General features: G+C 51.5%; 9 protein-coding genes across 24 annotated transcripts; 5 read left to right on the top strand and 4 right to left on the bottom strand.

The window, feature by feature from the left end:
* Positions 1–23,740: 23,740 nt before the first annotated feature.
* Positions 23,741–27,988, bottom strand: LOC102535643 (melanoma-associated antigen 10-like). 5 transcript variants are annotated; one of them, XM_072956448.1, is made up of 4 exons: positions 27,924–27,988; positions 25,425–25,507; positions 25,206–25,274; positions 23,741–25,131 (listed from the first exon to the last, which is right to left on the bottom strand). In XM_072956448.1, the coding sequence occupies exon 4, from the start codon at positions 25,066–25,068 to the stop codon at positions 24,241–24,243; it is 828 nt and encodes a 275-aa protein (XP_072812549.1). In that variant the 5' UTR covers positions 25,069–25,131; positions 25,206–25,274; positions 25,425–25,507; positions 27,924–27,988; the 3' UTR covers positions 23,741–24,240. The 5 variants fall into 5 exon arrangements, with proteins under 5 accessions (XP_072812549.1, XP_031529402.2, XP_072812550.1 ...); XM_031673542.2 differs by lacking the exon at positions 27,924–27,988 and adding an exon at positions 26,179–26,314; XM_072956449.1 differs by lacking the exon at positions 27,924–27,988 and adding an exon at positions 26,015–26,086.
* Positions 27,989–35,540: 7,552 nt separating this feature from the next.
* On the bottom strand, positions 35,541–38,449 carry LOC140691905 (melanoma-associated antigen 10-like). Its single transcript, XM_072956322.1, has 3 exons — positions 38,356–38,449; positions 36,754–36,822; positions 35,541–36,679 (listed from the first exon to the last, which is right to left on the bottom strand). The coding sequence occupies exon 3, from the start codon at positions 36,599–36,601 to the stop codon at positions 35,801–35,803; it is 801 nt and encodes a 266-aa protein (XP_072812423.1). The 5' UTR covers positions 36,602–36,679; positions 36,754–36,822; positions 38,356–38,449; the 3' UTR covers positions 35,541–35,800.
* A 5,731-nt stretch (positions 38,450–44,180) lies between these two features.
* Positions 44,181–48,255, top strand: LOC140691885 (melanoma-associated antigen 10-like). The gene is made up of 3 exons (XM_072956255.1): positions 44,181–44,199; positions 46,974–47,042; positions 47,117–48,255. The coding sequence occupies exon 3, from the start codon at positions 47,195–47,197 to the stop codon at positions 47,993–47,995; it is 801 nt and encodes a 266-aa protein (XP_072812356.1). The 5' UTR covers positions 44,181–44,199; positions 46,974–47,042; positions 47,117–47,194; the 3' UTR covers positions 47,996–48,255.
* A 7,552-nt stretch (positions 48,256–55,807) lies between these two features.
* LOC140691948 (melanoma-associated antigen 10-like) lies at positions 55,808–60,055 on the top strand. Of its 6 annotated transcripts, none has more exons than XM_072956474.1 (4): positions 55,808–55,872; positions 58,289–58,371; positions 58,522–58,590; positions 58,665–60,055. In XM_072956474.1, the coding sequence occupies exon 4, from the start codon at positions 58,728–58,730 to the stop codon at positions 59,553–59,555; it is 828 nt and encodes a 275-aa protein (XP_072812575.1). In that variant the 5' UTR covers positions 55,808–55,872; positions 58,289–58,371; positions 58,522–58,590; positions 58,665–58,727; the 3' UTR covers positions 59,556–60,055. The 6 variants fall into 6 exon arrangements, with proteins under 6 accessions (XP_072812575.1, XP_072812574.1, XP_072812573.1 ...); XM_072956473.1 differs by lacking the exon at positions 55,808–55,872 and adding an exon at positions 56,545–56,588; XM_072956472.1 differs by lacking the exon at positions 55,808–55,872 and adding an exon at positions 57,483–57,618.
* An 11,523-nt stretch (positions 60,056–71,578) lies between these two features.
* On the top strand, positions 71,579–104,274 carry TMEM185A (transmembrane protein 185A). Of its 3 annotated transcripts, none has more exons than XM_072956035.1 (7): positions 71,579–71,780; positions 90,978–91,154; positions 93,302–93,509; positions 98,001–98,084; positions 100,676–100,852; positions 101,387–101,510; positions 102,641–104,274. In XM_072956035.1, exons 1-7 carry the CDS (start codon positions 71,743–71,745, stop codon positions 102,883–102,885), a joined length of 1,053 nt encoding a protein of 350 aa, XP_072812136.1. In that variant the 5' UTR covers positions 71,579–71,742; the 3' UTR covers positions 102,886–104,274. The 3 variants fall into 3 exon arrangements, with proteins under 3 accessions (XP_072812136.1, XP_072812137.1, XP_072812134.1); XM_072956036.1 differs by lacking the exon at positions 71,579–71,780 and adding an exon at positions 71,787–72,285; XM_072956033.1 differs by lacking the exon at positions 71,579–71,780 and adding an exon at positions 74,516–74,639.
* Positions 104,275–105,363: 1,089 nt separating this feature from the next.
* LOC140691878 (uncharacterized) lies at positions 105,364–109,470 on the top strand. Its single transcript, XM_072956212.1, has 3 exons — positions 105,364–106,633; positions 107,588–107,878; positions 108,726–109,470. The coding sequence occupies exons 1-3, from the start codon at positions 106,511–106,513 to the stop codon at positions 109,089–109,091; spliced, it is 780 nt and encodes a 259-aa protein (XP_072812313.1). The 5' UTR covers positions 105,364–106,510; the 3' UTR covers positions 109,092–109,470.
* A 5,750-nt stretch (positions 109,471–115,220) lies between these two features.
* LOC140691746 (melanoma-associated antigen 8-like) lies at positions 115,221–120,289 on the top strand. Of its 2 annotated transcripts, XM_072955648.1 has the most exons (6): positions 115,221–115,599; positions 116,684–116,774; positions 116,926–116,994; positions 117,069–118,199; positions 118,352–118,955; positions 119,378–120,289. In XM_072955648.1, the coding sequence occupies exons 2-4, from the start codon at positions 116,748–116,750 to the stop codon at positions 118,134–118,136; spliced, it is 1,164 nt and encodes a 387-aa protein (XP_072811749.1). In that variant the 5' UTR covers positions 115,221–115,599; positions 116,684–116,747; the 3' UTR covers positions 118,137–118,199; positions 118,352–118,955; positions 119,378–120,289. The 2 variants fall into 2 exon arrangements, with proteins under 2 accessions (XP_072811749.1, XP_072811748.1); XM_072955647.1 differs by having other exon boundaries at positions 118,777–120,289.
* Positions 120,218–121,941, bottom strand: LOC140691747 (heat shock transcription factor, X-linked member 3-like). The gene is made up of 2 exons (XM_072955649.1): positions 121,341–121,941; positions 120,218–120,924 (listed from the first exon to the last, which is right to left on the bottom strand). Exons 1-2 carry the CDS (start codon positions 121,833–121,835, stop codon positions 120,400–120,402), a joined length of 1,020 nt encoding a protein of 339 aa, XP_072811750.1. The 5' UTR covers positions 121,836–121,941; the 3' UTR covers positions 120,218–120,399.
* Positions 121,942–126,556: 4,615 nt separating this feature from the next.
* LOC140691745 (melanoma-associated antigen 10-like) lies at positions 126,557–131,779 on the bottom strand. Of its 4 annotated transcripts, none has more exons than XM_072955644.1 (3): positions 131,675–131,779; positions 128,067–128,207; positions 126,557–127,869 (listed from the first exon to the last, which is right to left on the bottom strand). In XM_072955644.1, the coding sequence occupies exon 3, from the start codon at positions 127,867–127,869 to the stop codon at positions 127,069–127,071; it is 801 nt and encodes a 266-aa protein (XP_072811745.1). In that variant the 5' UTR covers positions 128,067–128,207; positions 131,675–131,779; the 3' UTR covers positions 126,557–127,068. The 4 variants fall into 4 exon arrangements, with proteins under 4 accessions (XP_072811745.1, XP_072811744.1, XP_072811746.1 ...); XM_072955643.1 differs by lacking the exon at positions 131,675–131,779 and adding an exon at positions 131,340–131,589; XM_072955645.1 differs by lacking the exon at positions 131,675–131,779 and adding an exon at positions 131,340–131,589 and having other exon boundaries at positions 128,067–128,167.
* Between the last annotated feature and the right edge of the window lie 6,270 nt (positions 131,780–138,049).

Below are 138,049 nucleotides of genomic sequence, written 5' to 3'. Positions count from 1 at the left end.
TATTATGAATAATGCTGCTATGAATATTCATGTACATATTTTTATGTGAACATATGTTTCAATTCTCTTGGGTATGTACATAAGAGTGGAATTCCTAGGTCATATAATAACCTTACATTTAAGTTTCTGAGGATATCCTAAGTGTTCTCCAAAGTGGCTGCATCATTTACATTCCAATCAGTAATGTATGTGGGTTCCAATTTCTTCATATCCCTCCAAAAGTTGTCCGTTTAAAAAGTTATTTCCATTCTATAGGTATTGTATCAGTAAGAGTTCAACCAGAGAACCTCTAGCATGTACATGTGTGTGACAGTATGTATATATATATACTCACAAGCCATATCCAGCATCTGAATTCCCCTCTAGAAAATCAGTGAATAGAATTTACTCACCATATCCATCTCCAGAAATGGAAAAGCCATTCTCTGGAAATACCTTCATTCAAATATTTAAAGGTTGATCCATGTTGGAACAAATATCAATGCTTCCTTCTTTTTTTCCTAAGTTTTTCATGTGTCCTTTTAAATGGTTGAATAATATGTCATTGTATAAATATACAACATTCTGTTTATTCATCAGTTTTACATTTGAACTTATATTGGTATAAATTGATATATTGGGGGGGTGTGTGTAGCAGGAGTGAGCAGCCGAATAACTGAAGATTAGATCCGAAAGGTCATGGAGGGCCAGTCATGGAAGACCAGCACAACCTAGCCCTTCCTGACTAGTACAGTCTCTAAGGGCCCTTCCAGGTCCAACATACACATCTAAAAGCCAAGGTGTCAAGGAAGATGGAAGGAGCAGTTTACATTATGTTGTAAGTGAAACAAAACATAAGTTGTAGACAAATTCACTGGCATGCCTTTTGTTTCCTTCAGCTCCTTCCACCAGCCTGACATCTCTCAGGAAACTGGGTCACAGTTTATTGGTTATCTCCAATGTGCCAAGAAGTATGTCAGACTTTGACATGATTCAGGAATTAAGCCTCATAGTGAGGCTTGCAAGTTTTATTAAGACGCTGGGCAATTTTGAATAATAGCAGTTTTAATTTATTCACAAATAATTTTAAAGTAACTGGTTTGAGGTCCCTAGAACAGAAGTGGCATTACTTACAACACCTGTTTCTCTGACTGCATCACAGGGAGCTGTCTGTCTGGCTCTTCTCACTGGTAGTCCTTCCCTGTAGGGGACTGCCTTTGCAGGTGCTGGGTTATTTTGTCTGTCTTGGGTTACTAACAGCCAGTGCCAGAAAGCAACATGCATCCTCAAGTACCAGAGAAGCAAGTGTATGAGAAAACCCAGGGTTGGGCTCAGAAGAGCAGGGAAATGATAGAACTATTTAGATGCTAGTTGCAAATATGAGTACCCCTGTTGATATTAATTTCCCACTCAGGCCAAGGCTCCTAATTACCTCTCAAATAACAGCGGGAAGTTTGATGGGCAGCAAAAACACATGCCCTGTCCTGCCTGATTCATACATCATGAGGGGGTGGTGAAAAGATGTAAATGAGTATTTGGGGATGAACAGCAGATATCAGGATGTTGATCTACTTATTTATCTAAGTGAGAAGAGGCTAAGGAATAGTAAATATCAGGCTTCAAATGATTACTGTGACCACTGTGATCTGAAATGGTATCAGAAGTGAATGGAAGAATGAAATGCAAGTTATACCTTGTGATTTGGCTATTGGAGGCTTAAGTCATGGGAAGGGAGGCCATCCATGTGTTCTGTCAGAAACTCCAGAAATAGAGCTCCTCAGGTGTTTTGCTTTGGCTCAGTCAAAAGCTAGAATCTCAAGGCTATTGTGCCCTGTTGTTTGTTTTAGCAATTGAGATCATCTCTGTAACCCATAGTATAAACTGGACAATACTGGTAAGCAGTTACCATTATTAGGATAACTATATTTGTGCATCCCACAGTAAGCTAGTGTGGTCATGCACAGGCACTGCACTCTGAAGCCAAAATGCCTGGTTTACTTTAAAGCTCCACTGAAAAAAATGCTTATGACTCACACATGGATGAAATGCACTGTGCAATGAAGGCAGCAACCATACAGCATGTTAAGGGGCCTCATCAGAAATGGCCAGTGGGTGGTTGCAGAGACAGTAAGAACAATTGACAGATGCAATAATGCCCTCTGGCACATCAGAGGATCTGAGGGCTTTAGAGCCAGCTTCAAGGATAAAGATAATCATACACCATGTACTACAGGGATCTAAGTGTTTCAAGTCCACCACAGCCCTGTGGAGTACAAGTTTTGCTACTTTTTACCAACTTTCTAAGTTCAGTCAGTTTAGCAAGCTGACTGACTTAATCCTGAGGCCATACACCAGTGTCTGGTGAGGTCAGGATTTGTTGCTTTAATAAGCAATCACTTGTATCAGACAAAATCGACTTTAAAATAAAGACTGTCACAAGAAACAAGGAATGACACTACATAATGCTCAGAGGATTGATCCAAGAAGATCTAATGATTGTAAATATATATGCACCCAACATAGGAGCAACTCAATATATAAGACAACTATTAACAGACATAAAAGGAGAAATCAATAGTAACATAATAATAGTGGGGGACCTTAACACCCCACTTACATCAATGGACAGATCATTCAGAGAGAAAATCAATAAGGAAACACAAGCCTTAAATGATACATTAGATCTTAAGGACTTAATTGTTACCTATAGAGCATTCTATCCAAAAGCAGCAGAACACACATTCTTTTCATGTGGGCATGGAACATTCTCCAGAATAGACCACATGCTAAGTCACAAAACAAGCCTCAGTGAATTTAAGAAAATTGAAAACATATCAAGCATCTTTTCCAGCCATGAAACTATGAGACTAGAAATCAATTATAAGAAAAAAACTGCAACCACAAGTCTGTATTCTCTGTCTATGAGTTTATTTCTGTCCTGCATTTATGCTTTATTTTTGTTTGTTTGTTTGTTTTTTAGATTCCACATATGAGCAATCTCATATGGTATTTTTCTTTCTCTTTCTGGCTTACTTCGCTTAGAATGGGGGTGGTTGCCAGAGGGGCAGAGGGTGGGAAGGGATAGACTGGGATTTCAAAATTGTAGAATAGATAAACAAGATTACACTGTATAGCACAAGGAAATATACACAAAATGTTATGGTAGCTCACAGAGAAAAAAATGTGACAATGAATGTGTATATGTCCATGTATGACTGAAAAATTGTGCTGAACACTGGAATTTGACACAACATTGTAAAATGATTATAAATCAATAAAAAATGTTAAAAAAAAGAAAAAAATGCAAAAAAATGCAAATGTGTAGGCTAAACAATATGCTACTAAACAACCAATGAATCACTGGAGAAATCAAAGAAGAAACTAAAAAATACATAGAGACAAGTGAAAACAAAAACAATGATTCAAAACCTATGCAGCAAAGCAAAAGCAGTTCTAAGAGAGAAGGTTATAGTGATACAAGCACAGCTCAGGAAACAAGAAAAATCTCAAACAAACAGCCTAACCTTACACCTAAAGCAACTAGAGAAAGAGCAAACAATACCCTAAGTTAGTAGAAAGAAAGAAATCATAAAGATCAGAGCAGAAATAAAATAGAGACCAAAAACAATAGAAAAGATCAATGAAACTAAAAGCTGGTTCTTTGAAAAGATAAACAAAATTGATAAATCTTTAGCCAGACTCATCAAGAAAAAAAGGGAGAGGATGCAAATCAATAAAATCAGAAATAAAAGGGGAGAAGTTACAACTGACACCACAGAAATACAAAGGATCATAAGAGACTACTACAAACAACTGTATGCCAATAAAATGGACAACCCAGAAGAAATAGACAAGTTCTTAGAAATGTCCAATCTCCCAAGACTGAACCAATAAGAAATAGAAATTTTGAACAAAGTACCATTAATGAGATTGAATCAGTAATTTAAAAACTCCCAACAAACAAATGTCCAGGACTAGATGGCTTCACAGGTGAATTCTACCAAACATTCAGAGAAGAGTTAACACCTATCCTTCTCAAACTATTCCAAAAAATTGCAAAGGAAGGAACACATCCAAACTCATTCTATGAGGCCAGCATCACCCCGATACCAAAGCCAGACAAAGATATCACCAAAAAAATAAATTACAGGTCAATATCACTGATGAACATAGATGCAAAAATCCTCAAAGTATTATCAAACCAAATCCAACAATACCTTAAAAGGATCATACATCATGATCAAGTGGGATTTATCCCAGGGATGCAAGGATTTTTCAATATCCACAAATCAATGTGATACACCTCTTAAAAAACTGAAGAGTAAAAACCACACAATCATCTCAATAGATACATCAAGAGCTTTTGACAAAATCCAACATTCATTTATTGTAAAAACTCTCCAGAAAGTGAGAATAGTGGGAACATGCCTCAACCTAATAAAGTCCACATATGGCAAACCCACAGCTAATATTATACTCAATAGTAAAAAGCTGAAAGCATTTCCTCTAAGAGCAGGAACAAGGCAAGGATGCCCACTCTTGCCACTTTTATTCAACATAGTATTGGCAGTCCTAGCCACTAGCAATCAGAGAAGAAAAGGACATTTAAAAAATCCATATTGGAAAGGAAGAAGTAAAACTATCATTGTTTGCAGGTGACATGGTACTATACATAGAAAATCCTAAAGAGACTACCAGAAAACTACTAGAGTTCATCAATGAATTTGATAAAGTTGTAGTATACAAAATTAATATACAGAAATCTGTTGCATTCCTATACACTAATAAAGAAATGTCAGAAAAAGAAATTAAAGAAATAATCCCATTTACCATCACATCAAAGAGAATAAAATACCTAGAATAAACCTACAGAAGGAAGCAAAGGACCTGTTTTCCAAAAACTATGACATTGATGAAAGAAATTGAAGACTACACAAACAGATGGAAAGATATACCACGTTCTTGGATGGGATTGTTAAAATGGCCATGCTACCCAAGGCAATCTACAGATTTAATGCAATCCCTATCAAATTATCAATGACATTTTCCACAGAACTGGAACATAAAATTTTAAAATTTTGTGCATGGAAACATAAAAGATTCTGAATAGCCAAAGCAATCTTGAGAAAGAAGAATGGAACTGGAGGAATCAAGCTCCCTGACTTCAGACTATACTACAAAGCTATAGTAATGAAAAACAGTATGATACTGGCACAAAAATAGACACATAGATCAACAGAACAGGATAGAAAGTCCAGAAATAAAGCCACACATTTATGGTCAGTTAACCTATGACAAAGGAGGCAAGCATATACAATGGAGAAAAGATAAGTCTCTTCAATAAGTGATGCTGGGAAAACTGAACAGCTACCTATAAAAGAATGAAATTAGAAATTCTCTAACACCATATACAAAAATGAACTCAAATTGGATTAAAGACTTAAATGTAAGACCAGGTACTATAAAGCTCCTAGAGGAAAACATAGGCAGAACACTCTTTGACATAAATCACAGCAATAGAAATAAAAGCAAAAATAAACAAATGGGACCTAATTAAACTTAAAACCTTTTTCACAGCTAAGGGTACTATCAATAAAACAAAAAGACAACCAACAGAATGGGAAAAAATATTTGCAAATGATGCCACGAACAAGGGACTAATTTCCAAAATATACAAATAGCTCATACAGCTTAATGTAAACAAAAACAACAACAAAAGCAAACAAAAAAACCCCAAGCAACCCAATCAAAAAATGAGCAGAAGACCTAAATAGACAACTCTCCAAAAAAGATATCCAGATGGCCAACAGGCACATGAAAAGATGTTCAACATCACTAATTATTAGAGAAATGCAAATCAAAACTACAGAGTGAGGTATCACCTCACACCTGTCAGAATGGCCATCAGTAAAAAGTCTATAAATAATGAATGCTGGAGAGGGTGTGGAGAAAAAGGAACCTTCCTACACTATTGGTGGGAATGTAAATTGGAGAAGCCACTATAGAGGACAGTATGGAGTTTCCTTAAAAAACTAAAAATAGACTTACCATATGATCCAGTAATCTCACTCCTGAGCATATACACAGAAAAGACAAAAACTCTAATTCAAGAAGATACATACATACCCATGTTCATAGCAGCACTATTTGCAATAGCCAAGACATGGAAGCAACCTAAAAGTCCATTGACAGATGATTAAATATAGAAATTGTGGTGTATATATATACAATGGAATACTACTCAGCCATAAAAAAGAAATAAATTAATGCCATTTGCAGCAACATGGATGGACCTGGAGATCGTCATTCTAAGTGAAGTAAGCCACAAAATGAAAGAAAAATACCATATGATATCACTCATATGTGGAATATAAAAAAAGTAAAAAGAAGACACTAATGAATTTATTTACAAAACAGAAACAGACTCACAGACATAGTAAACAAACTTATGGTTACCAGGGGAAAGAGGATGGGAAGGGATAAATTGAGAGTTCAAGATTTGCAAATATTAACTAGTATATATATATATATATTATATATAATAAACAAAAAGTTTCTTCTGTACAGCACAGGAAACTATATTCAATTTCTTGTAGTAACCTATAATGAAGAAGAATATGAAAAGGAATATATGTATGTATATGTATGACAGAAACATTTTGCTGTACACCAGAAACTGACACAACATTGTAAACTGACTATATACTTCAATTCTAGAAAAAGGTTTAATTAAAAAATAAGCATTCACTTGGCATTTACTATGTGCCAGGTACTGTTGTATGTGTTTTACAGATATTACCTTGTTTTGTCCTCATTCCTGTCCCATGAAGTAGATACTATTGCTATCCACAGTTTACAGATGAGGGAACTGAGGCACAGAGAGGTCAGAAGCTTACTCAAGATCACACAGCCAGGAAGTGGCAGAGTCAGGATTCAAATCAAGGCTGGGTTCAGAACCCCTGCTTTCAGCCATGTACTTTGCTGCCTTCTTTAAATCTAAGCCTGGCTAAATAAACTGTTCTCACTCAAAAACAAAGACATTTGTAATTATAAATTTGTATTGTCCTTATACCTTGGCTCTTCTAGAACCATAGAGAAAGAACTTTATTATGTGCCCATACCCTCCTCGTGAGCTGCTCAAGGTAGAGTTCACATGTCATGCGCTGGGGTCCTGGTGCTCACCATGGGCTTTGACATTCAGTAGGAGACCCTAAAATGTTTGTTAAATAACATTAGACGATCTCGTTGGATCAAGTTTATTTGCCCTCCAATACATGTAACATGTCAACACGGCCATAAACACAAACAGGAGCAGTAACACAAGTGCACCTCTCCAAGCGTCTGTAGGAGAGGTGCCTGAACTCACGCAGCCAACATAGAACCATTTTAGCGCATGGGTGACTTTAAAAAGTCACTTTTTTTTCATGAAAATCAGGTCAATGTTGTGAAAGAACAAAATAATGGCAAGAGAGAGCTCCTCACAGAATGAGCAGGCTGAGCCAGTGTCCTCCAAGTGCTGGGGGGACAGCAGTAGCATTTACTAACCAGGCACAATAGGAAGGCAGTTAAACTTGGGGTGGAGGGATGGAGTATGCTACAGTATTCTGATGGTTACAGAAGTGTGAGACCGAACCCTTTCTTAACTCAAATTTTTACACATCCAATTGCTTTAAATGTAATCCAAATAAGCTGATTTTTGCCATTTAGAGCCTACCTTCTGTGCTCACTTCGGCAGCACATATACACATATATTAAAATTAGAGCCTGCCTTCTTTGCATACCTTGCAAAAGTGTACCCAATACCTGGGGGGGGGAGGGCATAAAGAAGATAATCCTGGGGCTGTAAGACATCAAGCCACTGCTATCTTTTGGAGTTCTCTGATGCAGAGATTTCCCCATTGTGTTGATGAGTGACTTCACTGTCTAATTTCCCTATTCCCTGAGACTTCCCTTGTGTCTTCCCCTTCTGGATAGTGAGCCTTTGCCATTATCTCTGCAAGGTCTCTTGCTGTGTGGGACTTCCCTTCACTTGCCCTCATGTCAAAGTGCTGCCCATATAAAGCTTGTGGCATGTGGCTGTGATGTCATGGTCGTAATCAGCCCCTAAATCCTCAGACTCACCAACATTTATGTATTAAAGACTAGAATCAGCTTTAAAATAACACATACCAGATTGTTAATTGTGGTCATTTCTGAAGATGGGGCTGAATTTTGAAGAAACTTTGTAAAGGGAGAATTATAATTTGTCTGAAGTTTTAGAATTTTCTGCATGAAGGATACATGCACTATCACCATTGTAATTAAAATTCTTGTGGAACTAACAGAAATAGTAGCTGTGTATTAGTCAGCTAAAGTAGCTGCTCATTGACGCAACAGGCAAGTGTGAAATTTGAGCAGCTTAATATAACAGAAGTTTATTTGTTTGTGCATATAACCTCTGACGGGTTTTGGTAGGGGCTCTCTGCTCTCAGAGGATCCAAGTTTCCAGGCTATTTCCATTTTCAAGCTCCACCATGGATTTGCCATGTTTGCTGCTGAGTGAAAGAGAAAGCAAAGAAGTGGCATACTGGCTCTGGATGTGACAATGCTTCTGCTTATATCTCAGTGGCAATGGCGAGTCACATGACTCATCCCAACTATAAGTGGACTGGCAATGTTGTGTCCCCTGTGTCCAGGAGGGAGGGAAAGGAAGACAAGATGTGGAAAAGCATTTTTAGTCTCTCCCATACATTGTTACATAGTAGGGGCTCAATTAACAGTGACCATTATTTTTTATGACAATAGCCTTCTTCATTTCTTAGAGGAGTTTCTGAGAAGGTCAAATTTGACTTGATATCCTCTAAAATTCAAGTGCCTACTATATGATAGATGTTCTCAAACAAATATCACATCTAATTTTAAGAGGATCATGTAAATGTCAGCAGAGTGGATTTGCACTTCATCAACACCACCTTCCTGCACTTCCCTTTGCAATACTGACTATAGTACTGACTGTAATGTCAGTCGGCTGAGAATGTTCTCCTTCCTTTTGATGCATGGGTAAGATCTTAACCAGTGAGTCTCTGCTACCCTCCACACGACTGAACTGCCTGAACTGACTGTCTGAAGACCTGCACAGGTGCCCTTAGGCACACTGAGAGCCAGGACTTTCCTGTGGGGCAGGTGCACAGACAAGAGACAGTAGGAGGATGGTTAATTATTTTTTTCTTTGAAAATCTGAGCTAACATGTCCACCAAAGAACTATTTTTCACCTCCTAGGAGGATCACACCATTTTCAAGAGTTCAACCTCAGTAGATGTTAGCTCCACAGTGATTTCCATGGTCCTTCCTCATCTACTACTTATGAGGGAGAATCTGGGTTTTGACGTCGTAGGTAAGCTTGTTCATCTGTACATGTGTTCAGTGGTCAGTTTCAAATAAGATACACCCATTAAAATCCTACTGCAAATGTCAGAGAGGTTTCAGAAACCCTCTCTCTAATTTCAGGGTTCTATCCAAAGAACCAGTCAATTATCTGGCAAATCATGGGGGAAAGGGTATAGCTAGTGGTAGAGCACATGCTTAGCATGCATGAGGTTCTGGGTTCAATCCCCAGTAACTCCATTAAAAATTTTTTTAAAAATAAATAAGCCTAGTTACCCCACCAAACAAAACAAAACAAAACAAAAATTATGTGGCAAATCAAGCTACTCACTAACGCCAATTGGACGTTTTGAGAATGGGTTGAAGTTGCCCAGATTACCAGGTGTCTAAAGGTTACTGTCCAGTCAAAGGGGCTGTAAGTATCAGAGTTCCAGAGTGACAGATGGGACAGTCAGAGGACTTATGCAGGGAGAAGAAATGCTCTGTGTCAAGGAAAGGACAGGAGCTCTTGTGCAGCCTTCAGAAGGGGCAGCAGTGATGACCAAGTCAGCAGGTCAGGTTCGAGTTGGCCAGGAGGGCCCCGGGGAAGGAGGGGACCAGGGCAGGGTGCTGTCGTGTGGGATAAGGGCTGGGACTGGACAGCAGTGCCACCACCTGGCAGGGTCAGCTCTCATGAAACCGCAGACAGTCCTCACCCTGGCTTTGACTGTCACAGTCACCTTCCTTTCTTGGTCCAGCTTTTACTACCTGGGCCTCAGGATCCTACTTTCTGTCACCCGACAGACACCACGAGGACACTGAGGAGAGAAGTGGACTCTGGGTCAGGAGGTGGGCCGCAGGCTGCGATGGGTGGGCGCAGCGTGGGCTCTAGATGAATTCAGACCAGGGGTCTCGGCCCCACCCCGTCACTTACTAGCACGTGATCCTGGGAAGGTTCCCGAGCCCCACGACCTCAGGGTCTTCATCTGTGCAGTGGGCGGGTGTGAGGAGGCCCGTCCCGCAGGACTGCAGGGGTGCGTGTGATGTGCGCCAAGCACCTCGCGCGGGGCGCGCTGCCTGTTGGAACCGCGATGATTGACAGGTGCTTCTGATTTTCTTTGGCCCCAAGCCCTTCTGCTCCCCCTCTGGGATTTTGCTTTTATTATCCTATTGAACATAGTATTTAGTCTCCCCCAGAGGTCTCTCATACTTTGCTGTTTAGCTGTTGCTGTTGATATCGCGTGTGTTTTAAAATGAGTTTCATTTTCCCTTCTCTAGTTTTTCAGGGTTGACTTTGGGAGCAGAAGACAACAGCCTACACTTCACTGTCATCTTAGCAGCTATAGGTAAGGCACTAAATCTATAAATAATTTAAGCAGAATCAACATCTTTACATTTTGTTCCCCATAATTGACTATGGTATACTACTCGATTTATTTGGAACTTTTTTTTTAACCTAAATCTATCAGTAAATTTGCATAGTAGCCTCCATTAAGATTTTGTATATTTTTGTTAGGTAATTTTTGGATTTTGTTGCTGTTGTGACTGAGGTATTTTCTATTATATCTTCTAAATAGTTATTGCTTTGTGTGTGTGTGTGTGTGTGACTAGGCTCTTGATTTTGCTGTAGTGATCTTCTGTACACTGTTTTTCTGGTCTCTTATTAATTTGAATACTCCGTATACCTAGTTATTTGAATTCTCTACATAGATGACCATACTGTCACACAATAGTATCTCTTTTTCAGTTTTCACACTTATTTATTTTGATATGCATAGTCCTGACTCTGTTCTAGTGCACTTTTGAATTGTAGAGGGGAGAACATACATCTATGTCTTGTCCTTGTCTTTAATGGGAATGCATCAAACATTTCACAATTAAGGATGTTTGCTGTATATATTAGGAAACGGAAGTTCCCTTCTAATCTTAATTTTCTTAAAGTTTTTACCTTGTAAAAATGATGGGTCAATCTGATGGTGGCTGGAGTCATGGAGAACATGTTACCATTGAAGGAGAAGCTACTTGATGCAGAGGAAGAAGGAGAAAATCTCTGACCTTTCTGTCTTCCAGGGTTCTAATCTCTTGCTGGTGTTTCTAGGTAGCTGAATCAAAATGGCAGCCCTTGGCTACATTGGCTAGTTGCAGCCTGCAAGGGTCAACCCTTGTATAATCTAGAGCAGAGCAGGGAGGAATGAGGCACAGATCTGGGGATGAGTAGGCCCAGAATTGCTTTATTACATTAACAGATTGAGAAAAATCAGATGTAAATTGATACAGAAAATTATCTAATGAAAATCAACATCCATTCATCATAAAAAAATGTGTTAATCCAAAGTATTCAACTGGGATTGTAGATTTGGAGGAGGAAGATCAAAGAGATAAAGCAGCATTCTTATCACATCATATCAAGGGCACATATTATCAACATGATTTAGCACTGTTGATATTGACCTTGATCACCCAGCTGAGGTCGTGTTTGTCAGACTTCTTCCTCTCTTGATCTCAGATGCAGAGATAAGGAAGGGAAGGAAGAGAGGAATCTGGCACTTGGATCATTTTCTAAATAACTAGCCCAGGAATCAGTCCTAACTATGGCTAACTTGTCACACAGATTAAAACCTAACAAAAAAAGTCAGCCCTACTTCCTGCAGTGTAACAGAAGTCTTTCAGCGTGGAAAACAATGATTGGAATCATGGTGTGTATAGAGAAGAGTCCCAACTAAGAGGGGCCCTGAATGTCAGAGTAAGGGGTGCAGACTTTATTTTATGGGTGGTGGAGAATTATGCAATAAAGTGACGTCATCACATCTGGGCTCCCCTCATCCTCAGATCCTTTTGGGAGTGAGGGTTGGATCTATTTTCTCATATACTGCCTCTCCACCCACCTCCTTTACTGGGTGTTACAAAGGGTTAAAAAACTTCGGTTTGAAATGTACTCATGAATACCTCAAAATAAGGGTGTCATTTAAACTCCCATCTGAGAATACTTTGCTCACTTTGAGATCAAGGTGTTTTGATAAGAAACACATTCAATCCACGTGTTCACTTTATTGTTTCAGGTCAAGCTCCATCCGGTGGCTGCTCCACATAATGGTCCCAAACCCAGGAAAGCATGAAGTCCTGATGAGGAGCTAAAAGCACCAGCTGAGCTTCCTCATTGTGTATTATGAATTTTCTAGCCCATGATCATGTACACAATTATATTTCCATCTGAATTTTGATTGTAGGCTTTTTTTTTTTTTGCTTGGATATCTCCTTACTGTCTTGACCTCTCTGTCGCTAGAACGGTGGAGTTGCTAACCAAACACAAAGTCTTAGGTCCTTTTGGCTTAAGCAAAAGTGAAACTAAACTACTAAATATTGTTTTGCACACTCCCTTCTCTGTACTAGTGATCAGAATGGAAGGTTAGGAACTGGGACTGTGGAGGCCCTTGTTTCCTGGGTACTGACATTTAACATGCACACTAGTTGGGAGGGGCCAGAATGTTTATCCCGTTAGGAAGACAGTTAAAGGTCTCTGTCTTTTGAATGTGCCAGAGGTCTTGTTTTTATACTTCTGGAACCCTTCAGAATATTGTACCCCCACCCCCACCGGCCAAAGCTAAATTGCCTTCCTATTGTGCCTGGTTGGTCACTTCTTCCTAAAGGCTACCACTGTCCCTCCAACTCTTGGAGGACACTGGCTCAGCCTGCTCATTCTGTGAGGAGCTCTCTCTTGCCATTATTTTGTTCTTTCACAACATTGACCTGATTTTCATGAAAAAAAAGTGACTTTTTAAAGTCACCCATGCGCTAAAATGGTTCTATGTTGGCTGCGTGAGTTCAGGCACCTCTCCTACAGACGCTTGGAGAGGTGCACTTGTGTTACTGCTCCTGTTTGTGTTTATGGCCGTGTTGACATGTTACATGTATTGGAGGGCAAATAAACTTGATCCAACGAGATCGTCTAATGTTATTTAACAAACATTTTAGGGTCTCCTACTGAATGTCAAAGCCCATGGTGGGCACCAGGACCATAGAGCATGACATGTGACCCTTACCCCCATGGAGGAGCTCACAATCTTGGTGGCTTGGTTGCTGCAAACTTTTGACCGTTTTCCAGAGTTCTGACAAAGTTAGTTCTGACAGTTCCTGCTTGATGTTTTGATGTTTCTGTGCCCCTAAAGCTTTCCTTTTTAGAAAATTTTAAAGTATGATATCCATTCTTGAATAATTGTACTACTATTCAGGTTATGAATTTCATCTAGGGTGAGCTGGATAATTTCTGAATTTTGAGAAGCTGTACAATTCCATTGAAGTTCTTGAATTTACGTACATAGATTAGTTCTTAGTGTTTCCTTTTTATCCTTTTAATGTCTTTTGTGTAGGGCTTATAGGCTTATAATGATATTCAGTGTTTCATTTCTGATATCTTCTGTTTTTTTTTTAACTCTGGCTAGAGCTTTATCAATTTTATTGATCTTTTCAATGAACCAGTTTTGGTTTCCATGATTTTCTCTATCCTATTTTCTGATTTTAATTTTTTTCTCTGTTTTGTTTGTTTGTTTGTTTATTTGTGTGTGTTTGTTTTCTGATTGTTTTGGGTTAAGTTTTTTCTTCCTTTTCTATCTAAGTTAAGGTGGAAACATAGATTATTGATTTGAGGTATTTCTTCTTTCTTAATCTAAGCATTAAATGTTCTAATTTTCCCTCTTAACACTGATTTAGCTGCACCTCATAAATTTTAATATGTTGCACTTTCATTTTAATTCAGTCTAGTGCAGTTTCTGTTTCCTTGAGACTCTCTTTGACCTATGGATGGTTTTAGAGTGTGTTGTTTAATTTCCAAGTGTTTTAAGTTTTTTCTTGTCCTTTCATTATTGTTTCATTTCTAGTTTGATTCCTTTATTGTCAGATAACATACTCTGCATCATTTAAGCTGTTTTAAATTTGTTCTCATGACACAGGAAATAGTCTATCTTGGTGAATGTTCCACATGTGCTTGAAATAAATATGCATTTTGCTGTGGTTGGTGTAGTGATATTTCGATCTATACTGTTTGTGAATCACTCAGGGACAATTCTGACCCTGGGCAATGCTTCAGTTCGCCAAGTTTCTGGTATTCTGTTTATGGTGAGATTCTTGCATACACATCTCAGGTTGAACCCAGGACTTCCAACTTGTTGGAATCCCTTGTTTATATTTGCTCCTCTCCACTGTCTCCCTTCACTCTCTGGTTACCAGGAGACTCCCCTTTTGGTCCTCTAACTAGGAGCGGGGTCTTTAGTCTCCCCCGCTCTTTTGCATACTTCCCTTGAATGGACTTGCCTAGATGGCCAAGTGGTGGGATAATAGAAAAATAGCAAAGCAGTTACCACTTACTTTTCAGACAGAAGTTTTTCTTTACAGAGAGAAGTTTCAAAGTTTCAGGTGTCTGCCGTGCTGTTGCTGGGGCTCCCACTGCAGGCTTATAGATTCAGGCCTGGGGCTCTGGCTCCTAACTATGTTATAAATTCCTCAGTGTATTCATGCTATTTTGGTTTACACCAGTGGTCAACAAACTTTTCCCATAAATGGCTAAATTGGAAATATTTTTGGCTTTGTAGGCCATATTTTCTCTGAGATAGATAAATTTTATATTTTATTTTTGTATTATACTCATAATAATTTTGTTTAATGTATTTATATTTAACATTTATAATTTATCAGTTAATTGTTCAATTTAATTATTTAATATTTCTAATATTAATTAATTTATATTGTATCTTTTTCTAATTTTAAATGATTTTTAATTTTGTCCTTTCCAGTTGTTCAAGTGACCTGTATCGCTTCTTTTTTTATTGAAGTGTAGTTGGTTTACAGTGTTGTGTTAATTTCTGATGTATATTGTATTTTTATATTTAGTTTTTACTTAATGTTCTTTTAAAATTATAAGATCACATCCAGCATACCACATTTCATGTAGCTGTCATATTTCCTTAAGTTTTCTTTGCAGCAACAATTTCTCAAACTTTCCTTTTTCTTTTTTTTGATGATGTTGGCAATTTTGTAACATATCCCTCTATTCGAAGGACATTGTCTTTTATTTTTCTCATAATTAGACTGTTGTTATGAGTTTTCAGGAGGAAGACCAGGGAGGTGAAGTGCCCGTCTCATGACATCATATATATCAAGGGTACATACTATCAACATCACTCAGCACTACTGGTGTTGACCTTGATCACCTGGCTGAGATAGTGTTGGTCAGGCTTCTCCACTGAGTAGTTACTCTCCCCTGCCTCGTTTTCATACTCTATTATGTGCAAACCACAAATAAGGAGTGAGGGTTATGTTCCACTTCCTTGAGTAGGGGAGTATTTACACAAATGATTTGAAACTCTTCAGCACAAAAAATTTGTCTCTTCTCCTCTATTTATGTATTTATTCAGTGCTTATAAAATCTTATTATGGACTCATGGATATTTATTTTATGTTTTGGGTTATAATGCCGTACAATTTTATTTAGTTGCTCAAATAGTTCCAAATTTGACCTTGGGAGCTCTTTCCATGTACTCTTGTGGCCCTTCGACATACCTTACATTGTTTTGTTTGTTTTTGAGCATGTCCTTGCTTTATGGAACAATAAGATGTCCCAGGCTTATCTTCTGTATTTCCTGCCCCAGTCCTAGAATTGTCCATTTCTCTAAGGATCCCTGGTTTCCTTGGGATCCATTGGGAAATCAGATTAGAAAACAATGCCAGGTATGTCCGTTGCTGCTGCCGTGTCCTTGCTTCTAGGCCCTCTCAGCTGACAGAGCAAGGAAATACATGTGTGTATATTCCACTTATTTTTCATAGTTCTCAGGTAACTGCTTCATACTTTTTCCCCTAAGGTTTACAGTTGCTTTAAGTGGGAGGAACAAGGAAGAGTATGCTTAATCCACCTTGGACCTAGACCATTTACATTTAATGTAATTATTGAAATAGTTGGTTTAAATATACTATTTGCTCACCATTTTCTATTTGTCAATCTGTTTTTCCTTTTCCAATCTTCTTCTAATAAGCTGAGAATTTTTATGATTATATTTTATGCATACTACTGGTTGGTAGTTATATATCTTTTATGTTTTTTGTGGTTGCTGTAATGTTTTCAGTATTAAGTTTTACTTATCACAGATTATTTTCAAATAATATTGGACCAACTCAGGTAGAATGTAATATCCTTAAAAGAGGAAACCTCCATTTTCTCCCTCTCACCTTTTGGATTATTGTTATTACAAGTTCTACTTGCATGTATTTTATAAACCTTCAATATATTGCTGCTGTTTTCTCTTTGCACCAGAAGCCAGCACACTTTTCCCACAAAAGGCCACGTAGTAAATATTGTAGGCTTTGTGGACTATACAGTCCATAAAATATATGTCTTTAAAACCATTTTTATTTCAAAGACTGAACACAAACATGCCACAATCCATACTTGGTGTACAGGCAGTCGTTTGCCAACCTTTACTTTAGACAGTCAATTATTTATTAGGGTGTCTAAATATAAGAAAAAATATCTTTTATAATTACTCTAATTTTTACCATTTATATATCCACATTTACACGTATTAGTATACTCCATCTGCATGAAGAACTTTCTCTAAAATTCCTTACAGTACATTGCTGGCAATGAATTTTCTCAGCTCTTGTTCTTCTGTAAAATTCTTTATTTCCCATTCATTTCTGAACAATATTTTCACTAGATATAGAATTCTGGGTTCAGAGGGCTTTTTGTTTTTCCCTTCTTTTAACACTTTAAAGATCACTCTTTTGTCTTCTGAGACTCTGCTGTAATTCTTTGCTCTTTTGTATACGATTTTCATTTCTCTTCTTGTTGCCCTTCTTGTTTTCTTCTTGTAAATTTCTCTTTATCTTTGTTTTTCAGCAGTTTGGGTATTATGTGTCTTTCTTTTTATCCTGCTTAGTGTTCCATGAACTAATTGAATCTGTGTGCGTATGTTTGTGTATTTTGTCTTTTGCTAATTTTACAAAATCCTTGTCCATCATCTTTTTAAATATATCATCTACTCTGGTCTTTTTTTCTCTCTCTCTGTCTTATTCTAGAACTCCAATAACACACAGGCTATGTCATTTGATATTGTCCCACCACTCTTGGATGCCCTATGCTGTTTTTCTCCTTTTCTTCTCTTTGTATTGTATCGAATAATTCCTAACCACTTATCTCAAGTTTATTCTACCTTTACTATGTTCAGTCCGTTTATAATCCTTCTAGCAGGTACTATTTTTTAATTCTAGTATTTTCATTCAATTCTATCATATTGTTTAAATTTCTGTGTTGAAATTACCTATTTCTTTATGCGCATTATTCACCTTTTCCTCTAGATTATTTAATATGTTAATCAGATTAACATAATAAAGTGTCTTCCTAATATAGCTAGCATATAGGTCAACTTGGAGTACAGTTCTATTCATTGCTTTTTCTGTTGGCAATGGGTTGACTGTTCTTGATTTTGGAGTGCTGTTTGTTGTAATATTTCTATTGAATTCCAGCCAGACATCATCTGTAGAAGAACAGCAGAGACTGAGGTAAGTAGCATTTATACCTGGAAATTGACACGCCTCTTCTCTGCTACGTTGCTAGGGTGCGGGAAGTAGTAAGTTTAGTCAGTGGTTGAGCTAGGTTTGGGTTTTGTTGTTGCTACCAGCTTCGAAATCTTCCAGTGGTGAGCTGCATGTATCTGTGCTGCCTGTGTGGCTTATGGCACCAGGCTTTTCTCCCCAGAGTTTCTGCTCCTCTTTGTCTTCAGCAGTCTCACCAGGCCTGGGCCATGCAGGGCTTCTCTGTCTGTGCTCTTGCCCACATCACTTCCATTCTGTGGGGTGTCTTTTCATTTTCTTATTCTTTATTGAATTTCCTTTTTTAAAACTTTTTATTGAGTTATAGTCATTTTACAATGCTGTGTTAAATACCAGTGTAGAGCACAATTTTTCAGTTATACATGAACATACATAAATTCATTGTCACATTTTTTTTCTTCATTCTTCACTGTGAGCTACCACAAGATCTTGTATATATTCTCCTGTGCTATACAGTATAATCTTGTTTATCTATTCTATATATGCCTGTCAGGATCTACAAATTTTGAAATCCCAGTATGTCCCTTCCCACTCCCCACCCCCTTGGAAACCACAAGTTTGTATTCTATGTCTATGAGTCTGCTTCTGTTTTGTACTTATGTTCTTTTTCTTTCTTTCTTTCTTTCTTTCTTTCTTTCTTTCTTTCTTTCTTTCTTTCTTTCTTTCTTTCTTTCTTTCTTTCTTTCTTTCTTTCGATTCCACAAATGAGCGATCTCATATGGTATTTTTCTTTCTCTTTTTTTTTAACATTTTTTATTGATTTGTAATCATTTTACATTGTTGTGTCAAATTCCAGTGTAGAGAACAATTTTTCAGTTATATATTTTTCTTTCTCTTTCTGGCTTACTTCACTTAGAACGACATTCTCCAGGGACATCCATGTTGCTGCAAATGGCATGTATTTCTTATTCATGTGTCATAAAATTTACCATTTTCAGGTGTACAATTCAATGGTTATTAGTATATTCATAGGTTGTGCAACCATTACCATTATCTAGTTCCACATTTTCATTACCCCAAAAAGAAGCCACTCACCCATTAGCAGTGACTTCTCATTCCCCCTTTCTGTAGCATTAAGCAAGCATTAATCTACTATGCATCTCTGTTGACTTGTCTATTTTGGCTATTTCATATGAATTCAATAATAAAATTGTGGTCTTTTGTGTTTGGTTGCCCTCCCTAAATGTATGGTATTCAAGATTCGTCCATGTAATTCATTTACTTTTACTGGCAAATAATATTACATTGCATGAAAAGACCTTATGTTTTATGCATTCATCTGTTCATGGACATTTAGGTTGCTTCCTAATTTTGGTTAGCATGATTAAGTACTGCTGCTATGAACATTTCTGTATAGGTTTTTGCATGGACATGTGTTTACATTTTCTTTGACATATACATGGGAATGGAATAGATCGATCATATAGTTGCACTCTATGTTTAACTTTCTGAGAAATAGTTGACTGCTTTATACACTGGTTTTCTGATCCCACTGGCAATATATGAGGATTACAGTTTCTCCCTATCATTACCAATACTCGTTATTTTCTATCTTCTTCGTTCAGGAAGTGAATCTGAGGTCCTATCTCAATGTGGTTTTGAGTTGCATTTCCCTAACAATCTGTTGAGCATCTCCTCATGTGCTTATTGGCTACTTATATAGCCTGCTTGGAGAAATGTCTATTCAAATCTTTTCCCCATTATTTATTTTTTCTCAGTTGAGTTGTAATACTTCTTTATATATTCAGGATACTACACATTTATCACATAAATGATTGGAAAGAATTTACTGCCAATCTGGGGGTAGTTTTTCCTTTTACTTGATGATGCCCTTTGAAACACAAACAGTTTTTATTTTACTGAAATCCAATATACTTTTTTCTGCCATTTTTGTATCGGTGTCTGATATGGACTAAACTGTCCACTTCAAATTCCTATGTTGAAAACCTATCCCACAGTGTGATTTGGAGAGACACTGAAACTTGCCCACGTTGATTATTCCACACCCCACTAAGACACCACCTCTCCTGAAAGGCAGCTGACACCCTGGAGGAGAGCTGGGATCTAGGATGGGGAGTATGAGGATGGACAAGGTTCCACCGGGACGTGGGGGTTCGAGGATTGGACCCCTGAAAGTGGCTCTTCTGTTCAGGCTCGGGCCCTGCTCTCTCATCCGACTGCCCACTCTGCTCCCCTCTCTCCCAGCTGACGGTGGCCCAACGTTCTCCTGCAGGATCACTCCTCCAGCAGGCTGAACCTGAGGCAGCCGGCTGGCCAGTAGTTCAAAGCATAGCGACCACGGGGCTGTTGGGCTCTCACTGCATCCACACGAGGGCGAGGATCTGAGCCTCTGGGCCCTTTGGGTGCACCTCCTTCTGGGTGGCTCGAGCCATCAAGGTGGCTTTGCACCTTCATGCTGTCTTGTGAGTATCGCTTGGCTTCACTCCCTGCATCACGACACCATCCCAGCCCTATCCTTGTGCCCGGCCCCAGCTCAGGGACCAGGCACAGGGAAACACTTGGGACCCCTTATTTGCTCACCAAGGCCCCTAGAGCAGCTGCCAGCAAGACGTGCCACAGAGGAGGGTAGGCGAGAGCCAGGCAGGGGGTCGGCCCTTTGCCAAGGAGCCTGAAGTTCAGTGCAGAGTTTGGCTGTGGCGGGGGAACGGGGGCTTCTCAGGGAAGCAGAGCCACAGCTGAGAAAACTCACACCAGACCCTCAGGAGGCAGAATCAGGGCACGTGGAGAATGTCAGACCTTCTCACTGACGGGCAGGGGAGCCCCGGTGTGCTCTGCTCCTCCCTGGTCAGGACTGGCTGGGGACCTGGGCGCTGTGGGCTCCTCCAGAGTCTGCTGGGGAGGGTGCTGCCCCCTGGGAATGCCTCCCTGAGTGGCCCTGGGTGCTCTTGTCTCCCGGCTGCTGGTAGCCAGCCCGCCATAGCCTCCCTGGGCTGGCACTGCCCTCACCAGTCAGCTCACTTCATGAACGAGCACCAAGGGTCCCTCCTTCAACTTGGGTTCCGCACGGGGGTCTGGTCCTGGGACTTGCCCCAAGGGCACCCATTTCTTGATGTGTTCCAGGGCTGAAGCTCACCTCCAGCAGTATTTGCTCCCACATCCCTCCCCTGGCCAGGCAGGGGCAGTTCAGAGGGGATCTGGCAGGTGCTGCTCCTTCTATGTCTCTGGGGTGGCTGAGCCTCTTCACAGCCTGCATCCCTGGTGCCCCCAAACCCTCTCCTGCCTGGCTCCTTTCCACATCCTCATTTGAATCTGTGAGTATCCGGGGACAGGGGGAGGCTCCTGGTGACCACCTCTGTCATCTGCTACAGCCTTTCCTCTGCTCAAACACCATGACTGGGGACACCAAGGGTCTGAGCTGGCTCTGTGGGTGGCTGACAAGACAGCCCTCTACCTCTCACACTCAGGCTCAGAAAGCAAAACCTCATAGTCACATTCACAAGACCATCAGTTTAATCAAACATTTGGGCCTTACATGGGGAATTATTTGAAAGTAACTTGTAATCACAGCGATTTGTCCCATACTCACATGGCAATGGTTGTTGTTTACCAGGCACTAGGAGACTCACCCAGGGGCTACATCATGTCCTGTCAGCTCCACCTGAACTGCAGTATCTGTGAAAGGGATGCTCGTCCGGGACTTTCAAATAAAGGTGAATGCGTGAGCCCATCGGGACCAGGGCCTGAGCGGCTCTTACTGGAGGAACAGGCAGGGCAAAAACCCCAGGCTGTACAGACTGAGGCCAGGTTCAGGAGAGAGTGGGCAGGGTAAGCAGCAGGGGTGATGGGGACTCGGGACTGGGCCCATGAGAAGGACACCCCTAACCCCAACAGAGCCACTCGGCAGCTGGCTGCTGCCTTCCTAACAGGCTCATCACAGCCTGTGGGGGCTGATGGGCAAAGCTCAGGGGCCTAAGGGTACAGGTGGCTGGAGGGAATTCCCACAGCCACCTTCCCCTGGGGCAGCCTCTCTTTGGAACTCCTCCCACCCTGCCCAGTGTCTTCAAGGCACAGCGTCTGGCATCCCACATCTAAGGGTCAAAGGTGCAGGACTTAAGTCCCTGGGTGAGGAGACAAGAGTGGTCTGTGTCTGTGTTGTCACGGCCTGAGAGTTAATCCACGGCCCTGGTGCCTCTTCTATACAAATGGCCGTGACAACGACACTTCTGCTCAAAGTTCAGTGGCAAAGGGCCATCACAGGACCCTTCCTAAGTAAAGAGGACCAGCAGTGCCGTGTCCCCACCTGTCCAGGGAGGAGAGGAAGCCAAGACGCAGACAAGCACCTGACGTCTCTCCAGTTCAACGTGGAGTAGGAGATGCTCAACAAAAAGTACCATTTATAACTTGTTAGGGAAAAATCCCCTGCATTTCTGGGAGGAGTTTCTGAGCAGGTCAACTCTGCCTTGACATTCTCCATCTTTTTCAAGTGCCCGCCTACTTACTACGTGGCAGGTGCGCCCAATCCAGGATCACATCCAATTTCCACGTGGTTCTATGACTCTCAGCAGGGAAGGCTCGCCCACCCTCTTCATTCCCCAGCACCCGCCTGCACTTCTCATTGCAATGACCTCGACAGTCTCCTTAGGCTGACAAGTTGCTCCTTCCTCTAGATGCAAGGTCACAGTCTTAACCTGAGAGCCTCTGCTTCTGGCTGCATTCCTCAACATGCCTGAAAACGGGGACACTGGCCAATACTGCATCTTTAGTGGCTGGTAGTTCTTTCTAGTATTATTCTGACCTCAGACCCTGTCCCTCTCGCCTCTGGAAATTGTTTTGTTTCCATGACATCTCAGAGAATTTGCAGCTCAGTAGGAAACTGAATAGAAAATCAGCCAAAATTGCTGTTCTGGGTATTTTCCTCCTAGAAGCTATATTATTTAATTTGGGTGTGTGTGTGTGTTGGGGGGGTGACTTCCCCAGCTGGGAGCAGTTCACTCAAAGCTCCCAGAATTCCTTCCCACTTTTGCACCTTCCCTTCATTCAAACCACCTATTTTCATTCATTTCATCCCATGGAAATCTAGACCTCGCTCACCATTGGCCAAAATAAACTCCAGATGGCTGAAATACATTGTCATATCTATATAGTTGGTACTGGCTTTCCCAGGGCAGGGAGCGGAGTGCAGACCAGTGAATCCTGGGCAGTACTTCAAACAGCAAGACCCTCACTTCTCCGGAAATCCTTGCAGATGATGGGTAGAAGACACCAAATTCTCCACTGTGCTCAACTGCGATGCCACAGAAACCCAGGACACCTTCTTTCCTGCTCCAGGAGGAATCTATCTCTGGTTTAGCCAAGATCCAAAAGGATTTCTCAGAGCAATGCCCCAATTCAGACTTTCCTCTCAACCCAAAGACACATCGCCTGCATGTCTGCCTGCCGCCGCCACCACCCAGCTGCTTTACCATCACCTCCCACAGAGGGACCCCCAGCTTCCCAAAGCTCCGAACTGCCCTGGCTCCGGGCACTTACACTTGGGTGCTCGCTCCCGGACCCCCACCGCCTCACCCCATTTTTACTTGCTCCGTGGGACTTAGGGAACATCTCACCAACTTCCTGATGTGACTGCGGCTCCTAGACTATCATTCTAGGTGTGGGGTGTCCTGCTCTTCCGAGTGTCCCCACCACTAACACCGAGCCCTCCGGAGAGCAGAGGCTCAGTGAACGTCTGCAGAATAACTGAGATGGTGAGCAGGGATCCTACGGATTCAGATTGATTTTTCTCCTACTTTCTTAAATAACCCGTGGAAATCAAACTAAACATAGATATTTTAGATTTATAGAAAGACACAAAAGAAGGGGTAAGAAGCAAGAAAAGACTACTTTTACATTTATTTTTCTAATTCTTGCCCCAATCCATAATACTGCTAAGTACTTTCACATTTCCAAAAACATTCTAATTCCAATTCCATGTTATTTTGCTCAGGATCACAAAACAAATGGGAGATTTCCTAATCTCTTTTACAAAATAGCAAAACTCTTGCTCTTAAACTGGACAAAAACACAAACATTGTGATCACCGTCATTCAAAGTTAGACACTGAAGCTCGTTATGTCTTCTATGAAAAGGAACGACATTTGAAAATTTCCTACGGGAAACAACGATCAATTTCCATGTCATCATAAAGGACAGGAGGAACCCAGAGATGCTGTACACTGTGTCCCTCAACAGGCCCGGGCTGTCACCACTTAGAAGGCTGACTGCTCGCTCTCCAAACACAGAGTGAAGGATGGACTCACTTCCTGCCCGGCAGGCGAAGCTGCTGGACAGGGGCCTGGAAGGAGCCCAGCCGCAAGTCTGGCTCAGGCCCCCTCTTCCTCATCACTAACAGCCTCTTCTGACAGGGCTGGGACCTGGACCAGGAAGGAACTGGGACCCCTTCGATTGACCCTGAGCAGATACTCCCGGACTTGCAACTTGCTGATCTCCGCGTGGGCCCGGGGGCCCCACAGGAACTCGTAGTGAGCGGGATCGCTGTTGGCCACCTGCTGGTACTCCAGGTACCCCTCCTGCACCCACACTTTGGTGATGAGCTCCCTGGGCTCCCCATAGATGTAGTGCTCCATCCCAGCATACAGCCCCATCTTGCTCAGTGCTCCCCACACCTCCTCCTCAGGGAGGCGCTCTCCCTCCAGGTGGATCATGCAAAGGAGCATCACCAGGAGGCCGTTCTTGGGCATGCTCTGCCCATCGCCCAGCATCCCATCACAGGTGAGGCCCAGGGTGGGGACCAAGACATACCAGTGCCCCCTGGGGTCCACCTCCTTCACATCCACCCCAAAGACCAGCTGCATGCACTCAGAGGCCTGGCTGAAGACCGCAGGGAAGTGGTCCTGGTATTCTCTGAGGAAGATACTCAGCATTTCTGCCCTGGTGGTCAGCTGCTTCCTGCGATACTTGAGGAGCAGGAAGCCCACCAGGTCAGTCATCATCAAATGCCGTGCATCTTGGAGCAGGGACTCGGCACCGGCAGAGTAGGAAGAGGAGACTGAGGAGGAGGAGGACCGGGGGGATGCGGCCCCCTCCTCCACAGCCTCCAACAGCTGCGCATCCACCAGGCCCTGGGCGTCTCTTGGGTCTTGAAAGTCTTCCTCACTCTGGGAGAGCTCACTCATCTGAACCAGAGGCATGATGACTGGTGTCGGGCAGCAGACAGGAGTGTGGACAGGGGTGACAGATGGGGACCCACGGGCCTGGGGGAGAGAGGGTGTGTCAGCAGGCTGGGCTGAGAAACCCACCCTGGGGGGCTCTGACAAAGGCCACTTACTGGTCTCCTCTCCAGGGGTGCCCTCGGCCTCACAGGGGCTCTCCTGCTGGTGGACGGTCCTCTGTGAACCTGACGGGGGAAGTGAGGCAACTCCTCAGGGTGCAGCCGGCACAGCCGAGGTTCTGGGGGTGACAGGGGGTGTGTGGAGTGGACACTGGCCTTGTGGGGTCCCCTCTGTTTCAGAAGCCCCCGAGTACACACTCAGGGCCCACACCTCACCTGACACTGCCGGCCTCCTGTGCTCTGTGACCCGAGGACACGTGTCTCACACCGAGGCCTACACCTCCCGGTGTCTCGAGCCCCTGGGAGAGAAAGGAGGGGAGACCTGGGGTCTACACTGTGGCACAGCCCTGGACCCGCATGCTGGCAGGAGGCCTGGGCTCTGGCAGGTTCCCACTCTTCTAGGGTGGGAGGTCCTCTCCGCGCTAGCTCAGGGTCCTCACCGTGACTCCAAGCGGGACCTGGGATTCTGCGCTCCAACCACCTGAGGGCCCCTCCTTATAGTAAGTCCCCGGTCTCTCTGAGCCCCGGATGCGGAAGTCGGGACACACCACGTGTGCTCATCCCGCCTGGGGGCCTCCCAGGGCTGACAGCAGGGGCAGGATCGGTTGCGTCCCCTCTGTTCTGGGGTCTCGGGTCCCCTCACTCCTCCCTCGGGGTCCTCACCTTGACTCCTGGCAGGACCTGGGATTCCCCTCTCAGCCCACCCGAGGCCCCGCCCGTCATACCAGGACGCCAGTCCCTCCGAGATCCGCATTTCAGGAACTGCTGCCCGAGGTCCTCCCGCCCTATGGCCTCCCAGGACTGACTCTGTTCTGGGGTGCAGGGTCCCTCAGTGCTTCTTCGGGGTCGTCACCTTCACTCCCAGCGGAACCTGAGATTCTCTCCTCCGCAGACCTGAGCCCCCTCGCCCCCCCCCCCTGCACTAAGTCCCCGGTCTGTCTGAGACCCGGATGCAGAAGTCAGGACGCACCTCGTGGGCTCATCCCGCCCTGGGGCCTCAAGACGGCTGAGAGCAGGGGCGCTTTTCTGTGGGATGGGATGGCCTCTTTTCTGGGGTCCCGGGTCCCCTCCGTCCTCCTCACGGACCTCACTTTGACTCAGGCGGCATGTAGTCTCCCCTCTGCCCACCCGAGGCCCCGCCCCTCATCCCAGGACCCCAGTCCCTCTGAGACCCGGATGTCAGGAAATGCCGCCTCTGGTTATTCCGACCTATGGCCTTCAAGGTCTGACTCTGTTCTGGGGTGCAGGGTCCCTCACTGCTCCCACACGGTTGTCACCTTCACTCCCAGTGGGACCTGGGATTCTCTTCTCTGCAGATTTGAGTCCCCCCTCCCCCCCACTTGCACTAAGTCCCCGGTCTCTCTGAGACCACGGTGCAGAAGTCAGGACACACCACGTGGGCTTGTCCTGCCCTGGGGCCTCCGGACGGCTGACAGCATGGGTTGCCTTTCTGTGGGATGGCCTCTTTTCCGGGGTCCTCTGTCCCCGCCGTCCTCCCTCAGGTTCCTCACTTTGACTCAGGCGGCATGTAGTCTACCCTCTGCCCACCCGAGGCCCCGCCCCTCATCCCAGGACCCCAGTCCCTCTGAGAGCCCGGATGTCAGGAAATGCCGCCGGTGGTCACCCTGCCCTAAGGTCTCCAAGGTCCAACAGTGTCCCGGGGTGCAGGATCCCTCAGTTCTCCCTCAGGGTCCTCACTTTCACTCAGGCAGCACTGGCCTCCCCTTGGACCACCCGAGGCCCCGCCCCTCATCCCAGGACCCCAGTCCCTCCGAGACCCGCATTTCAGGAAATGCTGCCTGAGGTCCTCCCGCCCTATGGCCTCCCAAGACTGACTCTGTTCTGGGGTGCAGGGTCCCTCAGTGCTTCTTCGGGGTCGTCACCTTCACTCCCAGCGGAACCTGAGATTCTCTCCTCCGCAGACCTGAGCCCCACCGACCCCCCACTTGCATTAAGTCCCCGGTCTCTCTGAGACCCGGATGCAGAAGTCAGGACACACCTTGTGGGCTCATCCCGCCCTGGGGCCTCAAGACGGCTGAGAGCAGGGGTGCTTTTCTGTGGGATGGGATGGCCTCTTTTCTGGGGTCCCGGGTCCCCTCCGTCCTCCTCACGGACCTCACTTTGACTCAGGCGGCATGTAGTCTCCCCTCTGCCCACCCGAGGCCCCGCCCCTCATCCCAGGACCCCAGTCCCTCGGAGAGCCCAGATGTCAGGAAATGCCGCCGATGCTCAGCCTGCCCTGTGGCCTCCAAGGTCCAACACTGTCCCGGGGTGCAGGATCCCTGCGTTCTCCCTCGGGGTCCTCACCTTGACTCAGGCGGCATGTGGTCTCCCCTCTGGCCACCCGAGGCCCCTCCCTTCATCCCAGGACCGCAGTCCCTCGCAGACCCGGATGTCAGGATTCAGGGCCCCACGAGTGCTCATCCCACCCAGGCCCTCCCAGGGCTGTCAGCAGGGGCAGGATCGGTTACGTCCTCTCTGTTCTGGGGTCTCGGGACCCCTCACTCCTCCCTTAGGTGCCTCACCTTGACTCCTGGCAGGTCCTGGGATTCCCCTCTCAGCCCACCTGAGGCCCCACCCCTCATTCCAGGACCCCAGCCCCTCTGAGACCCGGATTTCAGGAAATGTAGCCAGTGCTAACCCTGCCCCAAGGCCTCCAAGGTCCAACACTGTCCTGGGGTGCAGGAATCCTCCGTTCTCCCTCGGGGTCCTCACCTTGACTCAGGCGTTATGTGGTCTCCCCTCTGGCCACCCGAGGCCCTGCCCCTCATCACAGGACCCCAGTCCCTCGGAGACCCGGGTGTCAGGAAATGCCGCCGGTGGTCACCCTGCCCTGTGGCCTCCAAGGTCCAACACTGTCCCGGGGTGCAGGATCCCTGCGTTCTCCCTCGGGGTCCTCACCTTGACTCAGGCGGCATGTAGCCTCCCCTTGGAACCCCCGAGGCCCCGCCCCTCATCCCAGGACCCCAGTCCCTCCGAGACCCGGATGTCAGGAAGTCAGGACCCCACGAGTGCTCATCCCACCCTGGCCCTCCCAGGGCTGACAGCAGGGCCGGGGATCTGTGGGGCCCCTTCTATCCTCCCTCAGCGTCCTCAGCTTCAGCCCTGGCCGGGTCCTGGGACGCCCCCTTGTTGACCCGAGCCCACACCCTCACACCAAGGCCCTCACTGCCCTGAGACCCCCAGAGGAGTCTGTGGACTCACATGAGGCCACCAGGCCCAGGGCTTCCCAGAACTGTGGACGCCAGGGGCTGAGATGGATTCCCCGGGGGTCCCGCAGCCCTCCCTCTGCTCCCCACCTGCGCTCCCGGCTGGGCCTGGGCCTGGGCCTGGGCCTCTCCCTCTGCCCAACAGATTATAATCCCATTGTACTCCGACCCTCCACAGCCAGGACCCCCGAGAGGGAAGTGGGGATGAGGGGGTGGGGATCTGATCCTCGCAACCCTGCCTGGGGTCTCCCAGGGGTGACCGCAAAACCGACCTGGATGCCTGCCCCCGCCCCCGCGTCCCCTCACACGGTTCTACCTTGACTCCTGGCAGCACTGGGCTCCTTCCCTGTGCAGACCTGAAGCCGGCCTCCCTCACCCAGGACCTCACCTCTCTCACCTCCCAAGGGTGGGGCATCAGTGCACGTGACATCCGGACCCAGTGCCCTGGAGTCTCCCAGGGTTGTCTGGGGCAGGTGGGGGTGCCAGAGGTGGATTCTCTGGGGTCCTCAGTCTCCTGTGTCCTCACCTTGACACCCTACAGGATCTGGGAGCCACCCTCCGCCCTCCTGAGACTGCGTCTCTCAGACCTAGCCTCTGACTCCCCGAGTTCACTGAGGAGGTGGGGGCCGGGGACTGTTCAGCCTGACAGCCCCATCCGGGGGCCCCCAGGATTCCCATGTGGGGCCGGTTTGCATTCTTAGGGACCCTCTGTTGTGGGGTGTTTGGACCCCTCTGTCCTCATCCAGGAGGGTCCTCACCCATCCTCGCACACAAAGGCTGCAGTCCCCGCAAAGATGCTGGAGGGGACCTGCCTCCTGGTGACCGTGAAGGGGTAGAGAGCAACACACCTTCCCTCGGGGCCTCCTCGACCACCAACCTGACTTCGGAGACGGTCTGTTTGAAAGACTTACCTTTTCCTGAAGAGGCTGAGCAGTGGCAGGGGAGTTGCGGATCCCTTGCGTTGATGACTAGGTAATAGTACCTGTTCCAGAGCCGTGACTTTCACTTGTTAATTCTCATGCATAGTAAGAAGTACGTTTCTCATCTGCACCTACTGTGCGTGTATCTATGACACGTGTGTAGGCTGTGTGTGCTTATGTACGCGTACATCCACGCACCACCTGTGTATGCACTAACGCGTGAATCTGGATGCATGTTTATATTTTACGAGGGTTCGTATGTACGTGCAGACGGTATACATACTTAAGGTGTAAAAGTGCTCCTGCTATAACCACGTGTGAATGGCTCTGGTACCGCCACCTTATTGTCCGTGTCTTCCTTACGTTCTATTTAAGTGATGTGTTTTGCACAGGCCAGTCCTCACCCAGGTTTGATGTCAGGTGGGTATTAGCAGAGACTCAGGAGGGAAATGCCTCAACTGACCCATCTTTCTTGCTGTCCTGGTAGAGCCCCAGGGCTGAGGCATGTGTGTCCAGGGCCCTGCCCCAGCTGTAGGCAAGAAACCGCTCAGAAGCGGGAGATCTTTCCTCCTACCGGGCCTGCCATCTGCGTCTGTGCAGCCCACAGCCCCTCCCCCACTCCCTGCTGCCCCCCGCCCCGCAACAGAGGAGTCCGCCCCCCACAGTCAGCAGTCTTCCCTTCCGGTGTCCTCATGTTTTGTTGTTTACTTAGCGTTGTTCATACCGTGTGTTATTTTAAGTCTTTATTTTTATAAGACTTTTAGGTGCAAGAACAACAAAGAGAAGGTATAGAGATTTCCCATTTACTTCCCGCCCCCACACCTACATAGCCTGCCTCCTTATCAGCAACCCACCAGAGTCCTCCATGTGTCAGAACTGATGGACCTACGTTGATATATCATAATCACCAAGAGACTAGTGTTTTTGTTTCGGTTGATTCAGTACTTTTTTACATTCTGCAGATTTGGAGAATCGGAAACAATATTCAACTTCCTGGAGGTTCCAAAGTGTATCCATTCACTAACTGAAGGACATCTTGTTTGCATCTGTGTTTTCGCAGTTATGAGTAAAGCTGCTAAAAACATCCATGTGTAGGTTTTTTGTGTGGATATAAGTTTTCAAATCTTTTGAGTAAATACCTATATGGTATATGAGTCCTGGATCATACAGTAAGAATTTTTTAGTTTTAGAAGAACCTGCCATGCTGTCTTCCAAAGTGGCTGTAAGCATCTTGTATTCCCACCAGCAGTGAATGGTAGTTCCTGCTGCTCCAAATCCTCCCCAGCATTTGGTGTTGTCACTGCCCTGGATTTTGGTAATTTCAATAGGCATGTAGATATCATGTACTTGTGTGTTTGTGTGTGTCTGTGCATGTGTGTGACATCATCAAGTGACTCCTCACACTTACTGATCACTAGGGATCAAGCTGGGAAAGGCACAGCCAGGCTAAAGAATTTTTGGGTCCTCCCGAAAGCATCAGGAGGCAGCTTCAGTCACACTACGTGTGCAGCATCATGTCCTCTGGGCAGTATTCTTATTCTGGATGCTTTCTAGGAGGAAAAACAGAAAACAAAACTGGAAATGTGTGAGCAAAAAGAACTTTAGGATTGGTGATTGGTAACTCCGAATATTTTACACCTTGAAAGACTTTAGAGAGCAAGAACAGCTTTGAAGTAACCACATGGAGGGCAGACCCTCCAGTTCCAAGATGTTTCGGGGAGATTTTGGAATGTGGTTTTGGGCTGAGGAATCATGTACTTGTGAGGTCAGTCGGCAGGCCTGAGTTGGGAATTTTCCTAGATATTGAGTGCATTAACTGGGAAGAGACTCCCTCACAGAGCTTTGTGGTTTGGGGTTTAGATCAGAGAGGGTCCTGATGCTTCCTCCCCCAGGGCCCCCTCCCACACAGCCCAGTGCATTCCCCCCGCCCCAGTGCAGGAGCCCTAACCATCACCCATGCCGGGTCTAGAACAAGTTATACCATCTTTGCACAGTTCTGATATGTGAGATGAAGCAGTCCTGAAAACAGATGTTCAGCAAAAAAGAGAAACGGCATCACTCAGTGTAAACGAGGATGTGAAGACATATACTTCTGCTTCAGAATCTTCACAATGTGGGAGAAGGCACGTCTTAGACATGCAGTGACAATAACTACATCTACTGACCACTTTCCATTGACCGAGGAATTTTACATGCAGGTCACATCATGCATAAAATCACATAAACGCTTTGCCCTTCTATTATTATTATGCTTGTTTTAGAGATGAAATTGACCCATGAAGAGTTTCTGGATTTGCTCTGCTCAAGAGCAACAGGACACATATTCAAACTGAGCTGCTTCTGATGTATACAAAGCCCTGTCCCCACACTAGCCTGAATCACTAGCATGAACAAAGTCTTCCACACAATCGAGGGGTTTCCAGCTGCCCAACATGGTGACCTACTGTGAGATGCCTAATTCCACATAATTTAGGGAAAGCAGGAAAAGCAGGCATACCTGCCCAGCAAAGATCTGACACTGAACCCGACACTCGCAACCTTTTACAGCCCGGTTGGGTCACCATCTCTCTACTAAAGTGGAGATGACAGACCTGGAGGTGTGCTGGGGCCCTAGGACAGAGGATGCAGAAAGGTCTTCCAGATTAGGGGTGGAGTCACTGCCCTTTGAAAGTGGCTCTTCTGTTCAGGCTCAGGCCCTGTTCTCGTCCGACTGCCCACTCTTCTCCCCTCTCTCCCAGCTGACGGTGGCCCAACGTTCTCCTGCAGGATCACTCCTCCAGCAGGCTGAACCTGAGGCAGCCGGCTGGCCAGTAGTTCAAAGCATAGCGACCACGGGGCTGTTGGGCTCTCACTGCATCCACACGAGGGCGAGGATCTGAGCCTCTGGGCCCTTTGGGTGCACCTCCTTCTGGGTGGCTCGAGCCATCAAGGTGGCTTTGCACCTTCATGCTGTCTTGTGAGTATCGCTTGGCTTCACTCCCTGCATCACGACACCATCCCAGCCCTATCCTTGTGCCCGGCCCCAGCTCAGGGACCAGGCACAGGGAAACACTTGGGACCCCTTATTTGCTCACCAAGGCCCCTAGAGCAGCTGCCAGCAAGACGTGCCACAGAGGAGGGTAGGCGAGAGCCAGGCAGGGGGTCGGCCCTTTGCCAAGGAGCCTGAAGTTCAGTGCAGAGTTTGGCTGTGGCGGGGGAACGGGGGCTTCTCAGGGAAGCAGAGCCACAGCTGAGAAAACTCACACCAGACCCTCAGGAGGCAGAATCAGGGCACGTGGAGAATGTCAGACCTTCTCACTGATGGGCAGGGGAGCCCCGGTGTGCTCTGCTCTGCCCTGGTCAGGACTGGCTGGGGACCTGGGTGCTGTGGGCTCCTCCAGAGTCTGCTGGGGAGGGTGCTGGCCCCTGGGAATGCCTCCCTGAGTGGCCCTGGATGCTCTTGTCTCCTGGCTGCTGTTAGCCAGCCCGCCATAGCCTCCCTGGGCTGGCACTGCCCTCACCAGTCAGTTCACTTCATGAACGAGCACCAGGGTTCCCTCTTTCCATCTTGGGTTCCACACAGTTCTGATCTTGCAGCACCTATGGTCCCAAGAACACCCCTTTCATGATGTGCTTCAGGGCTCTGCCACATCTACTACCAAGTCATTCCCCTGGCCAGGCAAGGGCAGTTCAGATGGGATCTGGTGGTGCGTTCCTTCTGCCTCTCCTGGGGTACTGACACTCTTCACAATGTGAATCCCTAGGAACGCAAAGCCCTCGCTTGTATGGCTCATTCCCAAAACTTCATTTGTGTCTGGGAGTGAATCTGGCCTGGGAGAGCGTCTTTTTGACCATCTGGCATGGTCGCCATCTCTCCTTACCTCCTGGCCAGATCCTGCCACTTGGGTAAGGGAATGGGGAGAGAGGGGTGGATCCCGGGAGGAGGGCAGTGGGGAGAGGAGTGCACCATCCTCGTGCAGTTCTTGCCTTTCAGCTCAGCTACAGACTCCTGTGCTGTGTCCCTGCATCCTGCTCCCAGGGGTCTTGGCCCCTCCCTGGTCCCTCTGCTGTACCACCCCCAGGACAGCTTCTGCAGTGCCCACAGTCCAAAATGCTCCTCCCTCCTCCCCCATCTCTACATCACAGCTGTCCTGGAAGGCTCTAGGAAGACAGCAGTCCAAGGAGACACACACACCTTGTGACTGTGCCATTGGGAGGAGCTGTCTGGCTCCTCCCCTTGGCCCTGAAGGGACATCGCCTGGTCCGAGGTTGCATCAAACAGTCTCTCAGGAGCATTTCCTGCTTCTTTGGGAGCTCAGCCCCTGGAGTAAGGACCGCCTGGACCCCAAATACCTTTCCACGTAACCCAGCAGCCAGGGCCCGTGGTATCTTTTTGCCTGCCAATGTGCTATTGATTCTTAAACGGACTCTATTTTCTGTCTTTGGATTTACTAAAGTGATCTTTAACATCTTTTTCCTACAAAATATTTGTAGGTTTACACAAAGAATCTCATATTCCCTCCACTCAGCTTCCAGGAAGGAGAGGAAGACAAGACGTGGGCCACACTCAAGGTCTCTCCGGAACACCGCTGGGTACTAGGTGCTCGACGAAAAGCAGCTAGTGTAATTGGGGATGAAAGCAGTTCCCTTCATCCGCTGGAGGAGCTTCTGAGAAGCCACATTTGCCTCGAAATCCTCCAACGTTCTCTAATCACTTGCCTATGACAGGTCCTTTCAAATACAACATTCCATGTGCTCTCGCAGGACCTAGTACCTGTCCGCAGGGAGGGTTCACCCCGCTCGCTCCACAGCACTTTCCTGCCCTATCCTCTGCAGTAACGGCCACAATGCCGGCGGGCTGGCAAGGTGCTCTCTGGCCCTGAAGCCAGGACACAGGCTCAGCCTCGGAAACTCAGCAGCCCTCCACGGGACCGGAAGTGCCCGAGCACCTGCTCAGGTGGCATCAGGGACCCTGAAAGCCAGGACCTTCCTGTGCGGCAGGCAGCAGACTAGACACAGAGGAAGGATGGTTAACTAGTTTCTCTTTACAAATCAGGCTAGAATACCCACCAAGAACCATCTTTCATCTCCAAGGAGGATTCTGAGCTGTTTTGTATTCAGCCTCGGCGGCCGTTGCCTCCCTGCGATTTCCAGGACCATTCCGCACCTATGGCTTTGGAGTCTGACCATCGAGGGGAGCTGCGCCATCAGTGTAAGTGTCCAGCAGACCGTTTCCAAGAACACACCCCAGTGTATCCTACCCCGCGTTTGGGGCGCTTACCAAACCTCTTCAACTATATATGCCAGGACGGAGTACACTGTGAGCCACATCAAACGCCACTCCTCCCTGCAGCTGGAGCATTCTGAGTGTCCTAGCGGCTCAGGCAGGATAACCAGGTCTCTAAGCATCCCTGAACAAAGTGCATCTTCCCCTCTCGCCCAGGAGATGTATCCACGATCCCAGAGGGACTGCTCAGAGCAACCTCCCACCTGACACGTTCCTCTCACCACTAACAAGTGCCGTCTGCACGTCTGCCTGCCGCCACCACCCAGCTTCATTACCATCACCTCCCACAGAAGGACCCCCGTCCCCCCAGCTTCCCAAAGCCCCGAACTGCCCTGGCGCTGGGCACTTACACTTGGGTGCTCTTTCCCGCACCCCCAACCCCTCGCCCTATTTTTATTTGCCCTGTGGGACTTAGGAGACATTTCACCAACGTCCCGACGTGACTGCGGCTCCTAGACTATCCTAGGTGTGGGCTGTCCTGCTTTTCCGACTGTCCCCGCTGCTAACCCCGAGCCCTCCAGAGAGCAGAGGCTCAGCGAACATCTGCGGAATAAATGAAATGTTGAGCAGGGATCCTACTGATTCACACTACATTTCTCCTCTCTTTACTAGCCAAGAAAATCCAAGAGATAGATAGATAGATATGTCTATGTATATGGGTTTTTTTGGTTTTGTTTTGTTTGTTTTATAGAATGACAGAGGTGAATGAAAAAATTAGGTCAAACAATATATTTTTTACATGTATTTCTCCATTGACTGACCCACGTCAATTCCATCGATAACTCCTTTCATATTTCCAGGGAAACTTCATCCAGATACCACGTTACCTCGTCCAGGAATGCAAACTAATCTGGAAGGTTAATCATGTTGCTTTACAAAATAGGAAAACTCTTAGACTTGAATGGATCCGCAAAAATACACGAGAGATAGACGTCACTGACAGAGACACTGACAACATTTATTCCTTCTATTAAGAGGATCAGCACTTAAAAGATTTCTGATAAAACAGAGACAAATTTCTTTGTAATCGTAAGGAATACTAACCAACAAAGACTATACTCCACCTGGCCTGGGGCCTCACTCCTTAGAAGGCTGACTGCTCGCTCTCCAAACACAGGGTGAAGGATGGACTCCCTTCCTGCCCGGCAGGAGAAGCTGCTGGACAGGGGCCTGGAGGAGCCCGGCTGCAAGTCTGGCTCAGGCCTCCTCTTCCTCATCACTAGCAGCCTCATCTGACAGGGATGGGAAGGAACTGGGACCCCGTCTACTGGCCCTGTGTAAATGCTCCAGGACTTGCAAGTTGCTGATCTCCGCGTGGGCCCGGGGGCCCCACAGGAACTCGAAGCGAGCGGGATCGCTGTTGGCCACCTGCCGGTACTCCAGGTACCCCTCCTGCACCCACACTTTGGTGATGAGCTCCCTGGGCTCCCCGTAGATGAAGTGCTCCCTCCCAGCATGCAGCCCCAGCTTGCTCAGTGCTCCCCACACCTCCTCCTCAGGGAGGCGCTCTCCCTCCAGGTGGATCATGCAAAGGAGCATCACCAGGAGGCCGTTCTTGGGCATGCTCTGCCCATCGCCCAGCATCCCATCACAGGTGAGGCCCAGGGTGGGGACCAGGACATACCAGTGGCCCCCGGGATCCACCTCCTTCACATCCACCCCAAACACCAGCTGCATGTACTCAGAGGCCTGGCTGAAGACCGCAGGGAAGTGGTCCTGGTATTCTCTGAGGAAGATACTCAGCATTTCTGCCCTGGTGGTCGGCTGCTTCCGGTGATACTTGAGGAGCAGGAAACCCACCAGGTCAGTCACCATCGAAGGCGCTGCATCATGGAGCAGGGACACGGCACAGGCAGAGTAGGAAGAGGAGACTGAGGAGGAGGAGGACCAGGGGGATGCGCCCCCCTCCCGCTCAGCCTCCATCTGCTGAACATCCATCAGGCCCCGGGAGTCTCTCGGGTCCTGAAGGTCTTCCGCAGCCTTGCGGAGCTCACTCATCTCAACGGGAGGCACGATGAGTGGTGTCGGGCAGCCGAGAGGAGCGAGGGAAGGGGTGACAAATGGGGACCCACGGGCCTGGGGGAGAGAGGGTGTGTCAGCAGGCTGGGCTGAGAAACCCACCCTGGGGGGCTCTGACAAAGGCCACTTACTGGTCTCCTCTCCAGGGGTGCCCTCGGCCTCACAGGGGCTCTCCTGCTGGTGGACGGTCGTCTGTGAACCTGTCGGGGGAAGTGAGGCAACTCCTCAGGGTGCAGCCGGCACAGCCGAGGTTCTGGGGGCAACAGGGGGTGTGTGGAGTGGACGTTGGCCTTGTGGGTTCCCCTCTGTTCTGGGAGCCCCCGGGTACACACTCAGGGCCCACACCTCAGCTGGCACTGCCGGCCTCCTGTGCTCTGTGACCCGAGGACACGTGTCTCACACCGAGGCCTTCACCTCCCGGTGTCTGGAGCCCCTGGGAGAGAAAGGAGGGGAGACCTCGGGTCTACACTGTGGCACAGCCCTGGACCCGCGTGTTGGCAGGAGGCCTGGGCTCTGGCAGGTTCCCAGTCTTCTAGGGTGGGAGGTCCTGTCCCCGCTAGCTCAGGGTCCTCACCGTGACTCCAAGCGGGACCTGGGATTCTGCTCTCCAACCACCTGAGTGCCCCTCCTTATAATAAGTCCCCGGTCTCTCTGAGCCCTGGATGCGGAAGTCAAGACACACCACGTGTGCTCATCCCGCCTGGGGGCCTCCCAGGGCTGACAGCAGGGGCAGGATACGTTGCGTCCCCTCTGTTCTGGGGTTTATGGTCCCCTCACTCCTCCCTCGGGGTCCTCACCTTGAGTCTTGGCAGGAGCTGAGATTCCCCCCTCAGCCCGCCTGAGGCCCCGCCCGTCATATCAAGACGCCAGTCCCTCCGAGACCCGCATTTCACGAACTGCTGCCTGAGGTCATCCCGCCCCGTGGTCTCCCAGGACTGGCTCTGTTCTGGGGTCCAGGGTCCCTGAATGCTAAGTCGCGGTCGTCACCCTCACTCCCAGGCGGCTCTGAGATTCTCGGCTCCGCAGACCTGAGATCCCCGCCTCCCTTTCACTATGTCCCCAGTCTCTCTGAGACCCTGATGCGGAAGTCAGGACAAACCTCGGGGCCTGACCTCCCCTCGGGCCTCCGGACAGCTGATAGCAAGGGCGCCTTTCTGTGGCGTGGCCTATCTTCTGGGTCCCGGGTCCCCTCAGTTCTCCCTCAGCGTCGTCACTCAGGCGGCATGTCGTCTCCCCTCTGCCCACCCGAGGCCCCGCCCCTCATCCCTGGACCCCAGTCCCTCGGAGACCCGGATGTCAGGAAATGCTGCCTGACGTGATCCCGCCCTATGACCTCCCAGGACCGACTGTGTTTTGGGGTCCAGGGTCCTTCACTGCTCGCTCGCAGTCGTCACCTTCACTCCCAGTGGGACCTAGGATTCTCTCTTCTGCAGATCTGAGGGTTCCCCGCCACCTCACACAAAGTCCCCGGTCTCTCTGAGACCAGGGAGCCGCAGTCACGACACAACACGTGGGCCTGTCCTGCCCTCGGGCCTCTGGGCAGCTGATAGCAAGGTTCCCTGTCTGTGGATGGTCTCTTTTCTGGGTTCCGGGGCCCTTCCTTCCTCACTAGGGTCCTCACTTTGACTCAGGCAGCATGTGGTCTACCTTCTGGCAACCCGAAGCCCCGCCCCTCACCCCAAGACCCAAGCCCCTCTGAGACCCGGATGGCAGGAAATGCAGCCGGTGCTCACCCTGCCCCAAGGTCTCCAAGGCCCAACACTGTCCCGGGGTGCAGGAATCCTCCGTTCTCCCTCGGGGTCCTCACTTTCACTCAGGCGGCATGTAGCCTCCCCTTGGAACCCCCGAAGCCCCGCCCCTCATCCCAGGACCCCAGTCCCTCTGAGACCCGGATGTCAGGAAATGCTGCCTGACGTGATCCCGCCCCATGACCTCCCAGGACCGACTGTGTTTTGGGGTCTAGGGTCCCTCACTGCTCGCTCGCGTTCTTCACCTTCACTCCCAGTGGAACGTGGGATTCTCTCCTCTGCAGATCTGAGGGTTCCCCGCCATCTCACACTAAGTCCCCGGTCTCTCTGAGACCAGGGAGCTGCAGTCACGACACAACACGTAGGCCTGTCCTGCCCTCGGGCCTCCGGACAGCTGCTAGCAAGGTTCCCTGTCTGTGGGATGGCCTCTATTCCGGGTTCGGGGACCCCTCAGTTCTCCCTCAGGGTCGTCACTTAGGCGTCATGTCCGCTAGTCTGGCAACCCGAGGCCCCGCCCCTCACCCCAGGACCCCAGTCCCTCTGAGACCCGGGTGTCAGGAAATGCCGCAGGTGGTCACCCTGCCCTGTGGCCTCCAAGGTCCAACACTGTCCCGGGGTGCAGGATCCCTGCGTTCTCCCTCGGGGTCCTCACCTTGACTCAGGCGGCATGTAGCCACCCCTTGGAACCCCCGAGGCCCCGCCCCTCATCCCAGGACCCCAGTCCCTCCGAGACCCGGATGTCAGGAAGTCAGGACCCCACGAGTGCTCATCCCACCCTGGCCCTCCCAGGGCTGACAGCAGGGCCGGGGATCTTTGGGGCCCCTTCTGTCCTCCCTCAGCGTCCTCAGCTTCAGCCCTGGCCGGGTCCTGGGACGCCCCCTTGTTGACCCGAGCCCACACCCTCACACCAAGGCCCTCACTGCCCTGAGACCCCCAGAGGAGTCTGTGGACTCACATGAGGCCACCAGGCCCAGGGCTTCCCAGGACTGTGGACGCCAGGGGCTGAGATGTATTCCCCGGGGATCCCGGAGCCCTCCCTCTGCTCCTCACCTGGGCTCGAGGCTGGGCCTGGGCCTGGGCCTCTCCCTCTGCCCAACAGATTATGATCCCATTGTACTCCGACCCTCCACAGCCAGGACCCCCGAGAGGGAAGTGGGGATGAGGGGGTGGGGATCTGATCCTCGCAACCCTGCCTGGAGTCTCCCAGGGGAGACCGCAAAACCGTCCTGGATGCCTGCCCCCGCCCCCGCGTCCCCTCACACGGTTCTACCTTGACTCCTGGCAGCACTGGGCTCCTTCCCTGTGCAGACCTGAAGCCGGCCTCCCTCACCCAGGCCCTCACCTCTCTCACCTCCCAAGGGTGGGGCATCAGTGCACGTGACATCCGGACCCAGTGCCCTGGAGTCTGCCAGGGCTGTCGGGGGCAGCTAGGGGTGCCGGAGGTGGATTCCCTGGGGTCCTCAGTCTCCTGTGTCCTCACCTTGACTCCTGACAGGATCTGGGAGCCACCCTCTGCCCTCCTGAGACTGCGTCTCTCAGACCTAGCCTCTGACTCCCCGAGTTCACTGAGGAGGTGGGGGCCGGGGACTGTTCAGCCTGACAGCCCCATCCGGGGGCCCCCAGGATTCCCACGCGGGGCCGGTTTGCATTCTTAGGGACCCTCTGTTGTGGGGTGGTTGGACCTCTCTGTCCTCATCCAGGAGGGTCCTCACCCATCCTCGCACACAAAGGCTGCAGTCCCCGCAAAGATGCTGGAGGGGACCTGCCTCCTGGTGACCGTGAAGGGGTAGAGAGCAACACACCTTCCCTCGGGGCCTCCTCGACCACCAACCTGACTTCGGAGACGGTCTGTTTGAAAGACTTACCTTTTCCTGAAGAGGCTGAGCAGTGGCAGGGGAGTTGCGGATCCCTTGCGTTGATGACTAGGTAATAGTACCTGTTCCAGAGCCGTGACTTTCACTTGTTAATTCTCATGCATAGTAAGAAGTACGTTTCTCATCTGCACCTACTGTGCGTGTATCTATGACACGTGTGCAGGCTGTGTGTGCTTATGTACGCGTACATCCACGCACCACCTGTGTATGCACTAACGCGTGTATCTGGATGCATGTTTATATTTTACGAGGGTTCGTATGTACGTGCAGACGGTATACATACTTAAGGTGTAAAAGTGCACCTGCTATAACCACGTGTGAATGGCTCTGGTACCGCCACCTTATTGTCCGTGTCTTCCTTACGTTCTGTTTAAGTGACGTGTTTTGCACAGGCCAGTCCTCACCCAGGTTTGATGTCAGGTGGGTATTAGCAGAGTCTCAGGAGGGAAATGCCTCAACTGACCCATCTTTCTTGCTGTCCCGGTAGAGCCCCAGGGCTGAGGCATGTGTGTCCGGGGCCCTGCCCCAGCTGTAGGCACGAAACCGCTCAGAAGCGGGAGATCTTTCCTCCTACCGGTCCTGCCATCTGCGTCTGTGCAGCCCACAGCCCCTCCCCCACTCCCTGCTGCCCCCGCCATCCCGCAACAGAGGAGTCAGCTCCCCACAGACAGCAGTCATCCCTTCGGGTGTCCTCATGTTATTTTAAAGCCTTTATTTTTATAGCACCTTTAGGTGCACAGAATAACAAAGAGAAGGTACAGGGATTTCCCATTTACTTCCCGCCCCCACACCTACATAGCCTGCCTCCTTATCAGCAACCCACCAGAGTCGTCCATGTGTCAGAATTGATGGACCTACGTTGTCACCTAGAAATTAGAGTTTCCCTTGGGGTTCACTCTTGCTGTTGCACATTCCCTGGGTTTTGGCAAACGTGTATGACATGCCCTCATCACTGGGGTATCATGCAGACTATTTCACGTCACTAACCACCCTCTGCTGTACAGCGCCTATTCATTCCTCTCCCCACAGCGCCTGCAAACACTCATCTTCTTAGCGTCTCCATCATTTTGCCTTCACAGAACGTCACATAGTTGAAATAATACCGTATGTTGCCTTTTCAGAATCACTCAGTTTGTAATTGCATCGAAGGTTCTTCATGTCTATCCCTTGCTTGATAACTCATTTCTTTTTTGCACTGGGCGACACTCCATTTCCTGCACATACCAAAGTGTATTTATTGACCGACGTAAGGACCTCTTGTTTGCATCTATAGTTTGGCAGTTCTAAGTAAAGCTGCTATAAACATCCATGTGTAGGTTTCTGTGCGGACACAAGTTTTCAACTTCTTTGGGTAAATACCCATATGGTTTCTGGATCATACGGTAAGAGTTTGTTTACTTTTATAAGAACCTGCCAAGCTGTTCCAATGTAGCTGTACCATCTTGTATTCCCACCAGCAATGAATGGGAGTTCCTGCTGCTCCAAATCCTCCCCAGCATTTGGTGTTGTCACTGTACCAGATTTTCCCAATTCCAGTACGTGTCTAGTTACGATGTGTGTGTGTGTGTGATCATCAAGTGACTCCTCACACCTGTTGATCACTAGGTATCAAGCTGGGAAAGGCACAGTCAAGCTAAAGATTTTGAGACTCCTGCCCAAAGCATCAGGAGGCAGCTTCAGTCACACTGTGTGTGCAAGATTTTGTCCTCTGGACATCATTCCTATTCCTCTTTCTAGGAGGAAAAGCAGAAGAGGCAACTGGAAAGCTCAGAGGAAAAGAATTTAGGATGGCTCTAGGTAACTCAGATTGGTTCCCACCTTGAGAGACCGTGTGTGAGCCCAAACGCTTCTGAAGCAACCACGTGGCGGGCACATCCTCCAAGTCGGAGCTGTGACCGTGAGAACTTGGAATGTGGCTCTGGGTGAGGAAACGTTTCCTCGGGGGGCCAGGGGAAAGGCCGACGGTGGAAACTTTCCCTGACACTCAGAGAGTCCCCAGAACACCCTCGCTCACAGAGCTCTGTGGTGGGCTGTGTGGATCAGGACGGAGCACCTGCAGAGGTCCTGATGCCTCCTCCCCAGGGCCAAGCCCCTCAGCACAGTCCATTCCCCTGTGCTGGTCCAGGGCCCCTGAGCGTCACCCATGCTGGGTCTAGAACAAGCTATGTCATGTCTAAGCACTTCTGGCACGCGAGGGGTCCCATTCTCAATAACAGAGCGGCGGTGAGAAGAGGAAACCCACCTGAGTCAGTGGACCGGGAGATACACACTGGTTCAGAAGCCTCACACTGTGGGGAAGGCACATCGTACACGCACAGTGACAACAGCTGCATCTACTGTCCACGTCCTTGGCCCAGACATTGTAGGGACAGGCCACACCGTGTGTAAACGCGCACCAGTGCTTTCAACGGGTACGATCACTATGCCCGTTTGACGGGCAGAAATCGAGGCACAGACGGTTTCCACGACTGGCTCGGCTTAGCGGCCGCAGGACACACATTCAGTCTGAGCTTTGTGTGTGTCGAAAGCCCTGTGCCCCACTGGTCTGAGCCGACTCGCCAACACTCACGGGGGCCCCAGCTGTCCTGCACGCTGTCCTACCAGCTGGTGCCTCATGCCACGTAGCTGAGAACACAGGGAAGCCAGGCATCGGTGCTCAGGAGAGCCTGACACCGGATTCTGCCCACGTGGCCTGTCCCAGCCCCGCGGGATCACCATCCATCCTGAAATGGAGACGGGGCCCCAGGAGGCGGGTCTGGGTCTAGGACAGAGGGTGTGAGGATGGAGAAGGCTCCTGGACGTGGGGGTAAAGGCTCGGCCCTCTGAAGTCTGCTCTTGTGTTCAGGCTGGGGCCCTGCTCCCACTTCCTCCTGCCCACTCTGCTCGGCTTCTCTCCCAGCCGACTGGGGGGCCCACGTTCTCCTGCAGGCTCACTGCCCTGGGCAGATGGGGTGTCAGGCAGGCGGCAGGCCTGTAGTTCAAAGCATGGTGCCCTCGGGTCCGGTGGGCTCTCAGGGCTCCCGCAAGGGGACGGGGATCCGCGCCTCAGGGCCCAGGGCAGGCACCTGTGTCTGGGAACTGCCCAGGTTTCCACATGGGGCACACGTGGCATGTTTGGTCCATGTGTGTGGTGTGTGGATGTACGTGTACATAAGCACATACAGTCTAGACATGATATAGATACACGCACAGTAGCTGCAGATGAAAAATGTAGTTCTTACTATGGATGAGAATTAACAAGTGAAAATCACGGCTCTGGAACACGTACTATTATCCAGTCATCAACCCAAGGGATCCGCAACTCCCCTGCCACTGCTCAGCCTCTTCAGGAAAAGGTAAGTCTTTCGAATAGACCGTCTACGAAGTCAGGCTAGTTGTCGGGGAGCCCGCGAGGGAAGGTGTGTTGCTCTCTGCCCCTTCACGGTCACCAGGAGGCAGGTCCCCTCCAGCATCTTTGCGGGGACTGCAGCCTTTGTGTGCGAGGATGGGTGAGGACCCTCCTGGATGAGGACAGAGGGGTCCAACCACCCCGCAACAGAGGGTCCCTAAGAATGCAAATCGGCCCCACATGGGAATCCTGGGGGGCCCCGGATGGGGCTGTCAGGCTAAACAGTCCCCGGCCCCCACCTCCTCAGTGAACTCGGGGAGTCAGAGGCTAGGTCTGAGAGACGCAGTCTCAGGAGGGCAGAGGGCGGCACCGAGGTCCTGCCAGGAGTCAAAGTGATTACACAGAAGACTGAGGACCCCAGGGAGTTGAACTCCGGCCCCTTCCGACAGCCCTGGGGGGACCCCCAGGCACAACATCCGGATGTCGCACTGATGCGCCCCCTCTGGCAGCTGAGCGAGGTGAAGTCCTGGGCGAGGGAGGCCGGCTTCAGCTCTGCACAGGGAAGGAGCCCTGCGCTGCCAGGGGTCCAGGTAAAACTGTGCGCGGAATCGGTTTGCAGGCATCCAGGTCGGTTCTGCTGTCAGCCCTCGGAGGCCCTTGGTAGGGCTGCGGGGATCAGCGACCCTTCCCCCTCCACCTCCGGTTCCCTCTCGGGGGTCCTGAATCTGGAGGGTCTGAGTCCAAGGGGACCAAGCTCAGGTGGGCAGAGGGAGAGGCCCAGGCCCAGCCAGGAGCCCAGGTGAGGAGCAGAGGGAGGGCTGAGGTACTCCCGTGGAATCCATCTGAGCCCCTGGCGTCCACAGTCCTGGGAAGCCCTGGGCCTGGTGGCCTCATGTGAGTCCAGAGACTCCCCTGGGGGGTCTCAGGGCAGTAAGGTCCTTGGTGTGAGGGTGTGGGCTCGGGTCAACAAGGGGGCGTCCCAGGACCCGCCAGGGCTGAAGCTGAGGACCCTCACGGAGGACAAAAGTGGCCCCACAGATCCCGCCCCTGCTGTCAGCCCTGGGAGGGCCAGGGTGGGATGAGCACTCGTGGGGCCCTGACTTCCTGACATCCGGGTCTCGGAGGGACTGGGGTCCTGGGATGAGGGGCGGGGCCTCGGGTGGCCAGAGGCTAGACGACATGACGCCTAAGTGACGACCCTGAGGGAGAACTGAGGGCTCCCCGAACCCGGAAAAGAGGCCATCCCACAGACAGGGAACTTTGCTAGCAGATGTCCGGAGGCCCGAGGGCAGGACGGGCCCACGTGTCGTGTCCTGACTGCGGCACCCTGGTCTCAGAGAGACCGGGGACTTAGTGTGAGATGGGGGGTGGGGGGACCCTCAGATCTGCAGAGGAGAGAATCCAAGGTCCCACTGGGAGTGAAGCTGATGACTGTGAGCGAGCAGTGAGGACCCTGGACCCCAAAACACAGTCGGTCCTGGGAGGCCACAGGTCGGAACAAGCACAGGCGGCATTTCCTGCCATCCGGGTCTCGGAGGGACTGGGGTCCTGGGATGAGGGGCGGGGCCTCGGGTGGTCCAAGGGGAGGCCGGTTTTGCCTGAGTCAAGGTGAGGACCCCGAGGGAGAACGCAGGGATCCTGCACCCCGGGACAGTGTTGGACCTTGGAGGCCAAAGGGCAGGGTGACCACCGGCGGCATTTCCTGCCATCTGGGCCTCAGAGGGACTGGGGTCCTGGGATGAGGGGCGGGGCTTCGGGGGTTCCAAGGGGAGGCTACATGCCGCCTGAGTGAAAGTGAGGACCCCGAGGGAGAACGGAGGATTCCTGCACCCCGGGACAGTGTTGGGCCTTGGAGACCTTGGGGCAGGGTGAGCACCGGCTGCATTTCCTGCCATCCGGGTCTCAGAGGGGCTTGGGTCTTGGGGTGAGGGGCGGGGCTTCGGGTTGCCAGAAGGTAGACCACATGCTGCCTGAGTCAAAGTGAGGACCCTAGTGAGGAAGGAAGGGCCCCGGAACCCAGAAAAGAGACCATCCACAGACAGGGAACCTTGCTATCAGCTGCCCAGAGGCCCGAGGGCAGGACAGGCCCACGTGTTGTGTCGTGACTGCGGCTCCCTGGTCTCAGAGAGACCGGGGACTTTGTGTGAGGTGGCGGGGAACCCTCAGATCTGCAGAAGAGAGAATCCCAGGTCCCACTGGGAGTGAAGGTGACGACTGCGAGCGAGCAGTGAAGGACCCTGGACCCCAAAACACAGTCGGTCCTGGGAGGTCATGGGGCGGGATCACGTCAGGCAGCATTTCCTGACATCCGGGTCTCCGAGGGACTGGGGTCCAGGGATGAGGGGCGGGGCCTCGGGTGGGCAGAGGGGAGACGACATGCCGCCTGAGTGACGACGCTGAGGGAGAACTGAGGGGACCCGGGACCCAGAAGATAGGCCACGCCACAGAAAGACGCCCTTGCTATCAGCTGTCCGGAGGCCCGAGGGGAGGTCAGGCCCCGAGGTTTGTCCTGACTTCCGCATCAGGGTCTCAGAGAGACTGGGGACATAGTGAAAGGGAGGCGGGGATCTCAGGTCTGCGGAGGCGAGAATCTCAGAGCCGCCTGGGAGTGAGGGTGACGACCGCGACTTAGCATTCAGGGACCCTGGACCCCAGAACAGAGCCAGTCCTGGGAGACCACGGGGCGGGATGACCTCAGGCAGCAGTTCGTGAAATGCGGGTCTCGGAGGGACTGGCGTCTTGATATGACGGGCGGGGCCTCAGGCGGGCTGAGGGGGGAATCTCAGCTCCTGCCAAGACTCAAGGTGAGGACCCCGAGGGAGGAGTGAGGGGACCATAAACCCCAGAACAGAGGGGACGCAACGTATCCTGCCCCTGCTGTCAGCCCTGGGAGGCCCCCAGGCGGGATGAGCACACGTGGTGTGTCTTGACTTCCGCATCCAGGGCTCAGAGAGACCGGGGACTTATTATAAGGAGGGGCACTCAGGTGGTTGGAGAGCAGAATCCCAGGTCCCGCTTGGAGTCACGGTGAGGACCCTGAGCTAGCGGGGACAGGACCTCCCACCCTAGAAGACTGGGAACCTGCCAGAGCCCAGGCCTCCTGCCAACACGCGGGTCCAGGGCTGTGCCACAGTGTAGACCCGAGGTCTCCCCTCCTTTCTCTCCCAGGGGCTCCAGACACCGGGAGGTGAAGGCCTCGGTGTGAGACACGTGTCCTCGGGTCACAGAGCACAGGAGGCCGGCAGTGCCAGCTGAGGTGTGGGCCCTGAGTGTGTACCCGGGGGCTCCCAGAACAGAGGGGAACCCACAAGGCCAACGTCCACTCCACACACCCCCTGTTGCCCCCAGAACCTCGGCTGTGCCGGCTGCACCCTGAGGAGTTGCCTCACTTCCCCCGACAGGTTCACAGACGACCGTCCACCAGCAGGAGAGCCCCTGTGAGGCCGAGGGCACCCCTGGAGAGGAGACCAGTAAGTGGCCTTTGTCAGAGCCCCCCAGGGTGGGTTTCTCAGCCCAGCCTGCTGACACACCCTCTCTCCCCCAGGCCCGTGGGTCCCCATTTGTCACCCCTTCCCTCGCTCCTCTCGGCTGCCCGACACCACTCATCGTGCCTCCCGTTGAGATGAGTGAGCTCCGCAAGGCTGCGGAAGACCTTCAGGACCCGAGAGACTCCCGGGGCCTGATGGATGTTCAGCAGATGGAGGCTGAGCGGGAGGGGGGCGCATCCCCCTGGTCCTCCTCCTCCTCAGTCTCCTCTTCCTACTCTGCCTGTGCCGTGTCCCTGCTCCATGATGCAGCGCCTTCGATGGTGACTGACCTGGTGGGTTTCCTGCTCCTCAAGTATCACCGGAAGCAGCCGACCACCAGGGCAGAAATGCTGAGTATCTTCCTCAGAGAATACCAGGACCACTTCCCTGCGGTCTTCAGCCAGGCCTCTGAGTACATGCAGCTGGTGTTTGGGGTGGATGTGAAGGAGGTGGATCCCGGGGGCCACTGGTATGTCCTGGTCCCCACCCTGGGCCTCACCTGTGATGGGATGCTGGGCGATGGGCAGAGCATGCCCAAGAACGGCCTCCTGGTGATGCTCCTTTGCATGATCCACCTGGAGGGAGAGCGCCTCCCTGAGGAGGAGGTGTGGGGAGCACTGAGCAAGCTGGGGCTGCATGCTGGGAGGGAGCACTTCATCTACGGGGAGCCCAGGGAGCTCATCACCAAAGTGTGGGTGCAGGAGGGGTACCTGGAGTACCGGCAGGTGGCCAACAGCGATCCCGCTCGCTTCGAGTTCCTGTGGGGCCCCCGGGCCCACGCGGAGATCAGCAACTTGCAAGTCCTGGAGCATTTACACAGGGCCAGTAGACGGGGTCCCAGTTCCTTCCCATCCCTGTCAGATGAGGCTGCTAGTGATGAGGAAGAGGAGGCCTGAGCCAGACTTGCAGCCGGGCTCCTCCAGGCCCCTGTCCAGCAGCTTCTCCTGCCGGGCAGGAAGGGAGTCCATCCTTCACCCTGTGTTTGGAGAGCGAGCAGTCAGCCTTCTAAGGAGTGAGGCCCCAGGCCAGGTGGAGTATAGTCTTTGTTGGTTAGTATTCCTTACGATTACAAAGAAATTTGTCTCTGTTTTATCAGAAATCTTTTAAGTGCTGATCCTCTTAATAGAAGGAATAAATGTTGTCAGTGTCTCTGTCAGTGACGTCTATCTCTCGTGTATTTTTGCGGATCCATTCAAGTCTAAGAGTTTTCCTATTTTGTAAAGCAACATGATTAACCTTCCAGATTAGTTTGCATTCCTGGACGAGGTAACGTGGTATCTGGATGAAGTTTCCCTGGAAATATGAAAGGAGTTATCGATGGAATTGACGTGGGTCAGTCAATGGAGAAATACATGTAAAAAATATATTGTTTGACCTAATTTTTTCATTCACCTCTGTCATTCTATAAAACAAACAAAACAAAACCAAAAAAACCCATATACATAGACATATCTATCTATCTATCTCTTGGATTTTCTTGGCTAGTAAAGAGAGGAGAAATGTAGTGTGAATCAGTAGGATCCCTGCTCAACATTTCATTTATTCCGCAGATGTTCGCTGAGCCTCTGCTCTCTGGAGGGCTCGGGGTTAGCAGCGGGGACAGTCGGAAAAGCAGGACAGCCCACACCTAGGATAGTCTAGGAGCCGCAGTCACGTCGGGACGTTGGTGAAATGTCTCCTAAGTCCCACAGGGCAAATAAAAATAGGGCGAGGGGTTGGGGGTGCGGGAAAGAGCACCCAAGTGTAAGTGCCCAGCGCCAGGGCAGTTCGGGGCTTTGGGAAGCTGGGGGGACGGGGGTCCTTCTGTGGGAGGTGATGGTAATGAAGCTGGGTGGTGGCGGCAGGCAGACGTGCAGACGGCACTTGTTAGTGGTGAGAGGAACGTGTCAGGTGGGAGGTTGCTCTGAGCAGTCCCTCTGGGATCGTGGATACATCTCCTGGGCGAGAGGGGAAGATGCACTTTGTTCAGGGATGCTTAGAGACCTGGTTATCCTGCCTGAGCCGCTAGGACACTCAGAATGCTCCAGCTGCAGGGAGGAGTGGCGTTTGATGTGGCTCACAGTGTACTCCGTCCTGGCATATATAGTTGAAGAGGTTTGGTAAGCGCCCCAAACGCGGGGTAGGATACACTGGGGTGTGTTCTTGGAAACGGTCTGCTGGACACTTACACTGATGGCGCAGCTCCCCTCGATGGTCAGACTCCAAAGCCATAGGTGCGGAATGGTCCTGGAAATCGCAGGGAGGCAACGGCCGCCGAGGCTGAATACAAAACAGCTCAGAATCCTCCTTGGAGATGAAAGATGGTTCTTGGTGGGTATTCTAGCCTGATTTGTAAAGAGAAACTAGTTAACCATCCTTCCTCTGTGTCTAGTCTGCTGCCTGCCGCACAGGAAGGTCCTGGCTTTCAGGGTCCCTGATGCCACCTGAGCAGGTGCTCGGGCACTTCCGGTCCCGTGGAGGGCTGCTGAGTTTCCGAGGCTGAGCCTGTGTCCTGGCTTCAGGGCCAGAGAGCACCTTGCCAGCCCGCCGGCATTGTGGCCGTTACTGCAGAGGATAGGGCAGGAAAGTGCTGTGGAGCGAGCGGGGTGAACCCTCCCTGCGGACAGGTACTAGGTCCTGCGAGAGCACATGGAATGTTGTATTTGAAAGGACCTGTCATAGGCAAGTGATTAGAGAACGTTGGAGGATTTCGAGGCAAATGTGGCTTCTCAGAAGCTCCTCCAGCGGATGAAGGGAACTGCTTTCATCCCCAATTACACTAGCTGCTTTTCGTCGAGCACCTAGTACCCAGCGGTGTTCCGGAGAGACCTTGAGTGTGGCCCACGTCTTGTCTTCCTCTCCTTCCTGGAAGCTGAGTGGAGGGAATATGAGATTCTTTGTGTAAACCTACAAATATTTTGTAGGAAAAAGATGTTAAAGATCACTTTAGTAAATCCAAAGACAGAAAATAGAGTCCGTTTAAGAATCAATAGCACATTGGCAGGCAAAAAGATACCACGGGCCCTGGCTGCTGGGTTACGTGGAAAGGTATTTGGGGTCCAGGCGGTCCTTACTCCAGGGGCTGAGCTCCCAAAGAAGCAGGAAATGCTCCTGAGAGACTGTTTGATGCAACCTCGGACCAGGCGATGTCCCTTCAGGGCCAAGGGGAGGAGCCAGACAGCTCCTCCCAATGGCACAGTCACAAGGTGTGTGTGTCTCCTTGGACTGCTGTCTTCCTAGAGCCTTCCAGGACAGCTGTGATGTAGAGATGGGGGAGGAGGGAGGAGCATTTTGGACTGTGGGCACTGCAGAAGCTGTCCTGGGGGTGGTACAGCAGAGGGACCAGGGAGGGGCCAAGACCCCTGGGAGCAGGATGCAGGGACACAGCACAGGAGTCTGTAGCTGAGCTGAAAGGCAAGAACTGCACGAGGATGGTGCACTCCTCTCCCCACTGCCCTCCTCCCGGAATCCACCCCTCTCTCCCCATTCCCTTACCCAAGTGGCAGGATCTGGCCAGGAGGTAAGGAGAGATGGCGACCATGCCAGATGGTCAAAAAGACGCTCTCCCAGGCCAGATTCACTCCCAGACACAAATGAAGTTTTGGGAATGAGCCATACAAGCGAGGGCTTTGCGTTCCTAGGGATTCACATTGTGAAGAGTGTCAGTACCCCAGGAGAGGCAGAAGGAACGCACCACCAGATCCCATCTGAACTGCCCTTGCCTGGCCAGGGGAATGACTTGGTAGTAGATGTGGCAGAGCCCTGAAGCACATCATGAAAGGGGTGTTCTTGGGACCATAGGTGCTGCAAGATCAGAACTGTGTGGAACCCAAGATGGAAAGAGGGAACCCTGGTGCTCGTTCATGAAGTGAACTGACTGGTGAGGGCAGTGCCAGCCCAGGGAGGCTATGGCGGGCTGGCTAACAGCAGCCAGGAGACAAGAGCATCCAGGGCCACTCAGGGAGGCATTCCCAGGGGCCAGCACCCTCCCCAGCAGACTCTGGAGGAGCCCACAGCACCCAGGTCCCCAGCCAGTCCTGACCAGGGCAGAGCAGAGCACACCGGGGCTCCCCTGCCCATCAGTGAGAAGGTCTGACATTCTCCACGTGCCCTGATTCTGCCTCCTGAGGGTCTGGTGTGAGTTTTCTCAGCTGTGGCTCTGCTTCCCTGAGAAGCCCCCGTTCCCCCGCCACAGCCAAACTCTGCACTGAACTTCAGGCTCCTTGGCAAAGGGCCGACCCCCTGCCTGGCTCTCGCCTACCCTCCTCTGTGGCACGTCTTGCTGGCAGCTGCTCTAGGGGCCTTGGTGAGCAAATAAGGGGTCCCAAGTGTTTCCCTGTGCCTGGTCCCTGAGCTGGGGCCGGGCACAAGGATAGGGCTGGGATGGTGTCGTGATGCAGGGAGTGAAGCCAAGCGATACTCACAAGACAGCATGAAGGTGCAAAGCCACCTTGATGGCTCGAGCCACCCAGAAGGAGGTGCACCCAAAGGGCCCAGAGGCTCAGATCCTCGCCCTCGTGTGGATGCAGTGAGAGCCCAACAGCCCCGTGGTCGCTATGCTTTGAACTACTGGCCAGCCGGCTGCCTCAGGTTCAGCCTGCTGGAGGAGTGATCCTGCAGGAGAACGTTGGGCCACCGTCAGCTGGGAGAGAGGGGAGAAGAGTGGGCAGTCGGACGAGAACAGGGCCTGAGCCTGAACAGAAGAGCCACTTTCAAAGGGCAGTGACTCCACCCCTAATCTGGAAGACCTTTCTGCATCCTCTGTCCTAGGGCCCCAGCACACCTCCAGGTCTGTCATCTCCACTTTAGTAGAGAGATGGTGACCCAACCGGGCTGTAAAAGGTTGCGAGTGTCGGGTTCAGTGTCAGATCTTTGCTGGGCAGGTATGCCTGCTTTTCCTGCTTTCCCTAAATTATGTGGAATTAGGCATCTCACAGTAGGTCACCATGTTGGGCAGCTGGAAACCCCTCGATTGTGTGGAAGACTTTGTTCATGCTAGTGATTCAGGCTAGTGTGGGGACAGGGCTTTGTATACATCAGAAGCAGCTCAGTTTGAATATGTGTCCTGTTGCTCTTGAGCAGAGCAAATCCAGAAACTCTTCATGGGTCAATTTCATCTCTAAAACAAGCATAATAATAATAGAAGGGCAAAGCGTTTATGTGATTTTATGCATGATGTGACCTGCATGTAAAATTCCTCGGTCAATGGAAAGTGGTCAGTAGATGTAGTTATTGTCACTGCATGTCTAAGACGTGCCTTCTCCCACATTGTGAAGATTCTGAAGCAGAAGTATATGTCTTCACATCCTCGTTTACACTGAGTGATGCCGTTTCTCTTTTTTGCTGAACATCTGTTTTCAGGACTGCTTCATCTCACATATCAGAACTGTGCAAAGATGGTATAACTTGTTCTAGACCCGGCATGGGTGATGGTTAGGGCTCCTGCACTGGGGCGGGGGGAATGCACTGGGCTGTGTGGGAGGGGGCCCTGGGGGAGGAAGCATCAGGACCCTCTCTGATCTAAACCCCAAACCACAAAGCTCTGTGAGGGAGTCTCTTCCCAGTTAATGCACTCAATATCTAGGAAAATTCCCAACTCAGGCCTGCCGACTGACCTCACAAGTACATGATTCCTCAGCCCAAAACCACATTCCAAAATCTCCCCGAAACATCTTGGAACTGGAGGGTCTGCCCTCCATGTGGTTACTTCAAAGCTGTTCTTGCTCTCTAAAGTCTTTCAAGGTGTAAAATATTCGGAGTTACCAATCACCAATCCTAAAGTTCTTTTTGCTCACACATTTCCAGTTTTGTTTTCTGTTTTTCCTCCTAGAAAGCATCCAGAATAAGAATACTGCCCAGAGGACATGATGCTGCACACGTAGTGTGACTGAAGCTGCCTCCTGATGCTTTCGGGAGGACCCAAAAATTCTTTAGCCTGGCTGTGCCTTTCCCAGCTTGATCCCTAGTGATCAGTAAGTGTGAGGAGTCACTTGATGATGTCACACACATGCACAGACACACACAAACACACAAGTACATGATATCTACATGCCTATTGAAATTACCAAAATCCAGGGCAGTGACAACACCAAATGCTGGGGAGGATTTGGAGCAGCAGGAACTACCATTCACTGCTGGTGGGAATACAAGATGCTTACAGCCACTTTGGAAGACAGCATGGCAGGTTCTTCTAAAACTAAAAAATTCTTACTGTATGATCCAGGACTCATATACCATATGGGTATTTACTCAAAAGATTTGAAAACTTATATCCACACAAAAAACCTACACATGGATGTTTTTAGCAGCTTTACTCATAACTGCGAAAACACAGATGCAAACAAGATGTCCTTCAGTTAGTGAATGGATACACTTTGGAACCTCCAGGAAGTTGAATATTGTTTCCGATTCTCCAAATCTGCAGAATGTAAAAAAGTACTGAATCAACCGAAACAAAAACACTAGTCTCTTGGTGATTATGATATATCAACGTAGGTCCATCAGTTCTGACACATGGAGGACTCTGGTGGGTTGCTGATAAGGAGGCAGGCTATGTAGGTGTGGGGGCGGGAAGTAAATGGGAAATCTCTATACCTTCTCTTTGTTGTTCTTGCACCTAAAAGTCTTATAAAAATAAAGACTTAAAATAACACACGGTATGAACAACGCTAAGTAAACAACAAAACATGAGGACACCGGAAGGGAAGACTGCTGACTGTGGGGGGCGGACTCCTCTGTTGCGGGGCGGGGGGCAGCAGGGAGTGGGGGAGGGGCTGTGGGCTGCACAGACGCAGATGGCAGGCCCGGTAGGAGGAAAGATCTCCCGCTTCTGAGCGGTTTCTTGCCTACAGCTGGGGCAGGGCCCTGGACACACATGCCTCAGCCCTGGGGCTCTACCAGGACAGCAAGAAAGATGGGTCAGTTGAGGCATTTCCCTCCTGAGTCTCTGCTAATACCCACCTGACATCAAACCTGGGTGAGGACTGGCCTGTGCAAAACACATCACTTAAATAGAACGTAAGGAAGACACGGACAATAAGGTGGCGGTACCAGAGCCATTCACACGTGGTTATAGCAGGAGCACTTTTACACCTTAAGTATGTATACCGTCTGCACGTACATACGAACCCTCGTAAAATATAAACATGCATCCAGATACACGCGTTAGTGCATACACAGGTGGTGCGTGGATGTACGCGTACATAAGCACACACAGCCTACACACGTGTCATAGATACACGCACAGTAGGTGCAGATGAGAAACGTACTTCTTACTATGCATGAGAATTAACAAGTGAAAGTCACGGCTCTGGAACAGGTACTATTACCTAGTCATCAACGCAAGGGATCCGCAACTCCCCTGCCACTGCTCAGCCTCTTCAGGAAAAGGTAAGTCTTTCAAACAGACCGTCTCCGAAGTCAGGTTGGTGGTCGAGGAGGCCCCGAGGGAAGGTGTGTTGCTCTCTACCCCTTCACGGTCACCAGGAGGCAGGTCCCCTCCAGCATCTTTGCGGGGACTGCAGCCTTTGTGTGCGAGGATGGGTGAGGACCCTCCTGGATGAGGACAGAGGGGTCCAAACACCCCACAACAGAGGGTCCCTAAGAATGCAAACCGGCCCCACATGGGAATCCTGGGGGCCCCCGGATGGGGCTGTCAGGCTGAACAGTCCCCGGCCCCCACCTCCTCAGTGAACTCGGGGAGTCAGAGGCTAGGTCTGAGAGACGCAGTCTCAGGAGGGCGGAGGGTGGCTCCCAGATCCTGTAGGGTGTCAAGGTGAGGACACAGGAGACTGAGGACCCCAGAGAATCCACCTCTGGCACCCCCACCTGCCCCAGACAACCCTGGGAGACTCCAGGGCACTGGGTCCGGATGTCACGTGCACTGATGCCCCACCCTTGGGAGGTGAGAGAGGTGAGGTCCTGGGTGAGGGAGGCCGGCTTCAGGTCTGCACAGGGAAGGAGCCCAGTGCTGCCAGGAGTCAAGGTAGAACCGTGTGAGGGGACGCGGGGGCGGGGGCAGGCATCCAGGTCGGTTTTGCGGTCACCCCTGGGAGACCCCAGGCAGGGTTGCGAGGATCAGATCCCCACCCCCTCATCCCCACTTCCCTCTCGGGGGTCCTGGCTGTGGAGGGTCGGAGTACAATGGGATTATAATCTGTTGGGCAGAGGGAGAGGCCCAGGCCCAGGCCCAGGCCCAGCCGGGAGCGCAGGTGGGGAGCAGAGGGAGGGCTGCGGGACCCCCGGGGAATCCATCTCAGCCCCTGGCGTCCACAGTTCTGGGAAGCCCTGGGCCTGGTGGCCTCATGTGAGTCCACAGACTCCTCTGGGGGTCTCAGGGCAGTGAGGGCCTTGGTGTGAGGGTGTGGGCTCGGGTCAACAAGGGGGCGTCCCAGGACCCGGCCAGGGCTGAAGCTGAGGACGCTGAGGGAGGATAGAAGGGGCCCCACAGATCCCCGGCCCTGCTGTCAGCCCTGGGAGGGCCAGGGTGGGATGAGCACTCGTGGGGTCCTGACTTCCTGACATCCGGGTCTCGGAGGGACTGGGGTCCTGGGATGAGGGGCGGGGCCTCGGGGGTTCCAAGGGGAGGCTACATGCCGCCTGAGTCAAGGTGAGGACCCCGAGGGAGAACGCAGGGATCCTGCACCCCGGGACAGTGTTGGACCTTGGAGGCCACAGGGCAGGGTGACCACCGGCGGCATTTCCTGACACCCGGGTCTCCGAGGGACTGGGGTCCTGTGATGAGGGGCAGGGCCTCGGGTGGCCAGAGGGGAGACCACATAACGCCTGAGTCAAGGTGAGGACCCCGAGGGAGAACGGAGGATTCCTGCACCCCAGGACAGTGTTGGACCTTGGAGGCCTTGGGGCAGGGTTAGCACTGGCTACATTTCCTGAAATCCGGGTCTCAGAGGGGCTGGGGTCCTGGAATGAGGGGTGGGGCCTCAGGTGGGCTGAGAGGGGAATCCCAGGACCTGCCAGGAGTCAAGGTGAGGCACCTAAGGGAGGAGTGAGGGGTCCCGAGACCCCAGAACAGAGAGGACGTAACCGATCCTGCCCCTGCTGACAGCCCTGGGAGGGCCTGGGTGGGATGAGCACTCGTGGGGCCCTGAATCCTGACATCCGGGTCTGCGAGGGACTGCGGTCCTGGGATGAAGGGAGGGGCCTCGGGTGGCCAGAGGGGAGACCACATGCCGCCTGAGTCAAGGTGAGGACCCCGAGGGAGAACGCAGGGATCCTGCACCCCGGGACAGTGTTGGACCTTGGAGGCCACAGGGCAGGCTGAGCACCGGCGGCATTTCCTGACATCCGGGCTCTCCGAGGGACTGGGGTCCTGGGATGAGGGGCGGGGCCTCGGGTGGGCAGAGGGGAGACTACATGCCGCCTGAGTCAAAGTGAGGTCCGTGAGGAGGACGGAGGGGACCCGGGACCCCAGAAAAGAGGCCATCCCATCCCACAGAAAAGCACCCCTGCTCTCAGCCGTCTTGAGGCCCCAGGGCGGGATGAGCCCACAAGGTGTGTCCTGACTTCTGCATCCGGGTCTCAGAGAGACCGGGGACTTAATGCAAGTGGGGGGTCGGTGGGGCTCAGGTCTGCGGAGGAGAGAATCTCAGGTTCCGCTGGGAGTGAAGGTGACGACCCCGAAGAAGCACTGAGGGACCCTGCACCCCAGAACAGAGTCAGTCCTGGGAGGCCATAGGGCGGGAGGACCTCAGGCAGCATTTCCTGAAATGCGGGTCTCGGAGGGACTGGGGTCCTGGGATGAGGGGCGGGGCCTCGGGTGGTCCAAGGGGAGGCCAGTGCTGCCTGAGTGAAAGTGAGGACCCTGAGGGAGAACTGAGAGATCCTGCACCCCGGGACACTGTTGGACCTTGGAGACCTTAGGGCAGGGTGACCACCGGCGGCATTTCCTGACATCCGGGCTCTCAGAGGGACTGGGGTCCTGGGATGAGGGGCGGGGCCTCGGGTGGGCAGAGGGTAGACTACATGCCGCCTGAGTCAAAGTGAGGAACCTGAGGGAGGACGGCGGGGACAGAGGACCCCGGAAAAGAGGCCATCCCACAGAAAGGCAACCCATGCTGTCAGCCGTCCGGAGGCCCCAGGGCAGGACAAGCCCACGTGGTGTGTCCTGACTTCTGCACCGTGGTCTCAGAGAGACCGGGGACTTAGTGCAAGTTGGGGGGGAGGGGGGACTCAAATCTGCAGAGAAGAGAATCCCAGGTCCCACTGGGAGTGAAGGTGACAACCGTGTGGGAGCAGTGAGGGACCCTGCACCCCAGAACAGAGTCAGACCTTGAAGGCCATAGGTCGGAATAACCAGAGGCGGCATTTCCTGACATCCGGGTCTCAGAGGGACTGGGGTCCTGGGATGAGGGGCGGGGCCTCGGGTGGGCAGAGGGGAGACTACATGCCGCCTGAGTCAAAGTGAGGTCCGTGAGGAGGACGGAGGGGACCCGGGACCCCAGAAAAGAGGCCATCCCATCCCACAGAAAAGCGCCCCTGCTCTCAGCCGTCTTGAGGCCCCAGGGCGGGATGAGCCCACGAGGTGCGTCCTGACTTCTGCATCCGGGTCTCAGACAGACCGGGGACTTAGTGCGGGGGGGGGGGCGAGGGGGCTCAGGTCTGCGGAGGAGAGAATCTCAGGTTCCGCTGGGAGTGAAGGTGACGACCCCGAAGAAGCACTGAGGGACCCTGCACCCCAGAACAGAGTCAGTCCTGGGAGGCCATAGGGCGGGAGGACCTCGGGCAGCAGTTCCTGAAATGCGGATCTCGGAGGGACTGGCGTCCTGGTATGACGGGCGGGGCCTCGGGTGGGCTGAGAGGGGAATCCCAGGTCCTGCCAGGAGTCAAGGTGAGGACCCCGAGGGAGGAGTGAGGGGACCCGAGACCCCAGAACAGAGGGGACGCAACCGATCCTGCCCCTGCTGTCAGCCCTGGGAGGCCCCCAGGCGGGATGAGCACACGTGGTGTGTCCCGACTTCCGCATCCGGGGCTCAGAGAGACCGGGGACTTACTATAAGGAGGGGCCCTCAGGTGGTTGGAGCGCAGAATCCCAGGTCCCGCTTGGAGTCACGGTGAGGACCCTGAGCTAGCGCGGAGAGGACCTCCCACCCTAGAAGAGTGGGAACCTGCCAGAGCCCAGGCCTCCTGCCAGCACGCGGGTCCAGGGCTGTGCCACAGTGTAGACCCGAGGTCTCCCCTCCTTTCTCTCCCAGGGGCTCGAGACACCGGGAGGTGTAGGCCTCGGTGTGAGACACGTGTCCTCGGGTCACAGAGCACAGGAGGCCGGCAGTGTCAGGTGAGGTGTGGGCCCTGAGTGTGTACTCGGGGGCTTCTGAAACAGAGGGGACCCCACAAGGCCAGTGTCCACTCCACACACCCCCTGTCACCCCCAGAACCTCGGCTGTGCCGGCTGCACCCTGAGGAGTTGCCTCACTTCCCCCGTCAGGTTCACAGAGGACCGTCCACCAGCAGGAGAGCCCCTGTGAGGCCGAGGGCACCCCTGGAGAGGAGACCAGTAAGTGGCCTTTGTCAGAGCCCCCCAGGGTGGGTTTCTCAGCCCAGCCTGCTGACACACCCTCTCTCCCCCAGGCCCGTGGGTCCCCATCTGTCACCCCTGTCCACACTCCTGTCTGCTGCCCGACACCAGTCATCATGCCTCTGGTTCAGATGAGTGAGCTCTCCCAGAGTGAGGAAGACTTTCAAGACCCAAGAGACGCCCAGGGCCTGGTGGATGCGCAGCTGTTGGAGGCTGTGGAGGAGGGGGCCGCATCCCCCCGGTCCTCCTCCTCCTCAGTCTCCTCTTCCTACTCTGCCGGTGCCGAGTCCCTGCTCCAAGATGCACGGCATTTGATGATGACTGACCTGGTGGGCTTCCTGCTCCTCAAGTATCGCAGGAAGCAGCTGACCACCAGGGCAGAAATGCTGAGTATCTTCCTCAGAGAATACCAGGACCACTTCCCTGCGGTCTTCAGCCAGGCCTCTGAGTGCATGCAGCTGGTCTTTGGGGTGGATGTGAAGGAGGTGGACCCCAGGGGGCACTGGTATGTCTTGGTCCCCACCCTGGGCCTCACCTGTGATGGGATGCTGGGCGATGGGCAGAGCATGCCCAAGAACGGCCTCCTGGTGATGCTCCTTTGCATGATCCACCTGGAGGGAGAGCGCCTCCCTGAGGAGGAGGTGTGGGGAGCACTGAGCAAGATGGGGCTGTATGCTGGGATGGAGCACTACATCTATGGGGAGCCCAGGGAGCTCATCACCAAAGTGTGGGTGCAGGAGGGGTACCTGGAGTACCAGCAGGTGACCAACAGCGATCCCGCTCACTACGAGTTCCTGTGGGGCCCCCGGGCCCACGCGGAGATCAGCAAGTTGCAAGTCCGGGAGTATCTGCTCAGGGTCAATCGAAGGGGTCCCAGTTCCTTCCTGGTCCAGGTCCCAGCCCTGTCAGAAGAGGCTGTTAGTGATGAGGAAGAGGGGGCCTGAGCCAGACTTGCGGCTGGGCTCCTTCCAGGCCCCTGTCCAGCAGCTTCGCCTGCCGGGCAGGAAGTGAGTCCATCCTTCACTCTGTGTTTGGAGAGCGAGCAGTCAGCCTTCTAAGTGGTGACAGCCCGGGCCTGTTGAGGGACACAGTGTACAGCATCTCTGGGTTCCTCCTGTCCTTTATGATGACATGGAAATTGATCGTTGTTTCCCGTAGGAAATTTTCAAATGTCGTTCCTTTTCATAGAAGACATAACGAGCTTCAGTGTCTAACTTTGAATGACGGTGATCACAATGTTTGTGTTTTTGTCCAGTTTAAGAGCAAGAGTTTTGCTATTTTGTAAAAGAGATTAGGAAATCTCCCATTTGTTTTGTGATCCTGAGCAAAATAACATGGAATTGGAATTAGAATGTTTTTGGAAATGTGAAAGTACTTAGCAGTATTATGGATTGGGGCAAGAATTAGAAAAATAAATGTAAAAGTAGTCTTTTCTTGCTTCTTACCCCTTCTTTTGTGTCTTTCTATAAATCTAAAATATCTATGTTTAGTTTGATTTCCACGGGTTATTTAAGAAAGTAGGAGAAAAATCAATCTGAATCCGTAGGATCCCTGCTCACCATCTCAGTTATTCTGCAGACGTTCACTGAGCCTCTGCTCTCCGGAGGGCTCGGTGTTAGTGGTGGGGACACTCGGAAGAGCAGGACACCCCACACCTAGAATGATAGTCTAGGAGCCGCAGTCACATCAGGAAGTTGGTGAGATGTTCCCTAAGTCCCACGGAGCAAGTAAAAATGGGGTGAGGCGGTGGGGGTCCGGGAGCGAGCACCCAAGTGTAAGTGCCCGGAGCCAGGGCAGTTCGGAGCTTTGGGAAGCTGGGGGTCCCTCTGTGGGAGGTGATGGTAAAGCAGCTGGGTGGTGGCGGCGGCAGGCAGACATGCAGGCGATGTGTCTTTGGGTTGAGAGGAAAGTCTGAATTGGGGCATTGCTCTGAGAAATCCTTTTGGATCTTGGCTAAACCAGAGATAGATTCCTCCTGGAGCAGGAAAGAAGGTGTCCTGGGTTTCTGTGGCATCGCAGTTGAGCACAGTGGAGAATTTGGTGTCTTCTACCCATCATCTGCAAGGATTTCCGGAGAAGTGAGGGTCTTGCTGTTTGAAGTACTGCCCAGGATTCACTGGTCTGCACTCCGCTCCCTGCCCTGGGAAAGCCAGTACCAACTATATAGATATGACAATGTATTTCAGCCATCTGGAGTTTATTTTGGCCAATGGTGAGCGAGGTCTAGATTTCCATGGGATGAAATGAATGAAAATAGGTGGTTTGAATGAAGGGAAGGTGCAAAAGTGGGAAGGAATTCTGGGAGCTTTGAGTGAACTGCTCCCAGCTGGGGAAGTCACCCCCCCAACACACACACACACCCAAATTAAATAATATAGCTTCTAGGAGGAAAATACCCAGAACAGCAATTTTGGCTGATTTTCTATTCAGTTTCCTACTGAGCTGCAAATTCTCTGAGATGTCATGGAAACAAAACAATTTCCAGAGGCGAGAGGGACAGGGTCTGAGGTCAGAATAATACTAGAAAGAACTACCAGCCACTAAAGATGCAGTATTGGCCAGTGTCCCCGTTTTCAGGCATATTGAGGAATGCAGCCAGAAGCAGAGGCTCTCAGGTTAAGACTGTGACCTTGCATCTAGAGGAAGGAGCAACTTGTCAGCCTAAGGAGACTGTCGAGGTCATTGCAATGAGAAGTGCAGGCGGGTGCTGGGGAATGAAGAGGGTGGGCGAGCCTTCCCTGCTGAGAGTCATAGAACCACGTGGAAATTGGATGTGATCCTGGATTGGGCGCACCTGCCACGTAGTAAGTAGGCGGGCACTTGAAAAAGATGGAGAATGTCAAGGCAGAGTTGACCTGCTCAGAAACTCCTCCCAGAAATGCAGGGGATTTTTCCCTAACAAGTTATAAATGGTACTTTTTGTTGAGCATCTCCTACTCCACGTTGAACTGGAGAGACGTCAGGTGCTTGTCTGCGTCTTGGCTTCCTCTCCTCCCTGGACAGGTGGGGACACGGCACTGCTGGTCCTCTTTACTTAGGAAGGGTCCTGTGATGGCCCTTTGCCACTGAACTTTGAGCAGAAGTGTCGTTGTCACGGCCATTTGTATAGAAGAGGCACCAGGGCCGTGGATTAACTCTCAGGCCGTGACAACACAGACACAGACCACTCTTGTCTCCTCACCCAGGGACTTAAGTCCTGCACCTTTGACCCTTAGATGTGGGATGCCAGACGCTGTGCCTTGAAGACACTGGGCAGGGTGGGAGGAGTTCCAAAGAGAGGCTGCCCCAGGGGAAGGTGGCTGTGGGAATTCCCTCCAGCCACCTGTACCCTTAGGCCCCTGAGCTTTGCCCATCAGCCCCCACAGGCTGTGATGAGCCTGTTAGGAAGGCAGCAGCCAGCTGCCGAGTGGCTCTGTTGGGGTTAGGGGTGTCCTTCTCATGGGCCCAGTCCCGAGTCCCCATCACCCCTGCTGCTTACCCTGCCCACTCTCTCCTGAACCTGGCCTCAGTCTGTACAGCCTGGGGTTTTTGCCCTGCCTGTTCCTCCAGTAAGAGCCGCTCAGGCCCTGGTCCCGATGGGCTCACGCATTCACCTTTATTTGAAAGTCCCGGACGAGCATCCCTTTCACAGATACTGCAGTTCAGGTGGAGCTGACAGGACATGATGTAGCCCCTGGGTGAGTCTCCTAGTGCCTGGTAAACAACAACCATTGCCATGTGAGTGTGGGACAAATCGCTGTGATTACAAGTTACTTTCAAATAATTCCCCATGTAAGGCCCAAATGTTTGATTAAACTGATGGTCTTGTGAATGTGACTATGAGGTTTTGCTTTCTGAGCCTGAGTGTGAGAGGTAGAGGGCTGTCTTGTCAGCCACCCACAGAGCCAGCTCAGACCCTTGGTGTCCCCAGTCATGGTGTTTGAGCAGAGGAAAGGCTGTAGCAGATGACAGAGGTGGTCACCAGGAGCCTCCCCCTGTCCCCGGATACTCACAGATTCAAATGAGGATGTGGAAAGGAGCCAGGCAGGAGAGGGTTTGGGGGCACCAGGGATGCAGGCTGTGAAGAGGCTCAGCCACCCCAGAGACATAGAAGGAGCAGCACCTGCCAGATCCCCTCTGAACTGCCCCTGCCTGGCCAGGGGAGGGATGTGGGAGCAAATACTGCTGGAGGTGAGCTTCAGCCCTGGAACACATCAAGAAATGGGTGCCCTTGGGGCAAGTCCCAGGACCAGACCCCCGTGCGGAACCCAAGTTGAAGGAGGGACCCTTGGTGCTCGTTCATGAAGTGAGCTGACTGGTGAGGGCAGTGCCAGCCCAGGGAGGCTATGGCGGGCTGGCTACCAGCAGCCGGGAGACAAGAGCACCCAGGGCCACTCAGGGAGGCATTCCCAGGGGGCAGCACCCTCCCCAGCAGACTCTGGAGGAGCCCACAGCGCCCAGGTCCCCAGCCAGTCCTGACCAGGGAGGAGCAGAGCACACCGGGGCTCCCCTGCCCGTCAGTGAGAAGGTCTGACATTCTCCACGTGCCCTGATTCTGCCTCCTGAGGGTCTGGTGTGAGTTTTCTCAGCTGTGGCTCTGCTTCCCTGAGAAGCCCCCGTTCCCCCGCCACAGCCAAACTCTGCACTGAACTTCAGGCTCCTTGGCAAAGGGCCGACCCCCTGCCTGGCTCTCGCCTACCCTCCTCTGTGGCACGTCTTGCTGGCAGCTGCTCTAGGGGCCTTGGTGAGCAAATAAGGGGTCCCAAGTGTTTCCCTGTGCCTGGTCCCTGAGCTGGGGCCGGGCACAAGGATAGGGCTGGGATGGTGTCGTGATGCAGGGAGTGAAGCCAAGCGATACTCACAAGACAGCATGAAGGTGCAAAGCCACCTTGATGGCTCGAGCCACCCAGAAGGAGGTGCACCCAAAGGGCCCAGAGGCTCAGATCCTCGCCCTCGTGTGGATGCAGTGAGAGCCCAACAGCCCCGTGGTCGCTATGCTTTGAACTACTGGCCAGCCGGCTGCCTCAGGTTCAGCCTGCTGGAGGAGTGATCCTGCAGGAGAACGTTGGGCCACCGTCAGCTGGGAGAGAGGGGAGCAGAGTGGGCAGTCGGATGAGAGAGCAGGGCCCGAGCCTGAACAGAAGAGCCACTTTCAGGGGTCCAATCCTCGAACCCCCACGTCCCGGTGGAACCTTGTCCATCCTCATACTCCCCATCCTAGATCCCAGCTCTCCCCCAGGGTGTCAGCTGCCTTTCAGGAGAGGTGGTGTCTTCGGTGTTGTTGTTTTTTTTTTTCAGTTGCCTTTGTAACGATTTTTTTAACATTTTTTATTGAGTTATAGTCATTTTACAGTATTATGTCAAATTCCAGTGTAGAGCACAATTTTTCAGTTATATATGAACATACATGTATGCGATGTCACATTTTTTTCACTTGAGCTACCATTAGATCTTGTTTATATTTCCCTGTGCCATACAGTATAATGTTGTTTATCTCTTCTACGTTTTGAAATCCTAGACTGTCCCTTCTCACCCCCCACCCCCTTGGCAACCACAAGTTTGTATTCTATGTCTATGAGTCTGTTTATGTTTTGTATTTATGTTTTGTTTTGTTTTGTTTAGATTCCACATACGAGCGATCTCATATGGTATTTTTCTTTCTCTTTCTGGCTTACTTTACTTAGAATGACATTCTCCAGAGCATCCATGTTGCTGCAAATGGCATTATGTTGTCAGTTTTTATGCCTGAATAGTATTCCATTGTATAAATATACCACCACTTCTTTATCCAGTCATCCATTGATAGACATTTAGGCTGTTTCCATGTCTTGGCTATTGTAAATAGTGTTGCTATGAACATTGGGGTGCAGGTGTCATTTTGAAGTAGGGTTCTTTCTGGATATATGCCCAGGAGCAGGATTCCTGGGTCATATCCCTAGTATTTTGAGGAATCTCCATACTGTTTTCCACAGTGGCTGCCCAAAACTGCATTCCCACCAGCAGTGTTGGAGTGTTCCCCTTTCTCCACAGCCTCTCCAGCATTTGTCATTTGTGGACTTTTGAATGATGGCCATTCTGACTGGTGTGAGGTGATACCTCATCGTAGTTGTGATTTGCATTTCTCAGATAATTAGTGATAATGAGCATTTTTTTCATGTGCCTATTGATCATTTGTATTTCTTCCTTGGAGAATTGCTTGTTTAGGTATTCTGCCCATTTTTGGATTGGGTTGTTTGTGTCTTTCTTATTAAGTCGTATGAGCTGCTTATATATTCTGGAGATCAAGCCTTTGTTGGTTTCATTGTTTGCAAACATTTTCTCCCATTTCGTAGGTTGTCTTTTTGTTTTACTTATGGTTTCCTTTGCTGTGCAGAAGCGTGTAAGTTTCATTAGGTCCCATTTGTTTATTCTTGCTTTTATTTCTGTTGCTTGGGTAGACTGCCCTAGGAGCACATTTCTGAAATATATGTCAGATAATGTTTTGCCTATGTTTTCTTCTAGGAAGTTTATTGTATCTTGTCTTATGTTTAAGTCTTTGATCCATTTTGAGCTTATTTTTGTGTATGGTGTAAGGGAGTGTTCTAGCTTCACTGACTTACATCCTGCTGTCCAGTTTTCCCAAAACCATTTGCTGAAGAGACTGTCTTTATTCCGTTGCATATTCTTGCCTCCTTTCTTGAAGATGAGTTGACCAAAAATTTGTGGGTTCATTTCTGGGCTCTCTATTCTGTTCCACTGGTCCACATATCTGTTTTTGTACCAATACCATGCTATCTTGATGACTGTAACTCTGTAGTATTGTCTGAAGTCTGGGAGAGTTATTCCTCCAGCCTCTTTCTTTCTCTTCAGTAATGCTTTGGCAATTCTAGGTCTTTTGTGGTTCCATATAAAATTTTATTATGATTTGTTCTAGTTCTGTAAAATATGTCCTGGTTAATTGGATAGGGACTGCATTAAATCTGTAGATTGCCTTGGGCAGTATGACCATTTTATCATTATTGATTCTTCCAATGCAGGATTATGGGATATCTTTCCATTTTTTAAGTCTTCTTTAATTTCCTTAATCAGTGTTTTATAGTTTTCCATGTATAATTCTTTCACCTCCTTGGTTAGATTTATTCCCAGGTATTTTATTACTTTGGGTGCTATTTTAAATGGTGTTGTTTCTTTACTTTCTTTTTCTGTTGATTCATCGTTAATGTAAAGAAATTCAACTGATTTTTGAATGTTAATCTTGTAACCTGCTACCTTGCTGAATTCTTCAATTATTTCTAGTAGTTTTTGTGTGGACCTTTTAGGGTTTTCTGTGTATAGTATCATTTCATCTGCATATAGTGAGACTTTTACCTCTTCTTTTCCAATTTGGATCCCTTTTATTTCTCTCTCTTGCCTGATTGCTGTGGCTAGGACTTCCAAGACTATGTTGAATAGGAGAGAGTTGGTGTCTTGATGGAGTTTGGAAGAGTCAACGTGGGCAGGGTACATTTTCAGGCTCTTAGTCTCCCCATGTGTAGAATGGGGAGCATAATAGTACTCATCTGGACTTTGGCATATGATTGTGTTTGTTTCCTACATCTGCCGTCAAGGTCCCACATGTTGAAGGGGGTATGGCTTCTTCTCTCATATTTCTGGAGGCTCAAATTTAAAATCAAGTTGTTGGCAGAGCCATGCTCCCTCTGCTAGCTCAGGAGGATTTTTCTAGCCTCTTCCATCTTGTGATGTCCCCAAAGTGTTCCCTGGTTTATGGCTGGACTACTCCAGTCTTCTTTTTCATTCATGGCTGCCTTCCCTCTGTACATGTCTGTGTCCAATTTTTGTCTTCTCATAAAGACACCAGTCATACGGGAGTAGGGTCCAGTGTAATGACCTCATCTTAACTTGATTACATCTGCAGAGTCCTTGTTTCCCAGTAATTCCCATCCCAGATACTGGAGATTGGGGTTGCAGCATTTCTTTGGGTAGGGGCATAATTCAAGCCCTAACAGATATGATACAGGGTGCCACCTGATTTTAGTGCCTGGCCCAAAGTAGGTGGTCAGTGAGAAGGGACTATTATTGCTGAGTATCCAAGATATACCTTCCCTCACATGTTAATATTCCTGAATCTGTATATATGTCTTATGATCCACATGTAGATTGATTGATGGAATTTTTCTTTTTCTCTTGAGAATGTGTTATCCAATGGATCATCTATTTCACATCCTAGAGCTATGAAACTTGGTATAACTTGTTTTATAATAAGATTGATAAAGTCCCAGCGTGTCCATGCCCTGTGAGCACGTGGTAGGAAAATGGGGTGTGGCTGCCAGCAGATCATGCCTGCAGCTACTAAGAACTTAGTAGGCAACAATCATGGTTCCTGAGAGGTGGGAGACGCAGGGCGAGGCGTGGGAGGAGGGTGAACGCCTCGCTCCAGGGGCCCCGGGGAAGGCTCATCTCCCGCATGCATTTCCTGAGCACGCCCTGCTATACACCAGGCTGCAAGGCTGCAGGGCGGTGGCAGGCAGCATGCAGGCCTCCTGAGCTGAGGCCTCGGGACACAGAGGCCCAGGAGAGCAGCCCAGATGGCAGGGAGGCCAGGGCAGGGTGAGAGTGCTGTCCATGGGGCTGTAGGGTCCCAGTGTAGACTGGAAGCTATGACCCTGTCTACCCATGTGCAAACCCCTCACTGAGGAGCTGCTGCGCAGCGCCTGGGTCTGTGTGCTGCTCGCACCGACTGTAGCACAGCCGAGGCCGGAGCCCGCTCTCTTCCAGGGCTAAGTCCGGAGAAGCAGCTTCACAATGGGCTCCCAGAGCCCAGACTGGAGCACCTGCCTGAAAGGATTGTGCTGCAGAGATCCCACAGAGAACTAATGTAGATGACCTTTTTCTCCAGAAAGTTCCACCTGCCTCTACTCACTGACTTCTGTCCCTCTGCAAGTGTTGTTCCCTCTGCCTGGAATCTCCTTTCTTCTCTTCCTGGCCTGAAATCTTCTTAGGAGTCCTTTCAGATTAGCTCAGTGGATCTCAGAAGCTTCTCACGCATAACACTGTATTTTGATTATTAATGTCTGTGTGTGCCTGTTGCCTCCCATAGTGCCTGGCCCAAAGCAGAGGTTTCAGAATACACATGTTGGGTGAAGGTGACAGAAGAAGTGAAGGTAACAGGCTGCCCCAGCCAAAAGGGTACACTAGGAGAAGGCCTGGGGAGGAAGGAGGCATTGGATTAGTTAGGGCAGAGGGTCCCAGAGGAAAGTGACAGAAAGCCAATGCGGAGGCACAAAGAGCAAAGAGCAAGCAGTGAGCGGAGTCTCCGAGTGAGGGCAGGATAGGGACAAGGAGGGAGGAGCCTTGCGTGGGCAGCTGGCTGGTGACCTGCGGCGGGTGTGTTCCTTCCTGTCTGCCCCGTCGGCCTGCTCATACACACTGGACCTGCACTTTGCAGGCACATCTCCCTGGAGGGAGGGGCTCAGGAACCTCCCTCTCTACTTGGGAGACCTTCCTGGAGCCCCTGGTAGCAAGAGGGTCCAGAGAGGAAGTACAGGCACAGCTTGGTGGCAACAGAGGCCCAGACACAGCCTCCCCACTCTGCCTTCCAGCAGGAACTGGCCCCTGCTCCCATCCATGGGAAGCTTGCTCCAGGAGGGACACTGACCCACCTGATCCCAGGGCCAAGTGACAAGAGGGCCAGTGGGGCCTTGAGACTCCCCTTTCTTCCTCTTGTCTCAGCAGGCTGCAGTTTGCAAGTCCCGACGGAAGCCTCACTGGTGAGGTGGTTCCTTCTGGACTCTGGAAGAAGACTGGGGGCAGTGGCAAATCCAAGCAGACCCAAAGGTACTATGGCCTCAGTCCCTTCCATTGCACCCCAGCCTCCTCTGTAAGCTCCTTGAGCCCCCAGTTCCAGCCCTGTGTTCTACCACTGCCCGGCCCAGACTCCAGCCACCTCCCAGGGAGCTCTTGGAAACAGAGAGACTATGCATTCACCAAGTCCAGCTGCAGCAGCCTGAAACAGGGCCCATCAAGAAGCAGCTGGTCAGGGGTGTGCATCTTGTAAGTGAAGTTCTGGGGACTCCAGTGATTTTTCTAATTGGTGGCATTCAGGGGGTGGCCCTTCAGGAACTTAGAATGGACAATTTCAGGTCAAGAGAAGGTCAGCCTGCAGCTGGTACCTCATGTTTCTGGGGTGAAGAAGTTGTCAAGCTGGCCCCCTGGGGAAGTCCGTGGTAGGCCCAGCGGCTTGGCCCAGGATTGGCTCCCTGCTGTCCCTCCCTCTACTGGAGCAGTGGTGAAGCTGGCCTGAGTCTGACAACTCCATGCCCTCTCCACTCTGCTGCGACAGCCCAGGGGAGAAGCCCTGGCAGTGTGGAGAGCTAAGCCACAGCCACTTCCTTCCCTAACCCAGGTCCTCTGGGACCAAAATGTCTGAAGGCACCAGGACTCTCTCCTTCAGGGCCCTGCTCCTCAGAAGCCTGCCTTCCACCCCATCACATTGGAGTCAGTATGGATGTTGAATTGGACAAGCCACCGACTTATCAGAAGGGTGGCACAAATCCAAGGTAATCTTTAAAACCATGGTCCAGGTATACATGGAAGCTTCTGGAACACCATAACATGTGTCCACTATAAACCCACCTGGTGGTGCTTTCTGGCTCGTTTGAGGGTCATGCCTTTTTAATCCAGAGACATTTCATGCCTTTGTATGAAGATTGTTGGGAGCCCCTAATAAGATGGCCCTGACATTTGATGGCCAAAGTTTGCCAGAGATGATGATGAGAGTGTCATTCTGTGTATTGTTCAGGATCTTTCCTCCATGTTTGGGTCACTCATGGGTCTGTTCACACAGGCCAGTGAAGCTGTGGGCTACTGCCCAGGATGAGACACTGGGCTAGGGGTCTGAGGTGGGCAGCAGATTGGCAGCAGGGTCTTTTGTACTTGTTGGAGAGAGGACAAGAGGGACATTTGCATGTTCTGATTCTGATTTTCATGAGGGCTCCAGTAGAGTACATGGTGGGGCCTCCAGTGAAGTTGAGGCAATCCAAATACATCCATTTCTTGAAGACTGAGACTAGGAGACCTTGAGGTAGTCCAATTCTTCCTGCATGTCCTCATGGGTAGGCCTCTATGCTCCCTTGGCAACTTGGCTCATCAGAGCAAAAGAATACATTGACAGTTGTTTGTGTATTAGTGTCCTGTTCCCTGGGCTAGGCAGCCACCACAGCCTGCTCACCTCCGGGGGAACTGCAGACCTGCAGAGCAGTGGTTCAGCTCTGGGACCTCACCAAAGTAGTGTCTGCCCTCGAGGCTCTGGACTCTGAGCAGTCTGCCTGGTCTCTGTCTCTAAAGCTCTTGAAAGGGCAACAGTGCCTCTTACTCAAGTGTCTTAACTGACAAACAATCTCACTCTTAAAGCCTATTTGGGGTGAGGCTGCCAGTGGGTAATTAAGGTGTTGCTAGCCAATCTGGCCACTGGCAAGTACCTCTTTCTCTTGCAGAATGTGGGCTGCAGGATCAGCGGGACCCCAAGTTGCATCTTTGCTCCTACATCCTTAGTAGCTGGGCACATTTTACAAGCTTCTCTGTGCCTCAGCTTTCTCTTCTGTATTTAAATGTTTGTTTGGAACCTCCTCTGGGGTAGACACTGGACTCCACTTGGAGGATGGGCAGGGAGCTAGACCAAAACTCTGGGACCAAGTTCTGGTGCTCCAGCAGCTAACAAACTTGATTCACGTTACTCATCCTTGAAATCAGCTCATGTAATAATACCCACTCCCCAGTGGGTTTGTGAAGCCTGATTACCACTTGTGAAATGTTTTCCAGTTCTCAGAAGAAAGGTGATACATCATGGCAAAGTATGACTACCATAATTGTGATCTTCTCAAGCTGCCCCTAGGGCTAACCTGTATAAAACTGCCATTTGTGAAACTCTGCTATTGTAACAAAGTACAACTATTATCCATAATGACACTAGACTAATGTTTAAGGTATTGCTGTGCTCATGGAAAACTCTTCTATCAGCCGGAAATGAAGAAGGCAGATGAGGTCACCTGCTGTGAGCTAGACCTGCTCTCTAATTCCAAAAGTAAAGAGACTCCTTGAAGAGGTAGGCAGCTGAAGCAGCACCAGATAGCAGCAGCATTCTTGGAGCACCGAATGCATACCAGGCAGCGTGTGATGCATGCTATCTCACTGACTCTTCTCTACAAATTTAGGAAGTAGGTTTTATCAGCTCCATTTTGCACTGGAGAAAATAATGAGGCTCAAAGACGTTGCCTTGCCCAAGGAAGATGAACCTGGCAGTTATAAACTGAATGGCTTATAGTGTAGGAAGAGCTGGGCCAGGTGACCACAAAGTCTAGGCAGGAGCCACGGAGTCTGAAGTAGGTTAGCAAAGAGAAGATGACTTCCAGGTTTCTAGTTTGGGCATCCCCACCTCCCCGCTCGTAAATAGATCTGCTGACCACGGAGAAAGGCACCCCAGGGGAAGGCGGTAGGGAGGGCAGATGACTTTGGTGCAGGGTAACCTGAGTTTGGAACGGCAAGCCTGTTTCCACGCGCTGGCCTGGGCCTTGGAAGGGAAGTTGAGACACAGACTCTGGAGTCACTGACAGATTTGACAGGTGAAGCCTCGGACATCGCCAAAACGCAACGTGTCACCCGTGGCCACTACCCCTCCCAAGGCTCAGTTCTCGCTGGAGGAAACCTCCAGAAACCTCTTGGCAGCGCGGGCCAAGGTGACAGGTGTCCGCGAAGACCTCCCCGCGAGCCTCCCGGGCGGCGCGCTCCCTCCACGAGGGCCTGCACCGCGTCGGCGTCGCCGCTCGGCTCTCCGAGCCCTCCCCCGGCTCCCCGGCCCCTCCGGCCTCCGCCGCCCCCACCGTCTCGTCCGCCTGGCGCGAGGCCGAGCGCTGGGGCTTCCGGGCGCCGGGAGCCAGGAAGGTGGCGTCGCGCGCCGCCCGCGGCCCTTCTAGGGGCTGGGCGGGGTTCGGGGCGCATGCGCGGCGGCCGTACGGAAGCCCGGAAGGAGGGGCGGGAGGCGCGGCTCAGGTTTCTCGGGGCGGCGGCGGCGGCGGCGGGGACGCGGCTCGCGCTGGCACCATGAACCCGCTGTAACGCGCAGGCTGCGCGGCGCGGGGGGCGGGGGCGGAGGAGGACGCGGCGGTGAAGTTCTCCGCCATGAACCTGAGGGGCCTCTTCCAGGACTTCAACCCGAGGTGAGGCGCGGCCGGCCCGGCTCTGGGGAGGCGCGGCGGGCGCGATGCTGCAGCGGGCGGCTGGGTCGGCCGCGGCCCCGGGCGCCCGCCCGAGCCTCCCCGCGGGTGCCAGCGGCTCTCCGGGAAAGCGATCGACCTCGGTGCCGGCCCGCTTCCCCTTCCCGCGCCCGCTGCCTGGAGTCCCCGGCCCGCCGGGCCATCGAGAACCTCCGGGCCGCAGCCCCCCGCCCCGCGGGCCCCCGTGCCCCTCCGCTTGCCCTCCCTCGTCGCTGTCCCAACTTCCCTCTCTCCGTCCCATCTTCTGGCACCCCGCTGCTGCCTACCTCCGTTCCCCCTGCCAGGGCCGGTTCACTTGACCCGACACCCCTATCCCTGCCCCAGCTGTTTCCTCCAGTTCCTCTCAGCCCTTGAGGTTTTCCTTGGACGTCTGCCCATCCCTCACTTGTTTGCTTTTTTGTCGAACTGGCATCTGAAACATTGTTGAATCCTTGGAGTCGGTGTCAGGGTATGGCAGTACCTTACATAACGCCTTTTGGGGGTGAACCTGACAATTTTCCGTACGCGTTTTCTCCTCAGTCTTAACTCTGAGTTTCCTTGCAGGAAGTCAAATATTGCTGTCCTCTTTCCCAGATGGGGACTATCCGGTGGACAGGGTGGAAGGAACGCTGGCTAAGGAATCAAGCGTCTGTCCTTGCACTTGTCCAAGTGTTCTGTAACTGTTCTCTCCCCCAGGCTGCGAGCTCCCTAGAGCAGAGACCCACTCCTGCTCACATCTTTATTCCCAGCAGCTCCCACTGTGTCTGACACAAAATAGGCACTCAGAAAATGTTGATGGGACTAAACTGAGCCAAAAGACCTAGATCGGAGACCAGGCCATATGTAACTGGGTGATTCTCTGCTCATCTGAAAAATAAGGAGTTGGCCTAGCTGATCTCTTAAGTCCACTGCTCTGTGAAGGGGGTGCCTCTCTCCCTTATTTGCTGCTGGAAGCCATGCACTCAGTAACCCTTTCTGTGCTAGGTCCCATGCTGGGTGCTTCAGATGCTGGGAGGTCCCAGGGTCTGGGTACAGAGGGCAGGTAAATAGATGACTTACAGCAACGTGCAGTATTGTACTGTGGGGGCCCCGTGGAGACCAGCTGTTTGGGCTGCTTGTGGGGGATGAAAGTCTGAAGAGGGAGAATGCGTGTGTGTGTGTGTGTGTGTGTGTGTGTGTTTGGAGGGTGCAGTCTCCTTAGGGACAGTGACACTTTAGGCTGCGAGCCACTGTGACTTCCTGGGTGCTCTTATTCCTCTTTGAGCACTGCCGAATTCACATTCTAGTGTGGAGTGCCAGTGTCCCAATCACAGTGCAGTCATTATTGTTGGCCTCGAAGGCACTCTGCATAGAGGAGCTGGTGGAGAGCAGGTTAACGGAGGACTAACTGTAGCCCTTCCTCTGCTGCTCCTAGGGGTTAGTATTGGGCTTCAGGGTAGCAGGGTTGTTGCTGGAGTTGGATGGGCCTTGTGTATCTCCACTGTTTGATGATGGAGATAAGAAAGATAAGTAAAAGCTGAATTATTTTGTGTCCTTGGGCCACTCACTTATCTGTCTGCTTTATCTGTAGAATGAGTATAATCTCTCAGCAGGATAGGGAGGGCAAATTAATGATTGTTTGCAAAGCAAATTAATGATTGATTTACAAATAGAAAATCCCAGGACTCTTTTGCAAGGTGACAGATAATTTCGAAGCCACAAAGAACTGCCTGGAGTGATCAAACTGGCTAACAGCGCTGCCAAAGCAAAATAGTGCTGCACAGATAACACCCTTAACCATTTTTTCCTGTAGCTTCCCCCCCAGAAAAAATTTGTACATGAAAATTACAATTAGATATTAGGTATTGAAACAGGTTTATAGTAAACATCGACATATTTATCACCACATTAATTCGATTGGGATTGAAATGCACATCTCTCTGAAAAGTTTAAACATGTTTTCTAGGATGCCATTTTCCTGATGCAGTGTGAGTCAGTGGGAGTGGGCAGGGTTACCTGACGGTGGTGACTGCTAAGACAGTGGCCAGCTAATACCGGAAGGGTCGAGTTTTTAGCTGCTGGGGTGTCACGTCTGGTGGGCACACCTAGTTTTTGACATTGTTCTTTATTCTTTAGTCTCGTTCAGTGCTGGGGAGAACCTTCCAGACAGCTAGGGAGCAAACAGAGGGATATAGACTGGAGGACACCTTGCGCCAGGGCCTCAAACCTTGGTGCTGCTGCCTTGCTCCCTGCCTCGAATCCAGAGCCAGTTCAACACCCCCCTCTGACCCCAGCACCTTGGCACATATTGTTCTCTTTGCCAGGAATATTTCCCTCCTCACCTAGTTAACTCCTGTTTCTCCTTGAGATCGCAGCTCACTTGTTACTTGCTGAGCGAAGCTTTTCTGACTTCCCCGACTGGGTCCACTGATCCCTGTTTGTACATTCTGTGTAGTATGCCTTACTCCTCCTCCCTCATACACTCATGTGTACCCGTATATTTGTCTGTGTGCTTGTGTGATTAATGCCTGTCTCCCCTACTAAACTACAAGCTCCATAGGGGCAGGGCCATGACTCTGTTCATTATGGTGTCCTGCATTCCTGAACTAATAGTGCCTGGCTCAAAAAATATTTGTGGAATGAATAAATGAATGAATGGCTCTCTGGAGCTTATAAGAGAAATCTAGAGCTGCTTCTTTCAGTCACTGCTTTCCTGGTGCTCTGCAGCCTGGTTGTCTTTCCTCTTGCCCTCTTCCCTCCTTCAGAATGCAGCCGTCATCTTGGAGAGATGAGAAACACCATGACGCTAAGGCAGAACGTGGCTGCCTTTATTTTGCAGATTAGGTATGTCACAGGGATAGTCACTGTCATGGTTTGGTGGCTCCTAAGGCATGAGCCATGGCTCCAGATCTCCTTTCCAACCTTTTGATCTTGGTGAGTCTGTATCTGCCACAGTATTGCCAAGGCTCTGGAAAACTGCAGCGATAGAATGATTCACAAGTGTTAACACTCAGATGCCCTGGACTGCCAGCTGACCCTTGGCCTGTTTCCATCTGGCACAGAACTGGGTGATCATGAACTTCTTTTTAATTACATAGGTTAAGGGTTGCTGAAACAGACACACTGGACCCACCAAATCCTTCCCCGAATGTCCAAGGCTTTCTAACAGTTGGGGAGCCCTATATATTGAATAGGCAAGCTGTCAGAAGTATACAGAATTGACAGACTGATTCCACGGTGTTCCTGGGAGGTAGGGATCTGGGAATAGGTGGCCCTAAGCCAGCACCCTGCCCCCACCACGGAGCCTTGGGGTTTTCTGCTACCTTGTGGAGTTGCCGGCTCAGAGAAGGCCTTCAGCCTTGGTAGCCAGGCAGTGCTCGAAGGCTGTAAGGCTGTGAGAACTCTGCTAGGACTTCTGAGTCGGCCACACTGAGCTCCTGACAGAGTGTGGTACATACTGTGGATGTCCTGGACTGGGACAGAGGCTGAGGAACACTGCTCTGTCATGTGGGCATGGAGGACCGAGGTCAGTCGCTTTTAGAAACTTCTATATGCTGTAAATTCCAATGCCTTTCTGGAATCTGTGTAAGTTATCTTGTCTCTTTCTTGAAGTTAAGGAAAATGAATATGATTGCTGGTAATTGTTAACAAAAGGCAGCTATCGGGCCTTTAACAGTTGTTTGGAAAGTATATTTAAAGCATTCATTCACCAGACATCTCCCTGCTCCCCACTGTGTGCCAAGAGAGGTGCTGGGTGCTCTAAGTCTGAGAGTAAATGGGGTATGATCCCTCTCCATGCTTACGGCCAGCAGAAGAAGCAGAAATGGAAACAAATTAGAATTCAGCACAGGATGAGGCATTTCAGAGACAGGTACCAAATTCTGTGGGAGAACAAGGGGCAGAGCCACTGATTCTGTCTCGCGCAGACAGGGAGGTTGCGCAGCTTGATTTTAAAGGATATAATTGTAGACTTATCAGACCAGAGGGCAGGAAAGGCGTCTTGGGAGGGCCAGAGTATGCAGAGGCACGGGGTCATGGGAGAGCCTGGTGTGTTAGACAGTGGTGAAAGGGCAGTGTGGTAGGAGCGCTCGCTGCAGGCCACGCTTGTCACGTGACTTACAAATGCTACATGCAGTGTTGACAATTACTGCAAATATTATTTCCACATTACTGTTTTTTTTTTTAAAAAAAAGCAGGCGCCAGATCCATCAGTAGTGAGTGTATGTGGTACTGTTAGTGAACTGTTCACCACCCAAATGTCCATTTCTCTGTTGTTCTGCCATCTCAAACTACCTATAGTAAGAGAAACCTCTTGATTACACTGAGGTTATTATTAATAACAGCTGTGACTTACGGGCACCCAGCACATACCAGGCGCAGTGTTGGTGCTTTGTATCTATTATCTTGAATCTTGGCCGCAACCCTGTGAGTTCATCGGCCTTGTTTTACAGAGTCTTAGCTTGTGACTTCCCCAAAGTCACACAGGCGGTGGAGGTCCAAGTCAGTACTCTAAGGCAAGTCCATCTCCTTCTGAAGCCTGTGCTCGTTCCCGTCTGCCATGCCCCCTCTCTGATTTAGTGACCCCCCCTCCCCATGACACAGTAGGTCCAGTATACTAGGGAGTCTTTTATTTATGAGTTGCAGTTAAACAAAGCACACCTTGTATCTAAGCCTACACATCCAAATGGGTATTATGTTTCAAAGCAGTTACTTAGGAGAAGATAAATATATATACCTATTCCATTGCTCATATTCCTTGTTACTCACCTGAAATTTCCTTTGAAGCCAATCATATAAGAAAATCTGTCTCATTGCTTTATAATCATATATCATTTTTGAACCAAAATAGTGCCACCTAGTTTGATCACACATCCTATTCACTAAACTTGGCTCCAGCTGGCTTTTGGCCGTTTCCAAAAATCCACTCTCAGTGAAGATTTGGCACCACTGAGGATATTCAAAAGAACAGGCTGCAGGCTCTCAAGGCAACTCCAGGAGGAAAGCTTCAAAGATGGTTTGAGCAGTGAAGTGGAATTAGTGCATTGCCTCCCAGGAGGACTGTTTAAAGGAGACAAGTCTCATTTGAATTCATAATTTCTGGTTTCAAAAAGGTATTCTCATTACGTGATAATTACACACGTATTTTTCTTTGCTGTGAGTTCTGCAAAGGCCAGAATAGTGAAGTGTTTAATAAATGTGCTGAATGAGTGGATGTTGAGGACAGATACACATGAACCATTAGAAACTCTATGTTGTAGGGGAGAGAGAGCAGATTGGAGGAGTTTTAGATAGGTTCTTAGGACTCTGGGAGTTAAGCTTCCCAGTATTGAGCTTGGGGTTTCTAACTGCCTTGCCTGATTATAGGCTGTGCCTGTGCGAGGAGACTAGAATTTAAGAGGAAAGCCTTGAACTGAACCCTGGAGATAGGCTCTTTATAACCGATGACTCGTACTTTGTCAGCTGTGCCCTCATAGTGAGAAAAATGATTGCTAAGTGAGATTGTTACAGCTTGTTTATAATACTGGTAGCAACTAAAATAGGTAAAATTGATCATTTACACCGTAATTTACACAGGGCTTTCATATCCCCTTATCTTAATGAACTGATGTATGGTCCAGTGTGGAGACAGGCTTAAGGAGAAAGTGACCCACCCACAACCACACAGCTGATACACAGTCCCCACCGGCCTCGGGTCTTTTTGGTCCTCCTTGACAGTGCTTTGTTTTTATTTGGCCTTTGTGCTTTCTTATATTTACTGATTAGATGCTGTTAAACATATTTTATCTTAATAAAACCAGTTAAAATTGCCACTAAATGACTTTAAATTTTGTCAATAAGGTTCTGCTTAGTATAAGAGGTGCAGTTCCTTTAAATGGTTAGGAGAGTGTCAGTTAGCAGTTTGTCAATTGAAGCCATTCTCGGAAGTTGTAGACAGAGAGCCACTCACAGGGATGTGTCACCCAGAGCATGTGTGTGTGCATGTGTGCCTGCTCCAGTTAAAACCAGCAGCCTTCACTGGGTCTAAAAAGAGTCCAGTTGCATTCTTTTGACTTGTAGAAAACAAGATACTGGAACTTTTACACTCACAGTGTCATCTCTTTACTAGGTTATTCCCTCCATCCCTAGATCAATTTCCCCCCAAAGTGGAGAGAGGGAATTTGAGCCTCAAGCAGAAAGCTCCAGGTACATTCCAGAGAGAACACTAGCTTTGTAGTTTGACCCATGTGACACTACTTAGTGACCTTGTACTGGCATTACAGATTCAAATGAGGGTGGGTAAATCCATTTTAAAGATATGATTGGAAAAGTGAAATTTAGCAAGTAGTGGTTTGTTGCCAGAATATTCATTGAAACCTGCATTTGCTGGTTTGTGGAGAATTAAGCAAAGTCTATTTTTATACTTGGACTCTGGTTGGAATGTTTCTTGAAAAGTAACTGAAAGTAGTTTAAGGTTTGACTGTGATTTTTTAAAAATGTTCTTATCATTGTTGCTGCTGCATCATACTCTCTTCTTGCCAGTCAGGTTTGGAATTTCCTATTTTATATGTAGTCATCTTTTTCACTTGGCTTTAAAATGTATTGGTATAGTTGAGAGACTATTCTTCCCTCAATTAAAAATGTGTATAAATTACACCTTTTACAATTTCTGATTGTATTAGTTTGTTTTATTTGATTGACTCTAGGGTTCATTTTTTTTCAAAGAGCCAGCTGTTCATGTTACTTGTTGATTTCATTTTTGTGTCTATATTTCTACTTTTACTTTTATTGTTTCCATATTTTGACTCCTTTGGTTTTTTTTTTCCCCCTAAATTTCTCAGATAGAAACTCAGTTCACTGGTTTTCCTTTTGTCTCTTTATTTCTTTTCTTTTTTGCTTTTATTTACTGTTTTGGAGTGGATACATTTTCTCTGAGCTTTGCTTTGGCAGCAGCCCAGGTGTTTTGATGTTTCAGTTGTGTTTTAGTAGTATTTTAAATATTCTGTAATAGTGTTCTGTTTCATCTTTGATTTAGTCATTATCTAAGGAAGGAAACTAACGTTTATTGAATATTACCTGCTTGGCCCCAAGCCCTGCAGTGAGTGCTTCCTGATAAGTTATTTAATCCTTACCTTAGCATTGCCTGGTAGAGGTAGTATTATCTGCATTTTGCTCATGAGGAACCTGAGGTTCAAATAAAGTTGCACAAATACTCTCTTCAACTCTACTACACTGTTTAACCAGTGACTATTGAAAAAGCTCCATATGGTTAGGCACGTTTCATTTGATTTTTGTCAGTTTATTACGACTTGTATAGAATTTCTGCCTCCAGTCTCTACCAATTACAGTCTACCTTACACAGACTTCTATACCTTCTCTCACTCTTTTGCTCAGAAAGTCTTTGGTGAAAATCTCTATTGCCTATTAATAAATTCCAAGGACTTTACTTTGACATTCAAATCCCCCTACCTTCTTACCTCATTCTAGCTTTTCCTTATTTCCTCTGGTGCCTTTTTTCCTGTCTCCCCAGCATTCCACCCCACAAGACTTAGAGAATGTGCTTCCTGTGTTCCAGTCTCCTGTCTCATGCTTTAAAAAATCTTATCTCCTTTATCTGGAATTCCCTATTCCGAAAACCCCACCTCCCTTCCCAGCCCTCCCAGGGAATGAATCTTCCATGTCCCAGTTTACTGTGATATATAGTTACTTTTTTATGGACAGTTCCCCTTTGCTCCTGTTAGTCTTTGAGCATTTCCAGGGCAGAGACTGTTTATATATCCCACACATTGCAGGCACTCAGCTTTTAAAATTTTAAGTTAGATTTGTATGTATTGTATATTGGTACCCCATAATCCTTTTTTCCCTCTTGAAAAATCTGAATGCATGTAAAGAAAGCATTTTTTTTTTGTTCTGCTACTTAATTCTCTCGATAGAACCCTGCTATTTTTATCTACTCTACTGTTCATTTCCTTAGGAACTTTGTCTACTTTATCTGTTATGATTTAATAGTAGCATTTAGAAGCCCACAGTGAAAATATCTCTGTATATTTTTAAAAGAAAAATTGTCAGATTACTTCCATATTCTGTGGCTATGTTGTTAGGTTTTCATTATTTAGATTTTCTTTATTAGTCATTTTAATACTTTTTGCTTTGACATCTAATTATCAAATTACTGTACTAGTAAACTGCTTCTCTTGTCCTTACTCAGTCATGATAAACCTGGGCTATTTCCTTTCTTGTAGTTGCTTTGAATTTTGACATTGGTTACAAGTGTGACTCTTAATTACAACAGATTTAGGTTTTATGTTTTCATCCAGTAAGTAATCTTTCTTATTTTAGGCCTGTGGTGGGCAGAATAATAACCTCCCCCAACCCCGCCCCATGCTGAAACCCTAATCCTTTGAACCTGGGAATGTGTTCCATTATGTGGTAAAAGGAAATTAAGCTAGCAGCTGGAATTAAGGTTGCTAATCAGCTGACCTGAAAATAGGGAGGATTCTGGATTCTTTGGCTGGGTTTACATAGGGAAGAGGGAGGCAGAAGTGGAGGTCAGAGTGAGTGTGAGGAGCTTTGAAACTAGAGCAAGGGGTTTTGAACCAAAGGCTACGAGGCAGCCTTTAGAAGCAGGTAAGACAGGGAAACCTCTCCTAGAGCCTCCAGAAGGATCACAGCCCTGATGACAACTTGATTTTAGCCCAGTGAGACCCTGAAATGGGTCCCTGAATGACTTTTGACATTCAGAACTGTAAAGATAATGTTTGTGCTTTTTAAGCCAGTAAGTTGATGATAATTTTGTATGACAGTGATAGAATACTAATACCAGAGCACTTCATCCTATTTACGTTTTTCCAACACCAGTGTTTGAAGGAGTTGTACTTTGTACTATTATTTGTCCTTTTTGTAAGTTCATCTTGTTTCCTTTCTGTTTTTCATTTTTTATGTAATAGACCCAGAACTCAATTTCCCTTTAAATTATGTCAAAACTTATAAAATACTCACTTTTCCAACATTTTAATTTTCATTATTTCTACTACTCTTTTCTTCTGTTAAATAAGAGAACTCTTTTAGGGAAGATAATGAATTTAGCTTATGGGGCTTACTGTCCCCCCACCTCATGTTTTTTGTTTATGGTCTGAACCTCCTTTAGAAAAATTTTGCCTTGACACATCTAATTTACCTGTGAAACCTATTTTTATCATTGTCCTTGCATTTGTTAATGTTCCAATCCACTTACTTGTTTTAAATATTCTTTCTGTTTTCTAGCCCATTGATACGTGTTGCCTGGGCTTTGGTTGACAGATTGGTTGTGATTTCCTCCATTTTGTGATATGCCCCTCTCAAGTGGTTACTTTCTCTGTCTGTGGTGATCACTCCATTACTATTAGTTTGTGAATCCCCCTCAATCCCTTTTCTTCTCCAAAGTCTAGGAATAAAGTCATTCTTCTCTTGGCATATTTCAGTGGTAGCTCTCTTTTTCTTTGTAGCAGCTTGTAAAAGTCTCCCCCTGTTTTTGAGCGTGAATAATCATAACTAACATGTATGTAGTGCAGCAGTTATGAAACCTCTTTTCACAGACCCCCTTGGGGCCTTAAGAACCTTTCCAGGGGTCTGCGAGGTCAGAACTATTTTCATAATAATGCTGAGACGTTCTTTGCCTCTTTCTCTGGGTTGGTATTGGCACTGATGGTGCACAGGAGTGGTGGGTGAGCTCCTGGCCCCATAGTACAGATCTGGTAGTCATTGGCTGCTTCACACACAATATACCTGCAGTTAAAAAAAAAGTCAGCTTCATTTAAGAGTGTCCTTAACAAAGCGGAAAAAAAATACCAGTCTCATTAAATCTTGACCCTTAAGTACACAGCTATTTTAATATTCTGTGTGACGATTTAGGAAGAATGAATACAGGCTGTCTGCTGTATACTGTTGTATACTGAAGTACGGTGGTTAACTCAAGGGAAAACACTTGTGTGCCTGAGTTGCAAGCTGCTTTTTCCATGGAACACCATTTTTACCTGGAAGGACAACTAACAGACAAGACTGTGGCTAATCGTAGTAGGGTATTTGGCAGACATTTGCTCAAAAATGCAAGTGAACCTGTCACTTCAAGGAAAACAGCTGATGGTGTTTTTTGCAAATGGTAAAATGTGTGCACTCAAGGGAAAATCAGAATTTTTGTAAAGTCGTATTCACCACCATGAGCTTGACAGCCTCCGAAAGCTTAAAATATTTCTGATGAAGTGAGTTATGATAATAACTAACATGATTTTTTGTTGCTATTGTATAGTGAAATGTGTTAGCATTTGAAAGAACTTCATTACTCAGGGAACAAATATTTTGTGGTCGACTTACATGGCATTATAATCATGCAGGAATAGAGTCATTCAAAGTGCAAGAGAGACCAGTGGATTTTAATGTAGCCAACTACAAAAAGTTCATTGATAGGGTTTCAAATTCCACATCATAGTTAACCTTCAAGGAACTACCACGTGTTGAGTTTTGGTGTCCTATCGAAGAAAAATATCCAGCGTTATCTGAGAGAGCAACTAAAATACTCAGTTCTTTCCTGAATACGTATCTCTGTGATGCCAGATTTTCTTCGTATGTTTGAACCCAGGCAACTTATTGGCACAGAATGAATGCAGATGTAGATATTATAATCTAGGTGTCTGCTACAAAGCCAGACATTGAAAAAAAATTGCAACACTCTAAAGACAATTATGGAAAATAGGTTTTTTTCCATTAAAGTTAATATGTAGTGTGTTTATTGTTTTTTTAATGAAGTAATAGATATTTTTAAATAACATTTGTAAAATCTGATACAGTAAATAGCAATAGGTATAACCCATGTAAACAAAGCTCTTTGGAGTCCTCAATCATTTTTAAGAGTATAAAGGAGTCCTGATACAAAAAATTTTGGGAACCACTTATTTACTGCTTTACACAAAGCACTTTTCATATTCATTATCTTATATTCACAACCACCTTATGGGGTACATATTACCCTGATTTTATAGGGGAGAATACTACGACACAAAAAGGCTATCTAGATACTCTAATTAGCAACGTCTCCAGATCTGATGGTCCTCCCACTATAGTTTATACTCTTGGAGGTTTGCCTCTGAGTTGGATTTTGTGGGTCTCATCTCCTTAAACTCCTCCTTTTTTTCCAGTTGAAATTTCTTGTTTTTCATAATACAGAAGTAGTACTTGTACCTTGCAGAAAAATCAGCAATCATAAGCAAGAGTATAAAGACTGTCCTTAATCCTCCCTGCTGGAGCTCTCTGTTAATCCTCAGTGTCTATCCAGATGCTTTTCCAAGAATGTTGAATTATTAGTATAAAGTCAGTATTATATAGTACTCAATTAAAAGGACTTCGGAGTCAAATAGGTCTTAGTTTGAATCCCAGCTCTCTGAGCTGCTGCTAGCTGCTTGGACAAGTTTTTTAACATCTAAGCTTCATTTGTCATCTGTAAAATGGGAATAGTGAAAGTACCTCTTTCAGAGAGTTGCTGTGAGGCTTAAGTGACAGTTCTTTCTCTGTTGAATTGCCTTGCCACCTTTGTTAAAAATTAACTGACCACGTGTGTATGGGTATGGTTTTGGACTCTGTTCTGTTGTCTGTGTCTCTCCTGATGCTAATACTACATTGTCTTCGTTACTGTAGCTCTTACAGTAAGCCATGAAATCCTGTAGTATAAGCATGTCGTGTAGGTTCTCCAACTTTGTTCTTTCTCACAATTGCTAGGCCCATTCTAGGTCCTTTGCATTTTCATATATAATTTTTAGAATCAGTATGTCTGGAAGTTTCTCTGGAAGAGACTGCTTAGATTTTCATCGAGATTGCATTGAATCTTTTTTTTCTCTATATATTTATAGCAGCTTATTCATAATTGCCAAAACTTGGAAGCAACCAAGATGTCCCTCAGTGGGTGAATAGATAAATGAACTGCGGTACATTCAATGGAATATTTTTTCGCACTAAAAGGAAATGAACTGTTGAGCCATGAAAACACATGATGAAACCTTAAATGCATATAGGCATACCTTGTTTTATTGCATTTTGCTTGATTGCGCTTTTCAGGTATTGCAAGGGGTTTTTTTTCTTCCAGTTTTATTGAGATATAGTTGACATCACTGTATAAATTTGGGGTATATAGCATAATGATTTGACTTACCTACATCATGAAATAATTACCACAGTAAGTTTAATGAACATTCATCATCTTATAGAAATACAAAATAAAAGAAAAAGAAAAAATATATTTTTCCTTTTGATGAGAGCTCTTAAAATTTATTCTCTTAACAACTTTCATATATAACATACGACAGTGTTAGTTATATTTATCGTGTTGTACAATACATCTCTAGTAATTATAACAGGATGTTTCTGTCTTTTGCCTACCTTCATCCAATTCCCCCTCCAATCTCCCCCTCTGGTAACCATAGATCTGATCTTTTCTATCAGTTTGTTTCTGAGGTGTAATTGACCTACAACACTATGTTCCTGGTGCACAACATAGTGATTCAATATTTCTATACATTTTTAAATGATCACCACAATAAGCCTGGTTACCATCTGTCACCATACAAAAATATTACATTATTTTTTATTATATCCCCACACTGTACATTTCATACCCATGACTCATTTTGTAGCTGGAAGTTATACTTTTTAATCTCCCTCACCTATTTCTCTCCTCTCTCTGCCTCCCCTCTGGCAACCACCTGTTGTTCTCTGTATCTATGACTATTTCTGTTTTGTCATGTTTGTTCATTTGTTTTGTTTTTCAGAGTCCACATATAAGTGAAATTATGTAGTATTTGGCTTTCTTTGTCATACTTATTTCACTTAGCATAATACCCTCTAGGTTCATCCATATTGTCACAAATGGCAAGATTTAATTCTTTTTTATGGCTGAGTAATACTCCATCACACACACACACACACACACACACACACACACACACACACACACACACACACACACACACACACACATATCGTCTAAACAGTCATCTATTGGACACTTAGGTTGTTTGCATACCTTGGCTATTGTAAATAAGGCTGCAGTGAACATAGAGGTGCATATATCTTTTCTTTTTTTTTCTGTATATTTACTTTATTGAATTTGTTAATGTTACAGAGTTCTTGCACTGCCAAACCATGCCTGAGAATTCAAAGAAAGAAATGGTACAATGGACAGCCTCACCCACTCATCATACAGTATATTAAAACTTGATTCATGTGCATTTTGATAATTTCACAATCTTTTAAAAAGTTATAATAAGGGTTGGGATTTTTAAATCTCCTGCAGGTCTTCAGATTTTTAGGACAATATGCCATTAAATAACATTTCCACATATTCATCTCAGTTCATTCCTTAATAACATAACCGTCAACAAAATTTTTCTGGAAAAAAACACATTACTCTTCAGGGGAAATATGTGGCTCAAAGTCCAAAAGATTATTTAAGATTTTTGGTTCCCAAATGAAGTTTTCAGTTTAACCAAAAGAATCTCTTGTTTCTCAGTCATCCAACCTCTCCTTGGCTGGCTCAGACACGCACCCAAACACAACAGAAGGTAGGCGTCCTGCCTGCCACCTCAAATAATGCCAACATTGTAGCCCAGATATGGCTGGCAGGCCCTGTCAGGTGGTATGCATATATCTTTTCAAATTAGTGTTTTCATTTTATTTGGATAAATCCCCAGGAGTGGAATTGCTGAATCATATGTTAGTTCTATTTTTAATTTTTTGAGGAACCTTCATACTGTTTTCCATAGTCGCTGCACCAATTTATGTTTCTGCCAACAGTGCGTGAGGGTTCTCTTTTCTCCACATCCTCACCAACACTTGTTATTTCTTGTCTTTTTGATGGTAGCCACTCTGACACGTGTGAGCTGATACCAAACTGGACTACTTTCTCATACCATATACACAAATGAACTCACTGTGGATTAAAGACTTAAATGTAAGACCTGAAACCATAAAACTCCTAGAAGAAAACATAGGTGATATGCACCCTGACATCAGTCTTAGCAATATTTTTTTGGATATGTCCCCTTCAAGTAGGAGAAACAAGCAAAAATAAACAAATGGAAGGGACTACATGCATTGAATCTTTAGAATAATTTGATGAGTGTAGGCTAAGTAATGTTCCTCAAAGATACCTACTTCCTGTGACTGTTACCTTCTATGGCAAAAAAGGTGAATATTACCTTGTATAGCAAAAGATGTGATTAATTTAAAGATCTTCAGATGGGAAGACTATCCTGGATTATCCAACTGGGCCCTAAATGCATTTATGGGTTTGCATATGAGAGGGAAGGAGATATTTTTAAGAGGAGAAGGCAGTGTGATTGAAGCAGACAAAGATATTTGAAGATGCTGTACTTCTTATTTTGGTGATGGAGAAAGGGGCCCAAGGAGTGCAAGTAGTGTAGCTCTAGAAACTGAGAACGGCAAGCAATGGATTCTTCCCTAGTCTCCAGAGGGAGCAGGGCCCTGCTGACACCTTAGTTACCTACTGAACCCCATTTTGGACCTCTGGCCTCCAGAACCATAAGAGAATAAATGTGTATGTTTTAAACCACCAAATTTGTGGTAATTTGTTATAGCAACCATAGGAAACTAATAGAGAATGTAAAGTTTAACAACATTGAATTTTCTAATCTATAAAAATGGTATCTCTCCACTTATTTAGATCTCTCTTTTTTTTGGTAGTGTTTGTTAGGTTTCAGAGTATAAGTCTTGCACATATTTTATTAAATTTATCTTGAAGTATTTCATATTTTGATACTGTTGTAAATGGTAATTTTTTCCATAAACTTTTAATTTTAAATATTATTAGATATCTAGGTAAGTTGCAGTAAATGATAGTTTTTTTTAAATTCAGTGTCCATTTTCTCATCGTTAGCATATAGAAATGTAGTAATTTTTTGATATATTTATCTTGTATCCTGCAACTTTGCTAAATTCACTTTTTAGATTTAGTAGCTTTTTTGGTGGAATACTTAGGATTTTCTACATAGACAGTCATTTTGCCTGCAGACATCAGATTTACTTCTTCCTTTCAAATCTTGATCCATTTTCTTTCTTTTTCTTGTGTTATTTTGTGGCTAGGACCTCCATACAATGTTGGATAGATGTATTGAAGTGGGCATAGTTGCCTTGTTTCAAATCTTAGGGGGAAAATATTTAGTATTTCACCGTTAAGCATTTTTAATGAGGTTTTTTATATAGATACCCTTCTATTCCTAATTTGTTTAGAGCTTTTATCTTGAATGATTAGTGAATTATGTCAGATTTTTTTTCTGGATCTGTTGAGATAATCATGTGGCTTCTCTTTTTCATTCTGTTAAACAGTGAATTACATTAATTGATTTCAAATGTAAAGCCAAACGTGCAATCCTGGCTAAACCACACTTAGTCATAATGTGATATCCTTTTTATATGTTGCTGGAATTGATTTGCTATTTTTAGGGGCTTTATATCTGTCTTCATGAAGGATATTGGTTTGTAGTTTTCTTTCTTGGTCAGGTTTGGGTATTAGGGTAATGCTGGCTTCACAAAATAAATTGGAAAATGTTCCTCTCTCATATTTTCTCCAAGAGTTTGTGAAAAATTGGTGCTATTTCTTCCTTATGTGTTTGGTAGGTTTTGTCTGGGCCTGACACTTTCTTTCTAAGACGGATTCCAACTATAGTTTCAGTTTGTTTAATAAATAAAGGTATATGAAAGTATTTCTTCTCATGTGAACTTTGATAAATGTCTTTATTTCAAGAAATTTCCTTGTATAAAGTTGTTCGTAATATCCCCTTCTAATCCCTGTGATGTTTCTAGGACTTGTAGTGATGTCCCTGCTTTAATTCCTGATATTGATAATTTATGTCTACTGGTTTTTTCCCTGAGCACGCTAGCTATAGGTTTACCAGTTTTCTTGATCTTTTCAAAGAACCAGCTTTTCACTTCATTGATTTTTCTCTAATATATTTCTACTACTTTTCATTGATTTTTGTGTGTATATCTATTATTTCCTTCCATTTGTTTTTTTAAAAGTTCCTTCTCTTCCTAGTGTCTTAAAGTGAATCACAGGTCATTGACTTGAGATCTTTTCTACTAAGCATTTGATGGTATAAATTCCCCTTATGTATTGCTTTAGCTATAGCTCACATAGTTTGGTATGTTTGTGTTTTCACTTGCATTAAGTCTAGAATTTTTTAAAAAATTTTTCCTTGTGTTTTTTTTTTCTTTTACCTATGGATTATTTAGGAGAGTATTGTTTAACTTGCAAGTATTTTGATAATTTTCCAAATATCTTTATGTTGTTGATTTTTAGTTTAACCTCATTATGCGTAGAGATTTTACTTTATAGTAAAATCTTTTGCACTTGTTGAGGCTTGTTTAATAGCCCAGAATTTTCTGTCTTGGTGAATGGTCCATGTGCACTTGAATTTGCACTTGAATTTGTATTCTGCTGTATTATGAGGAATGCTTTATCGATTTCATTTAGGTCATGTTGGTTGATATTGTTATTACGGGCTTGTGTATCCTTAGTAATTTTCTATGTTTTCTATCAGTTGCTGAGAAAGAAGTGTTAATTTCCAATAATAATTATGGATTTTTCTATTTCTCCTTAATATTTTAATTATTGATATTTTCTATACATATTTTGAAGCTTTGTTATTAGGTACATAAATATTTATGGTTGCCAGATCCTCCTGTGACAAATACATGTTTATCATTATGAATGCCCCTGTTTGTGCCTGGTAATATTCCTTGTTCAAAAACATATCTTGTCTTATGTTGCAGTAGGCAGGATGGTTCCTCCAAAGATATCCAGGTCCTTAAGCCCTGGAACCTGTAAATATGTTATGTTACATGGTAATAGGGATTTTGCAGGTGTTTTTAAGGTTACCATATTAGTTTCTTTTGCTTCCATGGCAAATTACCACAGACTTAGTGTCTTATAACTACACAAACTTATTACCTCATAGTTCTGTGGGTCAGAAGTACAGGTACAGCATGGCTCAGTTGGATCTTCTGCTTAGAGTTTCACAAGGCTGGAATCAAGGTGTTGGCAGGACTGTGTCCCTTTCTTGAGGCTCTGGAGATCAACCTTCTTCGAAACTCATTTGGGTTATTGTCAGAATTTAGTTCCTTGTGATTGTAGGGCTAATGACCCCATTTCCATGCTGGCAGTCAGCCAGGAGTCATTCTCAACTTCTAGAGTCTGCTTGCATTCCTTGGCTTGTGACTCCCTTCCTCTGTCTTCAAAGCCAGCAAAGGCAGGTTGAGTTCTTCTCACTTTTGGAATCTCTCTGACTTCCCCTTCTGCCTCATCTCTGCTCTTCTGCCACATCTCTCTGACTTGCTTGTATGCCTTCCTCTTCTGTTTTCATATGATTACACTGGACACACCTGGATAATCCAGGATAATCTCCCTATTTTAAGGTCAGCTGATTAGTAACCTTAATTCCATCTGCAAAGTCCTTTCATGATAGTACAGATTAGTGTTTGATTGAATAATTGAGGAGAGGAATCTTGGGGAACATCTTTAGAATTCTGCCTATCACAGTTGTGAAGTTTATTGTCCTGGATTATCCATGTGGACCCAGTCAAATCACATGAGCTCTTAAAAGCATAGACCTTTCTCTGGAAGCAGAAGCAATGTGGCAGAAGGAGAAGTCAGAAGTATGAGAAAGATTCAGTATGCTGTTGCTGGCTTTGAGATGTAAAGGCCTATGTGCAGTGATCAGAGAGAGAACTCTAGAAGCTAAGGGCAGCCCCTAGCTGACAGCCAGCAAAGAAACTGAGATCTCAGTCCTACAGCTACAAGAAACCAGATTGCCAGCAATCTGAATGAACTTGGAAGCAGATTCTTCCCAGAGTCTCCTGAGAAGAGCCCAGCCAACTGACATCTTGATTTCAGTTATGAGACTCTGAGCAGAGAAACCAACCAAGCCTGTCTGGACTTCTGACATACACAACTGTGAGATAATAAATTTTTACTGTTTTAAGCTGCTAAATTTGTTGTAATTTGTTATAGCAACAATAGAAGACTAAAACAAATATTAATATACTCACTCTGACTTTCTTTTGGTTAGTGTTTTCCTGGAATAACCTTTTCTGTCCTTTCAATCTGTCTGTTACTTTGTAGACAGATAAAGTAGGTTTCTTATAGGTAGCATATAGTTGTCTTGCTTTTTAAAATGCAATCTGACAATCTGTCTTTAATTGCTATTTAGACCACTTACATTTAATGTAATTGTCTGTACCATTGGGTTTTAACTGCCTTCTTACTTCAGTCTGGAAATTGCCACCAGACAATAATAGAGCAATAATAGAGTTTACCTCATTTTCTTTCTTTCTGCCATCACAGTCCTTCACTACCTGTTGTCCAGTGTCTGAAAACTGTTGTTTCATATATTTTGTCTAGTTTCCTTGTTTAAGGTGGAAAGGAAAACCCCATTCCTCTCATGATATCAAAACTGGAAGTAGAAGTCCTCAACAATGTAATTTCTAATTAATATATCAAAAATATCCTCTTCATGAAGTCCCTTTTATGTGAAATATGAGAATGTATTTATGTGTTTATAATTTAATCAGTCACAAAAAGGATAACATATGTACTAAAATATTACTGTATGGGAACATGGCAGATGACTGCCTTTTTTAAAATAGAATTAAATAATTAGTCAGTGATAGAACTTGACCATATCCTGGACATGTCTGCCTTTTCCAGTCTCCATGTCTTGGTATAGCTAGTTCCTTTTGCTTGGAACACTTCCTCATCTCCTAGCCTTTCCTGCCTGGCAGCTTTCCATGTATCCTCCAGAACCCGCTCCAGGGTCAGTACTTCTCTGCTTCCCAGTAACCCCAGACAGAATCCAAATTTCCTGTCCTGGACTCCCATCACACTCTACCCATAGAACCATTATGGCTCATGGCATGCTGTAGTGTAATTACATGTTTCTGTGTGGACTCCCTCCTACCAGGAAGCCCTGGAAAGCAGGGAACTTATTTTAGTCTTCTTTATGTTTTTCTTATCCTCTAAGAACTACTATATAGATTTTTTCAATGAATGGTTGTTGAATTAGAACTGTTTTCATGTGCTGAAAAATAATGCTGTTACTACTTTTCATTTTAATATCATATATTTATAAATGTGAATCCTCTTTAATCATTTTCCTTTTCTCCTAGTAAATTCCTCATCTATGCCTGTCTGCTGCTGTTCTCTGTGCTGCTGGCCCTTCGTCTAGATGGCATCATTCAGTGGAGTTACTGGGCTGTCTTTGCTCCAATATGGCTGTGGAAGTTAATGGTCATTGTTGGAGCCTCGGTTGGAACTGGAGTCTGGGCACGAAATCCCCAATATCGGTAATGCTGCTTTATAAGACCTATCTGCTCTCTATCCTGAGGGAGCAGTATCTTGCTTTTCACTTTTGATAAAGTAAGGACTGTTTACTTTTCTACCTATCTGAGACTTTATAAGAACTATAATATAGGCAAGTTGAGTTCTGTTCTAAGTTTTTAAAGATTAAGTGTTGAAATCCTTTTTTTTAAAACAAAAGCACTGTTATTTTAGGTGCTTAGGTTCCTAGCCAGCCTACAAAAGCTTATGTAATCTAAAATGCATCCAAAATACAGAACTGTTACACCGTGCTAGACAAGGACGTATAAAGCAATCCTGTTTGTAGGAGCAGTTCTACACACCACAGTTCCAGCTTTGTTCATCAGGGATATATCCTTCTCCAGTTCAGCCCTGGAACTGGGTCTCCCCTTGTCCCAGTCTCGTACTCCTGGGATTGGGGATTGTTAATGGTGTGGGGGAGCAGCTTGGCCAGGAAATAGTGAGGCCCTGAGACAGGAAAAGATGAGGCCCAGATGCTGTGAAGGAGAGCAGAGCCTTAGGGGCTGGGCAGAGGTGTACCCTTTACCTTCACCCTGTCCCACACCTTTCTTCTTGGATGCCTTGACTGGTGCAAGTTCCTGGAGTGGGCTCACTCCAGTGTAGAGCCTGATGCTACTGGGGCCCACGAGAGTCTCTCTGCCCTTCCTCACAAAATCTGAACCTTCAGAAAGGAGAAAGGGGACTTGAAGGCGGGGGGCTATTCTGAACCATCACCAGGAAGATGAGGAGTGAAGAAATGCCCAGCAGGCAAGTAGAGAGGGAAAAGGGGGACACGTGCAGCTGCTCATGTGAGAAAAGTGTAGAAGTTAGGACCATCTCAACTTGTTTAAATCTTGGTTATGAACTTTTAAAAGAAGATTTAGATAGTGTAAAATGTTACCACATATATATTAAGAACTTGAAAATAGCCACACAAAGAGCCTTGGCAGATGGGACATTCATGTGTGGCTTAGATATTTAAAGTTCTTAGATTTTCTTTTTAAGATTACCTGTGTGGCTGCAAATCTTTTCTTTTTTATGAGCTGTTCTCAGATATCTAATGTTTGCTACTTAAAGAATATAAAGTTAAATAGCTAAAGATTTTCAGTTCCACTAGTTGATATTTAGAAGCTATTTGAACATTTCTGTATTGTTACATTTAAGGGTACTTTCAAGATTCCTTTAAGAGAAGGAATCGTATGTGTGTTGAATGTCCTGAATGTACAGATGTGGTCATTCTAGTGTCAACATTATCCATTGGAACATTGTTGGGTCCCATAGAAATAACCACTGACCTCATTTTCTGTGTCCTAAAGTTGAGTGTATTTATTAGCAACATGACACATTATAAATGTTCATCTGTATTTTAAATGGAACATTGTCAGTGTTGCAAACGCATTATTAAGTATTTTCCTGATTAGTGGCCTTATTATTTTTTAATTGCTAAGCTATTGAATCCATACATTATCCTTCAACGGCTTAAACTGATTTTAAGAACAGTTTTAACTGCTCTTCTTTACCATCTGCAGGTGTTAATTCATCCTAATGGAACAGAAAGGAAAACAAAAAGGCTTCATAATTTTATTTGCATTTTAAAATAGCACCTAACACCAGTTACTATATTTTCTTGAAATATAACCCACACTGTTTGTAAAGCTATGGTTATTTTTATAATATTGCATGAAATGTGATTTATATGGCTTTTAATTAATTGAGAGATGAGGATCATGAGATTTAAGGGATGTTTGTCAGTTTTTAGCAGTAGAAGCAATCAGCTTAAATAATCTTGGAAGTAGTTGGATTTAAAGTTATGAACAAAAGTGTTTATGTGCATGGTGAGGAAATAGTAACTGTGGCTGTTACTCCTGAGAATATCTTTACACAGTTAAAACTTTACATCTGGTGTGGTTGTTAATGTTCATTTCTTGTTATGAAGTAGTTCTTTGACGTTTGAAAGATCGCCTATTAAGGATGAAGGTTAATTTAGCTTTCTACCTGATTTCCCTTCGCCTTTTTGTCAAATTTACAAGTACAGTCCATAGTGCCCACATCAGTTGGCATCGCCCTGGGCTGCCCACTTGCTATGGAGATTTTGAACTGAGGGTGTTCCTCTTCTTCTTCTGTCCCTTTTTAGAGCAGAAGGAGAAACGTGTGTGGAGTTTAAAGCCATGTTGATCGCCGTGGGCATCCACTTGCTGCTGTTGATGTTTGAGGTGCTGGTCTGCGACAGGATCGAGAGAGGGAGCCATTTCTGGCTTCTGGTCTTCATGCCGCTGTTCTTCGTTTCCCCGGTGTCTGTTGCAGCTTGTGTTTGGGGCTTTCGACATGACAGGTCGCTGGAGGTGAGATTTCACGTATTTAAGAATGTTTTAAGAAGCCACATCTTTTGGTCAGGTACTATAGTAGACTTCTTGCCCTTTGTTAGGAAGAAGTTGAACACTAACTCTAGATCCTGGTACGTCAGGAAATGAAAGGCGGTGGCAGTCGTCATATTTCTCTTTCTTGACATAGAACACTGGTTTTTCACCCAGGCCAGCAGGCTTCTTCCAGCTTCACGTCTTTCCGTGTCTGCTTGGATCAGTCCAGCTTCTCCTGAGAAACAAGCACTAGGACAGATGCAGATGTAGATGCAGACATACAGATAGATGTACTTACAAGGAGGTTTGTTTAAGGAGCTGGCTCACATGATGTGAGGGCTGGCCAGTCTGAAACCCAGAGGACAGGCTGGCGGGCTGGAGACTCAGCAGGAGCTGATGCTGTGGTCTTGAGGCAGAATTTCTTCCTCTCCAGGAAACCTGTTTGGGCTCTGAAGGCCTTTTTGCTGATTGGATGAGACCTATACATATTATCGAGGGAAATCTCCTTTACTTAAAATCAGTACGTTTACAGCAATACCTAGATTACTGTCTGCTGAAATCACTGAGTGCTCTAGCCCAGCCTGGTTGACATGTAGAACTAACCGGCACACCACCTCAGAGCCCATGCCCTAGCACTGCATCTGCTCTCGGCTTAGCTTCTGCTGATGTGCCAGTGTGTCTGTTTATTAATTCAGAAATTGTTTATAAAGTATTTATAAAGCTCTATGCCAAGACCTTTTTGCCTTAAACACGGGACGCTCATGTGAATGAAAAAGCAGTCCTAGCAGCACTAATACAGGAAATGGCAATAATTGCAGAAAACATTTATTGACCACTTGCTGTGTGCCAGGCGTGTGGGCTGGGAACTTCCCATGTAGTCGCATCTTATCAACGATGCAGAACAAGCTGGCAGAGTAGGTGCAGTCACATGCCTGCTTCCCAGAGAGGGTGAGTAGTTTGTTCCTGGCCGCTCATGCAGGGGCAGGATTCTGTTGCAGTCAGCCTAACTCTGAAGCCCTATGCAGAGCAGGGTGAAGGAGAACTGGGCACTGTGGATGCTCTGTGTTGAGCCGCGTGGATCATTGGCAGAGGAAGAAGACAGCAGGTGGTTGGAAGGGAGCATCTGAGCTGGCAGGTGGCAGCTCAGGGTGAGCCATGAGAGGAAGGCGTCTGCAGCGGGAGGGTGGTAGAACAAGGCCCTGTGGACATCCATGGGAACAGGACCCTGAGCATCCAGAGCGGTTGCGCCTGGGACAGGGAAGCGATTGCTGGGCCCTGGTGCTGGGAGGCTGTGGCGGGAGAGGACCTCTGAGGGCCCACTCTCACCTTCCCTGTGCTGGCCTGAGCCTTCAGCAGTCTCTGCACCACCCCCTCTGGCTGCTTGCTGGTGGTGGTAAAATTTCATGCAGTTGTGTGATTAGGGGAAAAAGACGTCTAAAAAGACTCCTTGGGGGACAGTAAGGAGAGCAAGGTTGAAAGCACTGAGCTAGACCCTCCTCGCCCCAGTGCACGTCTGCACAGTGCGCTCCCCGCCTCCTGCTCCCCAGGGACTCAGTCCTTTGAGACCTTTGCTTGTCTGTTCTCCCTCCCGGGGCAGGCCTGTCCCCTCCACCGCTTCCTATAAGTGCTTGCCCCTGAGCTGACCCACTCTGTCCGGTAACTTTGGTCTCTCATTTGAAAGAGAAAACAAAACAATAGCGGCAAACCCCTCTCAGGCCTTTGACTGCTGTGCCTGTCCCTTCCGCTCACCGGCAGCAGTGCCACTCTGACCACATGCTCGCCAGGACCTGGCACCGACGCCCTGTGGCCTCATCCAGCAGGGCCTCTTCGGTCCTCATCTTTTCTGGCCGCTGGCTACTTTGACCAGCCTGGCCACCTCCGCCTTCGTTCAGCTCCTTGGCTGGGTTCTCCTTCCTCCATCCACCCCTCACAAGTGGCTGTCTTGTCAGGCGCTCATCTTGGGTGTTCTCTGTCCTCCCTGTGCATGCTGCCTCTGAACACCCTTGTTCACACTTGCTGCCTCCACTGCGACTTGTGTGCTCTCACTTGCTAAATTCTCATGTCTAAACTTGGGTTTCTACACCAGCTCCAGACTCCTCATCTAACATTACTCGAATCTGTATTCCTTCAATTGGTTAAAGGCACCATTTCCACCCAGTCGTTCTTACCTTTCTACTTTATGCCTCTGTTGCTTTGCATTTTTTTCTATTATCTGAGCAAATGAAGTAAAACCAAGCTTTAAAAATCATTTGCAAAAACTTACATCAGACAAAACCACTGAGATCAAACATTCTTGATATTACCTACTTGGGTCTGTATTTCTCAGTAGGGGGTGGGGTATGCTATTGGCCTTTTGGACAGGAAATGTTTTGTTGAACAGGACTGTCCCATGCATTTCAGGACACTTATCCTTGACCTCCGCCCACTAAACACAAGTGGAGGTGCTCCCCCAAGTCGTCATGATGTGCAGTAGTGCCCCCACACGTTTCCTAGATCCTCCCCAGGCGAGCAGCATTGCCCAGGTCGAAAAGCACTGAGAAAGTTATGTAAATACTGTTGGATAGGGGCTGAGGAGGAGGTTTAAGAAACCTAAAAATTGAAAGCTTTGTTTCTTAGAAAGTAAAAGCATATACAAGGGCTAGGACCATACTGGGCAGAGTTAGGGGAAGATGGCGTTCATATGGTCACACTTTTGGCATTCTGCCTAAGAGAAGAAACAGCGCACCAAGAGTGGAGCTCCCTCTTGGTTCTTGTGTCCCAGGAGGAGGAGGAGTGCCTACATTCGCTAGCGAGCGACTAGGGATAGGCTCAGCCAGAGCCGGGAAGGAGGAGTCAGGGCTTGCCAGGGTGTCCTGTGCAGGTAGGGAAGGGGATGGTCTATTTTCGGGCAGAGGGAATAACACATAAGCCATAGAGGCAGAAGAAAGTCTGTTGTGCTGAGGGGACCAGTGGCTCAGATATGAGCAGAGCACAGTTTTGAAAGATGCAGAGAGTCCCAGAGATGGGAATGTGGTGATGGTTTCACCACTGTAGTAATATGATGGCAACATAAATGTACATAATACTGTTCAACTGTGCACCTGAAGATGGTTAAGATGGTAAGTTTTACAATATGTGTATTTTTCCACAATAAAAAATATGTGTGGGACATAAAGTGGAAAGGAGGCAAAGGCGGGAGTAAGGGAGAAGCGGGGCTGCACAGAGGGATCGGGCCGAGTAAGGGCCAGATCCTCAGTCCTCGAGGCATGTGCCGAGCTGCCCCAGGGCACCGTGCTGAACTCACAAGGGCACCATGGGATACTGGACATTTTTAAGGGGAAAGCAGTGATCCCTGACATCTGTGGGGACACCCTATGAACTACTAGCTCCAAGCGGTTTACAGTTTCATTATTAGGTCACGCTACATTCTCTTCAATGGTGTCATGGAAGACTCTAGCTTGTTGGCAACTGCTGTGATGAGAAGGTAGTACTGTGCAAAAGTCCATGTGGAGAACAGAGAATGAGGGTGGAAGTGTCTTGAGAAGGGGTGCGGTGCCCAACAGGCATGCCCATCCCACGAGAATTACTTGTCATCATTTAAGAATGAAATACACATAATATTTTTCTTTCAGTTTATTTTTAACTTTTTTTGATGGCTACAGAGGATGTAAATACTAAGTTTAGATTTAATTACTTAAGTCAATGGAATGCTGAGGTGTTTCTTTTGGCCCAAAGTCCTCTGAAAGAATTGCTGAGTCACTAAATGCCCTGTGAACTGGGAAGTTTGGGGCAGCTCTGAGCCAGGTCAGATGGCATCCTGTGATTGTCACTCTGTGGGTAGTGGTAAGCCGTTGAAGAGTGGGGAGCACTGGGGCCAGAAGGAAGACAGTCTGGGGGCATTCGGGAGCACAGGGCTCTCAGGACTGGAGGCCGGGAGGCTAGTCAGGGGGCTGTTGGAGTGCTTTGCCAGGGATGGTGTTGGTATTGAGGAGGGCCTGAGTTTTTACGCTTCTGGGCAGGATCAGTGGAATGGTGGGTTAAAGGTGCAGTAAAGAATCCATAGTGGGTGTCTTGATGTGATGGGTCCTCGAGGAGCCAGAAAGGAAGGGGTGGGATGCAAGGCTGAGTCCCAGGTACAAGAAGAAGGCAGTACAGGGATGATTAGGAACAGAGGTGTTTGTGGCTAGGGGCAGGAATGAAGCTTGGGGAGGCCCCCATAAATTGCCTCTATACACATGGCAAGCCTAGAAACAAGGTCATTACCTGGGCGAGTGTCAAGGGCCGGGAGCCACTGTGCATAGGGGATGAGGCAGAAGGCTGGGGCAGGTTTCCCCTTGGCATAGCTCTTCTGCTGCTGAAAACCAGGAGGTCCCAAGTGTAACATAATAAAAGTTCACTGCATTATGATTTGCATTGCCTCTTAGCGTGTTAACCAAATAATTGTGGTATTGAATATAGCTGTTACTTTGTTTAACTGATTGTTCTCTTTATTTTTAGTTAGAAATCCTGTGTTCTGTCAACATTCTCCAGTTTATATTCATTGCCTTAAGACTGGACAAGATCATCCACTGGCCCTGGCTTGTATGTAACTTTTAAATCCTTAAATAAACTTTTCTTTTTTTACTGTAAAAGCTATCCATGTTCATTGTAGCAATCTTGGGAAAGACAGACAGGCATAGGTAATAGAGTAATAATGACCCATAATCCGCTGGGAGATGACATGGTTATAGTGGTTTTGTTTTCCTTGTTTGGGGTTTATTGTTTCATAAAGATAATTGATATACTGCATATATAATTTGATATCCTGCTTTTTTGTTCTAATATATCATAAGCATTTTTCCATGTCAGTAAAAGGTCTTTATAAACATAACCTTTAAAGTTTGATACAGAATATTCTTTAAATGCATTTACCCTCATCTCTGAATATTGAAGTTGGTACCAGTGTTTTAAACAATTATAAATCATGCTGCAGCATTTTTTTTTTTGCATAAAAATCTTTGCCTTTTTTTCATTGTTTTCTTAGGAAAGACTCCAGAAACAGTATTACGAGGCCAGAGGGTGGGAAATTTTGGGGATTTTGAAATACAAACCACACCACCAACTTGCTTTTCAGAGAAGCTGTGCCAGTTTCCACTCCTGCCATGGGTGAAGTCTGAGTCATGCTAGTGACCTCTGGCTTCTGTTAGTGGGTGTTGGGTTAAGATAGGTTGTGCACAGAGAGGTGGAAGCGTGGATGGAGACACAGACGTACAGATAGAGACGCAGCCGGCTGCAGATGACAGGGTGCTGTGTGGTTTCAACTAGTAATGCACAGAAGAAGGTAGGAGAGTCACAGTGCCTCTGGGAGGTGAGGTCGTGCCAGGGTTTGCCCATTCCAGCCCCGGCTTGATGTGCACTTTTGCATACAAGACATTTTTCCAGCCCCAGTTCTGTGCAGGTCCCCGCAGATGAAGCAGTCTGACTGCACGTTTCCCTCAATGATCAAGAGGGACCACGCGAGGCCGTTGTGGGCACTAACATCCCACCCACCATGGCTGTGCTGCTAAATGAGTTTGATCACAGGAGTGCTTTGTGACACCAACAACATTGTCTGTAAAAGAAGCTCAAAATTAAAATGAAATTAATGAAAAGACAGGCCACAGACTAGGAGAAAACGTTCACAAAGCACATGTCTGACCAAGGACATGTATCTAACACAGCTAAAGAACTCTTGAAACTAAAAACTAGACAGCCTAGTTTCAAAATTGACAAAAGACTTGAAAAGATTCTTTACAAAGAAGATAAACATACGGTGAACAAGCACTTGAAAAGGAAATCATTACCCATTAAGGAAAAGCAAATAAAAACCAGGATGAGGTACCACAACACACTCATCAAAATGGCAAAGATGAAAACCACAATACCAAGTGCTGGGGTGGACGTGAGGGACTGGGATGCGTGCCCATCACTGGTGGAAATGCCAGATGGCTCTGGAAAATGGTTTGGCAATTTCTTACAAAGTTAAACATGGAGTTTTACCATATGACTTAGCAGTGCCAATCCTGGCTGTTTCCCGCAGAGAAATGAAAGCATACAGCCACACGAGAAGCTGGGCACAAATGTCTATAGCAACTTTATTTGTGGTAGCCAAAAGTGGGAAGGCACCCAGATCTCCTTTCAAGGGTGACTGGATGAAGAGGCCAGGGTGCATCCACTAGTGGATCACCACTTGGCAAGAAAAAGAAGTGACCTGTTGATATGTGGAACAACCTGGGTGAAGCTCAAAGATATGCTACTAATTGGAACAAGGCTGTCTCAGAAGGTGACATGCTGTATGTCCATGTACGTCAGGGTCTTGCAGTGATAGAGGACAGATCAGTGGCGGCCACGGGGTACAGGTGAGGTGAGAGAGTGACGCAGTGATGCAGAACACAAGGGAGTCTCGCGGGGTGAAGGAGCTGTCCCGGGTCCTGCCTGAGGCTTCGCAGATCTATGTGTGCATGCATAAAAAGTCATAGAACTGGACACCAAGAGAAAACGGTTTTACTGTTTCATAACCCAAGACCAAGGGACAATAGATGTATCCCAGAGGCTGTGCAGGAAGGAGAAAAGATCACATGGGGGGGCCTGGTGAGGCCCCCCAGGACTCATCCTGAAAGGGGGCTTGTGTTGGAGTGAAACAAAGTCTTTCTGGTCTGACAGCAACAGACACAGAACCTGCCCGGGCAAAGCGGCCAGGACCAAGTCATGGAACCCTCCTGGCATCCATGCACATTAGCCAAGGGCCCGGGCCCCCCAGGCAGCTTGAGTTTCTAGGGAGCACGTCCCCCAGTCCTTGGCCAAATACCCCTGGCAGGGTGCAATATCAGTGAGGAGCGTACGTCCAGGTGATCTGGGGCGTGTGTGCACAGGGTAGCGACGGGAGGGGAGGCTGGTAGAGCCTGCTACAGGCTGAGTGAGCTCAGACCTTTGGAAGAGCAGCTGCAAGGCCCTTCAGCCCGAGAGCAAACCAGGACAAGCGCTTCCCAGGCGGGCGGCAGGTCCCACAGTGAACAGCGTGTCCTCTTACCCGCGTGGCCTCACTCGTGCCTGGCACCATCTTCACTGCAGAGGAGTGAGGAGTGAGGAGATGGCTCTGCCTCCCCAGATGCTGCTGGGCAAAAACTCTAAAGCCCTTTCTCTCCTTCCCTCAGGTTGTGTGTGTCCCCCTGTGGATTCTCATGTCCTTTCTGTGCCTGGTGGTCCTCTATTACATCGTGTGGTCTGTCCTGTTTCTGCGCTCCATGGACGTGATCGCAGAGCAGCGAAGGACACACATAACGATGGCGCTGAGCTGGATGACTATCGTCGTGCCGCTTCTTACTTTTGAGGTAAGCTTTCGGCAGAACTTTTCAGGCCCTGCAGCCCCCGCCGCCCTGCGACAGCACCGTGCGTAGCTGTAAGGGCGGCCCACTGGCCCAGAAGGCCGTCAGAGTGGCCTTTCTTCGGGGGCCTAGGGGCTGGCGGTGAGAAGCATTCCTTTCTAGCCATGATGCATCTGAATGTATGGATTTGTCTGGGTTGGGGGAGAGAGAGAGAGACAGAGATGGATGTTGGCTTTTTGTATTCAAGTCCTGTGGAGAATTCTGGCGCGGCCACTGTTGACTCCTCAGAAAAATCACCAAGAAGAGTTTCCCATTACAGTTCTGCTGTTGGAAATGTTCTCGGTGGATGGGTTTTGATTAGTCCTGAGGAGAGAGAAGGAAGCTCATGCCGTCCTCTCCCCAAGGCTGGGCTTTCTGCAGTCTCCTGTGGCACTGGCTTCCCCCTTAGGAGAGCTGATGAGGGAGGGGCAGTCTGGCTGCAGACAGTGTCTACTTTCAGATGTTCCATCAACAGAACCTTGACTGTTTCTCTTTCTTTAGATCCTGCTGGTCCACAAACTGGATGGCCACAATGCATTCTCCTGTATCCCGATATTTGTCCCCCTTTGGCTTTCCTTGATCACTCTGATGGCGACCACATTTGGACAGAAAGGCGGAAACCACTGTATGTACTCAGCATTCCAGAAGTCCTCGAACATTGTGTGTGTGTGTGTGCGTGTACGCGCGTGTGCGCATGTGTGGCTGTGTGCCTGTGTGTGTGTGTATGTGTGTATAGGTGGCCCCACTCTATGAAAAGAGAGCCTAAGGGCCCCAGTTGAGGAGTCTGCATGGAAAAGTGAGGGCTGAGGAGGGTCTGGAATCTTCCAGGGGAAGGGCATTCTGTCAGCCTTGCTGTCGCTGTGCTGCACCGTGGCCTCCCCAGCAGTGTGCTCTGCGACTTGAGGCAGGATAGATGGTGGCAGGCAGCCTTGCTGAGCTCCATCCCCTCTGCTGCACCATGGCAATCAAGATACCTTCTTCCCAGGGCCCCCTGAGGATTAGAGGAAACTACACCCCACCGACCAAACCCCAGGAGTCCTCCTGGGGTCTGTTTCCTCCTCGCTCTCCCCGGTGTCATTCCAGACGTCACCGAGTCTGTCAGTGGCGCCTGGCTCGCTCGCTCTTCCTCACTGCCTGCATGCTGCGACAGCCAGTTTTGAAGTGCTCTGATGAGGGTCCCTTCCTCACTAGACTTTTAGCTCCTTTGCATGTAGCCCCAGATCACACCCTTCAAGAAACTAATGCAACAGGGGGGTGCCCCAGGAGAGCCACCACTGAGCTGATGGCTTAGTGCTGCACAGACAGGAAGAGTGGGCCTTAGAGAAGTAGCTTTGAGGTGGCCTCCTGAGCTCAGGCCACCTCCTGGCTTGGACCAACACCTGCCTGCTATCTTCCTGGATTCCAGAGGGTGAGAGAAAATCCTTTTCTTGGATGCCATTCTTTGTTATACATGAGTTTCTCCTGGGAGGAAGATTGGAGGATGTCAGCACGGTCTAGGCGCCACCGGTATTTGAGACTCCCCAGAACGGTAGTTCCCAAACTGGATGACCCATCAGAATCCCCAGGAGGACCTGTACAAGTGATTGCCCACCCCACCCATGGTTTCTGATTCAGGTGGTCTGGGCCAGTCTCCATTCCTAAGACATCAGGATAAAGCATTGCATTCTACAAGTAAAACTCCTCATTCAGGAAAGAACAATAGCCCGAAATTCAGTGGATGCTATTGTTTGAGAAAGTACATTTCTTCTTTTTCAGGGTGGTTTGGTATTCGTAAGGATTTCTGTCAGTTTCTGCTTGAAATCTTCCCATTTTTGAGAGAATACGGAAACATTTCCTATGACCTCCATCATGAAGATAACGAGGAAACTGAAGAGACGCCAGTTCCAGAACCTCCTAAGATTGCACCTATGTTTCGAAAGAAGACCAGAGTGGTTATCACCCAGAGCCCTGGGAAGTATGTCCTCCCACCTCCCAAATTAAATATTGAGATGCCAGATTAGATACCACTTCCTGGGACAGACGGAAGTGGACCTGGACCTGCGCTGTCTTCTACCTGCCTCTGCCTCTCTGTTCACCCCACCCAGAACTGGAGCTGGAGCTGGGTCTCCGGGTACTTCCATCTCATGCCTTGTTTGCACTCAATGCCTACCAGTGACTCAGCGCGGCGGGATGCACAGGGCGCAGGTGACTGGAACACGCAGGGCGGTGTGGGGCGGGTGTCCGGGATGCGGATGTGGTGGAGGGAGTGTGTGTGCCGGGGAGAAAGCGATTTCCCTGGGCAGGTACCTGAGGAGATGGCTCGGGAGAAGGAAGGTCTACATGGCTAGTTTGCAAAGTGTGACAATTCCCATCAAAAGTGTTATTCCAAAATGTATTTTTAAGACAGGCCGGCCTCGCCACGTGGCTCAGATGCTTCTGTTGTGGCGCAGTCGGTGGGAACGGTAAACCCGCCTCCCACAGCGCGTGCGTGCCCGCGCCCCCCTTCCCTCCGTGTTCCTGCCATGGAAGTAGTCTCTCACTGGGCGTGCCGACAGCAGTTTTTAATGATCCCATTGGTGAGCCCTTTCTAATGGAGTGACTCCGTGCCTGTATAGTATTTATACAAATATTTTAGCATTGTAATATACCGTGGTAAATCCTAGTTCTGTACAGTATATTCTGTTAAAGTATTTTTTTACAAGCTTGTACTGGAGACATACACGTTCTGTTGCAGAAGTAGAAGCCAGTGACACCCCTGTTCCGCCCATTGGGGTGCCACCCCTTAATGGGACATTGCCATCTCCCCTTCAGTTTCTCCACATACATAGTAGCAGTGACTGCTGGAACCGCCACAATAAGCAAGAAATGATTTGTGCTTTTCTAACATTCTGCGAATATTCGCTGCAGAAAACTAAAGCACGGCTGGAAGCTGGCACGCTGCAGAAAGTGGCCGAGACTGGGAGCAGCTAGCCGAGGGTGTACAGTGGGATCTGGGGCTTATGTCTGCCCCTAGCAAGGATGCTTCCATACTTTCAACTAGAGGTACCATCGCTCCAAGAGCTGGTGGTACACCCGTGAGCCAGAGGGGAAGAAGGCAGAGCCTGGAGAATCAGGGCTTTCTGCCGGGGAACAAGTAGGCCGTTTTGTAAAGAGGGTAAAGGGGGCACTGACACTGTCATCCAGGAGCAGAGTGGAGGGTGGAAGTGGGCGGCTGCTACCTTGTCTACACTGGGCTCCGCGGCTCTACACCGCGAGCACGGCTGGGGCCCGCCGTGGCACGCCCGTTCTGGCTGGAGGGGACATTGGGAATGGTGTAGCCTTTCCTGCTTGGTGTGTAACAAATGTACTCAACCCACTCTTTTCGCTCCCTTTAGCTGCTCAATAAACTGCTTCCTCATTTTCCACGTGCACTCTGCAGGTCTTGCTTTAGATTTGGTCCAGGACACTGGAATTTGTCTCAGCCAGCACAAAAAGGAACTCTGGCTGCCACTGGAAACAGGCATGGGGGTGGGTGAGCATCTCCCAGGAGCCTTCTGGTGCAGCCTGGCATGAGGCATGACGAGGAAAGAGGAGGAGCCAGGGCGATTCTGTGGGCTGGGGGCGCCCTATGCAATCCTTACAGCTTAGGAGATGCCCAACAGTGATGTTGGGTTCCCAGACAGTTAGAAACCAGTCTCTGCTGCTCAGGGGTCCTGGGGCATTGCCTGGTCATGTCGGCGCTGACTGCTGCTCATGTCTACGTAAAAGTAAGTGATTTCTTTTTGGGGGAGGGAGGGTGAAGTAATTAGGTTAATCACCCAGTCAGTCGATCAATTAATTAACAGAGGTACCGCAACTGAACCCAGGAGGTCGGGCATGATAAACACCCACTCTACCCCTGAGCTAGATCTTCCCCCTCAGGGTTCGGTGTCTGTCTAGCTCGCCCTAGTTGCCTCCAGACACACTTAACTCGGGGGGCATTTCAGCCCTTGGTTTGCAGCAGTCGACAAGGAGGCCCACCTACTGCTGGTGATGATTTCCTGCAGGCGCCCGAGGGCCACCGAGGGAAAGCCCCTTAGATTTCAGACTCGCCGTGAGACGCAACACCTGTCTCCATAAGCGCAGTAGCTATGAGTTAAGTGTCGGGTACCTTGCCACCTGCCCTACATCCCTCTGGGTCCTCAGGACCCCCTCATGCAGGTCCTCCTACATTATCTGCGTGAGGAGGTGGAGCTCAGGGAGCAGCGCCGCCATCTCCTGGCCGAGCCCGAGCCCTCACCCTCACCCAGTGGATTGGGCACCTGGGCCCTGGGCTGGCCATACTGCAAGTTTGGAGACATTTCTGCTTCAAGGAAATGTCTGGAAGATCCTTGAGCCCCAAGCCCAGAATGGAGTGGCGGGTGTGGGTGCAGGGGGCCCCGCACATGGGGACAGCGTCCCGGAGGCCGCCTCTTCCCGATTCCCCAGCACCAGGCCCCAGAGCGGGACGGCAGCGCTCACAGCCTGGGCACAAACAGGGACGGGGTCGCCGCGGACGTCGGTCAGAGGACAGTGAGCCACACTGCGTGTGAGGCCGAGGACGACCAGCCGGGCCCGGCGCGCCTGGGGAGACACGGCATGCAGAGCGGGTGGGCCTGGGGGTGGACACGTGTGGGCCGAAGAGTGGCGGCGGCCTGTCCTCCCCAGTCCCCGGGAGCTAAGCCATCTCCTGAGCAGTGACTTCTGCGGACCGACCCAGGGCGTGCAGCACGGTCTCCCAGGAGGACTGGCTGCCCTGGCCCGTGACGGTGCTGAAAGGACACTGTGGCTGCGCCCTTGACCGAGGAGCCCCGTCCCAGACTTTGCCTGGCACATGAAAGCATCGGTGTCGCTCAGGCCCTCGAGGCCAGTGCGCTCGGAGGGGGAGCTCTGACCTCCTCGGTCACACGTCCGCCCAGGCACGTGTGCCTGGGCCGAGACTCCAGGACAAGGAGGCCGTGCCCGATTTGCACCCGGCGCTTGGCCTGTCACTCCCCACCCGTGAACGTGTCATCCGGCCTGCTGTGATGACCGTGGGCGGAGCAAGATGCTGACACGCTTAGGGGGCTTGCCCTTTATTAGGTCACTTGCCGGCGGTGCTGTGATGTCACCCCCTAGCAGCCGGACCCCCTTTGTGATGTGCCCAGCGGCACTGAGGGCAGGGCGCTGCTGGCCGGGCTGCAGCCTGACGTTCACAGGAGGCGAGGCCGCGCCACCTCTCCACACGGCTACAGACGAGGAGGACCGGGCACCCGGCTTCGGGATGGTGCCGCTTCCTCCAGAAACAGGGGCTCCGGCCACCAGCTCAGAGGACGGCCCTCCCCCGGCAGGCCCCGACGTCGTCCCGACCCAGCCCGTGCCAGCCGGGCACCCCGACTTCGGGCTGCTGCTGGAAGGAACCGCTCGCCCGGCTTCGAGGGAAGAGCCTTTGATCAAGAGGCCGCGCACCTCCTGTCATGGCCCGCCTGGGGAAGAGGGCCACCTCGGCTGCCTCCCCTTCCTCAAGAAGCTCTGGAAAACCGTCCACAGCAGTCAGTTTCCCCAGTCTGGTGGGACGAAGCGGGCACTTGCGTCGGCATCAACGAGAAGCTGTTTCAACAGGAGATTCTGGAGCGGGAAGGCCCAGGGAAAGTGTTCCAGACAGACTGCATGAAGAGTTCCGTCCGCCACCTTGACCGCTGTGGGTTCGGCAGAATGCGTCAGGACAGGCACACGGCCGTCTGCCTGAGCAACGTCTTGTCGGAGGAGAGACCCGGCTGCGTCCTCAGCAAAGTAAGGGGCGGGCTGGGAGGCAACCCTCTCGAGGGGCTGAGCCCCTGGGCTCTGCGGGGGTGGGGTGGGGTGGGGGGGATGTCCCTCCAGGGCTGCCCCGGGCTGTGCCAGGTGAGTGGGGGGGGTCGTAACCAGGAGACGATCCTTGGAGGAGGTCCTGAGAGTTCCCATCACAAGGAAGTCACCTCTTTTCCTTTCCTTTTAACGTTCCCTGCGTCTGTCTGAGGTGAGGGATGGGAAGTAGACTTCACCACACACGGAAGTCAAGTCGCTGTCCCGAACACCCGAAACCTACAGGGCTGCCCCGCACGTGCATGTCAGTCACGCTGGGAAAGGATGACACTGTGGAATCGCTGTTCCTTCATACCCTCCTGCTCGGGGACGCGTGGCCCTGGCGGGGTTTGTGTGCATGTGTGACTCCCTCGGCTCCGGGCCAGCACTTCAGCGGGGGGACAGGTCCTTGCCCTGGAAGCAGAAGTGTCCCCGGTCTTGTCATGGGGAGTGCTGGCCCCAGAGCACTTTTCCACGCCTGTGGAAAGTCAGGTGGCACGAGCCACGTGCTTCCCCAGGTCAGCGGGCCCCTGGCGGCCAAGAGGCAGTGACGCCCAGCCGGGGGCCGAGTCTGTCGCCACCTGACAGACACTCCCTTATAAAGCCACCGAACCTTCTTGGCTCCCGTCTGCAGACCCCAAGTCCCCTTTCCTCGGCCTTGTACATGTCCTAATTGGCCATTTTAGTCCTTTTCCAAGGGCGAAAGCGATGGTAAGTGGCCAGTCTGGAGGATGGAAAAGCTGGTGCAGAGCGTCCTCTTGGGACTGGGACCTGCCTTCTCCCCAGGGGCCTGGGGATGGCGGGGGGAGGGCGCACAGGGGCCGAGCCAGGCGGTCTCTACCGGTTGTGATCAACTCCCGGGTGACGCAGAGTTTGTATTTCTCTCTAAACTGTGAACCTCAGTTACAGTTCTACTGCAGCCCCTTGTTTAAGAGAGACTGCCCACATCTCCCCCTGAGGATGAAGAGGAGAGTGGGCGTGAAACCTGCATCCCGGCAGATGGACGGCAGGCCAGCAGCCCCGGGCTTTCCACCCGACCCCACCACGGCCGAGCCGCAGGACGACCTGCCACCCGGTCCTGAGGACAACCAGGAGACCCTGAGCACCCGAGAGCTCGACAGTGCCACCGGCCCAGCCGCGAGGGACTCGCCCCCTCCGGCCCCTGAGGGAACGGCGGCCCATCCAACCAAGAAGGTATCCCGAAGCCGCACTAGACCCGACGGCCACCGGGCAGCCCGAGGGCACACAGGCTCCCGTTACGCTCGTGCCTGTCCTGGCAGAGGTGGCCCTGCCAGCCGAGCTCCCCTGGGGCTGCTTCACCTGGCCCCCCACCCAGAAGACTTCTTACAGGCCGGTGCTGGGCCTGGCCGCCGGGCACCCCCAGTTCCTCTGCGTGCCCCCCGTGCACCTTCCGGTGGCTGCCGTGATGCCTCTGTGCGCCCCCTGGACGCCCGTCCTGACTCCCGGCCCTGCCGCCGCCCTGACCGTGACCCCTCATCCCCCGAGCCCCTTTTCCACTGCCGCCCTGGCTGCCGCTGTTTCCCGGAGTCCCTGCCGCCTCCGGGCGGGCCCCCAGACAACCAGGACGGTACCGACTAGACAGACAGAGGCGGACGCCTGCTCAGAACACGTGCAGGGCAGTAAAGAGAATCAGAACATGAGCGATTCTGTCCTGAGCAAAAGTGCTCATCGCCTCTGTCCTGGGTCTGTCTGAGCCCAGGAGTTGCCCTCACATACCTTTGCTTGTCGGTATCATCGCAGGTAACACCCAGCCGCGACCCAGCGCGGGCACCTGGGAGACACGCGGTGAAGCCCCTCAGACGTTCTGCCTCCGCTCATTAAAACAGACCCTTAAAGGGCTCGACAGGTACAACGACCTGGCCAGGGCAGCCCCACGATCACAGGGACAGTTTTCTCAGTCCTCCAGACACGTCTTCCCGTCGTGCCGCCACCTGGCTCTAGCAGGCTGTCCACTCGACAGGTGAGAAAAGGCCAGGCCTCCCCTTGTCAGAGGCCTAAAACGTGCCCTTTCTGTCCTCAGACACGCAGGTGTGGAGGTGGCGGCCCTGAAGGTGCTGGCTGGGGTCTGGACAGCAACACTGAGATTTGGCTCTTCCTGCAGGTCCTGGATCTGGTGACATTCTCTCGTTTCTCTTTTCCTTTCCTTTTTGAGCTAAACACTTCCAAGGTGTCATGTTTCAACACCCTCTGGTCCCTGGGGTGTCCAGCTTACAGTGCGTGTTCCTGTGGACGGGCCTCTTTAAAAGGAGTGTTTGTCCTAACGAGCATAGGAAATGGCCCTCGGCGGGCTTGCGGCAGAGGTAAGAGTGCCGAGATCCGGGGAGGAGACGGCAAACACCAATCCAGCAGAACCAAAAGGCTCGGCTCCCCCTTATGTTCAGCGTGACAGGGGAGGACAGGAGCACGGGGGACCCCAGTCCTGCCGCTCTGCGGTGACTCCCGTCCCAGCCTGCTCATGTGCAAACCCACCTCCCAGATGGACTCACGTCCCTTTTCTAGGGGGCCTTGATTTGGCAGCGCCTTAACTTTGAAGTAGCACGTTTCTTCCCTCTGCGTCTCGGACTTCCGGCGCCTCCTTTCGTGAATCACACGGAGATGCTGCTGTTTAAAAACCGCTTTCCCATAAACCTCAACCCAGGTGGAACGTGCTCACGCGTCAATCTAGAGAGAAGGGGCAGATGTGTGGAACGTAGTATCAAGTTGTCTGCCTCTCAAAAAGGGCACGGTCTTACTTGCACAGTCTAGGCCGCCTGACGGCCGCAAGGAACCAGTTCCGTACTCCACTCCTACCACTTAGCCCTTTCTGGATTTGGAGCCCGGTATCTGCGGACTGACCTCGCGTCCTCCTGGGCTGGGGCGGAGGCAGCGTCCCAAGCCCAGCCAGGAGGGAAGTGAGTGTGAAAGGCCCTCTGGGGCTGGCCCGGGACAGCACAACAGCGTCTCGAGGACCCCTCGTGCTAGGGCCACCCGAGGAGAGGCCAGGTGGGTCCAGAGCCCTCCCTGGATGTTCCTTCTGCTTCCAGGGCTTCCCAGGTGACAGTGTTTAGGAGAGTGACAATGGATTCAAGCAGAAAAGGTGGCACACACAGGGCTGCATCCCAAGTGCCCCAGACGATATAAGGGTGACACTGGTTCCCTAGAGGGGCAGAACCACGGGAGTTTGGCGGTGGATGGCAGACTGACTTCCCACAAGCTTTGCCCAAGCCTCCTTCAGCCCAGGGGCCAGCTTGGGTCCTCAGTGGGCCCCCCATCTCCCTAGGTTCCCGTTCTCTGACCCTTTGAAGCATGATGCCCTGAGCAGGCTGGGACGGGAGTCACCCTGAGAAGGTGCCCATGACCAGACGGGCGGGGTGGAGGAAGGGTGGAGGGGTGGGACCGTTCACCCGCCGAAAGACCAGGCCCAGGAAAGAGGCACTGTCATCGCCTGTCCTGTCTTGTCTGCCGTGGGGACGTGCGCCCCTCCCTGCCTGGGGGCCCTGTAGGGCTCGGGATGGCTGCCTTCACCGTCACTGGCATCGTCGCCACGAGAGACAGGGACACACGATGCCATAGAGACCAGCCAGGTACTCTGGGTCATGACCCCCAGGATGGGTACGGGCTGACAGTAGTTATATGACAGAGGAGAAAGCAGCGAGTCAGGAGAGAGCTTTCTTAGAGAAGCACCCAGAGCAGGAATCCTGTTCCCCAGGAAAGCCTTACGGACCCCCGCATGAGTCCCCAAGAAGACTGGTTCTCACTCAGGGCGACCCCTCACACCAGGGCGATGCCCCTCCTGGGGACACGTGGCAAAGTCTGGAGATATTTTTGTGTCCCAACTGGGGACTGGGGGTCTACTGACACGGGTGGGCAGAAACCAGGGACCAGGCTTAACAGCCTGCAGTGCCCAGGACAGCCCCCCAGCCCCTCCATGCAACCAAGGACAAAGCCTGCAGAGCCGCTGTGCAAGGGCCCCACGCCCTCAGCTCTCCGCCTGCTTCCTCAGCCTCGTCCACTAGGTACCTTTCCCGAGGCCTTAACTTTCAAGGCAGGACGGGGAGGAAAGAGCTCCTCACCCCTCCCCCAACATGAAGTAGGATGGAAATGTTGGGATCAACGTGAGGACGGTTCTGGTGACCACGTGGTAAGTTCAGGTAACCGTGGTGACGGAATCCACGTCCCTGTTGGGAACTTTATTTCAGGCAGGTATCTGGGCTCTTAAATGCAGGATGGCAGTATCAAGACGTTTGCAAGGCCCATCAGGAGTCATGAAACACAAAACTGCAGGCGGCAAGGAGACATTTGTTTCTTTGTTCTTTGCTGAATTTCTTAAATTCTTGAAACCCTAAATTCTTAGATTCTCAGCAGAACTTAAAGAGCGAGTTTGCGGTAGGACGGTGTCGGGCGTTTGGGCCGGTCCGGGCTGAGCCCCTGCTGACTGAGCTGGTAGGGCCTCGGGGAGCGAGCGCTCTGGGGGAGGAAGTCCTGCGGGCCCAGGGCGACCCTTCCTGACAGCCGGCCCTGACAGGAGCCAAGCTCTGCGAGGTGAGGTGGGCTGGCGGCCACGGCCCTAGTGTTGTCCCCACCCCGACACAGCAAGCTAGACCACTGGCTGGGCGACAGGGTCCAGAGATGGGCGGGCCGGACAGAACCTCAGACCCGGGCAGGGAGGGGGCCCCACATCACCAGGGACAGATCTCCCAGAGGTCAGGGCCAAGGTATCCCCTGGAGCCTGTGCAAAGCCTTAAGGGATGAGCCCCTATCGTTCCCCCACCCAGCAGGCCTGGGGACGTCCCATGGGCGCTCAGGCAGCACCCATGTCTCCAGCAGGTCCACATCCGTGCTGGCACTCGGGTGCAGGGAGGGGAGCTGGGGGCGGCGGGGCCACCGCAAGGGTTGGGCTAGGACTGGGGGAGGCTCGGCCCTGGCCTCTCAAGGAGCCCCTGCGGACGGCGCCAGCCCCCACTTGCCACCTCCCGGGTCTCTCCCTCCTGGCGGGGAGACTCAGACAAAGGGGACTCAGAACTGGGCCCCTCCCAATGTCCTTGCACCCCGAGACCAGCCCATGCCCCTCTGCACAGGAAGGGCCAGGAAGTAGTCTCTCCAGGGCTCTGGGGGAGACAGCACCCAGGAGACCCGCCCCGCGTCTTCCCAGTGCCTGCGAGAGTCACAGGGCGCTGAGCGCTCGCCACCGCCGCCGCCGCCACGAGGTATGGTTCCCGCTGGTGGAGGCATAGACGTGTGTCAACCCCTGACCTCCGCCTCCTTCCTCCTGACGAACTGTCCCAGGTCCCCAAGTCTGCCTTCCTGCCATGTGAGCGTAAGGGGCACAAGGGAGGCGAAGTGCACACTTACTTCTGTTCAGCACTGCGGTAGAAGGCAGGACACAGGCCCGGAGACACAGCGGGATGAAGACATATGGAGGCAGGGGCTCAGGGCGCACTCAGGAAATGAACGCGGGAGTCGAACCCACCCCAGGCCCCTGGAGCAAGCGTTTGCCCTCCTCCCATGGCTCAGCCTAGGTCCCCCACATCTCCAAAACCGTGCTCGTGGCCTCCAAAGCTTAGGAGCTACAGGCGTAATCTGCGGGAAGCCAAGTCCCATTTTACTACCACGTGCTGGAAATGGAGCTCCTCGGAGCCCAAAAGACATGCGGTTTGGCGGCGGGGGCGGGGGGAGACCAATGTCACTCCATGGCCTTTGGCAATCAGCGTGTCTACTGGGAGAGCCTACCCCAGCAGAGCAACGGTGTGTGGGGACTGGAGAAGGAAAGGTGGGCTTCAGGGGTCTTAATGCCTCCTCCCCAGGGCCAAGCCCCTCAGCACAGTCCATTCCCCTGTGCTGGTCCAGGGCCCCTGAGCGTCACCCATGCTGGGTCTAGAACAAGCTATGTCATGTCTAAGCACTTCTGGCACGCGAGGGGTCCCATTCTCAATAACAGAGCGGCGGTGAGAAGAGGAAACCCACCTGAGTCAGTGGACCGGGAGATACACACTGGTTCAGAAGCCTCACACTGTGGGGAAGGCACATCGTACACGCACAGTGACAACAGCTGCATCTACTGTCCACGTCCTTGGCCCAGACATTGTAGGGACAGGTCACACCGTGTGTAAACGCGCACCAGTGCTTTCAACGGGTACGATCACTATGCCCGTTTGACGGGCAGAAATCGAGGCACAGACGGTTTCCACGACTGGCTCGGCTTAGCGGCCGCAGGACACACATTCAGTCTGAGCTTTGTGTGTGTCGAAAGCCCTGTGCCCCACTGGTCTGAGCCGACTCGCCAACACTCACGGGGGCCCCAGCTGTCCTGCACGCTGTCCTACCAGCTGGTGCCTCATGCCACGTAGCTGAGAACACAGGGAAGCCAGGCATCGGTGCTCAGGAGAGCCTGACACCGGATTCTGCCCACGTGGCCTGTCCCAGCCCCGCGGGATCACCATCCATCCTGAAATGGAGACGGGGCCCCAGGAGGCGGGTCTGGGTCTAGGACAGAGGGTGTGAGGATGGAGAAGGCTCCTGGACGTGGGGGTAAAGGCTCGGCCCTCTGAAGTCTGCTCTTGTGTTCAGGCTGGGGCCCTGCTCCCACTTCCTCCTGCCCACTCTGCTCGGCTTCTCTCCCAGCCGACTGGGGGGCCCACGTTCTCCTGCAGGCTCACTGCCCTGGGCAGATGGGGTGTCAGGCAGGCGGCAGGCCTGTAGTTCAAAGCATGGTGCCCTCGGGTCCGGTGGGCTCTCAGGGCTCCCGCAAGGGGACGGGGATCCGCGCCTCAGGGCCCAGGGCAGGCACCTGTGTCTGGGAACTGCCCAGGTTTCCACATGGGGCACACGTGGCATGTTTGGTCCATGTGTGTGGTGTGTGGATGTACGTGTACATAAGCACATACAGTCTAGACATGATATAGATACACGCACAGTAGCTGCAGATGAAAAATGTAGTTCTTACTATGGATGAGAATTAACAAGTGAAAATCACGGCTCTGGAACACGTACTATTATCCAGTCATCAACCCAAGGGATCCGCAACTCCCCTGCCAGTGCTCAGCCTCTTCATGGAAAGGTAAGTCTTTCGAATAGACCGTCTACGAAGTCAGGCTAGTTGTCGGGGAGCCCGCGAGGGAAGGTGTGTTGCTCTCTGCCCCTTCACGGTCACCAGGAGGCAGGTCCCCTCCAGCATCTTTGTGGGGACTGCAGCCTTTGTGTGCGAGGATGGGTGAGGACCCTCCTGGATGAGGACAGAGGGGTCCAACCACCCCGCAACAGAGGGTCCCTAAGAATGCAAATCGGCCCCACGTGGGAATCCTGGGGGGCCCCGGATGGGGCTGTCAGGCTAAACAGTCCCCGGCCCCCACCTCCTCAGTGAACTCGGGGAGTCAGAGGCTAGGTCTGAGAGACGCAGTCTCAGGAGGGCAGAGGGCGGCACCGAGGTCCTGCCAGGAGTCAAAGTGATTACACAGAAGACTGAGGACCCCAGGGAGTTGAACTCCGGCCCCTTCCGACAGCCCTGGGGGGACCCCCAGGCACAACATCCGGATGTCGCACTGATGCGCCCCCTCTGGCAGCTGAGCGAGGTGAAGTCCTGGGCGAGGGAGGCCGGCTTCAGCTCTGCACAGGGAAGGAGCCCTGCGCTGCCAGGGGTCCAGGTAAAACTTTGTGCGCGGAATCGGTTTGCAGGCATCCAGGTCGGTTCTGCTGTCAGCCCTGGGAGGCCCTTGGTAGGGCTGCGGGGATCAGCGACCCTCCCCCCTCCACCTCCGGTTCCCTCTCGGGGGTCCTGAATCTGGAGGGTCTGAGTCCAAGGGGACCAAGCTCAGGTGGGCAGAGGGAGAGGCCCAGGCCCAGCCAGGAGCCCAGGTGAGGAGCAGAGGGAGGGCTGAGGTACTCCCGTGGAATCCATCTGAGCCCCTGGCGTCCACAGTCCTGGGAAGCCCTGGGCCTGGTGGCCTCATGTGAGTCCACAGACTCCCCTGGGGGGTCTCAGGGCAGTAAGAGCCTTGGTGTGAGGGTGTGGGCTCGGGTCAACAAGGGGGCGTCCCAGGACCCGCCAGGGCTGAAGCTGAGGACCCTCACGGAGGACAGAAGTGGCCCCACAGATCCCGCCCCTGCTGTCAGCCCTGGGAGGGCCTGGGTGGGATGAGCACTCATGGGGCCCTGACTTCCTGACATCCGGGTCTCGGAGGGACTGGGGTCCTGGGATGAGGGGCGGGGCCTCGGGTGGCCAGAGGGAAGACCACATGCCGCCTGAGTCAAGGTGAGGACCCCGAGGGAGAACGCAGGGATCCTGCACCCCGGGACAGTGTTGGACCTTGGAGGCCAAAGGGCAGGGTGACCACCGGCGGCATTTCCTGCCATCCGGGCCTCAGAGGGACTGGGGTCCTGGGATGAGGGGCGGGGCTTCGGGGGTTCCAAGGGGAGGCTACATGCCGCCTGAGTGAAAGTGAGGACCCCGAGGGAGAACGGAGGATTCTTGCACCCCGGGACAGTGTTGGGGCTTGGAGGCCTTGGGGCAGGGTGAGCACCGGCGGCATTTCCTGCCATCCGGGTCTCAGAGGAGCTGGGGTCTTTGGATGTGGGGCGGGGCTTCGGGTTGCCAGAAGGTAGACCACATGCTGCCTGAGTCAAAGTGAGGACCCTGAGTGAGGAAGGAAGGGCCCCGGAACCCAGAAAAGAGACCATCCACAGACAGGGAACCTTGCTATCAGCTTCCCAGTGGCCCGAGGGCAGGACAGGCCCACGTGTTGTGTCGTGACTGCGGCTCCCTGGTCTCAAAGAGACCGGGGACTTTGTGTGAGATGGCGGGGAACCCTCAGATCTGCAGAGAAGAGAATCCAAGTTCCCACTGGGAGTGAAGCTGACGACTGTGAGCGAGCAATGAGGACCCTGGACCCCAAAACACAGTCGGTCCTGGGAGGCCACAGGTCGGAACAAGCACAGGCGGCATTTCCTGCCATCCGGGTCCCGGAGGGACTGGGGTCCTGGGATGAGGGGCGTGGCTTCGGGGGTTCCAAGGGGAGGCTACATGCCGCCTGAGTCAAAGTGAGGACACCGAGGGAGAACGGAGGATTCCTGCACCCTGGGACAGTGTTGGGCCTCGGAGGCCTTGGGGCAGGGTGAGCACCGGCGGCATTTCCTGCCATCCGGGCCTCAGAGGGACTGGGGTCCTGGGATGAGGGGCGGGGCCTCGGGGGTTCCAAGGGGAGGCTACATGCCGCCTGAGTCAAAGTGAGGACCCTGAAGGAGGAAGGAGGGGCCCCTGAACCCAGAAAAGTGGCCACCCCACAGAAAGGCGCCCTTGCTTTCAGCCGTCCGGCGGCCCGAGGGGAGGACAGGCCCACGTGGTTTGTCCTGACTTCCGCATCCGAGTCTCAGACAGACTGGGGACATAGTGAAAGGGCGGGGGCCTCAGGTCTGCGGAGGAGAGAATCTCAGGGCCGCCTGGGAGTGAAGGTGCCGACCGCGAGTTAGCATTCAGGGACCCTGGACCCCAGATCAGAGCCAGTCCTGGGAGACCATGGGGCGGGAGGACCTCGGGCAGCAGTTCCTGAAATGCGGGTCTCGGAAGGACTGGCGTCCCGGAATGACGGGCGGGGCCTCAGGTGGGCTGAGGGGGGAATCTCAGCTCCTGCCAGGAGTCAAGCTGAAGACCCTGAGAGAGGAGTGAGGGTACCAGAGACCCCAGAACAGAGGGGACGCAACCGATCCTGCCCCTGCTGTCAGCCCTGGGAGGCCCCCAGGCGGGATGAGCACACGTGGTGTGTCCTGACTTCCGCATCCAGGGCTCAGAGAGACCGGGGACTTACTATCACGATGGGGCCCTCAGGTGGTTGGAGCGCAGAATCCCAGGTCCCGCTTGGAGTCACGGTGAGGACCCTGAGTTAGCGTGGAGAGGACCTCCCACCCTAGAAGACTGGGAACCTGCCAGAGCCCAGGCCTCCTGCCAGCACGGGGGTCCAGGGCTGTGCCACAGTGTAGACCCGAGGTCTCCCCTCCTTTCTCTCCCAGGGGCTCCAGACACCGAGAGGCGAAGGCCTCGGTGTGAGACACGTGTCCTCGGATCACAGAGCACATGAGGCCGGCAGTGCCAGGACTGAAGGTGAGGTGTGGGCCCTGAGAGTGTGCCCAGGGGCTCCCGGAACAGAGGGGACCCCACGAGGCCAACGTCCACTCCACATACCCCCTGTCGCCCCCAAAGCCTCGGGCTGTTCCGGCTGCACCCTGAGGAGCCGCCTCACTTCCCCCGTCAGGTTCACAGACGACCGTCCACCAGGAGGAGAGCCCCTGTGAGGCCGAGGGCACCCCTGGAGACGAGACCTGTAAGTGGCCTTTGTTAGAGCCCCCCAGGGTGGATTTCTCAGCCCGGGCCACTGACACTCCCTTTCTTCCCCAGGCCCGTGGGTCCCCATCTGTCAACCCTGGCCTCGCTCCTCTCAGCTGCCCGACACAGCTCACTGTGCCTCCCGTTCAGATGCGTGACATCCACCAGACTGAAGCCGACTTTCAGGACCCAAGAGAGGCTGAGGATTCCGTGGATGAGCAGGACATTTGGGTTGAGGAGGAGGAGGGCGCATCCCCGCTGTCTCCCTCCTCCTCCTCCTCCTCCTCCTCCTCATCTTCCTACTCAGTCTGGTTCCTGGGCACTGGCAAGGAGGGGGCTAATTCTGGGACACCCAGTCCCACGCAGAGCCCTCAGGGTGTCTGCCCCTCCCCCACAGCCGTGGCAGCCCCTCCATGGAGCCAGTCGGAAGACAATGGCCTCAGAAGCCAAGGTGAGGAGAGGCCCAGCACCGGCCAGGACCCCGCAGATGCCGAGTCCTCACACCCAGACCCATTCCATTTGAAGGTGGCTGACCTGGTGGGCTTCCTGCTCCTCAAGTACCGCACAATGGAGCCGACCACAAAGGAAGACATGCTGAATGCGGTCCTCAGAGCTGACCAGGACCACTTCGCTGTGGTCTTGAGCCAAGCCTCTGAGTGTCTGCAGCTGCTCTTTGGGGTGGATGTGAACGAGGTGGACCCCAGGGAGCACTTGTATGTCCTGGTCCCCACCCTGGGCCTCACATGTGACGGGATGCTGGGCGGTGGGCAGAGCTTGCCCAAGAACGGCCTCCTGGTGATGCTCCTGGGTGTGATCCTCCTGGAGGGAGAGTGCGCCACTGAGGAGAAGATGTGGGAGGCACTGAGTGTCATGGGGGTGTATCCCGGGAGGGAGCACTGCATCTACGGGGAGCCCAGGGAGCTCATCACCAACGTGTGGGTGCGGGAGGAGTACGTGGACTACCAGCAGGTGCCCAGCAGCGATCCCCCTCGCTACGAGCTCCTGTGGGGGCCCCGGGCCCATGCGGAGACCAGCAAGCTGCAAGTCCTGGAGCATTTCCTCAGGGTCAATACAAGGAATCTCTGTTCCTTCCTGTCCCTGTCTGAAGAGGTGTTGAGTGATGAGGAAGAGTGGCCCTGAGCCAGACTTGCAGCCGCGCTCCTTCCAGGCCCCTGTCCGGCAGCTTCTCCTGTCGGGCCGGAAGTGAGTCCATCCTTCACTATGTGTTTGGAGGGCGAGCAGGCAGCCTCCTAAGGGGTGACAGCCCGGGCCAGTTGGGGGGACACGGTGTACAGCATCTCTGGGCTCCTCCCGTCCCTTATGATGACACGGAAATTGATCTTTGTTTCCTGTAGGAATTTTTCAGTGGTGTTCCTTGTATCAGAAGATTTAATAAGCTTCACCATCTAACTTTGTCAATGGCATTAATCCCAATGTCTGTATCCTTATCCAGTTCAAACACAAGAGTTTTGCTGTTTTGTGAAACCAGTTGTAAATCTCCCATCTTACTGTGTCATCCTGAACAAGATAACATGGAATTAGAATTTGGGGGAGCAATGAGAAGAAAATGTCTCCCTCCCTCGGCCTCGCCCCAAGTGCCCTGAAGAGGGACGCCGGTACCTCGGAAATGCTCAGCCAGAGCGACCCAGTTCACTCTGGGTCCACGTGCTGATATCGCCTCCGTCTCCAGTGGTCGTGACCTTGAATAACCATGTTCTCTTAGGGGCAGGCCTGGTTTGTGGAAGGGAAGACATCTGGGTGCTTCTCTCTTTGTGCACAGGGCTCGTTGACGTTGGGGACACTTTGCTGTGCCCAGAAAACTTAGGTCCCGAGGAGGTTGTGGAACTGAAGAATCGAGCCGTCCTGAGCAACCTGCAGCAGAAGTACCTGAGCACGCTCTCCAACCCCCGGTGGTTACTGGAGCCCGTGCCCAGGAGAGGCAGAAAGGGCGTCTTCCAGGTAGACGTCCCCAAGCACCTGATCCCCTTTGGGCAGGAGGCCTGAGCAGTGTGGGCTCTTGAGGGGAGGTGACCGAGAGACCAAGCTAAACCGTGACACGGTCAGCTCGCCGTCACGCCCTGGACGTGCTCCCCTGGTTCGCTCTGAATCGGCGCCGCCCTGGAGGGCGCTCCCCACTCTGTGCTGTTCCCGGAAACAGATGTGTCCACTGGGACGCGGGGACGGGGGAGCGGGACCCCTGCAGGGAGATGCCTCCCTGGGCTCGGTGACAGAGTCTCAAGGACTTTGGACCTCTAGGACAAGGGGAAGCGGCCTTGCAGGCCGCTCATTCTGGCCCTGCTGATTCTGGATTGTGTAGAGAAATATGTTTTGAGAGAGCTGGTGAGTGTTTTCCCCGCCTTTGTTCTGGTCACAACCCCTAGAGGGTCTGAAGAGCATCCAGGAGACGATGTGGGACGGCTGGAGCGGGCGCTGAGTGCTTGCCAGGGAGTCACCAGCCAGCGACGGCCTGACTCACGGGCAAGAGGACATCGGACTCAGAAACAGCACCGTCTGCCTCGCAGATGACTCTCGCCCTGTTGTAAAGTGTCCCTTGGCTCGCGGAGCCGGTGTGTTAGACGTGCCGCACGGCCGCTTCACGTGCCAAGAAAGGGTCCTAACTACAGCCTTGATGGAAGTGAGCAGTGCTGGTGTTCGCCTGGTGGGAGATCTTTTATACATTTGTGGGGGGTTTGGTCACTTGAGAGTAGGGATTCCAGTGGTTGTTACCTTCGAGGGTGACGGGCTTCCCCCCAGGCATTTGACTGCAACCCCCCGTCTCTTCGGAGCCAGGCTGCAGCGCTCTCAGCCCTTGGTGGAGGGGGTGGCCCTACGTTTCGGCGGGCCTCTGTGGGGGGGGCCCCTGGATCGGGAGCTGGAGACGCTGAGCTGCTGGTCAGAAACTTCTGGCATCCTTGGGGGACCCAGGAGGAAGACCCTTCTGCTCCGGGATGCATGAGTAGTGGGGGGGAGACACCCCCGAGGTCAGAAGCCAGGCTGTCTGTCCCCTGACGGGCAGGCCCGGCCCAGGGGACCAGACCTTCCTGGGCTCGCCTCAGTGCTCGCTCCCCACCTCCTTGGGCGGGTGTCCGAAATGCCACAGCTTCAGATGAAAGAGGCCGATGGGGACCAAAGCCTGCCCCCGGCCGGGGTCTCCAGCCTCCGCGGGCTTATCTGGTGAGACGTGTGCGGAATCGAACGCGAGAAAGAACACGGACCCGCGGTTCTCGCAGATTCTTTATTTAGCCCCGGGGAGTTTTGCTTGTCTTTATTAAAGCCCAAAATGTTCATGGTTACAGGACGGTGCTCTTCGTGTGTCTCTAGTGGTCTGTGAGCTCAGGGCTTTGGGTTGTCCTTGAACCGTTCGCAGAGAGCACACTTGTAATCTGAAGAGCCCTCGGGCTCTTCATCTGCCGCGGGCCTCCTGGTTGGGGGCCATGAGCAGAAGGGCCGCGAGCAGCATGCAGTAACCCGTGTTGCACGTGGACACCACCGAGCTGGGATCGGGGCAAACGGGGGGGCTTCTGGGCAGCTCCCCTGCACCGTCCCTTCCGGCAGTAGCCGGGGGCACTAGCGTGACATTCCTGGAGGTGCCCTCCCCACTCGGGCCGCCCTGCTCGCTGGAGGGACGCTGCACTACCACCAACCTGGCCACCCGGCCGGCAGACAGGACGCCAGGGAGCATGAAGGCCCGGATGCCGCTGGGCACCTGAGCACGGGGGGCTTCCCTCTGGGTCTTCCTGTCGGCATCTTTGGTGGAGTCATTCTGATGGAAAAACTGGGTGCATCTCATAGGTGGGGCGGCTTGCTTCTTTCTCTTTGGGGTGGTTGCGCTGGAAGCGGGCCGAGCAGTTGCTCTCGGGTCACCTTTTCTCCACATGTTCTCGATCAGCAGGGGCTTCTCTCTCTGAAAGTTGCAGTTGTGGTAGATCTGAAAGGACATGAATCATTCTCGTCATTTCGGGGGAAATATTCACTCCTCCCCGCCCACCTCCATCATAAAGGTCTTGTTTGACTGTGGAGAAAAGGTCTTTTTAAATTCCTGGCAAGGTTTATTTCGCCCTGGAGTGTGCGCTCACTAAAGCTACGTGGTGCCTGGGCTGAGGTGTCACTCTAGCTCCCTGACGTGAAGTGGCCCCTGGGTCTTCGGTCACACCCGCAGGGCATCTCTAAGGGGCGAGCCTTACATGACACGCCGGACTGCCTCAGCCTTCATTCAGTACTGGCTCGCAGGAAAAAAGTCCCCCTCGGGAATGAACCCCGTTCAGCACATCACTCATCCGCTCAGGACTGGGAAGCTGTTCCAGGAACAGAGAACTCGGGAGACGGAAGGGCTGTCTACGTTACCATCAGCCTTTTCTTCCCCGGAGAGCGACCCAGAGTGCCGGGCAGGTGTATTTTCCTGAACCCGTAGAGGTTCAGTTGGCGGATGAAGCTCTTCAAGCTGTCTGTTTCAAAGATCCTGTCTGCGCCGCGCCGGCGAAGAACCTCCCGCTGGAAAAGGTCTTCCTCGATGATCAGCATGTCTCCCTTGTCGTTCCAGCGCACGGACTTGAAGGCCTCGTCCTCCACTATCATCCAGAGCTTTCTCGGGAAGGAGAGCCCAAGAACACCGTGGGTTCCGTCCACGTTGGCGGGACCTGGGTTTGGGTCCTGTGGTGGCTGGTTGTCTTGGGAGCCTGGATCTTGGCTCTCGGCCTGGTCGCCGGGCTTCTCCAAAATCTCCCTCGAATCCACCTTTGGATCCGGGGATGAACCCGATGGGGCCCCCGCTGGGGGCTCTCCATCAGCTGCGGGGGCCGCCGTGGCCGTATATTCCTCGTCGGGGCTCTGACTCGCCATGCAGCTAGTCTAGACCAGGCACATGCTCTCCCTGAGACCAGATCACTGAGCTCTCAGGGCAGAAGTGCCTTCAGTCTGAGCAGGGACGCCCAGTAAATAGTGTCCGCAGAATTCTAGAATCTCGGTAGCAGGGCAACCAGCGACTTTGGTCATCGTCCTCTTTATGTGTCACGTGAGGTCCCAGAGTTGGTCTGGACAGGGAGCCCTGGCCGAGGGGAGGGGAGGGGAGGGGTACAGAGCCCCCAGCTTCTCTGTTTTCCAGAAGTGTAGGAAGGTATGTTCAAGGTCCCGGCGAAAGGCTCCCATCTGCTGCCAGGCACCTTTCTCCCAGGGGCCAGGCCCTGAGTGGGCGGAGAGACATGATCCTGTTTCCATCCCCGAAGGTTGGGGAGGCCTGTTGCCAGCCTCCGATTTGTTCAAGGGCCAGGCCCTGGCTGGCCCTGGCTGGCCCTGGCTTGGCTGCCACCAAGGCGGCAGGGGTGAGATGGGCCCCGGGCGACTGCACCTCCCGGAAGTGGTGGTCCGAGTGGGCTGGTTGGCCCGGGCTGGCTGGCAGCGCCCGCCCCCCCCCCCAACAGCTCCTGCCTTGGTCTCTTCCAGCTGCTCCTGCTGGCTGGTCGGTCCAGCTCTGATGGGCCATAAGGAAGTGTCCCGTTCTCCTGCCCCTGGGTCGAGCTGTCCCCAGAGTGGGGCTGTGTGGGAGCGTGTGGGGGCACTCCCCACGTCCCACTTCAGTGTCACCAAAGCACCTGGCACATAGGGTTCCCCCCGTGCCGCGTGAGCGGATGGCCGCATCCTCCCCTGTGCTTTGGAGCCTCCTTTTGAGCTCTGCTGTCCGCAGCCCCACCCCTCTCCAGAGCACATGGGATCCTCTTTAGTGCCCATTTCTTGCCATAGAAACTCCTCGTGGCCCGAGAGCACTCACTTTCAGAACACCTGCCTTAGTCCGCGTCAGAGCACCTCCCTCAGACCTCGGATTCAGCCTCCCCTGAGGCTGCTCTAAGGCCCTCTTTCCTCTTCCCTGTCACTGGGGGGGTTAGGCTCCTGCCCTGCCAGATTGCTGGCCTTCCGCTTCCAACTCGGCTCTGCCCTGCTTCTTCCCCTTTGCAGTCCTTGATCTGGGGGTTCAGCATGTATTCTGATCTGTTGAGAGCAAGCATTTCCCTGGTCTGCTCCCAGGCCTGCCCTGCTCGCCTTCCCCGAGCCAGCCCCGCCCCCAGCCCTGGGTCCCCGTCCCGCCGTCACCTCGGTGGCAGGTACACTGAATAATTTTGCCTGCTCTGGGTCCGGTACTTTTCAAGGGGCCTACTCTACAGACTCACTGCCAAGGACAGTTCCTACTTGTTGAGCTAGACGTGACCAACGGAAAGCCCGTCCACGTGTGACTGAAAATAGATGAGGCTCTGGGTGTGGGATGGGACAAGTCCCGCCCGAGAGCCGTCTTCACCACAGATGGCAGGACAGACAGGACAGCGGTCTGGGGGGACACGTGTTCTGTAGCCGCTGTGGTGACTGTTCTTCATAGTCACTGCACAGGGAGAGAGAATGGGACCTGGAAAGGCCCGTCTGCCGGGCTCCTAGGTCCTCATCCCAGCTCTGCCGCTAAGGAGAGGCGTCTGTCCTCTCTGAGGGCCACTCCCTGTTCCAGAAGGGGAGGGCAAGGGGTTCGAAAGAGATTCTCCCAAGGGGCCTTCGAGTCTGAGGGCTGTCAGCCTTCGTGGAGCTCCTAGGCCGAGACTGGAGCTTGGGCACAGGTCTTTGTGCCTCTAAACAGGTTTACAGAGCACTTGTTCGGGTCACTCCCTCCTGCAGGGACGTGTCCTTAGAGTTCGAACTTCAGTGGAGGCCACGGGGGCGTCTCAGGAGGGGGCCAAAAGGCTGGGACATCGGCGGGCCGATCCCAGCCCTGTGGCCTCGCCTGCCGCCCGCTCCTTCCAGCCCTCCCTCACACCCTGGGTCTGGTGGGCCTGCCCCCTCACAGGTCTGCCTCCCTCCATCCCACGCACCCCTGCCCTCCCTGCCCCCGCCCCCGCCCCGGGCCGGCTGGGCCGTGGCTTTGTGTCGCGCCCCAGGGGTCGCTCTCAGCCATGGCTCAGGACACCTGTTACTCAGATACCAGCCCTCACGACGTCCAAGGCCTGCCTTTCCCAGCCTGGCCCGCCGGCCGCTGCGCCTGCCTTAGCCCCCGGTGTCCGCCAGCCCAGAGGACCCCCAACCGCTCTCCGTCACCGTCCATGGGCCCTGGGCCAGACCCGCACCCAGTCCCCGGCTGCTCTGGGACCCGCCAAGAACTCCCCTGTCTGGGCATGTCCTCAAGCTGCCTCGTCGGGTGGCAATGCCCGTCTCTATCCACAGGCCGCTCTGCATGTTGGGGCCCGGCTTCAAGGCCGGCCCGGCTTCAAGGCCACCTCGGCAGTCGGGTCTTCCTGTGGTCCCAGGCTCCCTCCCAAGGCTCCCACAGCCCGCCTTGCATGTCCAGTCCCAAGGTGGGGTGCTCCTGTCTCCCTGAGAGCTTGGGTGTATCTGCCTCCCCCTCCAGACCCGGAAAGAGGTCCTTGAGGACAGCAGACTAGGACAGGACGTGAACGTGGTCCCCAGCGTATCTTGGAACGAACAAATTTGTATGTCGCCCAGGAGCTGGCTTCAGTGTCCTTGAAAGCAGCTGTGCACGGTCACTGCGACAGTTCGAGCAGGTCGGAGGGCGCCTGCCGTCCCTTGGCGGTGCTGAGCGCTCTGCGGCGCAGCGCCGTGGACTCTTCCCGTCTGACCCGGGGCAGGTGGCAGGGAAGGCCCGGCCCGGGCCGGGGAAGGTGGAGTCGTGGGCCTAGGATCCGCCTGACGGAGAAGTAGAGCCGGCCTGTGGTCCACTGCGGACGCCCGAGCCCACGGCCTCAGCCCAGACTGGGGGCCTTGTGTCTGCCCGGAAGCCACCTGCACCCCACAGGGACAGCAGCAAAGGGGAGTCTTCCTTGTCCAGTGATGACTCATTTCGTAGTTGTCCAAAGCCAAGGAGACCCGGGAAAGCCATCCTTAGAAGCTCAAATGGCACAGGGGCCGTCGGGTGCAATGCACTTTCCAAAGGAGCCCCAGGCAAGCTCTGTTACGGCCGCTCCCCTCCCCCACTGGGGACAGGGAGACGGTGTCAGGATGTTCCCTAGTGTTAACTTTTCTGCAGCTTCTGAAAAGTCTACGTTAGGGATGTTATCCCATAAGAAATGTGGCCTTCAAGACCCAGTCAACCACAAACCCAATCCCAGTCTCAAGCCCGGTCTCGCGCTCTGGCTCTCGCTCTGTCCCTGTGTCTGTCTCCGTGACTGTCTCTCTGTCTCTGTCTCTCTCTGTCTCTGCCTCTGCCTCTGTCTCTGTCTCTCTCTGTCTCTGTCTCTGTCTCTCTCTCCACACCCCCACCCCCTGTGATGACCAAGTCAGCAGGTCAGGTTCGAGTTGGCCAGGAGGGCCCCGGGGAAGGAGGGGACCAGGGCAGGGTGCTGTCGTGTGGGATAAGGGCTGGGACTGGACAGCAGTGCCACCAACTGGCAGGGTCAGCTCTCAAGAAACCGCAGACAGTCCTCACCCTGGCTTTGACTGTCACAGTCACCTTCCTTTCTTGGTCCAGCTTTTACTACCTGGGCCTCAGGATCCTACTTTCTGTCACCCGACAGACACCACGAGGACACTGAGGAGAGAAGTGCACTCTGGGTCAGGAGGTGGGCCGCAGGCTGCGATGGGTGGGCGCAGCGTGGGCTCTAGATGAATTCAGACCAGGGGTCTCGGCCCCACCCCGTCACTTACTAGCACGTGATCCTGGGAAGGTTCCCGAGCCCCACGACCTCAGGGTCTTCATCTGTGCAGTGGGCGGGTGTGAGGAGGCCCGTCCCGCAGGACTGCAGGGGTGCGTGTGATGTGCGCCAAGCACCTCGCGCGGGGCGCGCTGCCTGTTGGAACCGCGATGATTGGCAGGTGCTTCTGATTTTCTTTGGCCCCAGACCCTCCCACTCCCTCCTCTGGCACTTGGCTGGTTGGTTTGTTATCCAGGTCATGTTAGAGAACACGCAGCTCAGTAGGATGTGGAAGAGCTAATCAGCCAAAAAGCATGTCTCCTAAATGAAACTAAGTAAATTCTCCCGATTAGAGGCTAGGTTACACTGAGGGGTGGGGGAGGGTTCCCAGCTGGACTCAACACCGAGCTCCTACGAAGGGAGTCAAGGAACAACCTTTGCCCCCTCCCAGCCGCCCTTCCATCCGAACTGTGGCTTCTCAAACCCAAAACACGCCTTCTTCAAGTCTGGCCGCCGCCACCACCCGGCTTCATTACCGTCACCTCCCACAGAAGGAAGCCCAGCTTCCCAAAGCCCCCACCTGCCCTGGCTCTGCGCACTTGCACTTGGGTGCTCTCTCCCGGACCCCCTCCGCCTCGCCGCTTCTTTCCCTTGTTCTGTGGGACTTCAGGGACATGTCACCATCTTCCTGATGTGACTGGGCTCCTAGCCTGTCCTTCTAGGTGTGGGGTGTGTCTTGCTTTTCCTAGTGTCCCCACTAACACAGAGCCCTCCGGACAGCAGAGGCTCGGTGAATGTGTGCGGATGAAGTGAGATGGTGAGCAGGGATCCTGTTGATTCACACTGATTTTCTCCTACTTTCTTAAATAACCCATGGAAACCCAATTAAACATAGGGATATTACACGTATAAAATGACAAACAAGAAGGGGTAAGAAGCAAGTTAATTATTTTTACTTTTATTGTTCTAAATCTTCCCTCATCTGTATCATTGCTAATTACTCTCACATTTCCCAAACAATTCTAATTGCAATTCCATATTATGTCATCCAGGATGACCAAAAAAAAAAAAAAGAGAGAGAGAGAGAGAGAGAGAGAGATTTCAGTCTCCTTTACAGAAGAGGAAGACTGTTGTGTTTGAACTGGATAAGCATACACACGTTGTGATCACTGTCATTCACAAAGTTAGATACTGAAGCTTATTAAATCTTCTATTAATAGGAACAGCACTGAAAAACACCTACAGGAAACAAAGATCAATTTCCATGTCACCGTAAAGGACGGGAGGAGCCCAGAGATGCTGTACGCCGTGCCCCCCGAGCTGGCCCGGGCCCTCACTCCTTCCAAGGCTGACTGCTCGCTCTGCAAACACAGGGTGAAGGATGGGCTCCCTTCCTGCCCGGCAGGAGAAGCTGCTGGACAGGGGCCTGGAAGGAGCGCGGCTGCAAGTCTGGCTCAGGCCCCCTCTTCCTCATTGCTCACGGCCTCCTCAGACAGGGACGGGAAGGAAATGGGACCCTCACTGTTGAGTCTAAACAAATGCTCCAGGACTTGCAGCTTGCTGGTCTCCGCGTGGGCCCGGGGCCCCCACAGGAACTCGTGGCGAGCGGGATCGCTGTTGGCCACCTGCCGGTACTCCAGGTACCCCTCCTGCACCCACGCTTTGGTGATCAGCTCCCTGGGCTCCCCGTAGATGAAGTGCTCCCTCCCAGGATACACCCCCATGACACCGAGTGCTCCCCACACCTCTTCCTCAGGCACCCCCCCTCCCCCCAGGACGATGACACCCAGAAGTATCACCAGGAGGCCGTTCTTGGGCATGCTCTGCTCACCACCCTGCATCCCATCACAGGTGAGGCCCAGGGTGGGGACCAGGATGTACAAGTGCTCCTTGGGGTCCACCTCCTTCACATCCACCCCAAAGACCAGCTGCATGCACTCAGAGGCCTGGCTGAAGACCGCAGGGAAGTGGTCCTGGTATTCTCTGAGGATACTCAGCATTTCTGCCCTGGTGGTCGGCTGCTTCCGGTGATACTTGAGGAGCAGGAAGCTCACCAGGTCAGCCATCATTGAAAGCTCTGCACCTTGGCGCAGGGACTCGGCACCGGCAGAGTAGGAAGAGGAGACTGAGGAGGAGCAGGGGTACCGGGGGGATGCGGCCCCCTCCTGCTCAGCCTCCAGCTGCTGCACATCCACCAGGCCCTGGGCGTCTCTTGGGTCCTGAAGGTCTTCCACAGCCTGGCGGAGCTCACTCATCTGAACCAGGGACATAATGACAGGTGTTGGCAGCTGACAGGAGTCTGGGCAGCGGTGACAGGTGGGGACCCAGTGGCCTTGTGGGAGGACAAGCTTATCGACCTTCCCAGGGTTTCTAGGGCTGAACGAGGTTTACTTTGGTGTCCCATCTTTGTTGTGGGCGTGCGGGTCCCCTCACCCTTCCCTCGGGCCCTCACCTTGACTCCTGGGAGGACCCGGGACTCTTCTCTCTGTCGCCAAGGCGTGGTTCCTTCAGATAGGATCTGACCCGTCCTCTCACACCAAGGTCCTCACCTCCCTGAAAGCCGGGAGAGAAAGGAGAGGAGGCCCCTTCCCTGCTGTGATTCAGGACAAGGATACCTCTGGTCATTGACTTTGGTTTCTGTGCACAGTTCCTTGTTCACAGCTCCCAAAGCCCTTGGGATGTCCTCAGTGTTGAGAGTGATGAATGTGCTGTTTTTGTTTTTCATGTGAATGAGATGTGTTTGCAAAGCACCTAAAATGGGGCTGGTTGCCAGAAGAGCCAATCATGTGATTAAAAGTTTGGATCTTTTGGCCCCTCCCCAGCACCACCAGGGAGGGGAGAAAGGCTGGAGATTTGAGTTCAATTGCCAATGGCCAATGGTTTAACCAATCGTGCTTATGTAATGAAGCCTCCGTCAAACCCCAAGAGGATGGGTTTGGAGAGCTTCTGGGTTGGTGAGCAGGTAGAGAGCTGGGGCAAGTGGCACTGTCTGAGAGAGCGGGGAAGTCGGCCCCGCTCCCGCACACCTTGGCCCTAGCACCTCTTCCATCTGGCTCTTCGTGACTCATGCCCTTTATGTTCAGCTGGTGATCTAGGAAGTAATACGTTTGTCAGAGACCTGTGAGCCACTCTAGCAAATCAACCAAACCTGAGGAGGAGGGCGTGGCAACCTCTGGAGGTCTTTCAGAAGGACACGTCTTTCAGAAGGACAAGTAACAGCCTCGACTTGTCACCAGCGGTGGAAACCCAAGGAGGAGGGAGTTGGAATCCCCAACCTACAGCTGGCCATTTAGCAGCACAGGGAAGAACCTTGCCTTGCGGTGGGCTTCTGAAGTGGTGGGGGGAGGGCAGTCTTGGAGGACTGAGCCTGAACCAGAGGGTCTGATGCCATCTCTGGCTAGACGGTGTCAGAACGCAGTTGAATTCTTGAACACTCTGCTGCTGTCTGAGAACTGTTGTTGGTCCGGGGAACCTCTCCCCTACGTGGAAACTGGTCCCAGGATCCATTTACACAACATCCACCCCCAGCCCCCCGAAAAAACCAGAAGCACTGGCAGCGGGGATCGGCCCCTCTGCCCTGGGCGGAGGTGCCCTCAGTGCCTGGAGGCCATGCATCTCACTCCCGCCAGGGCCTGCTCTTCCCCCCTGCCCCCACCTGGGATGACGAGTTGACATCTGCCCGTCAGACCCAGACCTCAACTCCCTGAAGACTCCCACCTTCCCACCCAGGATGGAAGTGAGCACGGCACTTAGGGCCACCACTGACTGTTCCTTCCAGGGCTGGGAACACGGGTCAGCTGGACCCGGTGGGGTCCTTCCTCTCCTGAGATGGCGGGGTACATTTGGTCCTCACGGAGAGTCCTTGCCTTGACACGTGGGATATCCTAGGACCGCTCCCTCTGCTGGCCTGATGCTTCCCCTCAGACCAAGGTCCTCACACCCTGAGATACCCCACCCCCAACCACGTGACGGAAGTGATGGCAGGCCCCATCCGGCCAGACCTGACTGGGGACTCCTAGGGCTGAAACAGCTCAAGCCGGACACTGTAAGTTCCCATCTCTTTTGGGGTGAGGGTCTCCTCATGCCCTGCATCCACCCAAAGGGTCCTTTTCCTGAGCCCTGGCACATCCTGTGAGTCCTTCTGCTGCTGACCGGTTGTGGCTCCTTCTGCCAACCTCAGAACTAGGTCTGAATTCCCTGAGAGCCTGGGGCAGAGGTGAGGGGGCAGCACCATTGGCCACTCCTGCCCAGGGACTTCAGGGATGACAGGGGGCAGGGCCGGATTCTGTGGGCTCGCTCTCTACTCTCAGTATCAAGACATTCACATTTACGCCCAGCAAGTCCTGGAACCTCCCCTCCGCTAACATGAGGTTGTCCCCTGCAGGCCGACACCACCATCGCACTGAGTTTGAGGATAAAGTGGGGAGGTGATGCCTCCTGACTTACACCCGGGCCTCCCAGGAAGGACCAGAGGAGCAAGTTTCTGTTGAGGCCCCCTCTACCTGGGGAGGGGGTCTGCCCAGTCCTACTGGGGGTTCCGGGGAGACCACCCTCTGCACATCTGAGCCACACTCCTCAGACCAGGGACTTCACCTCCCAAGGACCTCTGAGTAAGAGGTCAGAAAACATCTCACCTGGTCACCCTGCTCTGGGGCCTCCAAGACCCAGCACAAGGGCAAAGGCTCCCTCACGGTCCTCACATTGCCCCCTGGTAATTTAGGATTCTGTCCTCTGCCCATCTGACGCCCCGCCCCTCATACCAGGAGCCCTGTCCCTCTGAGACCGGGATGTCAGGAAATGCTGCCTTTGGTCATCCTGCCCTATAGCCCCCCATGGCCGACTCTGTTCTGGGGTGCAGGGTCTCTTGGTCCTCCCTCAGGGTCCTCACCTTGACTACCAGGGGGACCGGGGATACCCTGCTCTGCATACCTGAGGTCCCCCCTCCTTATATTAAGGCCCCAGTCTCTCTGAGACCCGGATGGGGAAGTCGAGACACCAAAGAGCAATGTGTGCTCATCTCGCCCTGGGGCCTCCCAGGGATAAAAGCAGGGGCAGGATCGGTTCGGCGGGTCCCCACTGATCTGGGGTCTCTGGTTCCCTCAGTCCTCCCTCAGGATCCTCACCGTGACGCCAGGCAGGAACGGGGATTCCCACCTCAGCCCATCTGAGGCCCCGCCCCTCAAACCTGGGCCCCATTCCCTCTGAGACGCGGATGTCAGGAAATGTGCCTGTGGTCATGCCACCCTATGATCTCCCAGGAACGACTCTGTACTGGGGTCCAGGGTCCCGCAGTCCTCCCTCACAGTCCTTGCTCACTGTCCTGACAGGCCCTCCGCCCTGCGTTTCCCAAGCTGAGGCTTCGCTCCCCACAGCAGCGCCCCAGTCCCTCCGAGGCCCGGATGCGGAAGTCCCGGCACGCTGCCGTGGGCTCGTCCGGCCTGAGGCCTCCGAGGGCTGACTGCCGGGGTAGATATCTTGGGGTCCCCTCAATTCTGGAGTCCAGGGTGTCCCCAGTCCTTCCTCAGGGTCCTCACCTCGGCGCCCGGCAGGAACTGGGATTCTCTCCTCAGCCCACCCGAGGCCCCGCCCCTCAAACCAGGTCCGCAGTCCCTCTGAGACCCGGATGTCAGGAAATGCTGCCTGAGGTGATCCGGCCCCATGACCTCCCGGGACCGACTCTGTGCTGGGGTCTCTGGTCCCCTCAGGCCTCCCTCAGGGTCCTCACCTTGACGCCCGGCAGGAACTGGGATTCTCCACTCTGCCCCCTTGAGCTCCCCCTCCTTGTACTACATCCCGACTCCGTCTGAGACCCGGATGCGGAAGTCAGGGCACGCTGCCATGTGCTCATCAGCACAGGGCCTACCAGGGCTGACTGCAGGGGTAGATAGCTTGGGGTCCCCTCTATTCTGGAGTCCAGAGTCTCCTAGATCCTCCCTCAAGGTCCTCAGATTCACTCAGGCGGCATGGAGCCTCCCTTCAGCCCACCCGAGGCCCCGCCCCTCAAACCAGGTCCGCAGTCCCTCTGAGACCCGGATGTCAGGAAATGCCGCCGGTGCTCACCCTGCCCTGTGGCCTCCAAGGTGCAACACTGTCCCGGGGTGCAGGATCCCTCCGTTCTCCCTCGGGGTCCTCACCTTGACTCAGGCGGCATGTGATCTCCCCTCTGGCCACCCGAGGCCCCGCCCCTCATCCCAGGACCCCCGTCCTTCCGAGACCCGGATGTCAGGAAGTCAGGACCCCACGAGTGCTCATCCCACCCAGGCCCTCCCAGGGCTGACAGCAGGGGCGGGGATCTGTGGGGCCCCTTCTGTCCTCCCTCAGCGTCCTCAGCTTGAGCCCCATCAGGTCCTGGGACGCCCCCTTGTTGACCCGAGCCCACACCCTCACACCAAGGCCCTCACTGCCCTGAGACCCCCCAGGGGAGTCTCTGGACTCACATGAGGCCACCAGGCCCAGGGCTTCCCAGGACTGTGGACGCCAGGGGCTGAGATGGATTCCATGGGTTCCCTCAGCCCTCCCTCTGCTCCTCACCTGGACTCCTGGCTGGGCCTGGACACCTCCCTCTGCCCACCTGAGCTTGGTCCCCTTGGACTCAGACCCTCCAGAGCCAGGACACCAGAGAGGGAAGCAGGGATGAGGGGGTGGGGATCTGATCCTTGCAACCCTGCCTGGGGTCTCCCAGGGGTGACCGCAGAACCGACCTGGATGCCTGCAAACCGAGTCCCCACACACGGTTCTACCTTGACTCCTGGCAGCGCTGGGCTCCTTCACTAGCAAACCTGAAGCCGGCCTCCCTCACCCAGGCCCTCACCTCACTCACCTCCCAAGGTTGGGGCATCAGTGCCCATCACATCTGGACCCCGAGCCCAGGGGTTTCCGAGGGCTGTCGGGGGTGGGGCGGAGGTGGATTCCCTGGGGGCCTCAGTCTCCTGTGTCCTCACCTTGCCTCCTGACAGGACTTGGGAGCCGCCCTCTACCCTCCTGAGACTGCGTCTCTCAGACCTAGCCTCTGACTCCCCGAGTTCACTGAAGAAATGGGGGCCGGGGAATGATCAGCCTGACAGCCCCGCCCGGGGGTCCCCAGGATTCTGGTGCGGGGCCGATTTGCATTCTTAGGGTCCCTGTGTTGTGGGGTGGTTGGACCCCTCTGTCCTTACCCCGGAGGGCCCTCACCCACCCTCGCACACAAAAGCTGCAGTCCCAGCAAAGATGCTGGAGGGGACCTGCCTCCTGGTGACCGTGAAGGGGCAGAGAGCAACACACCTTCCCTCGCGGGCTCCCCGACAACTAGCCTGACTTCGTAGACGGTCTATTCGAAAGACTTACCTTTTCCTGAAGAGGCTGAGCAGTGGCAGGGGAGTTGCGGATCCCTTGGGTTGATGACTGGATAATAGTACGTGTTCCAGAGCCGTGATTTTCACTTGTTAATTCTCATCCATAGTAAGAACTACATTTTTCATCTGCAGCTACTGTGCGTGTATCTATATCATGTCTAGACTGTATGTGCTTATGTACACGTACATCCACACACCACACACATGGACCAAACATGCCACGTGTGCCCCATGTGGAAACCTGGGCAGTTCCCAGACACAGGTGCCTGCCCTGGGCCCTGAGGCGCGGATCCCCGTCCCCTTGCGGGAGCCCTGAGAGCCCACCGGACCCGAGGGCACCATGCTTTGAACTACAGGCCTGCCGCCTGCCTGACACCCCATCTGCCCAGGGCAGTGAGCCTGCAGGAGAACGTGGGCCCCCCAGTCGGCTGGGAGAGAAGCCGAGCAGAGTGGGCAGGAGGAAGTGGGAGCAGGGCCCCAGCCTGAACACAAGAGCAGACTTCAGAGGGCCGAGCCTTTACCCCCACGTCCAGGAGCCTTCTCCATCCTCACACCCTCTGTCCTAGACCCAGACCCGCCTCCTGGGGCCCCGTCTCCATTTCAGGATGGATGGTGATCCCGCGGGGCTGGGACAGGCCACGTGGGCAGAATCCGGTGTCAGGCTCTCCTGAGCACCGATGCCTGGCTTCCCTGTGTTCTCAGCTACGTGGCATGAGGCACCAGCTGGTAGGACAGCGTGCAGGACAGCTGGGGCCCCCGTGAGTGTTGGCGAGTCGGCTCAGACCAGTGGGGCACAGGGCTTTCGACACACACAAAGCTCAGACTGAATGTGTGTCCTGCGGCCGCTAAGCCGAGCCAGTCGTGGAAACCGTCTGTGCCTCGATTTCTGCCCGTCAAACGGGCATAGTGATCGTACCCGTTGAAAGCACTGGTGCGCGTTTACACACGGTGTGGCCTGTCCCTACAATGTCTGGGCCAAGGACGTGGACAGTAGATGCAGCTGTTGTCACTGTGCGTGTACGATGTGCCTTCCCCACAGTGTGAGGCTTCTGAACCAGTGTGTATCTCCCGGTCCACTGACTCAGGTGGGTTTCCTCTTCTCACCGCCGCTCTGTTATTGAGAATGGGACCCCTCGCGTGCCAGAAGTGCTTAGACATGACATAGCTTGTTCTAGACCCAGCATGGGTGACGCTCAGGGGCCCTGGACCAGCACAGGGGAATGGACTGTGCTGAGGGGCTTGGCCCTGGGGAGGAGGCATCAGGACCTCTGCAGGTGCTCCGTCCTGATCCACACAGCCCACCACAGAGCTCTGTGAGCGAGGGTGTTCTGGGGACTCTCTGAGTGTCAGGGAAAGTTTCCACCGTCGGCCTTTCCCCTGGCCCCCCGAGGAAACGTTTCCTCACCCAGAGCCACATTCCAAGTTCTCACGGTCACAGCTCCGACTTGGAGGATGTGCCCGCCACGTGGTTGCTTCAGAAGCGTTTGGGCTCACACACGGTCTCTCAAGGTGGGAACCAATCTGAGTTACCTAGAGCCATCCTAAATTCTTTTCCTCTGAGCTTTCCAGTTGCCTCTTCTGCTTTTCCTCCTAGAAAGAGGAATAGGAATGATGTCCAGAGGACAAAATCTTGCACACACAGTGTGACTGAAGCTGCCTCCTGATGCTTTGGGCAGGAGTCTCAAAATCTTTAGCTTGACTGTGCCTTTCCCAGCTTGATACCTAGTGATCAACAGGTGTGAGGAGTCACTTGATGATCACACACACACACACATCGTAACTAGACACGTACTGGAATTGGGAAAATCTGGTACAGTGACAACACCAAATGCTGGGGAGGATTTGGAGCAGCAGGAACTCCCATTCATTGCTGGTGGGAATACAAGATGGTACAGCTACATTGGAACAGCTTGGCAGGTTCTTATAAAAGTAAACAAACTCTTACCGTATGATCCAGAAACCATATGGGTATTTACCCAAAGAAGTTGAAAACTTGTGTCCGCACAGAAACCTACACATGGATGTTTATAGCAGCTTTACTTAGAACTGCCAAACTATAGATGCAAACAAGAGGTCCTTACGTCGGTCAATAAATACACTTTGGTATGTGCAGGAAATGGAGTGTCGCCCAGTGCAAAAAAGAAATGAGTTATCAAGCAAGGAATAGACATGAAGAACCTTCGATGCAATTACAAACTGAGTGATTCTGAAAAGGCAACATACGGTATTATTTCAACTATGTGACGTTCTGTGAAGGCAAAATGATGGAGACGCTAAGAAGATGAGTGTTTGCAGGCGCTGTGGGGAGAGGAATGAATAGGCGCTGTACAGCACAGGGTGGTTAGTGACGTGAAATAGTCTGCATGATACCCCAGTGATGAGGGCATGTCATACACGTTTGCCAAAACCCAGGGAATGTGCAACAGCAAGAGTGAACCCCAAGGGAAACTCTAATTTCTAGGTGACAACGTAGGTCCATCAATTCTGACACATGGACGACTCTGGTGGGTTGCTGATAAGGAGGCAGGCTATGTAGGTGTGGGGGCGGGAAGTAAATGGGAAATCCCTGTACCTTCTCTTTGTTATTCTGTGCACCTAAAGGTGCTATAAAAATAAAGGCTTTAAAATAACATGAGGACACCCGAAGGGATGACTGCTGTCTGTGGGGAGCTGACTCCTCTGTTGCGGGATGGCGGGGGCAGCAGGGAGTGGGGGAGGGGCTGTGGGCTGCACAGACGCAGATGGCAGGACCGGTAGGAGGAAAGATCTCCCGCTTCTGAGCGGTTTCGTGCCTACAGCTGGGGCAGGGCCCCGGACACACATGCCTCAGCCCTGGGGCTCTACCGGGACAGCAAGAAAGATGGGTCAGTTGAGGCATTTCCCTCCTGAGACTCTGCTAATACCCACCTGACATCAAACCTGGGTGAGGACTGGCCTGTGCAAAACACGTCACTTAAACAGAACGTAAGGAAGACACGGACAATAAGGTGGCGGTACCAGAGCCATTCACACGTGGTTATAGCAGGAGCACTTTTACACCTTAAGTATGTATACCGTCTGCACGTACATACGAACCCTCGTAAAATATAAACATGCATCCAGATACACGCGTTAGTGCATACACAGGTGGTGCGTGGATGTACGCGTACATAAGCACACACAGCCTACACACGTGTCATAGATACACGCACAGTAGGTGCAGATGAGAAACGTACTTCTTACTATGCATGAGAATTAACAAGTGAAAGTCACGGCTCTGGAACAGGTACTATTACCTAGTCATCAACGCAAGGGATCCGCAACTCCCCTGCCACTGCTCAGCCTCTTCAGGAAAAGGTAAGTCTTTCAAACAGACCGTCTCTGAAGTCAGGTTGGTGGTCGAGGAGGCCCCGAGGGAAGGTGTGTTGCTCTCTACCCCTTCACGGTCACCAGGAGGCAGGTCCCCTCCAGCATCTTTGCGGGGACTGCAGCCTTTGTGTGCGAGGATGGGTGAGGACCCTCCTGGATGAGGACAGAGAGATCCAACCACCCCACAACAGAGGGTCCCTAAGAATGCAAACCGGCCCCGCGTGGGAATCCTGGGGGCCCCCGGATGGGGCTGTCAGGCTGAACAGTCCCCGGCCCCCACCTCCTCAGTGAACTCGGGGAGTCAGAGGCTAGGTCTGAGAGACGCAGTCTCAGGAGGGCAGAGGGTGGCTCCCAGATCCTGTCAGGAGTCAAGGTGAGGACACAGGAGACTGAGGACCCCAGGGAATCCACCTCCGGCACCCCTAGCTGCCCCCGACAGCCCTGGCAGACTCCAGGGCACTGGGTCCGGATGTCACGTGCACTGATGCCCCACCCTTGGGAGGTGAGAGAGGTGAGGGCCTGGGTGAGGGAGGCCGGCTTCAGGTCTGCACAGGGAAGGAGCCCAGTGCTGCCAGGAGTCAAGGTAGAACCGTGTGAGGGGACGCGGGGGCGGGGGCAGGCATCCAGGACGGTTTTGCGGTCTCCCCTGGGAGACTCCAGGCAGGGTTGCGAGGATCAGATCCCCACCCCCTCATCCCCACTTCCCTCTCGGGGGTCCTGGCTGTGGAGGGTCGGAGTACAATGGGATCATAATCTGTTGGGCAGAGGGAGAGGCCCAGGCCCAGGCCCAGCCTCGAGCCCAGGTGAGGAGCAGAGGGAGGGCTGCGGGATCCCCGGGGAATCCATCTCAGCCCCTGGCGTCCACAGTCCTGGGAAGCCCTGGGCCTGGTGGCCTCATGTGAGTCCACAGACTCCTCTGGGGGTCTCAGGGCAGTGAGGGCCTTGGTGTGAGGGTGTGGGCTCGGGTCAACAAGGGGGCGTCCCAGGACCCGGCCAGGGCTGAAGCTGAGGACGCTGAGGGAGGACAGAAGGGGCCCCAAAGATCCCCGGCCCTGCTGTCAGCCCTGGGAGGGCCAGGGTGGGATGAGCACTCGTGGGGTCCTGACTTCCTGACATCCGGGTCTCGGAGGGACTGGGGTCCTGGGATGAGGGGCGGGGCCTCGGGGGTTCCAAGGGGTGGCTACATGCCGCCTGAGTCAAGGTGAGGACCCCGAGGGAGAACGCAGGGATCCTGCACCCCGGGACAGTGTTGGACCTTGGAGGCCACAGGGCAGGGTGACCACCGGCGGCATTTCCTGACACCCGGGTCTCCGAGGGACTGGGGTCCTGGGGTGAGGGACGGGGCCTCGGGTGGCCAGAGGCTAGACGACATGGCGCCTAAGTGACGACCCTGAGGGAGAACTGAGGGGTCCCCGAACCCGGAAAAGAGGCCATCCCACAGACAGGGAACCTTGCTAGCAGCTGTCCGGAGGCCCGAGGGCAGGACAGGCCCACGTGTTGTGCCCTGACTGCGGCACCCTGGCCTCAGAGAGACCGGGGACTTAGTGTGAGATGGCGGGGAACGCTCAGATCTGCAGAGGAGAGAATCCCACGTTCCACTGGGAGTGAAGGTGAAGAACGCGAGCGAGCAGTGAGGGACCCTGGACCCCAAAACACAGTCGGTCCTGGGAGGTCATGGGGCGGGATCACGTCAGGCAGCATTTCCTGACATCCGGGTCTCAGAGGGACTGGGGTCCTGGGATGAGGGGCGGGG

The sequence above is a fragment of the Vicugna pacos genome, chromosome X (assembly GCF_048564905.1).
Source record: "Vicugna pacos chromosome X, VicPac4, whole genome shotgun sequence".
NCBI lineage: Eukaryota > Metazoa > Chordata > Mammalia > Artiodactyla > Camelidae > Vicugna > Vicugna pacos.
The sequence above is the reverse complement of the archived record's forward strand: the minus strand, read 5'-3'. Positions and strand labels throughout refer to the sequence as shown.

Excerpts from the sequence above, each read along its gene's own strand:
- LOC102535643 (XM_031673542.2), bottom strand. Across the intron at positions 25,275-25,424 it reads CAGGAGGCCGGCAGTGTCAG|GTTCACAGAGGACCGTCCAC; the intron begins GTGAGGTGTGGG and ends TTCCCCCGTCAG. Across the intron at positions 25,132-25,205 it reads CACCCCTGGAGAGGAGACCA|GCCCGTGGGTCCCCATCTGT; the intron begins GTAAGTGGCCTT and ends TCTCTCCCCCAG.
- LOC140691905 (XM_072956322.1), bottom strand. The coding sequence starts at position 36,601 with ATGAGTGAGCTCCGCAAGGCTGCGGAAGACCTTCAGGACCCGAGAGAC.
- LOC140691885 (XM_072956255.1), top strand. The coding sequence starts at position 47,195 with ATGAGTGAGCTCCGCAAGGCTGCGGAAGACCTTCAGGACCCGAGAGAC.
- LOC140691948 (XM_072956473.1), top strand. Across the intron at positions 58,372-58,521 it reads CAGGAGGCCGGCAGTGTCAG|GTTCACAGAGGACCGTCCAC; the intron begins GTGAGGTGTGGG and ends TTCCCCCGTCAG. Across the intron at positions 58,591-58,664 it reads CACCCCTGGAGAGGAGACCA|GCCCGTGGGTCCCCATCTGT; the intron begins GTAAGTGGCCTT and ends TCTCTCCCCCAG.
- TMEM185A (XM_072956033.1), top strand. The coding sequence starts at position 74,584 with ATGAGAAACACCATGACGCTAAGGCAGAACGTGGCTGCCTTTATTTTG. Across the intron at positions 91,155-93,301 it reads GCACGAAATCCCCAATATCG|AGCAGAAGGAGAAACGTGTG; the intron begins GTAATGCTGCTT and ends GTCCCTTTTTAG. Across the intron at positions 98,085-100,675 it reads TCATCCACTGGCCCTGGCTT|GTTGTGTGTGTCCCCCTGTG; the intron begins GTATGTAACTTT and ends TCCTTCCCTCAG.
- LOC140691878 (XM_072956212.1), top strand. The coding sequence starts at position 106,511 with ATGAAGAGTTCCGTCCGCCACCTTGACCGCTGTGGGTTCGGCAGAATG. Across the intron at positions 106,634-107,587 it reads CCGGCTGCGTCCTCAGCAAA|TTACAGTTCTACTGCAGCCC; the intron begins GTAAGGGGCGGG and ends TGTGAACCTCAG. Across the intron at positions 107,879-108,725 it reads CGGCCCATCCAACCAAGAAG|ACACGCAGGTGTGGAGGTGG; the intron begins GTATCCCGAAGC and ends TTCTGTCCTCAG.
- LOC140691746 (XM_072955647.1), top strand. The coding sequence starts at position 116,748 with ATGAGGCCGGCAGTGCCAGGACTGAAG. Across the intron at positions 116,775-116,925 it reads CGGCAGTGCCAGGACTGAAG|GTTCACAGACGACCGTCCAC; the intron begins GTGAGGTGTGGG and ends TTCCCCCGTCAG. Across the intron at positions 116,995-117,068 it reads CACCCCTGGAGACGAGACCT|GCCCGTGGGTCCCCATCTGT; the intron begins GTAAGTGGCCTT and ends TTTCTTCCCCAG.
- LOC140691747 (XM_072955649.1), bottom strand. The coding sequence starts at position 121,835 with ATGGCGAGTCAGAGCCCCGACGAGGAATATACGGCCACGGCGGCCCCC. Across the intron at positions 120,925-121,340 it reads CGGGGAAGAAAAGGCTGATG|ATCTACCACAACTGCAACTT; the intron begins GTAACGTAGACA and ends ATGTCCTTTCAG.
- LOC140691745 (XM_072955644.1), bottom strand. The coding sequence starts at position 127,869 with ATGAGTGAGCTCCGCCAGGCTGTGGAAGACCTTCAGGACCCAAGAGAC.